This window comes from Indicator indicator, chromosome Z (genome assembly GCF_027791375.1).
Source record: "Indicator indicator isolate 239-I01 chromosome Z, UM_Iind_1.1, whole genome shotgun sequence".
In the NCBI taxonomy this organism is placed as follows: domain Eukaryota; kingdom Metazoa; phylum Chordata; class Aves; order Piciformes; family Indicatoridae; genus Indicator; species Indicator indicator.
In genome coordinates this window covers 55,244,041-55,388,219 of record NC_072053.1, presented here as the reverse complement: position 1 = coordinate 55,388,219, position 144,179 = coordinate 55,244,041, and the positions used below count along the sequence as shown (strand labels likewise).

The window sequence follows — 144,179 nt, the reverse complement described above, 5'->3', positions numbered from 1 at the left end:
ACACTTTGCCATGTCCCTGAGGTAATGACTAGTAAAGAATAAATGAGCTCTTATTTGTCAAATACCTACTTATTTACAACTCAGAAGAAAAATCTGTCTTTTCATCTACATGTCTGGACATACACATGTTTATGCATGCCTCTGTGTGTGTGTATGTATTTTGTAAAGTATTTGTGTTGTTCAGCCCCTGCCAATGGAGTGTTTGCTCATGAAGATCAATGGAAAGGTCATGAAGCCCAGTTCAAAGACCTCAAGCAATACAAATACTATTTGCCATGCTGACATCAAAGACTTTCCTATAAAAAGACTCAGGGAGGTCAAAAGGTATGTGAAGCAACACTGGAAGATGTCCTTGCAGTGTTGGGCATGGTTTTATCTATCTACAGTCAGGTAAAGTGTACAATGTTGACATCTACCTATGAAGTAGTCACTCCAGTCTTTATATAGTCAGTAGCTATCAAGTCAATATACACTGTGGAGTGGGGGATGATTTACTAGTTTTTAAAGTAGATTCCAAAACAGTTATTTCCTGCAGAGGGCTGATTTCTCATCATTTTCTATGAAAAGACCACTGCCAACAAACATAGGAACAGGAATGGCGGAAGAAGTAATTCCCTCCCTTTTTCAGCCCCACTCCTCCTGTACTTACAGCAACAAAGCATCATCTATAACTGCTTTCCATAGCTTCTGTGTTCAGTGGAATACTGGGAACTTTTTCTGCATTTACCCTGTGGCAGTACTTTTCCATTGCAGTACTCTGGCAGAGTAAAGCAGCTTTATGTTGGGGACATATCCACATCATTTTAAAGCTCCCTAAGGCCGTCAGCACAGGTTCTGCATCTTCCTAAATGTCCATGATTCTGCAGCAGCCATCTTTTTCCAATCTTTCACAAGCTATGCAATGTGGTGACTCTTCTTCTGTCTTTCCCCTCCCAACCCTGTATATGCTTTCAATCACTGACGATATAGTGAAAACAACAGTATTCAATAAATTAAAACCAGAATGATATCCACAAGGCCAGGATTCAGAACCTCTAAATGAAACATCTACTTGCCTTTATGGCATTAAAGTTGTCTAGTGGTAAATAAGAATTCTAATTTAAAGGGTGATTCATGCATCAGGGCAGACCAGAGATACCTGCACAGTGATCCAATTTGAGTAGGTTGTAAAGTGATAAAATGTTCCAATCTTAGACACGTGCAGGACTTTGGGTCTCTGTTAGAAGTTAGATGGGACTTCTAGAGAGTCAGGGATCTGAAGCAGCTGGCAAAGCAGAGGAAACAATACTGCAGCATCCACGTTAATGAGAAATGGGCTTGATTATGAAGGTCTGTCAAGAGCAAGATTTTTGCACATGAAAAATCTGACTCATCTATGGCAGAAAATTTCTCTTGTCCTTCGGTGGCAGGGGATGAAGCACTGACCATAGTTAGAGCAATTGTGAAAGCAAAATTAATTCCAGCATTTTCCACTGTAATGGCAAGTTCCCAGAGCATTTCATCCGGAAGCAGCCACAAAGCTCATACAGTGACTCAATAGAGTCTTTGATTTCTACCCATCTGCCTGCTGGCAAAAGAAAGAGCCCTGCCAACTTTACAGACTCATGAATACCACACAGTGCTTGGGGTTTCTTCTTCTAACCTGCCTTTGCCAACTCCAAAGAAAACCTATGAATCTATTGTTCTCTGGAGAACCCTGGGAAAACACAGAAAAAACATATTTCCAAGTAGATGCAGCAAGCTGCGAGCTGGTAACTCTCCACTGAGTTACTGTTATTAGTATGAGGAGGGTAAGGATTAATAGTTACAGAAGCACATTAGCAGAGGGATGAAAATTAATTGATACTTTACATCTGCTCTGCTTTTCCCTGGGTCACTTGCAGCCTAACACATTGTATCTTTCTCACTGCACACTTTCTGTTCTCCTGGAGGTGTAGAGAGTTTTTTCCCACTTCTGGAAATTTAAGTAAAGTTGTTGTATGTGCACCATATTACTTAAAAAAGACTAAAGGTGATGATCCACTTTCTGACAGCAGAAGGAAGCACTTTTTTTTGGACATAGAAGCAGGTGTCAAGGTAGTGCTCTTACAGGCTGATAGACACTTTCAGTCACAGTGCACAGTAGAGGAATACATCAGAAAAACATATTGTTCTAATATATGAACATCCAAACTGAGAATTGAGTTTAAAAATAATGCATGGTTATTTGCTATTTGACCTTTCCATTTAGATAGTGTATTTGAAGTTGTCAAATTGAATCACTTTTATCTCTGCATTGTATCAAATATTTATCTTGTATCAACAGCAAACTTCAGGCTGATTCTCTTCAAGTCTGTGATTCTTCTAAAGCCATTTGAAGTTAAAGGTTTTTTTTTCTTCTCAGTGATATGATAGCTATATCACAATGCTTCTTCCTGCTGATAAGCTAGTCCTTGGAGACAGTTTTGGGTAAACAGGATACTGTCCTGAATACCAAACTAAAACTTTCCTTTGAATGGTGAGGCTGTTGGGCTTTTTTTTTTTTTTAAGCCACAGAATAAAAACATACATTCACAATTTTGGGTGTGAAGCATATGTTTGCTGGCAGAAGTAGTAAATGACTAAACTTAATCCACAAGTGCCTAGTGACCTGTAAAGTTCTCAGATTCTTTCCTGAATACTCCTAAGCTCTAAAACAATTTGCTTTTCTCAGAGGTAGTGAGTTGTGAAAATTGTACTTACTATCTTCCTAGATTCAGCATTTATTTGGGGAGCTAGCACTTAATTTGTGTGTAGTCACACCTGCCAGAATGATCCTCTGAAACTCACACCACCCAGAACAGAGTGTATTTGAAAGCCTTCCAGAGCTTGGCCATGGACCCCATCAATCATGGGAATGACGCTTTGTTTGGATAAGATTGCTGATGGGCTTGCTCACCCCTTCTTGTGTTCGCTTTCCTTCTCTCAACCTAAACCAGTGTTTGAAAGTTCACCAGCTGTTGTTGAGGAAAGGGTCCTGAAAAGTATTATCTAATTGTTGTTTTGATAATGGGCTAGAGTTAAAAGGCACCATCACTAAAGGAACACATGGATCATAGCCCTGTTTCTCTCATAATCAAAGAGAATGAAAAAAAAGCCAGCTATTGAGAACACTGCAATTAAATCCAAAAGCTGAAACAATAGCTTTGGGCAAATGTGGTTTTGTCACTGAACATCCTGCTTTGCATGCAGAACATATGAAGTGGGGTGGTAACGAAAGATCCCAGATCACAAACAACACTGAGCGAAGGGTGCTGCTCCAGGTGGGACAGTGGAAAGGCTGGAGTAAGGAGGAGAGGGAGAAGCACTGTTGATCTGGATATTCTACCACAGCATTTTCACAGTAGCTTGCCACAGGGTAGAAGCTTCCAAGAAATATCTTACTCTCTGGGTGGGCCAGCCCAGCACCACACAGAAGTTTATTGCATAGCCCTGCAAAGTTCAAAAGAAGCTCTGGGAAAGGGGAGCTGTGGCTGACAATGTTGAGCCCAATCTGCTGCACCACACATGGCTAAAGTACACACTGTCAGTAATCAAGGGAAGGACCTCCCTGAAGCACAAATGGCAGTGGGGGTACCCTTCTATAAATATCCTGAGAAACAGCAGAATTTTCCTGCCTGAGTGACTCCACCTCCTTTGATAGCTTGCAAATGTTCCCTTAGTTTTAGTACTTAGCACTGTTGCATGTGCTGTAGATCAAAAAGAAGTGCATGGGAAAAGGCAGCTAAACATAATAAGCATGGATTGAATTGCATGCAGTAGGAAAAGTTTTGGGGTTGTGGTTGCGTCCCTTACATTTTTCTATTTTCCTAATACCTTCCCTTTCAGTTACATTCTGATTTCCTATACGCAGTAAGAACAACCTAATGCCAACCACAGCTCTCGGCTCCAAAAAATTAAAATCATATCCAAAAATAAGTTTCAGCCTGGCCCTTTTTAGTCTGCTATGAACTGCAGGGAAGTAGAATCCAACGAGAGCTTCCAAACCTGCTCAATACCACCAAAGAACTTTATTGGCTATGGAGTGACCTTTGTAGGTCTGCATATTCAATTCTAAGGTCTGAGTGTGGACAAAGATGACCACAGTCCATAAGATAATTTGCTCTGATAACCATTAGAAAATTTGGTTTAGACTTTACAGAATTCTATGGACTCAAATTTATTTAAAATTATGTAAAGCAACAATAAAGCATGAAATACAAACCAGGTTCATCTAAATACATACTTGGGCTCTTTAGAAGAAATAGGAAGGGGTTGCCCTGAAAAATAGCAGAGGTAGGAAAATTAAACGCATTTACAGTGTCAGATTTACGTCAGATGTCTCATGTGTTAGAACTCAGAAAAAGGAGAAAAAGATCCCTTCTTGTTCCTGTGCCTAGAAATGGTTCAGCTGATGGGAAGACCTTACAAACAGCTATAGAATCATAGAATCATAGAATTGTTTGGGTTGGAAGGGACCTCAAAGATCATGTAGTTCCAACCCCCCTGCCATGGGCAGGGACACCTCACACTAGATCAGGTTGCCCAGAACCACATACAGCCTGTCCTTAAAAACCTCCACGGATGAGGCTTCTACCACCTCCCTGGGCAACCCATTCCACGGTTTCACCACTCTCATGGTGTAAAACTTCTTCCTAACATCCAATCTGAATCTACCCACTTCTACTTTTGCTCCATTCCCCCTTGTCCTATCACAACATGACATCCTAAAAAAGTCCCTCCCCAGGTTTCTTGTAGGCCCCGTTCAGATACTGGAAGGCAATGAGGTCTCCCTGGAGCCTTCTCTTCTCTAGACTGAACAGCCCCAATTCTTTCAGTCAGTCCTCATAGGAGAGGTGCTCCAGCACTCTGAGCATCCTCATGGCCCTTCTCTGGACACCTTCCAGCAAGTCCAGATCCTTACTGTAATAGGGGCTCCAGAACTGGACACAGCACTCCAGGTGGGGTCTCACCAGAGCACAGAAGAGGGGGAGAATCACCTCCCTTGACCTGCTGGCTGTGCTTCTCTTGATGCAGCCCAGGATGTGATTGGCTTTCTGTGCTGCAAGTGCACACTGCTGGCTCATGTTGATCTTCTCATCCACCAGCACCCCCAAGTCCTATTCTTCAGGGCTGCTCTCAAGCCAGTCCCTGCCCAGCCTATATCGGTGCTTGGGATTGTCCTGACCCAGATGCAGGACCTTGCACTTGGTGTGGTTGAACCTCATGAGGTTGTCATGGGCCCACCTCTGCAGCCTGTCAAGGCTCCATCTGGATGCCATCCCTTCCCTCCGGTGTGTCTGCTGCACCACACAGCTTGGTGTCATCAGCAAACTTGCTGAGGGTGCACTCAATGCCACTGTCCATGTCACCAACAAAGATGTTGAACAAGACTGGTCCCAGGACTGATCCCTGAGGGACTCCACTTGCCACTGGCCTCCACTTGGACATGGAGCCATTGACAGACACTCTTTGGGTGCGGCCATCAAGCCAGTTCTTTATCCACTGCATGGTCCATCCATCACACCCAGACTTCACCAACTTGGAGACGAGGATGTCCTGCGGGACAGTGTCAAAGGCTTTGCTCAGGTCCAGGTAAATGATGTCAGTTGCTTGGCCTTCATCTATTTGTTGTGACCTTGCCATAGAAGGCCACCAGGTTTGTTAGGCAGGATTTGCCCTTGGTGAAGCCATGTTCACTGTACCAAATCACCTTTTTACTATTCTTCTGTCTCAGTAGTGCCTCCAGGAGGATCTGCGCCATGATCTTACCAGGCACAGAGGTGAGACTGACTGGTCTGTAGTTCCCAGGGTCATCCTTCTCTCCCTTTATGAAAATGGAAATTATGTTTGCCCTTTTCCAGTCATTGGGGACTTCCCCAGACTGCTATGACTTTTGGAATATAATAGAGAGGGGTTTAGCAACCTCATCTGCCAGTTCTCTCAGCACCTGTGGGTGTACTGTAGGAGATTGTCCAGAGTCAGGACACGGACTCAATATGAATTAAAGTCCTGCTCAGCCAGAGTCAAGACACAGGCCCAATATGAGTTCAGAATCTTGCTCATTTATTATTATAAGACACAGGCTTTTATAGTATTATGTGCTGTCCACGTGAATAACATTAACCTGCAATTGGCTAACATACATTGTTCACACACCCGTTACTGTACGCTGATTGGAATATGGTATCGGCAATGTTTTTCTGCCTTGCAGTTCCAACGCCTGGCTTCATCTCCTGTTTACTGCTCTGCCAAGCTTTCTCTTATCATCTTCTCAAGGACATGTCAGCCTGTTTATAGTTAGTATAGCTTGGATTGTGCATCTCATGGCCTTTTATGTTCTGGCCATTTCTCTACAATTCCCCTGTCTCCTTTTTGCACAAGCCAAGCCTAATTGGTAATGTGAAATAATAAGCATTTTATACACAACAAAGCACAACTAAGGCATAGCAAACCAATTAACACTATTGATAATATTAAGAATCTAATATGAAGAGTCTAGTCTGCACTAACCCTTTCAGCCAAATGCTCAGGCTCAGCCAAGCATCTAGATGTCTTGTTTTACCTTTTGAGAGTGGGCAAATAATTTCTGAATTTCTTTATGAATAGATTTAGAGTGATCTTGCAGATCCATACCACACAATCCTTCAAATTCATCACACCCACACTAGTGGCATTCGCCTGCTTGACTACCCAGCAAGCTAGTCTTCCTAAATCTGATGTGTTGTAGCTGCTTTGGGATTTGCAAGGCTGCTGTTGCAGTCAGCATCCAAAGGATGATGAAGGCACTGGTCGAACCCATCTTGCTGGGACCCTTTGTGGTCCAAAACCTGTTGAGACACAAACATATCCTCCACCCCAGGTTATTAATTCACAGGGATCAGACCATTAACCTGTTTCTAGATCCCGAACTTTTACTTTGACACCTGATGGCACTACGCTGGTGGTGGTCAAAGAATTGAAATGATGTATCATTGGTGTTTCCTGGGGATCATTCGAGAACTGCAGAAGGTTTAAAACATGCATAGCTTTCTTTAACCGGGCCTCTGGAGAATCTCCTGCCATTCCCCCTCTTTGTTTTTGCAAAAGTTGCTTCAGTGTGCCATGTAGGGGAATGGGGAATAGCCCACAATTGCAATAACGAATTAACTTTACCAGATAGGTAGGCTGGGCCATTTGTCTGTTCCTGGCTAAACATTGCTTAACTATAACATTTTGTTGACTTAACATATAAATGCACATAAACATATTCCCTAGTTACATGACATTAAGGCACTGAAGCATTCAGTCCCAAATGAGATGTTTCTTTGGGGGACACTCGTGTGGTCAGCTTCAGATCAACACTTCTGATCTCAGTTAAACAGGCACTGTGGTCAGACTCAGCGGTCAGCTGATTGTCAGCCTCACGGGCGCTGCTGTTTGTCCCATCCTTTGAGTCTTGCACTGGGCCTTGCCATGCTGGCATCAGGAAAAGCCTGTAGGTGGGAAAAGATGAATCCCTTTCCTAGCCCTAGGGTAAACCTCTGTATCAAAGGGGAAAAGAATTCTTTTTTTTTTGGTCGCTTTTCATATTCTTATAACCTTATCTTAAAACCTTTATAAAGGCAAAAACCAAAACAACACTCTATAACGTTCCTAAAATAAAGTCTCATTTCCTGCTAATATCAAAAAAGGTCCTAAAAACTTTTAAAAAAAATTATGTGAGAATTAAACCCTCAACGTATTGTGCAAGAAAACAACGAAAAAAAGATAATGCGCGCTTTTCAAAAGGAAAACTTATTTACCATATAGAGCTCTTTTGAAGTTTGCTGGCAGACTCAAAAAAAAAAGGAAGGTTCGAACCAGAAAAAAAAAGAAAAACCTTAACCTATAAACTTATAAACCCAGTAGCACTTATACAGTGTTATGGTTATTGATTAGGAAAAATACTTTAACACAGTAAGTAAAAACTTATAAGCAAACGTCATTTTCTATAACACTTAATATACCTTATTACAAATACCAAGTTTGTTTTTTGGGAAGTCAACAATCATCGTGCTTATTGTGAAAAACACAACAATTGCAAACACTAAAATAATAAATTTCCCAAATGCCTTACAATCAGAAATAATGATAAAAACAATACATATATATCAAGTTCGCATAAAATGGCGAGATACCTTTCTTAAGAAAACTTAACACTGTTACTTTAAAATCAGAACACAGGTTTCTGCAGACCTTCAACAGCTGCAAAACAAGGGAGTGAGATAAGGAAGGAGAAGGAAGGAGGAGGGAAGGAGGGGGGGAAGGAAGAGGAAGGAAGAGGAAGGAAGGGGAAGGAAGGGGGAAGAAGAGGGGAGGGAGGGTGGGGGGAAAAGAGGGAGGGAGGGAGGGTGGGCGGGAAGGCACTTTTTTTTTTTTTTTGACTCTGTAGAATTCCTTTAACTGCTGCTAACTACAAGTCTGTAAAAAGTTTGAAAAAACAGCTATATTTGAGTTGCAGCTCAGTCCTTGTGGGCTTTGCAGGACAGAAATGCTCTCATGTAAGTGCCTGAAGCCACTGCTGCCACCAATTCACCTCTGTGGGCAGCTGCACTGAGTCCTCACTGATGTCAGTGCTGGAACCTTTCTTGCCATTGTTGGAGGGGGTGTACTTCCCATATCCGAGTTCAGCTCAGAGACTCGGAGATCCGTTGGTCCTTCCTCTTTCAGAGTCTCTGTCCTGCCCTGCGCTCTGCTCTCCACCTCTTTGAGCTCTGTAGCTCTGCTGGCTCTGAGGATGCTGCTGACTGCCATGCAGTTGCAGAAGGATGAGCAGATTTGAGGGCTTTGGCGTAGTTTGCAATCTGAGTCACAAGGGAGATGCTTTCACTGCTCTCAGAGGGGCTCCCCTCTGCTGGGGCTGGCTCCGGAGGGAGGACAGCCCAGCTCTCCTCTGAGGGTCTCTTGGAGCAGTGGGTAGCTTCCCTCCAGGTCTGCAGGGGCAGATTCGTTCTCTACTGCTTCTGGAAATTTGATGTTTGCACAAGGCAGAGGTGACATCCCCAAGAACTCCTCGTCATCCTCTTCTCAGCCTGGCTCCTCTTGGTGAATGCTGTGCTCTGCTCGCTGCTTCAGAGCCTTTGAGTAGGGGTCTCAGTGACTCTAAATCTGATCCACTGCAAATCTCCCATAAGGGTCTGGATATCAGCAAGAGTTTTTAATTCAGTCTTAAACGTAGTTTTCTGAGGGACAATGATGCTGCCGTTAATAGACCGCCCAAGATATTTCCAAGGCGTTGATCGATGCACCTTTTCTGGGGCTACTTGCAGTCCCGCTTGCCCCAGTACTTGATTACGGCGATGTTGGGTGGGGCCGTAGGGTGACGATAGCGAGCGGCCGTTCTTCTGCCATTAGGCTGCCACCGCTCCCGCGGTGTTCCCAGGTTCAGGCCTAAGGGCAGGCTGGCATCACCGCTCTGAGGCTCCTAATGTTCCAATCAGGGGCCTTCTGCTTCCTCCACTTCCGCACTGATGTCCGTGCAGTTTGAAAATTCAAAGGCTGGGGGGAGAAGATACAAAAACTTCCATGCCAAAGTCTCTGGATGTTTATGCGTGCAAGCTGTTAGCACCTCATTCACAGCAGGATTTCCCAAGGCACACAAAACTCTTTGGCAATCAATATTTCCCACTTGCTTTTCTAAGGCAACCTCAGTGTCGGACACTGCTTTAATCTCTCTGATCTTATCTACCTTCTTAGCACAGTCCCAAAATTTAGCTCTGATCTTATCCCGGATTCCTGGGTCGTGCTAGAAAGGTGGTGTTTGGTTGCTGAAAAGAGCATCCGCTGAAGCTGGAAGGACTCTAGGACAGATTTCTGCTCCTGCGCCATGCTTTTCCACTGCTCTTTAACAATATCTCTAAGAGTATTCAAAACAGTTTACTTTCTTGTGTGCAAGTCCTGTACAACTTTCGAGCCCAAACTGGTGATTAAGCTGCTGACCAGTCCCTGGAGCTGCTTTTTCCACAGGGAAAGCCGTGGGCTCACTAGAGTTATCAGAAACACTCATAAGGGAATGCATCTGCACTGGAGTGGTAATCGTGGCACTTTCAAGTCACCCCCTGAAGCAGCTTTCTGGTGAACCAGCTGCCAAAGTCTCGATGGTGATGGAGGGGTTCCAGTTAACCACAAGGAGGTAAAAGTCGACATTCTCCTCCTCCCACAGTCTTTTGCGACCTCACAGCCCGGGGTGGGATCTCCTTCTCACCTTCTTCCTCACTGTCAGATGGTAGGGGAGGAAAATTGCTGCTGCTGTTGAGGATTGTTAGGGAAGACCAATGACAGTTGAACAAAGTCTCGGGGACTTTTCCACTTCATAGGGATTTTAAGCTGCTCATTAGGGAAAGGATTTTCTGCTCTCCAGCACCCTTTTCCTCTGGCACCAACGGAGCAGCTGGGCAGCTAGGGGCGGGGGTGCGGAGACTGCTGGTATGTCATCCACTGCTTTAGTTATCTCCCCACACACAGCTCAATTCCCTTTTCTTTTAGCTCCGTTTTAAATTCCTCCTCCTTTTTACCTTGCTCTTGCTTGGTGTCTTTTAGCGTTTCATTAAGCATTCGCAGGGTAGTAGCCATATCTACAAGTTCTTTATCTCCTTTCATTAAGCCATCCCATAAATAACTAACCAGCTTCTACTGTAAAGCAACACTAAAGATGGAGCTGCGAAAGAAATTCCTTATTGCTTCCCCCATAGAAGCAGCCTCTTTAAATCATAGTCACTAGCTTTTATACCTCTATGCTTTAGGAACATTTCCCAAATTCCAATGACTAAATCCTTTTCCTTAGTTAGATTCTGTCCCATTATGTTCCTGGTGGCTCACCTTAATAGGAGTCGAAGTACAGGTCCGGGCCGAGGTGGATTCCTATGATGCATGTTGGGGGGCTTCTCCTGCGGAGCCGCATGCCTCGGGGGCGGGCTGCGGCACAGTTCTCTCGCCTCAGGGGGCCCCCGGGTCCCTTGCCCGTGGCAGCGGTGGTGGGTCGGTGCTGCCCTGCCCTTGGCTGGACTCCAGCCGCCAGAGGCTGGCGGTGAGGCCGTGCCAGGGCCAGGCCGGGCAGGCTGGGCTGTGCTGTCACCGCTTGTCCAGCAACCTGCATCTGTGTGTCCATCTTGTCTTGTCTGTGGGGCTCCGATGGGGTGAGTGCCTCCCGCTCCTAATCCCGTTCGCACTTCAGCCATACCTGCCTCCTGCTTCTCTGTGATACTAAACATGAGTTCAGGGTCCTTTAAATGTCCTTGTTCTTTTACCCATTGACAGAGCTCTTTGAGCCTCTTCATGCTCACGCCAGCACCTTGTTTAGCAAGCAATAGCGTGAATGCCGCCTCCTAACTCATACTTGGTTAAGTGGTCTTCCGTAGCGGGTCCAACAACTGGTGCGCTCAGTTGATTTCCAGCTCTCCCTCTAGGATGCCACCTGCTTCAATCTCCCATCCCCGTCCGCACCTTTTTCCGATGTGGGGTTCCTGGGTCCCAATACAGGAGGTGAGACGTAACTTCACACCCAGCTACTGCCGCTTTTGCCTTGCAGTGCCACTCCTGTTGAGGGTCAGAAATAGTCGCATAGCAACCCGTCTCTCTACCAGCTCCTGCCACAGCTTCTTGGCATAGCCTGTCTTCTTGTTGCAATGCAATTAGGTCCTTAATACAGATGTCCTGATTTGTCCCTGTTTGGGCACCAAATGTAGGAGATTGTCCAGAGTCAGGACACGGACTCAGTATGAGTTAAAGTCCTGCTCGGCCAGAGTCAAGACACAGGCCCAGTATGAGTTCAGAATCTTGCTCATTTATTATTATAAGACACAGGCTTTTATAGCATTATGTGCTGTCCACGTGAATAACATTAACCTGCAATTGGCTAACATACATTGTTCACACACCCGTTACTGTACGCTGATTGGAATATGGTATCGGCAATGTTTTTCTGCCTTGCAGTTCCAACACCTGGCTTCATCTCCTGTTTACTGCTCTGCCAAGCTTTCTCTTATCATCCTCTCAAGGACATGTCAGCCTGTTTATAGTTAGTATAGCTTGGATTGTGCAGCTCATGGCCTTTTATCTTCTGGCCATTTCTCTACAGTGTACCTCATCTGGTCCTATGGACTTGAACACTTTCAGGTTCTTCAGATGGTCACGAACCTGATCTTCACTTACAATGGGCAATTCCTTCTTCCAGTCCCTGCCATTAAATTCCATGATCCCGGGAGTGTGGCTGGAGCCCTTGCCATGGAACTGCCCTGTTGTATACTATAAGGCATGAATATGGCATTAGCAGTGTGTCTACCTGAAACTTAACATGGAAGAATAATTTCTAGAGGTAGTGATCCTAAGACCTGACATCTACACATGAAAAGGGAGTCACTCAGTAGTGTAAGTGGCATTAGTCTTCTGTGGTGTGGATTTAGACAGTTTTAAAGCTGTGATGACTATTAGAAAAGTCTGTATTTTGGGAAATAGTTGACTACTTCCTCCCATTCCAGGTCAGGTTTAAATGAAGATACTGTAGACCACTGCAGGCCATGCAACCCATCCAGTTAATTTTAACTAGTTTGAGGGATGGACTCAATTTGGAGTCATGTTGCAGTTCTGCAGGGCAAAGGAGAGAAGACAGAATCACAGAAAACATCCAGTTGGAAAAGACTTCAAAGGTCATCCAGTTCAACCCTCAACACAGCACTGAAGGGTCAACACTAAACCATGTCCCTGAAGCGCCAGGTCCACACACTGCTTAAACACCTTCAGGGACAGTGACTCCACCACTGCCCTGGGCGGGCAGACCATTCTAGTGCTTGATAACCCTCTCTGTAAAGCATCCATCCTGAACCTCTCCTGGTGCAGCTTGAAACCATTTCTTCTGGTCCTGTTCCTCAACACCAAGGAGAAGAGGCTGGCCCCCTCCTTGATCCAATCTCCCTAGTTTTAGAGAGTGATGAGGTCTCCCCTCACCCTCCTCTTTTTCAGACTGAACAACCCCAACTGCCTGAGACACTCCTCATAGGCCCTGTGCTCCAAGCCTTTCGCAAGCCTCGTTGCCCTTCTCTGAGCATTCTCCAGCACCTCAATGTCCCTCTTGTAGTGAGGGACCCAGAACTGAATACAATACCCAAGATGAGGCTTCACCAGTGCTGAGTACAGGGGGATGATCACCTCCCAGTTCCTGCTATCCACAGTGTTTCTAATACAAGCCAGGATGCCACTGGCTTTCTTGGCCACCTGGGCACCTTGCTAACTCATATTTAGTCAACTGTCAACCAATACCCCCGGGTCCCTCTATTCTGTAGCTTACCATGGAGTTGTTGTGACCCTAGGTGGAGGGCCTGGCAGTTGGTCATGTTGAACTTCATACAATTAGCCTTGGCCCATCAGGGTAGAAGAGGATGACCTTGAATCTACCTCTGAATCCAAGTTCCAATTTTGCCTGAAATATTGTACTGAACCTACTCCCAGTCTGCTTAGTTGGGTCTCATGTCTTCCACATGGTACGCATATGTGGTAGATCATCAAGCAGAAGCCATGATTATATACCCTTTCACGTGAACACATTAAAGTTACTACACAATGTGTTATATGCTTGTTCAGCAAATGTTGTTTACACAAACTATAAGTTAAATATTCTATATTGAGCAAGCTTTCTAACAAAGTCAAGCCTTTTCTCCACTCATATTTAGCAGAAAAAAATAAGTGGCATAAGGCAGAGATCTCTTCCCAGGAAAACAGTTCTCTTTGGCTCTTGTTTTACCCTCAAGCTATAATGCTCAGATGCACATTTGCAAACTCCATCCTTTGCCATACTTAATCTAAGCCAGAATTATCTGTGCTAATACTGATACTTAATCAGAGTTATATGGTTGACAAAAACTAATTTCTCAAATATTTTCAGAAGATGGCTTTGATAACATGGATTTAACTGCCCAGATGTCTCTTCTACCTAGTTCATAAAAATTTCAAGCTAATATGTAAATTTACTACTGGGCTTCTATTCCTCCATTACAAGAATTTGATTCTCCTCATATTAGAGCACACCTTAGTGCACACATTTCACTCATATGTCCAAAGATACAAACTCTTCATTGTCCATTTTAGAAATTAACACAACTGCCAGGCAGGCTTCCTGAAGTATGAGCTTTTATATATATACTCAAAATATCTTCTGCTAAACAAAGACACAATAGAGACAAAAAGTGTCTTTAAATATTCAACAGTGCTAAAATCATGCACGCTATTAGGCGTTTTGAACTTAATGGTATATTCACAAAATCAACTGTTGCATAAAAGTTTGTTGAATAAAGAACCTACATTTCATACTTGAAATAACAGACTTCCAAAGCCTCTAAGGCTTTGGTTGCACTTATACTATTCAAATAAATTTGGCCAGGGTTATTTCTGATGTATTTTTACTTGACCCATGGCTTTGAAAGAAACACTATAAAGGAACTGAAAATCTATATCACTTCAGTATTAAAAAAAAAAGAAAAGAAAAAAAAAGAAAAGAAAAAAGAAAGATAGAGTTAATAAAAACATTGGGGCCTTCTAAAGTTTCCTGTAGACATACTTTACAGATTTGATCATGACGTATTTTTCAGGTACAGTTACTCTTTGCCTCAGTGACTCTGATGTTATCTTCATCCTGTTTTGGGCTCTTATCTCTGAAAGATGAAATATCAGTTGATCTCCTAGAAAGAATTACATGCTGTGTCTTTCTATGATGTGAACTCAGTGATGACATACCTTATGAATGACCTTCTATCATAGAAACAGTATATGGGAAGTAAATGGAATTGTCTCCAATTAATGTCATTAAAAGAAAATAAATTGGATGCACTAACTTCTGCAGTCAGCCTTCCTTTACCATCTACTATCCTTTTTTTTTGAGGAAGTCATTCTCATCAGAAAATTCAGTTTCCCTTTGATTGGAAGTATAGATTTATTGAGAAGAGGAGGCACAAAATCTTGATCAAGAAGAAGTAGAATCAAACTGCCAAAAACTTGTGTACTTGATGTTTGGGTATATGTGTGGGTACAGGTATTCTGTCAAGATGACACTCCTCTGATCTCAGCATAGATGTCACAGGCATGAGTAAAACTGGATTATATCAGGTGGTCAGATGTGAAGAAAAGGGGGAAAAAAATTGCACACTTGCTATTTTATTTTTATTCTGGCTGGTGCAGAAATCCAATGGTGAATAGGGAGTGACAATGGACTACCGTGGCCTGAACAAGGTTACCCCAGCCAATACACGTGGAATCTACTGCCCCAGGGGTGGAAACACAGCTCCATCGTTTGTCGTGGACTGGAAAAGGATGGAGCTCCGCAACACCTGCAGTATATTGTGTGGGGTAACACAGCAGAAGGATTTTATGAGTAAGTGAAGAAAATCATCCAGATCCTCCTGAAGGATGGGCTCCCTATAAAGTGGAGGAAGGTTAAGGGACTTGTGTGAGAGATCCAGTTCCTAGGGATAAAATGTCAGGATGGGCATCACCAGATCCCAATGGATGTCATCAAAAAGATTACAGCTATGTCTCCAGACACAAATAAGAAGGAAACCCAAGCCTTTTGGGGTGTCGTGGGTTTCTGGATGATGCATATCACAAACTACAGTTTGATTGTGAGCCCTCCGTACCAAGTGACTCAGAAGAAGAACAGTTTTTAATGGGGCTCTGAGCAGCAACAGGCATTTGAACAAATCGAACAGCAGACTGTGCATGCAGTAGTCCTTGGGCCAGTCTGGACAGGACAATTTAAAAAAAATGTGCTCTATGCTGCATCTGGGAAGAATTGTCCCACATAGAGCCTTTGGCAGAAAACATCTGGGGAGACGCAAAGTCAACCCCTAGGATTTGGGAGTCAAAGCTACAAAAGAGTAGAGGCCAACTGCACTCTGACAGAAAAAGAGAAACTGGCAACCTATGAGGGGGGTTTAAGCCTCATTGGAGGTAATCAGTACTGAAACACAGATCCTTGTGGCACCCCCACTACTGGTGATAGGCTGGATGGTCAAAGGAAGAGTCTCCTCTGCCCATCATGCCATTGATGTCACATGGAGCAAGCAGATCACATTGGCAAAACAATGGGCTTCAATAGGGACCCCCAAACACCCAGGAATATTAGAAGTCACCACATATTGGTCAGAAGGCAGAGGTTTTGGGACGTCACCAGAGGAAACAGAGGTGACGTGCTGAGGAGGCTCCCCTATACAACAAGCTGCCAGGTAGCGAAAAGCAATATGCCCTGTTCACTGATATGTCCTGCTGCATGGTGGGAAAGCACCAAAGGTGGAAGGCCACTGTGTGGAGTCCCACATGGTGGGTTGGAAAAGCTACTGAGGGAAAAGGTTAATTGAGACATTTGTAGAGGTGAAAGCCATCCAACTGGCTTTGGATATTGCTGAGAGAGAAAAATAGCCAGTGCTCTGTGTTTATACAGATTCCTGGATGGTGGTAAATACTTTGTGGGGGTGGCTACAGCAATGGAAGGAAAACAACCAGCAGCACACACATAAATCCATTTGGGTAGCAGAACTTTGCCAAGATATTGCTGATCAGGCAGAGAACTTAGTGGTCAAAGTATGTCACATGGATGCCCACACACGCAAACACTGGGCCACTCAAGAACATCACAACAACCAGCAGGTAGGTCAAGCTCCTGAGATCAGAGTGGCTCAGGTGGGTCTGGTCTGACAACATAAGAGTGAATTATTTCTAGCCCATGATACCTCAGGCCTCAAGGAAGGGATGCGACACAGATAGGCTCAAGAGCAAGGGGTGGACTTAACCATGGATACTATTGCACAGGCTGTCCATGAATGTGAAATGTGTGCTGCAAGCAAAGAGGCCAAGTGGGTAAATCCTCTGTGGCATGGGGGCGGTGGGAGGGGAAGGCAATGGCTGGAATATAAACATGGGGAAGTCTGGAAGACCGACTACATCACACTGCCACAAATCTGCCAAGGCAAACATTATGTGCTTACAGTGGTAGAAGTACCCACAGGCTGGCTGGAAACATATTCGGTGCTCCATGTCACCTCTTGGAGCACCATCCTGGGCCTTGAAAAAGAAATCCTACCACAATATGGCATCCCAGAAAGAACTGGGTCTGATAATGGGACTAATATTCGAAATAGCCTCATAGATACTTGGGGCAAGGAACATGGTATTGAGCAGGTATATCACATCCCTTTGTCACACACCATCTGCTGGCAAGATAGAATGTTACAACGGCCTGCTAACCATTCTGAAAGCAATGGGAGAAAAGACCTTCAAAAACTGGGATGTACTTTTAGCACAAGCTCCTTGAATGTTTAAGACCAGAGGATCTATTAACCAGGCTGGCCCTGCCCAATCCAAACTACCACACACTGTAGAAGGTGATAGAGTTCCCATGATATACATGAAGAGTATCCTAGGGAAAAAGGTCTGGGTTAGTCCTGCTTCAGGTAAAGGTAAACCTACCCATGGGATTGCTTTTGCCCAGGGACTGGGATGCACTTGGTGGGTAATGTGGGAAGACATAGCACTCACAAGGTGATCTCACTTTGGGTGAGAATATGCAGTAAATTATATATGTTGTATGATGTTATTTGCTGCTGAGCATGGCACAGATGGTGTAGAATAAGGAGTGAAGAATGTATTGGTTTAAGCTGCTCATGGCAGAGCAACAGGGCAGGCTGGATTGTATCTCCCACACCACGCTGAGCCATGCTCACTGCATGACAAAAAAGGGGTTGCCCAGGATTTCTGGGACTTGTAATGTGTTATACGGTTTGTAAAGTTCCTTGTTTCAGGTTTTGGATTTCTTTGCCCATGTTTCTTCCTCAGTTTCTGTGCTAGGTTTGGTCCCTGTTCATCCACTTTTGATTTGTATGGGGCTCACCTGCTTTTTGCAGCCAGGACTCTGTTCAGGCAGGGTTTTTGCTTGTTTGTTTATTTGTCTGTTTGGTTTTCCTGTTTCTTTTGTGTAATCCGATATCCCTGCAATAGAGTAGTAAATTGTCCTTACAACTGTGCCTCCTGGGCTCTTCTACTCCCCATCTCCAGGGGGAGAGAGGGGGAGGGAGGAGGCAGTGAAAAGCAGATTATGTCAACCTGTTATATCCATGAACCTCTTCTGGCTTTAAAAAAAAAATCTTGATATTTTCTTCTTATTCTGACAATAGCACTTTAGAATAGTCATGAGTACCACTGTCAAAGGGCATGAACATTGGAATTTCACATGAATAGTACAGAAGAGTGTAGGGAAGGATGCAGATTTGATTTGAGGCAGGACACAGGAATTATATACAGAGAGTTCAGATACCTCTGGGAGATACACAGAGGAAACAGCACAAGTTAGTTTTTTCCATTTTGGGCTCAGGCTCCCTTTTTCCTGTATGCCATTTCAGGCTGCACAGTACTTTTTCAGCTCTTCCCTTCTGTGTTCCATTTGTTACATTGTTCAGTGGATGACAGTGCTTTAACACTGTTTACTTTTAGGAAAATGAAGAAAAATATACCTCCCTTGCATCCTGTTATCAACAGAAGTGCCTTTTCCCGGAGCACAAATGTAAGTACCAGGCTCAGCAAGGGAGCTTCAGAACTGCCTTCTCTTTGATAGCCTGGAGACAGTGTACGTGCTTAAACAGCCTCTTCTGACTTTAAACAAAATCTGAATTTGTTGATTAAGAGAAGAATCGTGCTTTTTTTTTTACCACTTTAGTTGGAGTAACAGCCCTTTCTGTCTCTCATGCAGTCTGTTGGGGTTGTTGAGAGAACCATGGATGAATCCTAAATAAGCAGTATGTATTCCTACCATGACGATCATGCAGCTGCATCCTGTTGTATGATTGTCTTGGGTTTAGCAATCGAATCCGATTGAATCTGAATCAATACCATGCTGATGTCATGCCAGTTTCAAAACAAACGTTCTGACTGGAGCAAAGTATCATGGATCTTGTAGTTCAGATTGTAACATGAGAGGCTTCCTGTTTCCAGTTGCTGCTTCTGGTTTCCAGTTTTGGGATGTTGGTCATTTTCCACTGGGCCATTGGAGAGCTTGAGGAGTGCAGGGATTATTTTATTCCTGGCTTCTGTAGCTGCTTCTGCTTTTTCTGTGCTTTTCTGCAAAATAGGCTAAGGTAATTATACTCACCATTTCATTAAACTCCTTATTTCAACCCAAGTATTTTTTTGTGTTACTTTCCTTCCCATGTGCATGTGTGGGCTTGCATATGAGATCAGGCTGTTTTAAACTAGTAGAGTGATTCAGTAGGGTGTTCACTTAAAACCTGTACTCTCCCTGCAGCGTTTAAATGCGTATAGATTTCTCCCTTACACATCAGCCCTCACTGGGTAAGGTGCATGTGATAACTCCAATCTTGTGTGGATTTTTCTGTACCTTTCAGGAACGCTTTGCCAAGTACCCAGCTTGCCATAACAGAGCTTAGTACTGAGCTTAGAGCTTAGAGCTTAGAGCTGAGTCATCAGCAAGAATACTCTCTGAAAACAGACAAAACCAGCTTCAAGTATGTTCACATGAATTTGGTTTTACTTGCATCATCACTACTAGTTGTTGTTGTTATTGTATTGTTCTGACAGCTATGAGAAAGATTACTTTTGTGAACGTCATCAAGAGAATTGTAGCAGCCATATCTCCCTGGGCTGTAATTTTCTGAGACATGAAAAATAAAGCAGCCTGAGATTGTTCAGCAGTTATGTCTTTGTGAAGTAATTTTACACAGTTGTGCTTGGGAACCGATTATCCACTTGGTTCTTTTCTTCCTTTCCACACAGCTTTAAGATAATTTCCTGTCAGAGGTCCTGTTTTTTTTCTGATAAGTCATAAGCTCGTATTCTGACTGCATGACAAAATCAAATGCCTCTTTGCACTTGGGGCAAGATTTGGGGATGTTCTCTGTGTCAAATTACAGTTTGAAAAATTATATCCTACCTTCTTAAATTCCAGCCATACATTCAGCTGGATACAGTACTTTCCAGCTTAAAATATAACAATGCAGAGTGCTTTTAAGCAGCTGCTTCTCTCCATTCTCCCTCCCTTCCAGGTGGCTGCGCTTCACTGATGGGTAAAGTGATTTCTGTTTACAGAAAAAGTAGCTTTTATAGTTTGTAAATGGTTTTAGGGTCTTTTGGGAGGAAAGGCACAGTGCAGGAATGTAAGCTACTCTGACGCTTGTTAAGAGAGTAGGACAAACCCCGTAGGAATTAAAGCAAAACTAAACTCCTGTAAAAACCTCCAGGTGTGCAATCTCTCAGAGTAGAAACACTAGGCTGACAAAAGGATCAGTTGTGGTTTTAATTGAAAGTTTTAAAGAAAAGAAAGAAAGAGAGAGAGAAAGAAAGAAAGAGAGAGAAAGAAAGAAAGAGAGAGAAAGAAAGAGAAAGAAAGAGAGAGAAGAAAGAAAGAAAGAAAGAAAGAAAGAAAGAAAGAAAGAAAGAAAGAAAGAAAGAAAGAAAGAAAGAAAGAAAGAAAGAAAGAAAGAAAAAAGAAAAAAAAGAAAAAGAAAGAAATAAAAAAAAAGAAAGAAAATAAAATGTTAGCAGTGAATAATGGGTTTTTTTCTGGGGGGGGGGAGGAGGATGTAGAGGAGATCTCTTTTTGATAAAGAAATGGTCCCAACCCCACATATGTATGCAAAAGCAAGGAATTTCTCTAAAGCAGTGATGACATGACCAGAAACATTCCCACTTCATAGTAAGAAGCCAGTTTTCTTCAAGATCATGTGGACTGCACTATGCCATATTTCTTTGTAGGACCGAGGAGGGAACCATTAAATTGTGATCCACAGGGATTTGTTGTACTGAAGATGTTAATCAATGTTTCATTGACTATTCATACAAACACAGACAGCCCCCACCACTGTTGGCTTTCAGCTTTAAACTCAGCCTAGAACCACTGTGAGCTTTAAATCCTGTCAGCAGCACTCTGAAAAGTCTCTCTGAGACACAGCCAAGATACAGGCAGTGTGTTTGGAACATTACCAAGAGGGAACCAGACTGTCCTTTCAGTACAGAATGTTTTCTTCAATTAAAAAAAGAGAGAAAAAAGAAAGAAAAAGAAGAAAAAACCCCCCACAACCCAAAAACCAGTGATCTGGGATTTGAATAAACTTGTAAGATTTTGATCTCCAAGTTTATGTAATTTTTTCCATGCTTCTCAGAGAAATGTATTCCACAATTTATATAAAAAAGTTCCATTTTCTTGTAAAAATATCGACATTGACAACATCCCAGAATTCTCCCGTGTGCTCCTCTCTGGCAGCTGGAAGGACAGGCATTGCTGTCACTGGGGCCTGCTGGGTCCAGACAGACCACGGGAAGCTGCATGGGCAAACTCATGTACAGCACAGATTCCTCCCATGCTGATGTGAGGTGGGAACAACACACAAAGAAGCACCTTCCCTGCCACTTTAAGGCCCATGGTGTGTGTCACACTTCAGCAGATTCACAATAAAGAGGCACTTAGTGGACTAGGTTTCACTGGGAAACTTACTAGTGGTATCTGAAAAGCTACCAGGGTGTTTTCAAAACTGTATGCACATATATGCTTTTTTGGGTCTCAGTCTGCTTGAAGTATATTAGCAGGTTGCTCCCTAAAGGGATACAACTCAAATTGATGTGTTTGCCACTCCTGCAGCAGAGGCTGGACCTAACCTGCTTCTCAGCTGCTATTGTTCACAGTCCAGCTATTAGTGTTCACTGCAATAAGCTCTGGATTTACAAGCACATGGTGAGATGCTCTTTCATAGCAGGACTGGCAGCACAAGGATGTCAGTTGGGCTGTATCCTGCTACTGAGAAATTAGTCAAGAAATCATGATGATTTTAGAGGTCTTTTCCTACCAAAACAATTCTATGATGCTATGAATTGTGTGGTGGTTTAAAACTGTCTTTTTAATTTTTCTTTACAAAGTTCAAGCAGAGAAGGTGAAGGAATGTAAATAAGTCACTATTGGGTATAAGAAAGCAAAATAATGATTATTCTAAACACTTCCATTGGATAGATAGAAATGTTTCAGAACCACTACTCAAAACAAAGTTGGCGCAGTCGCAGTGTGAGTTCGCAGCTTGCTGGGCTTCTGTCTGGCTGCTGCTTCTTTTCTGGCTGAAGATAACACAGTGACCTTGCCGAGGTAAGTCTAACAGCCTCTCTGCTTCTTGACTCTCTGCCTTCTGCCAGGAGGATCTGGGGATTCCTTCTTGTCTGGGGGGAGAGGCCCCTTGGGAGGTCCCCCTGGGGGAAGCAAAGGGAGCTTGGTTGTGCTTTTCTGTCAATTGTACATATTTGTGAATGTTGTGAATAGTGTATATTTGTGCATATTCATTGCATTGCATCATAGATTGTAGTTTTGCTTGTAAATACAGCTTTCATTTGCTTCCAGACTGAGCTAGCCTGGTTATTGTTGGGGGGGGGGGGGGGGGGGAATTTCAGCTCTCACACTGTTACAAGTTGGGGCACAGCAGATGCAGAGGAGAGCCTGGCCTCAACAGTGGCTGCCACTCGCTGCAAGAATACTTCCGAGCAACCCAAACAAAGCTGTAAATATGGAGAAGAGGACTGAGGAGATCAGACCTACTCTAATGACAACTTTGTAGATGTTTTTACATGAACCTGTCTTTGAAGCAACATTTAGGCAGTTCTGTGTCATCCTGGTGTAAGAGAACTGCAAAGCAATCATTTGGTAGCAGTTCAGAGGGCAAGACAGCAAAACAGAAATTATCAAATTTGCAAAGAAATATGCAATTGCATGGTTAGAAGAGCAAATGCTGTTCATCTGGATGTTTAACAGTGTTTACTAGACTAGGTTAAGGATCTATTTGTCTGAATGACTTGACCTAGCCCTAGGAAAGCTTGTACCAGCCTGCATACTTTTTGTTATGTTACAGCTCACTATAGCCTTTGAGGGACTATGCAAGCCAGGTAGAACTGGTATATGCCCTGGTGTTGATGCAAAGTTTATCCTTTTCCAACAGATCCCTTGCCTCAGAGGATGCAGGAAAGACGTTGGTGAAACTTCATAAGCTATCTTCACATCTGCAGGGGATTTCCACACCAGCCAAGTCCCCAGGAAACGTCTTGAGACAGGCTGTCACTCTCTGAAAAGCAGTAGCAGTATCCTGACCTTGTGCTCAGAAGATGTTCATACAATTTTATTTGAAGCAAACCTAAACACAGGGAAAAAAAAAAAAAAGAGAAACCCCCCCAAAACTCTTAAGTAGTGGTTTGAGCAAAATTTGCTCTTTGCTCGCTGTTTTCACTTAAGTCACAGTTGTAAAGAGTGCTGTTCCTTATCTCTGCAAAGACTGGATCTGATTTGGTATGAAGAACTATGACCGTAAGAGCCAAAGCGAACCAGGACCAGGTTAGGCAGGAACTAATCTTGGGTGGCATTATTTCGGAGGAGACTTGGTTTTGCTACAGATAATCCAAGTTATGGTTAAACAGTACCAAAGCAGAAGACAATAATGTGAAATTTTGCGCACACGGAAGCACTGACTTTGAGACTCTAAAAGCAAGTTTGTGTTGGTTTTTTTTCTTTGTATGTTTTTTATTGTTTCTTTGTGGGGTTTAATTATTATTATAGCAATTATTATTTATTATTTTATTATTATTATTTTTCTTCCTTTTTTTTCCTTTTTTTAAAAAAGTTTTCATTTTAAAGGAAGTAAAGATGGTGTGAAAGTACTTATGATACAGTGGAACCACAGAGCTTTTCTCTGTGCCCAGGCTTTTATATCCCAAGTCATTTAATGCTCAGAGCCTACTGCAGCATCCTGGGTTTCCTCTGGCACCTGAGCTGTCACTCAGTGGGGAAACTATGTTCTTTGCCGTGACAGAAACAACTCAGGTTTGATCACAAAGGCAAGTGTCAAAGGGCTGAGCTGTGGGATTTCTACTGGTTCAGGTGGCCAAATGCCACCAATGCACAGCTTTGACCCTCTCTGCCTAAAATGTTCATCAGAGATGGTAAGTGCTTCTCTATCATGTAGAAGCCTTACAGGGATAAGTGAACAAATTTTCAGAAGGAGCCACAATGTTGCTTAGAACAACACTGTCAGTGTTATGAAATGTCTTGTGCTTTCCAGCCAGTACAGACTTGCAGGACAAGCAAGGGGGCTGCAGCTCTCCCATCAGCAACTGCTTGGTCTTGTGCATGTGCTACTGTTCATGTTTGGGTGGCATATCCACCTCATTCTTCCCACTTTGTGTGGCAGACATATCCTCTTTATTTATGGTGCAGTGTAAAAAATGAATAGTAGCATTGTTAGGTGAGATACAAATAAATTGAACTACTTTAGAATTTTGCATCTTAAGAAAAAAAGTAAATTATTAGGTACTATAGTTGCAGATATTTCGTTTTATACACTACTTCCAAGAAGAAAAATATTCCAAACTAAGAAGAAGTGTTGATCAGTTAAATATCCTGATGCCTGTCCCTTTCTCCAGTAGTTACAGTGCTGTCATGCTGTTTTACAAGACATTAAGCAAGTCACCAAGTGGAGAAAATACCATGCTAAAAGTTTTCCTAGTTTATTCCAGGGAAGGACCCAAATTATGGCCTTATAAACAGTGTGATGGTGCTGTTATTGTGCTGGTGTTACAAACTACTTATAATACAGTTTTGACTAATCTTTTCAAAATATTCTCAGGAGCTGGTGAACAGATAGAGTGCATGATGCTAAGCAGCATAAAGCAGAGTGGGAAACCTCACAGTAGCATATGTCCACTCAGGAAAGTTGTCCATGAACCAGGACCTAGCACAACGTCAGATGCAATTCCTCATGGCAGTCTGGATTCAATATCAGATTGGGGCTTGACAATGTTGCTCATGGAATTTTCAATCTTTTCTCATCTTCTGGCAGGATAGGAAACAAACATTTCACGAGAAAAACTGTTATTTTGGTTTTATGAATTTGAGCTAGAGTGTCATGATCAAGGACAGCTTAGCTAACTTGTTTTGAGCACTGCTACAAAATGTCCCACCTTGCCTTTTATAGTCTACCCAGGCCTTTCTACAATATTAACACTGAAAGGAGATATTTTCCTTAAGCGCACTAAGATACTAACAATCAAAACTATGTATAAGCTCCCTAGCCCAGAGATAAAGATGATGTTTTAGTACAAACCCCTAAACCAGTGTCTAAAACTAACTAGGTGGGAGAGCAGAGCACTGATAGCTCAGCAGACTTCTACCCAAAGCTCTATTGCAGGAAAAATGAAGTTTCAATCAAAAATGTCTGCTTCCAGCAGAAAATGTTGAATAATAACAAATATCTGCTTGGCAAACCTAAGTATCTGGGTCAACAGGGAAAATTCTATTTTGGGAACGCTGCTGGCAGCATGAGGGCTGAAATGTGGCTGTCTTATGGCCCATGGGGGTGGACGCCCTAGCCATGTTTCATCTCCCATGACACTATAGCCAGGCACTTTTAGTGCTCACATTGTGTCTCAGCAAGAAAGAAGGCTGGGATGCTGGCTTACAGAAGGAGGCCTTGCTCATGTGAGAAATCTTTGCTAGCACTGGCAGGTCAGAGGAGAATGCACAATGTAGGCATGGCAACTTGCCAGTTACTCAGGGAGAGACCTCCAAATGGCATCCAGGTACTCCTGAAATTCATCACGTACATAAACTTCTCCAAAACCTGGAGCTCTTTAGTTTACAATGTATTTCCTTAACCTTTGAAAGACCTGAGTTGCACAGGAACTAAAACCGAAAATAAAATTAAAAAATAAATCACAGTTTTCATCTGAGGAATCTACACTTGCACCCTTGACTTATGATCAAGCAAAAAAAAACCAAAACCCAAACCAGACTGAGATCAGGCTGGAGGCAGGCTAACTTTTCTAGTATTTGAGGGCAGATTAACTTTTCTGGTATTTGTAAATACACCAGAGAGGAAATCTCACTGCGTTTAATTCCAGGATGTACTTGCTTGTTGCCTCTAGTAAACTAAATTTCTGGATAAAATTACCAATGGGCATGTGTAAGATTTATTTTAATGACATCATTACATAAGGAATCTGGCAGAACTTCACATAAAATAAGCAATACACAAGGAAGTCTATTCATTTTAATATTTTGAATTACTCTCTGGATGATGATATGGAAAGCAAAGCTCTGATGCTTTAAAGCTAAGTAATACTATACAAAAAGAAGGCATAAACAAGGCCTACTCACATTGTCCAAAAAAGGGTAACAATTAACTAAGAAGTGGGATTTTGTTCAAGGCCTCAGTGTAATTATGTATTTTATATCTCTTTCAACACAACACTTTGTTTAACCATGGGAACATTCAAGCAGACTTATAACAACATTTCCATACTGTACATTTATTGTAGCTACTCATTAAGTCAAATTGCTAGCACATGAAGTCATGTGGAAAAAAAGAAGGATTTAAGACATAACATTTACAGGATGCAAGCATGAGAAGTGAAGACTTTTTCATCAAACCCTGGCTTGCAGTCAAAGCAAAATTCCAGTGACCATGTAGAGGAGAGCTAAAGGGAAGGGTTATTATCAATTTGAAATTTATTTTACATTCCATTTCATAGCAAATTACAACTCTCATCAAGCTGATTGTTACATATTTATGTGTTGCTACTCGTATGAAAACAAACAAAAGCATGTTAGGAAGCTAATCTCTAGAAATTTTTAAAAAAGAGAAAGCAGAAGAAGCATTACTGCAACCACTCTTTTAATAATTGTCAAAGTGCTGTTGTTCTCACTCTACAATGATCCATATTAAAGTTTTCACTAAGAGTTGGAAACTGCAATGTAATTAAGCAGAAAGAAATAGCGGGGTGTAAAGAAAGTTCCAGTGATGTCTTTACTCTTGAAGCCACATGTATGCATTCAGCAAATGGAACTTTCACCTTGGTTCAGTTACACTACCCCTTGAGTACTGTTTCAATTTTGGAGTCCTCACTACAAAAAAAGACATTGAAGTGCCAGAGCACGTCCAGAGAAAAGCAGCAAAGCTAGTGAGGGGTCTGCAAAACAGCTCTCATGAGGAACAACTGAGGGAACTGGGGTTGTTTAGTCTGGAGAAAAGGAGGCTATCACTCTGTATAACTACCTGTACAGAGGTTGTAGCGAGGTGAGTATTGGTCTCTTCTCTCTAGTAACAAGTGACAGCAGGAGAGGAAATGGTCTCAGGTTGCATCATGGGAGGTTTAGACTGGGTATTAAAGAAAATTCTTCACTGAAAGGTTTATCAAACACTGGAATAGGTTTCCCAGGGAAGTGGTTGAGTCACCATCCCTGGAGGCATAGATGTGGTGCTAAGGGATATGGTTTGCCATTGGACTTGGTAGAGTTTGGTAATGGTTGAATTCAATGCTTTTAATGATTCTATGAGTCTATGATACATTCACACTGCCTTTCTGTGCAATTTTTTTGAATATTAATGTTTGCTTACTCAGTGTTTATCACATGAAGACATATTTCACAAGTTAACTAGACATAAAGCTGCAAGCTCTACAGCTTAGTATCCCCCTTCTCCTTAGCTGTTTTCCTGTCCCTTTTGTAGGTGAATCAGTGTAGGTGAATCAGTCTCACCTCTGTGCCCTGTAAGTTCATGAGGCAGATCCTCCTGGAGGCACTGCTGAGACAGAAGAATAATGAAGAGGTGATTTGGTATAATCAACATGGCTTCACCAAGGGCAAATCCTGCCTGACAAACCTGGTGGCCTTCTATGATGAGGTCACAACATTAATAGATGAAGGCCAAGCAACTGATATCATTCACCTAGACCTGAACAAAGACTTCAACACTGTCATGCAGGATTTCCTGGTATGAAGTCTGGGTTTGATGGATGGACCATTCAGTGGATAAAGAACTGGCTTGATGGCTGCACTCAAAGAGTGGCTGTCAATGGGACCCTGTCCAGGTGGAGGTCAGTGACAAGTGGAGTCCCTCAGGGATCAGTACTGGCACCAGTCATGTTCAGCATCTTTGTTGGTGACATGGACAGAGGCATTGAGTGCACCTTCAGCAAGTTTGCTGATGACACCAAGCTGTGTGGTGCAGCAGACACACCGGAGGGAAGGGATCCATCCAGATGGAGCCTTGACAGGCTGGAGAGGTGGGCCCATGACAACCTCATGAAGTTCAACAACACCAAATGCAAGGTTCTGCATCTGGCTCAGGACAATCCCAAGCACCGATATAGGTTGGGCAGGGACTGGCTTAAGAGCAGCCCTGAAGAAAAAGACTTGGGGGTGCTGGTGGATGAGAAGATCAACATGAGCCAGCAGTGTGCACTTGCAGCACAGAAAGCCAATCACATCCTGGGCCACATCAAGAGAAGTACAGCCAGCAGGTCGAGGGAGGTGATTCTTCCCTTCTACTCTGCTCTGGTGAGACCCCACCCGGAGTACTGTGTCCAGTTCTGGAGCCCCTATTACAGGAAGGATCTGGATGTGCTGGAATGCGTCCAGAGAAGGGCCACAAGGATGATCAGAGGGTTGGAGCACCTCTCCTATGAAGACAGACTGAGAGACTTGGGGCTATTCAGTCTGGAGAAGAGAAGGCTCCAAGGAGACCTTGGAGACCATTGTAGCCTTCCAGTATCTGAAGGGGGCCTACAAGAAACCTGGGGAGGGACTTTTTAGGATGTCAGGTTGTAATAGGACTAGGGGGAATGGAGCAAAACTAGAAGTGGGTAGATTCAGATTGAAAGTTAGGAAAAAGTTTTACACCATGAGGGTGGTGAGACACTGGACCGGGTTGCCCAGGGAGGTGGTGGAAGCCTCATCCCTGGAGGTGTTTAAGGCCAGGCCGGATGTGGTTCTGGGCAACCTGATCTAGTGTGAGGTGTCCCTGCCCATGGCAGGGGAGGTTGGAACTAGGTGATCCCTGAGGTCCATTCCAACCCAAACAATTCTATGATTCTATGATTCTATGTTTTCAGATCTGTGTTTCAGAAAGGGTACCTTGGTGTCCTGCCTTCCTCTTTTGGAGGAAGGTACAATTGGTACTACTCTTCCCCTTTTTTTTCCCTAGGCTGGCAACGTTCTTCTACCATTTTAGCAAGTTTCACACTAAAGGGTCATGATGCACCTCCAAAATTCAATTACATTTTCCTTGAAAGTAAAAAATGTGTGCTCTTTTCCACTAATTTATCACTGGTTTTACTGACCCAGAATAGGGGCAGCGATTATATACCGATGAATATGATAGGATAAGGAAACTTGGATTTTTAATGCTGTATTTTTCATTAACCTATCAGCAGCAGTCTTAGAAAACCTGGTTAGTTATTTAGTTGATACTCTGCATTCACCCTTCCTTCCTACTTGTGCAAGAGAAAAGATTTGCTTATCTACCTTGACTTGGTAAATGCATGTATTGGCAGGCACACTTCCTCACTGTTTGCTTCTGAAGACAGCTATGTTCTAGGTAAACTCTCAGAAGCCAGTTCCCCAGACTGTGCTGCAATTTTCCCACCTGTACAGTGCTTTCTTTATAAACCTCCTCAATGTCTACTGTATCACTACTAAGTATTAAAAATATTACAGTTGATTTGTTTTCAGATGGAAAGACTATGTTTTAGGCAGCATTTTTTCAAAACAGTGATGTATTGTTGTTTTTTTATCCCTGGAATGTATAAGCACAGTGGATTGCAAATTTAAAAAATCCCAAAGAGTAATTTTATTAGCTGCTGAAATACATTAGTGTTCCTGGACTCTGAACTAGGAATAACGATCATAGCTTTTCCTGGGAGTGGAATCTTTTCCTGACAGATTTTTTTCTCATGTTAGATTAAATTATCTTTGTACTGCTTTAGCTTTACTGCTACATAAATAGCTCTTTCTTAGTCTGCCTTTGTGTGAGAGGATAGTAAATACAGCTTGCTTTTTCATCTGAGTTACTTATTGTATAGTGATGGTTAGCCAGATGATGACTGGTTTTGGGCAAGCTCAGGAAAGAATCCAAGCCTGTGATCTTTCCTGTTCTCTAAGAGACCTACTTTTTTATGGTAGCTGTTATACCTGCAAGGCCTGTGGAGAATTACAGAGACAAACAGAAAGCAGGGCCTGGAGAAACCGCTGATGGCTTTGCCTGTATTTCTTGGTTCTGCCAGTCCTCTGTGTAAAGCCTTTATAGAGAACACTCACTGTTTGTGGCCACCCAGCTACTGTACTGGCACTTATGGAGAGCAAAGCAATGGCAACAAAGGGCAATCTTCATTAATATACCTCTCTATGCTTAATGTCAACTCATCAAATACTTTTTTCTTCTGTTGAGTTTGAAGCAGGCTCAGATGCTCTTGGTGCACTGAAGAAGCAGGGTTTTCATTGTACAAGTTCCCTGCTCCATTTTATCATTTGATATACACTACCCTGGTTAAATATCTGGGTTGTTTAGAAAGAGAATGCCTCGGTCTATTGATACTCTATTGCTTGGGATGGAAGCTCTTTTGTATGGCACTTTCACACGGGGGCTTACCCAGACTTCTTTATTCAAAATCAAAGGGCAATTATTCCAGTACTGGTGAAAGTGAGTTCTAAGTTGCACACACCACAGCCAAGTACATAGAAAACTTTTTATTGCATAAGCACTGAATTTCTCATTTAGAATTTTTTTTCTCTCTCACAAGGGGTAAGAAGTTGTTCTTCTTAAGCTCAAATACTCAATATTTGTGGACACCAAACATCAAAGATTCACAGACATTTAGAATTCAGTTCAGTTGGAATCTGTTCAAACTCAGATACATAAATTCAGAATTAATAAAAGTTTGTGCATCAAAATATATGAGAAAATTAAATAATTCTTCTTTAGAAATGCATTCATCACTCCTGAGGGTAAAAATTGCTGTTTTCCTAAACCCTTAAACACACATTACATGAAGCTATTGTAGCTGAACAACCAGAAGCCAGAGAAGAAAGCAGAAGAGAGAAGAAAGATGACAACTAGGATTTTTTTAAAAATAACATAATTGTTACTACTTTTAAATGGATTTGAAGATGTAGCCACTATTCCAAATGTTGATCAAAATCTGGATTAACAGGAAACTCTACTGAAACAAACTCTCCTGGACTGCTGAAGAACTTTCTGGTGGTCAGTAGAGCATGATTAAGTAGTCCTAGCTCTTATGAAAATATTGTTAATGTCCTTTAATATTTCATCACTGACTGCCTGTGATTTGAATTTCAGCAATTTAGAATTCTCAAGACCAGGAACTGAGCATCAGTTTCATGAGTGCCCTCCCCACAGCAGCTGCTGGGAAGAAAGTTGCCTGGGTAGCCCCATTTGCAACAGTCTGGACACTTTGGCCACTATTGGCCTTGTCAGCTATTTAAGAAAATAATGGTATAAAAGCACACACTGAACAGTGGTCAGACATGTCAGCAGAGTCCTAATTTGTGTGTCAGTCATGGGGAGCAGCATGCATGGGCATAAACTCAGGATAATCTTTAATCACATGAAAAATTTTAACACCTCTTAGTCCTAGGAAAGTTAAAGGAACTGCTTGGGAGTTTAAACCATCCATGAAAACTCCCTGTTAACCAGTGAGAATGAAATTTCTAGGAGGAAATCTTGCCACTGGGCCTTCATCATACAGAAACAGATACTGGAGATTCACATTCATGCCAATTTTAATTTTTCCTTTTGTTTGTTTGTTTGTTTTCCACAGTTACATATTGGTTTTGGCTTCTCAGAGCCACATGTTATATCTTGGTCATGTTAATTTTCAGTCTTATGAGATGTAGTTTTTCAGATGAAGATGTATTTTACTGCTTTTGTATTTAACATCTGAATGCAAACTAATACTAAAATCCTTTGAATGTTTACTCTCTCTCCAAAGAAAAGGCAGTGAAAGTGCAAGTTCTAAATTATCCCAAGTCTGGAACAAGACCTCACTTTTGTAGCTGAACACCACCTGTGAATCAGTCACATGTTGAATAGGAAAAACATACACAAAAATTACCCTAAATTCCCTGCATTGCTTCTTGTCCTTCAGCTTACTTGACTGTGGCTCCAGCCTTCCCATCATCCTCATGGAAGACTTTATTCAAAGCCTGCTCTGAGGCTGATGGAAATCATTCTGTTGCTTTACCAACAATTTCAGCAGGTGCTGGATCATGCATAAAGATCGAGAAGAACAGAGACTTTGTCCACTGTTAATGTATAATTATTTTGTGACTGCATAACTGTTATCATAAATTATTTGGGTCAGGTACTTTAAAGCTTGATTTTATCTTCTTAGAGTTACAGATGAATGATTCTGTCCAAGTCTTCAGGATATTTGGAATCTTTCTTAAGGCCTCAAGTACCTAAATTGCTGAAATATGGTGTGGGTTATTTTCTTTGTTTGTTTGTGTGTGTGTGTGTGGGGGGGGGGGTTTTCCATGACTAGTGGTTGGACTCCCTAAATAAAGTTTGAAATCTATGATGCAGCTGTAAGGCTCAAAGTAAAAATTTAAAAAGAAAAAAAGTAATACGTATTTCATTATTATGTGTCTTTAAACTGTTGATTTAGAGTAGTTTCATAAATTTTTGAGGCTTGATCCATTGTGATTTAATTCTGGGAACTAGTAATATCCATAGTTTCTCCTCCAAAATTTGGCTGTCTAGTTATCAGTAATACTAGTAATAAGTGTTCTCTAACTAATCACTCTAAACAGCATCATGCTTAGTGTCTTCTCTGCTAATATTTAGATCCGTATATCTTCTTCAAATCTTACCAAAGTGGCTTTCAAACTGGACACTGAATGCTGACCTCCTAGCTGTGTCACATAAGCAGTATAAACTACAGGTATTAGGCACTTGTGTAAAGGTGGTGTATCAATGTACATGCACTTTAGAGTACAATCAATACATGAGACGCTTGCAAAAGGAAAAGAGAAAAAAAGAAAAAAGAAAGAGGCAATATAATAATTTGGAGCAGTGGGTAGTGGAAGGTTATAAATGTACTAGGTTTATTAAACTGTTGTAGACTATACAGGATGCCCCAAGGAAAGCAAAAGCAGGCATCTAATGTCACAGTGCTTGCACAGCATAAACTGGCCATTACAGATAATATTTTTATTTTTCAGTCATATATCATAGCCATTTCAGCATTTCCCAACAATATAAGGACCTCTGTTCTCAATTCCCTTGTAAATGCAGAAACAGCATGTGTCTTTTCTGCTCCGCCAGTAATAGATTACATATGGGAAGACAAATGCTTTTATTTTTGTGAGTTTCATTAAAATAATATGACTCTTAAAACAAAGCATTCTTGAAGGCCATTTGATAAACAGCAAGCATTCTAGGCTGTTGCTTTGCCAGTGAGAGTTAAAGTCTACCGATCTTATTTTGGAGGCTCAATGTAATTTTTGCTTCCATCTGCATGGCTACTGGAAAGGGCATCTGTTTAATATCGCATGCAGAACATTACCTTCAAAAGAAAATAACCTGTCTACAGCTATGCTTCAGTGTCAGAGGAGATAAGAGCCCCGTTCCTAACATATAGTCTCAGCTACTCTGCCAGGTGGCCCAGCGTACCTCCTCTCAGGAATGTGTTTCTATATTTAAAGGGATGTTTCTTTTTCACAATGAAGTAAGTGATACATTAACACAGCATCTGCCCATGCCGAGGGCTGAGTTTAGGACAAGTCTCACAGAGACAATACTGCAGGAAAATCTGTCAGTGAGTACATTAACATAGGAGAGTTGATTTGACTCTGTAATGAAGAAGCAGCACACCTGGCCTGTTGGATTTTACTCACTGTCAAAACAGGTAAGTTAAGATCCTATGGAGCAAAACCAAGGCAGCCTAGTCTTTCCACACTCTTGAGCAGTTAGGAAGTTTTCAGAGCTGTGGGTATAAAATAAAGGCAGAACAAAGGGTGTGAGGGAACTGAGAACAAGAGATTAACTAATTTTAAAAATATCAGAAGTAGATACTCACATGTGATTTTTTTTTAAGACTTTATTACAGACATTTTTTCATAAATGGAAAATTCTTCAAGTTCAAGCCATCCTTAAAAGCATAACCATATGGGACAACAGAGTAACAGCTGTACTCACATATTTTCTTAAGAGATGAACATTCGTAATCGCTCTCTGCTGTATCAAAATAAATTTCTGTTTATCAGCTCAGTTAAAAGTGTTTTTGAAAAAAAAAAAAAAAGAATAATTGCTTGTCCTTTCCGAAGCCATTTTTAGCTTGAGCTATCATGGTTCACTCTTCTCTGGTGATGCACAGTATATTGGATCTTCATAGCAGAGTAAAACACTCCTTTTCTGGCAGCAAAGAGGGCAGTGGCCCCTCAATATGGCCTGAAGAAGGAGAAAGTGAGGAATATGTTCTGCCCACATTATTTCAATATTTATCTATCCTTGAAATAAACATTGAAGTATAACATATTGAAAATAAAATGTTCAAGAACCTGCTCATAAATGCCTTATTTATGGCTTTGAAAACATAAGTTTGAATGTAAAACTGAAATATGTCCTACACTTACAATCATAAATCATACAGTACCATAAACCTACTGGACATTTTGCAAACACACATATTTCCCCTGTCTCAAAGAATTTAAATGTAACTCAGGCATGACAAACAGAAGGCACAGCTAGAGGACAATAGTTCAAGACAGGAATGATGACAAAAGAGTAAACACAGTCTAAAAGTGAGGGGTTTAAAGACAAGAGAGAGAGAAGACAAGGTAAAGGTCTCCTTTCAGGTGCAGCAGATTTTTAGTTTTAAATGCAATTCTGTTCCCCAAAGAAGGACAAAGGAGAGCTCTGGAGGATTAATTTCTCTATTGATAAGTTCACTTGCTGAGTTTTGAAGGTTTAGTTGGAACTTTTTTATGTTTTGATAGTTAATAGATTATTATTCTAAGTATACTTAAAGAAGGACACTGAGTTTACAAGTGACAGCTTTTGGCTTAGTTACGAATTTTAAAAGCTCAGCCAGAGGTGGCAGAGAGCTTTGTTTTGCTGTGTTCCCAATGGGGAGAGTCTGTGCCAGGCACAGAAGGAGCCATGACCGCGGTGCAAAGCTAATTTCACAGCAAGTATGGACAGACAGAGACATCAGCATTTGTGCAAATCTGAGTATGCAGGAATCTAGCCACGATTGTAGCTAGTGGCAGCCACCAGAAGCTAACTCATTACAGATTCTGGCTTGCAGAAGCAAGGTTGATATCACTGTACAGTATAGGTCTCCTGTGGGGTGGGACCTAGTGAATGGGTGCTGGTAGATTTGAATGGGTCTGCAGAGGGCTGCCACTTCAACTGATTTCTTTTCTACCACGGAGCTAAGAATGTGTAGTGAGGTGGTGGATGAAGTCTGTAGTGGGATTTAAATGGTCTTGAGCTCAGAAATCTAGGCGATGTTTTCAAGCAGTCACCTCCCCTAGATACGAGCCAAAACCAGAGAATTATCTAACTTTTCTTTGTTGGTCTCTTCATTTCTCTGCAATAATGCATGAATTTTCTCTTCTTAGTAAATACTTGGGATTGGTGAAAAGCCAGAGCTAGTCCTTTACATCATAGCCATTAGAGATTAAAGCTGAGGTACCTCATGGAAGACATAGTCCAACTACATCAATAAAGCCAACAGCTATTGCTTTGACACAGGAGTCCACTGTGATTTGAGACATGCTCAGACACCCAAAACCCTTACAAAGGACTTGTGGAATCTCTGTATCCATCCAGGATAACAGCTTGTAGCAAGGTCTGGTAACCCATAACACCTACAATGACACTAGACATCTGTGTTTAAGCAACTGAATTTGCCCCACAGTGTCAAACAGAAGCAAAAAAGAGGTACAACAGAAAAACTGAATATATGGAACTTAAATGGTACTTCACCTCAACCATTATTTCCTGACTAGCAGGAAGCAATGACAAATCTAGAGGAATTCTCAATCTACCAAATGCCCTGTTTTTGTACTGGCAGTTGAAATTGCCCTACCTTTTGAAAAGGTCTTTTGCGCCATCATACCATCCTCTGCTTCAGATAAAACCAGTCTCATTTTGTTGGTCTTCAGCAGTATGTAGAGTAGTTGAGTGATGAAAGGGATATCAAGTTGCTAGAGGCATAAAGTGCATCCTGAGCCTTAGTGGTCTAACATGTTTCAGAGGCACTGACAGTCATGGAAAAGGACATGGGATAAGATACTGTGCAAGGAACTGTGGTGATTGATACATTTTGGCAGCAGAGAAATTGCTCACCTCTGCTGTCTGACTGCATTTCATAGTCTGTCAATGAGGTCAAATCTCCCACAACAATCCTCTTTCTCAGAAGGATAGCTGTACACTGTTGTCAAGTACATGAAGTGGATTGAGTGTGATTATAGTACAGAGACACCCCTTTTGATGGTAAGAAATAGCCATTGCTACTACAGACTCGATTAAATGTCCTAGCCTGAAATCTGCATGTAAAGAGCTCTGTTCATATCAGTGGATACATATGAATGCAGATGGTTTTCTTCTACAAAGAAAGACAAGTTGAGTGATTTTTTTGAGATGAACAGATTTCAGTGATACATTGTGACTTCCAGTGGGAGACCACAGTTATTTATAACGTAAGTCTGCTTTAAAAAATGGCAGCAAGTATGCAATTACCAGAGCAAACATGAGTTCCATCTGCAGATCTAGGCTACCTTTTCTTTTCTGAAAGGACAGAACGTATTTACATCTAGTTGATGAAAGCACTCTTGTACTGAGTTATTTTTTAGATATAGAGACTATGCTTAAAGCAATTTGAGTAATTTTGCTGGGTCTCTATCCTTTCTCTTTAGTTCTAACCAAAGATTAGGACAGACATGTTGATCTCTCATTGTTGGCTGCTGTGCATGGAAACTAGCCAATTTGCTGGAAGCCATGGGGCCAAAGCATCATGGCGTGATAACTATGTCTTTGTACAAAACTATGGTTTTAATTTTCTTGATTGCTGGATTGAGCTGCTGTTTTCCAAAGAGATGCACTAAGTTCTCCCAAAGCAAATCAAGGAAGAATGTGCCTTACATGAAGTTCTTATCATAGATCACGCAACAAATTGCAAAAATGTATCAGGGAAAAGTAAATTGCTTTTCTGGAGATATTTAAAAAATTAAGGTAGATAAATTACCTTTTCCTGTGACAGCGTTGGTGTTACCTACAGCAGGCCTAATATTTTTTCTGCACAGAAACAAGCAGATCAGGAAAAGACCACTGATCTCTGCTGAGAGGAAGTGACGAAGCAGATGCCTGATCAGTCTGTAGTGCCATGGAAATTGCCTAGAACTTGCCTAGAAGAGAAGGGAATTCATGCGAAAACTGCTAATATGCTAAATCTTGGTCTATAAACTTCAGTATCTGACTTCAGCTCTTGACTTCCTACAGAATGTACCAAAGGAAGTGCTTCCATTAGGCCAGGACCATACCATGTTATGCAGGCAAACCACATGAAGTTTAATAAGGACAAGTGCAGGGTCCTACATCTAGGGAGGAATAACAACATGCACCAGTACAGGTTAGGGGATGCCCTGATGGAAAGCAGCTCCACAGAGAAAGACCTTGGAGTGCTAGTGGACAGCAAGTTCTCCATGGAACAACAATGTGCCATTGTGGCCAAGAGAGCCAATGGTATCCCGGGATGCATTGGGAAAGGTGTGTCCAGCAGGTCCAGGGAAGTTCTTCCACTTCCCTACTCTGCCCTGGTGAGACCACACCTGGAATACTGTATCCAGTTTTGGGCTTCTCAGTTCAAGAGAGACAGATACCTGCTGGAGAGAATCCAACAGAGAGCCACGAGGATGATTAGGGGACTTGAGCATCTCCCCTATGAAGAGAGACTGAGATCCCTGGGGCTGTTTAGTCTTGAGAAGAGACAACTGAGAGGGGATCTGATCAATGTGCATAAATATCTGAGGAGTGGGTGTCAAGTGGAGGGGGCCAGGTGCTCTTTTTGGTGGTTCACAGTGATAAGACAAGGAACAATGGGTTCAAACTTGAGCATAGAAGATTTCACCTCAACATGAGGAGAAACTTCTTTACAGTGAGGGTGACACAGCACTGGAACAGGCTGCCCAGGGGCATTGTGGAGTTTCCTTCTCTGGAGACTTTCAAAATCGACCTGGATGCATTCCTGTGCAGACTACCCTCAGTGATTCTGCTTTGGCAGGGGTGTTGGACCTGATGATGTCTTGAGGTCCCTTCCAGCCTCTGATATACTGTGATATCTCCACTTTGGTGAGTTAAAAACATCCAATTTGTCAGTATGAGAAAGCTTTGTGGAAGTGGATTGGCTTCCACAGATTTATCAGGAGTGGTTGGAATATATAACTTACATTTAGATTGAGCATTAGTTGCTCTGAATGTAACAAATATCATTTATATAACATTGCAATCTCTATACAGACAATGTTAAATAGCTACACGTTACAGACAATATCCACCACATAGACTAATGTAATTTAATTTTCAAAGTTCCATAGATCTAAAACACTGATACTAAAACTAGATTTTTTCAATATTATCACAGCAACCAAACCCTGTCAGACTTCCACTTGATGGGGGCATGTTAGCATTTTGCTCTGTTTTGGAATAAACTTTGTTTCAAACCATTGGAATTTCCTTTAGAACAGAAATCCCAGTTCCCAACCATTTTTGTTACCATTGTTCCTGCATCCCAGATCTCAGCACCCAGAGGCTAAACTTCTTTTCCAGTCAGTGTCCCCATTCTACCTCCCCATGCACACAAGTCCTGCTGTGTAGTGTCTTACAGGCTCTTCTTTTGAGAAGCAGCCTCTGTAGACAGCACAGGCACACAGCCTGCTCTTTGGAGAGCAATTGTATTGTGTTAGGTTCCTGTGCCTAGGGCTCTTTGAAGCATAAACTCTCACAGCACTAACAACAAACATCTGGCACTGTTTACCCCAAGGAGGGACTCTGTGGACTACGTTACCCAGAATCCTTGACAGGGGAGTTAATAAATAGCTAATGATTGAAGAATAGATCATGCTCAGTCATGGTGTTCCTCAAAGTCATACTCTTTTTCTTGCATAGAAGCTACTGCCCACATGTACAGAATAGATGATGGTGACAGGAGCTAAAAAATGTCAACCAGAAACAGGTTGCACTTACATTTTTCTCAACAACAGGTGAAAAATCCAGACACAGACTTTCTGTCCAGATCCATGTCCTCAGACATAATGTGAAAATTTTACTTTTGCTCTGTCCACAGAAAAAAATCAAAAGAGTCACCATTGTTGTAAAAAAACAAGACGAAAGGCCCAAATCCTATTAAAAAAACCATCCAATTAGATTAACCAAATTTAATCCCACTGGAATAGTGGAAGGCAGCGGTTAAGTGTAGACAACTTTCAAGACGCTGTAGCAAAACACTCATAATGATTTCATTACAGACATAGCTGGAGAGATTCCAAACTTCCTCACTGCAACTGGAGCAGGTGACAGTGAATATCTGATTTTTCCCTAAGTAGCCACACCACTGACAGCTTGGCATTTCCATCCTCTGCTACCAGCTCTTTCAGATCAGAGTGATGCTGCTTTCAATGCTGACAGCAGGCATCTAGTTTCAGAGATGGATCACTGTACTTTAAAAAAGATTCCTTAAAGTTTATGATGGTGGAGATATCACATAACATTTGGCTTTTGATGTGATGTAGTATAAATGCTGTAATCATATTTACAAGACATGATTGATAACATGTTGTGCATGAACTCCTTCCTTTAAACTTTCCCATAAAACACATTCATCTGCCATTTCCCAGTCTCAACTTCCAAAGGATCCAAGTGAATAAAAGGAAATTAAATAGATCTAAGCAGGGCAAATAGGCCCTGAACCACTGCACATGAGCAGGAGATGAAAGGTCATCTCCAAATCTGAGTCTGCTGAATTACTATGATTTTCCTTTAAAAGTCCATGCAAACTGTTATTTTGGGGTTTTGTTTGTTTGTTTGTTTCACTTAACAAACTAAACTCATACCCCATGTACAAATAGCATATAATTCCAACAAATGCTAAGTCCCACAGCAAACTCTGGTTCTCTGGATTACTGGCTCAATTAATCTTCTTTTTCCAACAGTGTGATCTCACTGATACAGAAAGTTACTCCTGAGCTACACTACTGTACAGGAAACTAAGAGAGATGCTGTGGAGGAGGATACGGACTTCTTGAGCTGTTTTGCTGCCTGATAATACTCTTCCCTTGGCTGAAAACCACAGTAAATTACCCTATGTAACAGCTAGGTTAATATAGCCAGGTCCGCAGCCAGAGAATCAGGGAGCACTCTCCTATCATTCTGTCTCTAGAGCTGGGAGGTGATGATCTCTGACACAGGACAATCACAGATAGTGGCAGGGAGTAGCCCTCTTAAGATACTAGAGAATTCCACTGCAGCCTTAGGCATTGCAGCCTGCATCTGGGAAGGAAATATTTTACAAGTGAGTCAGTCAGTTGTGCCCTCTTACTTTTCCTGAAACTCGCCTTCAACACCCACACAGGCCAAGTTTGACCATGAATGTGACAAGCTCACACAACAGTAAAGACATTAAATTCTTGTAAGTAGGCTGGGATGGAACAATTAAACCAACAGTAAAAATGCAACTTTTCATAGTGAAGGAAGAACATGGTAAATGAGATCAACTGTACTGGAAGATCTTAATACACATTTGCGTACCACTAGACTTTCACATGAGATACATGCTACCAAGCATCATGTATTAAAAAACTCCAGTAGCAAAGGATCATATACACTTTTTGTGTCATACAGAAATGCACTATTTAGCTATGCTAAATCTACAGCCAAGAACATGTAAAATGTTCTGCAAATCTCTAGGCAAATAGGACATGAGATTAAAATTGAAGCAAAATCATCCTCCCAGAAGCCTACCATGTGGTTAAGTCATATTGGAATCATTTAAGATTATTTCATGTAGTAGTGGGAGATGCATGACAGAAGGACATCCAGTCCTGCAGATGTTCAGATAACAACTGTTTTCAAGGCACTTTGAAGATGAGGCACATAAATAGAAGACTTCATTACTAGATATTAGGAAGAGGATTAAAATAAATACAGTAAATAACATCTGAAGGCTCTTTTATGAGACACAGAATAGGGGTCTTTTAAAAGCAGTGAATTGTTTTTTCACATGAGTCCTTTTCATTAGCAGAGTTCAGAAATTAATTTGAAAATTTGTTTCATTCAATCCAGTAGTGTCAAACATTTTTTTGTCAAACACAACTGCTCAGACTGAGTAAAGAAACTTGTAAAATGATACTAGACAGAGGAGTTCACTCAACCACTGGCAGCACTGATTGGATCCAGAGGCACAATAAAACCAGATAGACAGTGTATACCCTTACCTTAAACCATCTCAAATACCACACAAAGGAAGTGGGGACAAAGGAGCAAAAGAGCATGCTTTAGAAAAACAAAATGAAAGGCATACATCCAATATCTCAATTTAGAACAGTTGTGTAACAACATCTGGAAGCTGCAAACCCTGAAGAACCGAGGAGTTCCTTAGTGTTGTGCTTCACTCAAGGACATAATTTGGTGTGTGTGAATAAGAGAACAGGAACAGAAAGAAGCACAGTACATCAAATCAGGTGTGTGCAGAAGCTACATATTTTTTTGTCTTAGCTGTAAATTAACCCATTTTCTGTGCAAAGAATGAGAACTGTCCTACAAACTAGGGCTGTCAGAGCACTATACTGCAAAATTCCTGTTACATGGATAGGTGTTGAAGGGGATCTTAAACTGAGGCTTGTATCCCTGAATGTCACCTTTTAATGAAGTCCCTACACTTATTGTAAATGTGTACTGTATCTAGTCAACCTTTTGCCTTTTCAGTGATGATTGTTATGTAATGACAACTTTGATAGATGGATCCTCAAGAAGGGAAATTCCAGTAAGATTATAGAAGTGCCTTTGATGTAAGGAATATACTGAATGTTAGCCATTAAAAATTTATGAGACTTCCTTTACTGATAGAAGAGAAACCCCTGCTGTATTTCATAGATTTACTGCAAATTTAAGTGCCACTTAGAAAAAAAGATGAGAAAGTAATTCATACTCAGGAAAACAATGTCCTGCCTTATACTCAGTATGAGGCAATTTTCGTGCATATTAATATTACCAGATAAATCCTTTCATTGAAACAGCAGACAAGATATCCTCACAAAGAAGGACAGGGGAGGGAATAGGGAAGTAGGAACAAAGCAGATGCTAAATAATTGTCAAGTGGATCAGTAAATGACCACTGACAGAACTGAGAAGCAAAGGAGGTAAGGCAGGACAATCCTAAAGAATGCAAAGCTCTTGATTTTCCTTGTGATTCTGGAGAGCGCTTCACATCAGTTGATGCCTCCAAATCCATCTCTACAGGCCTGCTCTTCATCCGTTCATATCCCAGTCTGCATGGCTACTAGGGATTGCCCTGGCCAAGGTACAGGACCTTGCACTTGGCCTTGTTGAACTTCATGAGTTTTGCACAGGCCCACCTCTCAAGCCTGTCAAGGCCCCACTGGATGGCTTGTCTTCCCTTCAGTGTGTTGACCACACCACTCAGCTTGTCATCTGAAAACTTACTAAGGGTGTACTCATTTTCGCGGTCCATGCTGCTGGCAAAGATGCACTGGTCCCAGTAACAGCTCATGAGGAATACCACTCATTGCTGATCTCTCTTTGGAGATCAAGTCATTGACCACAACTCTTTGAGTGAGACCATCCAGCCAATTCCTTACCCACCTAGTGATCCATTCATCAGATCTGTATGTCTCCTATTCAGAAAGAAGAACATCGTATGGGACAGTTTCAAATGCTTTGCACAAGTTCAGGTAGATGACATGTTGTTCTTTTCTTACCCACCAAAGTTGTAACTCCATTGTAGAAAGCCAACAAATTTGTCAGGTGTGGTTTGCCCTTGTTTAAGCCACACTGGTTGTCATTTATCACCTCCTTATTTTCCATATGCCTTTGCATAGTCTCCAGGAGGAACTGCTCCATGATCTTGCCAGGTACAGAGGTGAGACTGACTGGCCTGTAGTTCTCTGGGTCTTCCTTTCCTCTCTTTTTAAAAATGAGTGCTGCTTTCTCTTTTCTGGTCAGTGGCAACTTTGCTAGACTGCCACAATTTCTCAAACATGATGGATTGCAGCTTAGTAACCTCATTAACCACTTTTCTGAGGACTCATGAATACATCTCATAGATCTCCTGAACCTCTGGACTTGTAAGCTCCTGAGACAGTCTCAAATGTGATTGTGTCTTACAGTGGGAGGATCTTAATTTTAACATTCTCTGTCTTTGCTTTCTGCAACTTGGTGGGTGTGGCTGGAGCAATTGCTTGTGAACATTGAGGCACAAAAGTCATGAAGTATCTCAGCCTCCTCCGTGTCCCTGGTAACCAGGTCTCCCATTTCCTTCTGGAGAAGGCCCACATTTTCCTTAGTCTTTATCACCAATGTACCTGTAGAAGCTTTTCTTGTTGCCTTTGATGCCCCTGGCCAGATTTAATTCTATCAGGGCTTTAGCCTTCCTAACCAGAACCATGACTGCTAGACAATCTCTGTGTATTCCTCTCAGGCTACTTGTCTTTGCCTCCACTCTTCATAGGCTTCTTTTTTATGTTCAAGTCTGGGAGCTTCTTGTTCATCAATGCCTATCTCCTGGGCATTGTTAACTACCTCTTTGCTAGGATGCATGGCTCCTGAGTTTGGAGGAGATGATTCCTGAATATTAACCAGCTTTCTTGGGCCCTTCTTCCCCTCCAAGACTTTATCCTGTGTTATTCTGCCAAGCAGATCCCTGAAGAGGCCAAAGTCTGCTCTCCTAAGTCCAGGGTAGTGAGCTTTCTCTGCACTCTCCTTGCTGCCATAAAGATCCTGAATTGCACCCTTTCACAATCACTGAAGCCAAGGTCACCCTTGAGCTTCACATTCTCCACTTGTGCTCTGCTTGATTCAGTACATACATTCTAGTTTCCTTCATCAATGGAAGCCGAAAAATGAAAAGTCTTTCATTTAAGAATCCCATTTCTCCAGCTACCTCATGAATATCTGGTTGTCTTTTTCAAAGACTTTTGATTCATCGTGTTCCCAAGACCCAGACATTGCTTGGAGCATAAAAAAGTCATGATTCACAGGAGCAATCATCTGATAAAGCAGATTAACTACTTTACTTAGTTTTCAACTAAGGCTACAAACAGTTGTTTCTGAATATGTCAATCTTTTTGCCATAATACACTATGGTTTAGCCAGTGTGGGGTCTTATTAGATCTTGCCCCATCATATCAGGTTAAGCCATAAAATAACTCCCTCCAAGTCCTTGTCACTATTACTACCTCCTACTTTCACCAGCAAGCAATCAACATTTGCAGCACGCCTTGCAGCTTGAAATGAATATTGTAACACCTGGTGCCATAAACAACCACCTTTCTCTGTCATTCTTGTAAGACCTTACTCTTAGAGCAAGACACAGAAACTGATTATTTGCAACAACAGAAAATAATTTCCTATCCAGCAACCCCTAATATCTGCCCTGTTCTTGTGTCAACAACAGCACAGTGACATTCTGGTGACATGGAAGATATGAATGCAAGGACAAGAAGGGCCTTCCAGCACATAGCATGCCTCTACTCCGTGTGGCAAAATCTACCTTGGGCTTCTTGGACTTCCTACAACTATTGATCCAATACTGACACATCTGAAACTGAAGTTCAGTTTTTATTTAGGCAGGAATTATTTTGTTTCCTCCCCTTTTCTAAGCCCTTAGGCAGTCTGAGCTATATTCACTGGCAATTCATGCCTGTTAAAAATCTCCAAATTCAAGAGCATGAGTGATTCGGATGAAAGCTTGAGTGGGGGAAAGCAGTGAGATTTGGCACCTAATTTAGGCTGTTTGGATATTCTGTACTTCAGCAGTTCAGAAGAATATTCTTTTGTCACTCTCTGCCAAAGAATGTAAGCACTCCTGCACTTCACAAGATAGAGTTTTAGCCTCAGTTTTTCACAACTACTTGTGAACTTTACTGAAATAACACCCAAAAGACGGATTTATGCTGATTAAGTTGCTCATAGCACCAAGATTTTTTTCATGTTTATCCTTCTAAATTGTCTGTGACAATCTAGCTGCAAAGTTAGAGGAAGCACAGGGCTTATATCAAATTCCATTTAAAAAATAATTTACTAACACGGTGATCATTGTGTCATGTAATAACCACAGAATTGCTAAAAAGTTTTCATCCAGTTCTGCGTTGTCGCCTGCAACCTGACAAATCCAAAATACCCTGGCGCTGCCTTCCTGAAAGGCTCATGCTGACCTGCATATTTTTTGAATTTGTTCCAATTTCCATCAGTTTCTTCCATGTTTGTTCAAATGAATGAGCATTCGCATTTGAGTCTGTTTACCACAACAAAAGGACAGTGTCTGAATATGGTCTTTGTGCTTTCTCTTACGCCCCGGCCATTTGTCACACAGATGACATGTCACTGTTTCAGTTCTTTGGCATCTGTAGTTACTGTTGTCCCTAAACCAGTAACTTTTAGTGTACATTTTAGGGCCACACCAGTCAATTGCTGCTTTTTGATTGCCTGTTTGGAGCACCACACACTAATCAAGCCTGCAAACAGCACTGAAATTCTGCAGCTCTACTGGAAGCCTAGCCCTCTTGAAGTCAAGATGAGATTTACTTTATATTACAGTCACAGATTTGATAATTACAGTAACTTGCTTCCTTTGATATTTCATTAGAACAAGGCTCAAAAAAAAGCAAATACCATGACAGATGTGTATCCTACTGCAGAGGCCTTACTTGACAATTTGCTGCACCCATCCATATTTGTTATACATGTTTAAATGATGCAAAGGCCTTTATGGGAGAAGCTGGTCAACAAGTATGTCATCTTCAACCTTAAAATAGTATTTGATATCAGGATGATTTTTACAGTAGGCTTCTCTTGACACAGCTCCTGATAGTCACCTCAAAGAGAAAAGGAGAAAAGGAGAAGCTAATATAATGGTTTAGTGCAAGGGCTAACCTGCCTGCTCCCCCGATACAAAAGTGAGGGGAAGAGTAATACACAAAATTCAGGGCACATTGGCCCCTGGAAAGGAAATACAGCACACCGTAGAAAAAGAAAAACAAAACAACAAGAACAAACAACACAAAACACCCCACCCCTCCCCCCCCAAACTAAAACCCCCAAAGAAAACTTAGATAAAACTCTTTTAAGAAGCCATAGCTGAATCTTCTTCTCATTTATATCAACCCTCTTGTCTCCTGCTAAAATCAACTGCCTTAAGAGTCTGCTTTCATGCCCCATGTTTGGCATCAAAAAGGAGTGTAAAGGTTTAGCACAAGGGCTAACCTGCATGGTGGCCCAACACAAATGGGAGGGGAAGAGTTACACACACAGCTCAGGGCTGAGATAAAGAGATAAGAGTTTAATGTAACATAAGATATCATAAGCACAATGTGTAATTACCTTAGCTAATAATATAATTAATCTAATAATACAATGCATGATTAACTTAGCTTTGCAGAAGAAACAGTGAAATACACAAGGAAAAAACAACCCAGCATAAAGCAGAAAATCAAACCCAGCAGCTTGCTGACTCCCACTCTTTCTGCTGCCATGCCTGCAGAAAAGAGACCACACCCGAGAAGCCAGAACCCAGTAGCAGCAACCGGAACAGGAAGCCTCCCATGTTGTAATCTGAACTTCAAGCCCCATAATACTTTGCTCCAGCCAGCACTTCAAGTTTTTGAAGCTGGCATGACTGCAGCATGGTATGAATAACAGCAGCAGGTTCAACTAGATCCATGACATTAAACACATTATAAAATTGGGCACAGAAGAATTTAACCTTAATTTGTGTTGGGGTCCAATAACCTTAATTTGTGTTGGGGTCCAACCTTGCTTCAAGTGGAAAACTGCCAATAGAGCAGTAATGGAGATATCCTGAGGAGACAAGAGACATTTCAATTGAGAGGGAACTGCCCGTTTGGAATGAAGGCAAAGGCCAGGATGGAGCTGAGGCCCTGGAGACTGTTTGTTGTTGGTGTTGGATAAAGGGTACAGATTTTGAAACAATAACTCAGGCCTGCATGTAGATGTACAAAACGCCTGCTATGCTCTAAAGTTACAGAAATGTTCACTTTAAGCAGTAAGAAGTATGTACTTAATACTGAACAAAGCTACAACTGTCGTTGAAAGCAGTTACTACTTACAGATCATTGTCCAACCTCTCCAGAAAAGAGTCAGACTTTCTGTTCAGTGTCTTTCTCAGGTTCAAAACACATATCATGAAAAAAATAAAAAGGTATCTGAGAATGAAGTAGAAAACATAGCAAACCCTTGCAGCGAGTACAGAAGCAGAAAGCAGAAAAAGGCAAAGAAGATGTGCTGGTTAGAGGAGATTTCAAAGTCATGATTTATTATTCACTTATTTTTCCACAATGCAGATATGCTTTTCAGTGAACATTACAAGATTCATGAGAAGAATTCACAGCATTTAGGAGCTTTTAAATTATAGATAAATGTTATGTATAAAGTTTTGCATTCTCTTTTTCTGCTTCTCCCTCTCTCACTCACCTCTCTGGCACCTTTTTCTCAGGGCTTCTCACTTCAGTGGCTGAGAGATGATTATTGCCAGGGTCTTCCATCCTTATTTATTCAAGTATGTGAAACATACATCTATTGCTCAGAGAGAAGGAAAATCATGGAAGTGAAAAAAAAAGCTGTTTCCGAAGAGCTACAAAGACTCACTACTTAAAGGCTTTGCAAAACAGAAAATAACTACATCTAGAATCTTGAAGACCAAGCAGTAATGCATTAAATCCCTACATTATTGTTTCAGACTGTGCCTAAATTATCCCTCTAGAGGCCAGCAGAGTATCAAAAACCAGTTGCCACGAACTAGACCGTAATACCATGGTTGTCTCAATTCTTACCCAAATTATTAATATTTAAAACTTCCAGCTGTCGAAAGGCTCCTTTTTGCATTGAGATCGAACTGTCCTACAGTTTGTGCCATAGTACTACCTTTATCATTGTATCTAAATTCTTTGCATGGGGTCATGGATGGTAGAAGTAGAGTGTGCTTACCAAAACAGACATATTGCCTTAATTCATATGGGGAAGGTTTGCTCATTTAAGCAATGTGTTTGAGATTAGTACATACTTAGGACAAACAGTGTGTATTATCATCAAAGCCAGGAATCCAGCAATGATTCACTGTCTTTGAACTTTGCATCTCGGTTTTACCATCTGTGAAATAAATACTGTGACACTTACAATGCACAGCCGACCTGGGAGAAACACCTCCTGCCTTATAGAAGAGATGGGAACATTAATTACTGTAATCAATAATATGGAAAAGCCGCAATAAAAAGTGTATAAAGAATGCAAAGCGATGAAACATTTGGCAAATTAAACAAACATACAAATGCTTTAGAATTTTTTTCTAATAAGTCTGCTGATCTAATGCTTTCATTTTGAGCCAGCCTCACTCTAACGCTTGTTCCTTCAGCCCTCACACAGGCACTTTCCCACAGAAGTTTGTTTGAGAAATGCTTCAAAATCAATTTTGACTGTTTTGTCTTGGTGCCAGGAAATACTATCCTTTTAATTAGCAGACCCATTTCTTTGATAAGTGTTTAAGTAGCTTCATTGCAATTTCATCTTTTCAGTTGTCGTCCAGCACATGGGAGGCAGGCAAAAAGGAAGCAAGCACTAAATTTTTCCGTCTTTTCTACAGAGGGATATTTCCGAGACACTGTACGTGTGTGGGTGGGCAGATGGATGGATAGACAGACGGAAAAGGGAGTTTCCTTTATGGGATTCCAATAATTGGTATGTGGTTTACATTCCATTCATCTGAAGGGCTCTTATTTTAATCAAAACCAGGCTCGGGCTACTAAACTACTTCTGGTGTTCAAAACATGCCCTTGCTTTCAGCCAGCGACTTTTCTCACATGCATCTTTTCTTTGATACCCATAGGCCCCAAGGAGTAATATGGTCATGTATCACCAAGAACTGAGTCTCAGGACCTGTAACAGGAGTTGGTTCAGAGCCCTCTCCTAGGCAGAGTTTTCCAAATTGCTAGGTATCACAAACAGAAGCACTTCACAGTATGGTATATGAAATTGGCATTGATTTCTTGAAGAAGGTTTTGATTTGAAAGTTTTTTTTCTGTTGTTTAGGCTCATCTAACTGGGAAACCCTTGTCTGGATAGTGCCATGGAGGTCTGGCAGCTCAGTTTGGTCTTGGTAGCTGGAAAGTAATGCAGACAGCTACTGAGAAAAGCCCCTTATTCAGCAGCTGGACTCATTGCTGTACATCAAGTACAACAGAATGAGGGTCTAAAACCTTGTCTACAATTAGTAAGACTAATTAAATAACAACACAAGATGAATTTCAGCTTTGGATCTGGTGAAAATGTGGAGAACTTCAGCATCAACTGATACCATCGAAGGACAGGGAAAACATACAATGATTTTTGTTGTTCCTTAGTATTCTGCTATTCAGAGCTCACTCTGGTCTACTTATGGTAGTTCTGTAGTAAGCCTAAAAGTTTCAAATCCCACTTTCCCCCATCAGCTAAGTTGTTCCACTGTCCAGATTTTTTACCCTTAATTTTTAATTACACGTGCCCCAACATGTTCATATTTTTTGAGCCTATGTTGTCCAACCGGCCCTGAGTGCAACTGCACATGCTTTGGAAATTTCCATAGCATCCATCCCTGACCACACAAACTGCTTCATCCCACAGTCCCCTCCAGTGCTCACCATTCAGGTAAGTCTGTTAACTAGCCTAGAAGGAGATCTTCTGCAGGACAATCTAATAAAAAGTTTCAGAGCTCCAGTCTACGGAAAACTGGGTTGATCACAGACTTTTTGCATTTGCTGTTTGCATGCCTTATGCCTCAGTTTCTCTATGGGGAGAGAGTAACTAGAAACAGATGCAGGTTCAACAACACTGAAGGGAAAGATAAGCCTATGCCTTCCTCCCCACACAGAAGATGTGACTGGGGGAGGTCTGTGGCACAGGGCCACAGACACAGACAAGAACTGCACAGTGTCACCAGTTCTTTCCAGACCCATGTATCCTGCAAAAGACAACATGCAACATGGTTTTTAGCAGCTCATCAGTTTTTGGCCTGGATTAGGCAAGTAAAAATCGCTAATGTTACTACGGGAGCAGAAACACCAAATACTTCGTGATTTAAGGGCCACTTGGCAACATTTATTTCTCCAATGTTTATTCAGAACTTGAGACCCTTCCGACATAGTTTAATGTTGCCACTTTTAAGTGAGAAGTATTTGAAGTTGCATTCTGGGTTGCAAAGTTCTCAGTAGAATCTTCCATCTGCAACGTGACAACTTCCTCTCTCATGCCACAATGTAGCAGGAAACTCCTTGGGCAAAGGCCTTTAGATCTGCAATCTCCTAGATTTCACTTTGAAAGGGATTCTTCCAATGAAGTTAATCCTGTGTTGGACAGTTAAGGTATTCGCTCCATTGCTAATTTGGAGTAAATCATAGAACCATTAAAGTTGGCAAAGACCTTTAAGATCATCAAGTCCAACTGTAACCCAGCTACCATGATAAATATATCAAGATCAGTGATATTCTGAATACTAAATACTGGATTGAAAACAGAATTTGGAGCATGCAACCCTGTTCTGACCAAATAATTTTCCAAATAAACAAATACTAACATTTTCTAAGGTCCTGTCATTCTGGCTTCACCCACAGCTGCTGGTTTGGTTCATTAGCAGTCTGATTGCACTTTGGTATTTTTTGTTGTTGTTGCAGAGATAGCCTTTGCAAGAGTGCTCTGATGTTCAATACCCATGGTTTTTCAGGGTAGAATCATTTGCTTATGGTGGACGTCAAAACAGCTTGATACACGGAGTCTTTGGATTCATCTTGTTGTAGTGATTATAATGAGTTTGATTATCCACATTTGATTACAAAAAGGTGAAATGCTGAATAAATTATGACCAGCGCATCACAGGCGACTGGCAGCAGCACAGTCAGTTCATTTACTCATTCCCTAATGCTCCTCCTGATCAGACAGAACCTTCATACACCAAGAACTATAATCCAACCTTTAGTGGTAATTAAGGTGTGACTGCTTAAACTTCTGTCGGGTTTTTTGTTGTCGTTTGTTTTTTTCCCTTTCTCTTCCTCCCTTGGCTGGCCACAACTATTCAAGTATTGCTTAAGGTTATTCTGTTTAAGTGTTAAAATTGCTTAGCTAAATAGGTTTGCCTATTTGCTTTTGCAGATAGTAGCAGTCCACCCATAGAACCCTTTCAAATCTCTTCAGTGTTTTGGAAAATGGATAAGAGACTTATTCAGTGACATGCATGTTTTGCCTGAGCCAGGAATGAAGCACGCATTTCATGAAATGAGAAATAACCTCAGACCACACACAGAGTGTAATTTCTGAACTCTGGCTTGGGCTCGCTTCCACTCGCCCCCACACACATATACACACACTCCTGCTAAAAACAAGATGATGACTGACATCCCTAAATCCTTTAAGCATTCCTCTACGGCCAAGAGCAGAAGGAGGTTTTCAGAGATTACGTGGCTCATTATTAGCAATAAGCTGATGAAGAAAAATGGATTACTACAGTATGTGCATACCATGCCAAAAAGAAATAGCAAAAAGCCTCTGCCATCTGCACATAGCTTTCAAGAGGAGAAATTGCTGATGCAAACATAATAAAGTTATTTTTACTGCACAGGGAGATGAGGACAAGCTCTCCCCACAATTTTCCTGAAGTATAATGTTGGTTCTGTCAATCCTTGTTTAGTTAAGCTAAAAATCACTGAGTGATTCGATTATTGTGCATTATAACTTAGAGAAGTAAAACAGACATATTAGTTTCTTGCATATAAAAAAATAATCTTTTTTCCTCTCCCAAGTATAGGAACTACACTGCATGGCTGCATGGCCTGTGAGAACAAACTACACAAAGAGTAGGCAAAGGTCAAACTTTTCCACAGCTGTTACTCCACTGCTTCAGTACCACCTCCAGAGCTTAATTGTACACAGCTTACAGCAAGCTAGTGCACGTAAAATGCTGAGACACTGGCCAAAACCATGCTCAGCTCTCCTTAAACATGTCCTGGTCTAAAAGAAGTATCTTGATTGTGTGCAATGGCTGAGGAGCTCTCCTGCATTACCCTTGCAGCAGTTTGATAAACTGACCCTGTAGAGGTTTTAAAAGAATAAGGTGCTTACATACCTCTGTACCTCATTCATTGCTTTGCACCTGGTCAGCAATACTTTCACATACAGCTGAGCTATTGATATCTACTCTGTCATGCTGGATACTCTATACATACAAATGCACTCTGTGCATACAAATGCACAGCTATACTTGTATTATACACTCTGCTGTTAGTTCCACCAATAGTTAAGCTTTCTTAACACTTTCCATTATAGGATCCTGCTTTCAGTTGTTTATAACTTTGGCAAACTCTAAATGCTCAAGCTGAAATTTTCCATTCTGAGTTCTTGAGTCAGGCTGAACTTTTCTGGTAAGTGTCAACTGAAACAGTACAGCTGTTCTTAATATGGGGTTAAAGGGGAGCAATCTGCTTTCCCCCCCATATTTTTCTTACAGCTGTTTCACTGAGAACCTGTTTTGACTGCATGCTTTGGGAGAAAAAGTGGGGTTGGGCATGTAAGGGATTGGATTGTCAGGGTCATACCCAGCACTAACAGTCTGAAAATCATGTAGCTTAGGAGGCAATCTGCTCAAGAGCTGCCCCGTGGAGAAGGAGCTGGGAGTCCTGGTGGACAACAAGTTATCCATGGGACAGCAATGTGCCCTTGTGACCAAGATGGCCAATGGGATCCTGGAGTGTATTAAGAGGAGTGTGTCCAGCAGATCAAGGGAGATTCTCCTCACCCTCTACTCTGCCCTAGTGAGACCTCACCTGGTCTCATATTGTGTACAGTTGGGGCTTCTCAGTTCAAGAATATTGTGTCCAGTTTTGGGCTCCTCAGTTCAAGAAGGACAGGGATCTGCTGGAGAGAGTCCAATGGAGAGCTATGAGGATGATAAAGGGACTGAAGCATGTGCCATATGAGGAGAGGCTGAGAGACCTGGGGCTTTTTAGTCTGGAGAAGACAAGTCTGGGAAGGGATTTAATAAATGTTTATAAATATTTGAGTACTGGGCAGGGGATAGGCTCTTCTCCATTGCATCCTGTGGCAGGACAAGGGGTAATGGATATAAACTATATAAACTACAGCACAGGAGGTTCCACCTCAACATGAGGAGGAACTTCTTCACTGTGAGGATCACAGAGCACTGGAACAAACTCCCCAGAGAGGTTGTGGAGTCTCCTTCTCTGAAGACTTTCAAGACCCATCTGGATGCATTGCTGTGTGACCTGTGCTAGATTCTATGGTCCTGCTCTGGCAGAGGGGTTGGACTTGATGATCTCTGAAGGTCCTTTCCAACCCCTAACATCTTGTGATCCTGTGATCCTGTGATAGCCTCCGAGAGAGTAGCACCACTATTTTCTGAATGCTCCACTGAAACAGAAGATGACCTTGACCTCACACACCTCCTCCATGTCCTTCACCGGATTGTGTGTGCATCCTTCCCACAGAAGAACTGATCATCTTCCCAATTATTAAAGAATATGTAGAGCAGTTTGGGACTTAATAGGATTTCTGGTCCTGGCCCCCAGGAGCTGCTGTGGCATCAGAACTCAGATGATTGATTTTGCTTGTTGTACCATCAATAACTGTCAATGGTACCCATGAAGTACAGTCACAGAAGACTGTTAGTCTGGAAACAAGCCTGAAAGCTTGGGGTAAGAAGAAAGAAATGGGAAAGTAGAGCAGACTCCAAGAGACAGGTGCATAAAGATCATAATTATCCATTGTGTTAAATACACATACCCTCTCCCTAGACTGTAGAATACAACCAAGAATTCACAAACACTAGCACTCTCTTGAGTTCAGTCAGTTTCTGTGACATTTGCTAGCCACTACACCCTTTCTTCCCCTAACTGGTTGGTCAACAGAAGAGATTGTAACCTACTGCTCCCTGTTATTATTCACTCCAATTCATTAAATAATGGAAATTGCAATTCTAAATGTTGATGATGATCCTTGTAGGAATCAGCTTCTTCCACATAACAAAACTCCTTTTTCTTTTTGGTTTTATCTGAAAGTTTTAAAAAAGTGCATTGTTAAAACTGAACTAGAAATATTTAAAATTTAAAAACACTCAAAAGTTAGAAAATTACAGCTTTACCAATATTTATGCAAACTTGTGTAAATGCATTATGATACAGTCTTCAACTGTATTCTCACTGATACAAACTTTTCCCTAAGGCTGTCATCCTTACTATTTGCAGAGGACACCACATTTCTGGAAAGATCATTTTATTTCTTTCCCTTTCAGATTTGCAGTGTTTCTCTGTGACTGACCCAGCACAAAGCCAAAAATGAAGAAATTCCAGGTTAGACCCCAGCTCAGCTGCAGCCTTTATGGCTGTAAAGACACCATAGCCTGCTACAATCTCTACTCATCCAAACCAAGCTACTGGGTAGCTATAATCTTTTCTAGTTAATTCCCGGTTCCCTTCCTGAACTAAAACAAAAGGTGAAGCCAGACATATATCACAGACTTCATGTCTGTTACCCTGTAATCCTGTAAGGCTAAAAATGGAAGTTCTCTCCTACCAGCAGGAACAGACTCAATGCAGCTTTCCAGTGGCTTTGGATGCCCACTTCTCACCACTGAAGGAATGAAGCAACAAATGATAAACTAGTGATATGCTTAAACTATAGTAATTCAGTTATAGCAAGATTTTCTGGTCTATCCAAGTCTTAAACACAGTCTTCTACCAAGATGACTCTTGAAATTTCCATGGTAAGAAAAGTAAAATGAATGAGACAAAAATCTGTAACCACACTGAGCTTACCACCATGGTCTAAATACCTAACCATGCATAGAAAACACTGCACCATTGGAGAAAAAAAAGAAAAAAGAAAAAAAAAAAACCTAAATCTTTACCTTTCTTCAAGTAAGGGATGCAGAATTGATTGACATTCTGAATATCAGGGTCTCCATGTACAAATAGGTTTCATAGCTTTGACTTTTTTTCACTTGCTAACTAGGATATTCTTCCTTTTAATAGTATTCACAAATGTTAATACTCAGAGTATCTGAATCAAAGGGTAAAATAAAAGATCAAAAATCAACTTTCAACAACTTTCCTCATTATTACTGAGGATTTTAATGTTTCCATTATATAAGTAATAGCAAGTCCAACTGTTTCCCTTAAGTGCCCTCCTACTGCTTCTGTCTCTTTCAATGAAGTGGAATTTATGAATAGAATCCCATCACACATAACAAAAATATTTCAAGAGAAATATCACAATCCAGGCCAAGTGCATTTTGCTATTTAATTTCTTCTTCCTTGTCCATGTGTGCATCAGAGATGAATGCTACAATTCAGGTATTTGCCACGTATGCAGTTCTGATTTTTCAGCATTTTCTAAGCAGCCTAAGGTTTCTGAGTTTGAAACAAAGTGCCATCAGATGATGCCTTACCCAATTACAACAATTTGATAGCAGCACAAAATTATAAATGACAAAATTTCTCTGTATTCTCAAGGTTCAAACAATAGTGTGTCAATTATGATGGCAAAATATCCATTATTTGTTCTCCCACAGGCCTAAACGATGTATTTTATACAACTGTAATTTGTCTTCACATATGTTAGCAATAGGTGATATTATATTAGATAATGTATATTATTATAATTTATGCTATATTTATATATGTATATATACGTAGATGAAGATGGCAGATGAGGTTGCCAAGCCACTGTCCATCATATTTGAAAAGTCATGGCAATCTGTTGAAGTTACTGCTGACTGGAAAAGGGGAAAAACAAAACTCCCATCTTCAAAACGGGAAAAAAGAAAGACCTGGGAAACTATAGGCCAGTCAGTCTCACCTCTGTGCCTAGCAAGAGCATAGGCCAGATTCTCCTGAAGGTTTTGCTAAGACACATGGAAAATGAAGAAGAGGTGTTTGATAGTAACCAACACGTCTTCACCAGGGACAAATCAAGCCTGACAAATTTGATGGCTTTCTAAGATGTAGTTACAGCATCAGAGGATAAGGGAAGAGCAACTGATATCATCTACCTGGACTGGTGTAAAATGTTTGACACTGTTCTGCATGACATCCTGGTCTCCAAAATGGAAAACCATGGACTTGAGAGGTGGACCACTCACTGGATAAGGAGTTGGCTGGACAGCCTCACTCAGACAGTTGTGGGCAACAGCTCAGTGCCGAAATGGAGACCAGCGACAAATGATGTCCCTCAGGGGTTGATAATGGGATCAGTGCTGTTTAACAACTTTGTCAGCAACACGGACAGTAGAATTGAGTACACCTCAGCAAGCTTGCAGATGTCACCAAGCTATGTGGTCCAGCAAACACACCGGAGGGAAGAGATGCCATCCAGAGGGACTTGGACAGGCTTGAGATGTGAGCCTAAGCCAACCTCATGAAATTCAACAAGGCCAAATATAAGGTGCTACATCTGGACTGGGGCAATCCTGAGCACAAATACAGACTGGGCAAGGAGTGCTGTTGTGAATGTATGGTTATGTGATGGTTTTAAGGCTGTGCCTTTAACTTTTCTTCACAAAGTTCAAGCAGAAAGGTGAAAGAATGCAAATAAATCACAATTGGGTGTCAGAAAGCAAAACAATGATTATTCTAAACACTTCCATTGGAGAGATAGAAATGTTTAAGAGTCAGTACTCAAAACAAGGTACAGGCAGTCTCTCAGTCTGTCTGTCTGGTGTTTCTCTGCTGGGCAGTTCTGCGTTTCTCTTCTGCAGATAGCATACTGACATACTGACCTTGACAAGCTAAGTTTAACAAACCTCTCTCCTTCTTGGCTTTCTTCCCTTTTGCATGCTAGGTCTGGGAGGTGGGGGACAAGAAGCTGGGGCTCCTCTGGAGCCAGGAGGTTTTGTTCTGTTTTTCTGTTAATTGCACCTACTTGTAAATGTTGTGAATAGTGTATATTTGTGCATATTCATTGTGTTTCATCATAGAGTGTAGTTTTGCCTGTAAATACAGCTTCCTTTGCTTCCAAACTGTGTTAGTCTGGTTATTGTTAATGTGGGAGGGGGATTCCAGCTCCCCACACCACAAGAGGTTATTATTAATATTTAATAGGTGGAACAATTAATAAAAATATTAATAACTTTATTAATTAAAAAATCCTGCAGAAAATATTAATAAAACCTATTTACTGGTTTGAAGTATTTGGTGGTGGAACAGATACCTCACTAGCAGGAACATGTAACAATTTAAACAATATTAGCAAAAAAAAAAAACAGAAAGAAAAATCAGTAGTTTAAATTGTAAAGAAAAAAGACTTTGCCCACAAGGTAGGGGGAACTTCAGAATTCTCTAGGGCAACAGACCTTTTAACAGATGCTTATAAAAATCTAATTTCATAGAGTACTCACTGCAAACCACTTTAGTCCAGCATATTCAGTCGCAACGTTTATAATCCACGCGCAGGGATTTAAACAAACCCAAAATGGCATCAAACACATGGAACCTGCAGGAATAGTTTCACTTTCTGTTGGCTTTTGCAGCTTGTTCTGTAGCACATACAGGGTTTACCTTCCAAGGCTTTATAGCTGGAAGCTTTGTAGATAAGTGGCTTCTGCCAAGGCTTGCAGGGCTTGTCAGTTTTGTAGCTTTTCCTGTTTTGGAGAGGTTCTTCCAGCTGCAATCTTTGCAGTGGTTCTTATTGCTTCTTCCAAGAAAACAAAATTGTCCTGGGGGTCTTGGCTCCTCCAGGGCATGTCTCACTGCCTGGCAAGACTCGTCTGTCTGCTCCTGGGTTTTACAAGGTGTTACTGTGCAGGGCACTTGCAGTCTTTCTGGGTAAACCGAAGCACAGCTCAGATTCCAAATTACAAGGCAAACAAGGCTTGGCTTCTTGGGCTTACAGGGTTAAGGCTTGTGGCTTCTCCCAGATCTTGGACAAGGCAAGGCAAGGCATTCACTCTTTGGGCTAGTATTTACAGATTTCCTGAGATAATGATGGCCAGTGACAACAAAGATTAAGAGACAGAAACCTGATACTTTAACCTATAGAATCATTTTTCTCCAAACATGGCCAAAGACACACACCTAGCCCACTTGGACCCCAGGGCATGTTCAGACAAGCCTGGGCAATGTAGGCAATCTCCTGAAAAACCAGACCTCCTGGCTCTTGCTCCACTGTCTGGTTCAGGGCATTTTTGAGGCTTCTGTCTCTTCAGGACAACTGCCTTGAGAGAAGTCTTGAGGAGAAGGACTTGAGGGTGTCAGTTAACTAAAAACTCAATGGGAGCCAGCAGTGTTCACTTGGAGCCCAGAAGGCCAACCATGCCCTGGGCTGCATCAAATGAAGAGTGACCAGCAGGATGAGGAAGGTGATTCTTCTCCTCTACTCTGCACTAGTGACACCCCATCTGGAGCACTGCATCCAGTTCTGGTGGCCCCAGCATAACGACATAGAGCTTCTGGAGCAGGTTGAGGAGTGCCATAAAGATGATCAGAGGGCTGGAGCACCTCTGCTATGGGGACAAGTTGTGGGAGTTGAGCCTGTTCAGCCTGGAAACAAGAAGACTCCAAGAAGACCTTGTAGCAGCCCTCCAGTACATGAAAGGAGCCTACAAGGGAGCCTGGAGTGGGCTCTTTAAAAGAACAGGTTGCCCAGGGAGATCACAGATGCCACCTCCCTGGAGGTTTTCAAGGACAGGTTGGATGAGGCCTTGAGCAATCTGGTCTAGTGGAGGGTGTCCCTCCCCATGGTAGGGGTATTGGAGCTAGATGATCTCCAAGGTCCTTTCCAACCCGAACAATTCTGTGAATCTATGAATCAAATCTATATTATACTGTAGATGTATATGTTCACTATATAACATATAGAGTATAAAAAAATGCATAAAATAATCTATATGTATGTACACATATATGTATAAATATGTATCTCTGGATACCAGTGTGTATATATATGCATATATATATTATCTACATCTAATGATTAGGGCATGTTGTAACATAAAGTAATAATGTCCATTACAAGGTTTTGTCAAATATTGCACAGAGTGACACAAGACGCAGATCAGAATCTTAACGTTTGATCAAAGAGAAGATATTCTTCAATATTTCCTCCAAGACTCTTAGAATTACTGTACTGTAATGCAGCAATGTACATAAGCATTACTACGAAACAGTGGGGTGCAAAGAGAGGCAAAGGGAGCCTGAAACGTTCCAGCTATGCCAGTGCAGTATCTGCAAATAGAAGGACCAAGCCAAGTCCACATTACAATCACAGAGAGGTCAGTGCTGCTGAACGTTGTGAGCGTTTACCTCAAACAATATAAACAGACATCTGGTATTTGTTTTTAAAGTAATTGGTACAGAAGGATTTTCAGGGTGATGCAGGAGATGTTTACATCAGTGTTCACTTCATGGAAACAACTTAGTGTGATAGGATCATAGCATCACAGAGCCATTTTGCTTGCTAAAGTCCTCTAAGATTGAGTCCAGCTGTCAGCCTAACCGTGTATTGATTTTAGCTGGCTGATCCCACAAGGACAGATGGTGGGGATACAACTTTCTCTCCCCCAGCTGACTCCCCTCCTCGCAGTGGCACAGTGCAAGCCAGGACTGGAGCTATCAAATTAGTGAGGGGGCAGAGCTGTGCTGCAGTGTCATGATCACTGTAAGAGGAAGGGGCTGGCTGGGGGTGAAAGGGATTTATAGAACTTGGAGATCAGGCTGTAGTTTGTGGAGTTTCCTGTTCCTTGGTTTTTCAGCATTTTTGGGCTGGGATGTGTATCTTTCTCCTTTGCTCACTCATGGCATGCGATTCGTGCTTTGTCATAAAACTGGTATTTTTCTTTGTATTATTTTGTATTATTAAATTCTCCTTACCTCAGTTCACAAGGGTTTTCTGTTATCTTTTCTGCCTCCCAAATCCTCCTTCTCCTTGTCTCACCTGGTGGGGAAGTAGTGGAGGGGCAGGTTGTAGTAATGCTGTGCGTGGCTGGTTCCTAGTGGTTCAGTGGTTTGGTTAAATCATAACATTTTTTTTCTTGCTACTATTCATGGGAGTGAGCCTTGTTTAGAGTGGACTGTGTTCAGTCAGGACACACCACCATGGCCATTGAACCATATCTGAAAGTGCCATGTCTACACATTTTTTGAACACATTTTGGGACAACGACTCCACCACCTCCCTGGGCAGCCTGTTTCAATTCTTGACCACTCTTTCCATAAAGAAATTTTTCCTAATACCCACTCTATGCCTCCCATGGCACAATCTGAGGCCGCTTCCTCTCATTCTATCACATGATACTAAGGAGAAGAGACCAATAGCCACTTCACCATAACCTGCTTTCAGCAAATTGTAGAGAGAAGGTTTCTTCTCAGCCTCATCTTCTCCAGAGTAAAGAATCCCAGTTCCCTCAGCTGCTCTTTATAAGACTTGTTATCCAGAGCCTTCACCAGCTTTGGACACACTCTAGCCCCATAACATCTTTCTTATAATGAGGGCTCCAAAACTGAACACAGTATTCCAGGTGTGGCCTCACCAATGCTGAGGGCAGGGGCATGATCTGATCATTTCCCTGGTCCTTCTGGCCACACTATTGCTGATACAGATGCTGTTGGCCTTCTTGGCCACCTGAGCACACTGCTGGCTCATGTTTGGCCATCTGCCCATCAGCATCTGGAGGTCCTTTTCTGCTAGGCAGATTTCTAGCCACTATCTTCCAAGCCTGTAGCATTGCATGGGGTTGGTATGTCACAAGTACAGGACCTAGCACTTGGCCTTCTTGAATCTCATACAACTTACCTTGGCCCATCACTGCAGCCTGTACAGATCCCTCTGTAGAGCCTTCCTATCTTTGAACAGAGCAACACTTCCCACCTGATTTAGTGTCATTTGCAAATTTACTGAGGGTGCATTCAGTTCCCCCCCTCCAGATAAAGATATTAAAGAGAACTGGCCCCAGAACTGAGGCCTGGGGAACTCTACTACTGACTGGCCACTATTTAACTCCATTCACCACCACTCTGGGCACAGCCATCCAACCAATTTTTAACCCAGCAAGGTGTCCACCCATCCAAACCATCAGCAGCCACTTTCTCTAGGGGGATGTTGTGGGAGACTGTGTGAAAGGCTTTACTAAAGTCCAGGTAAACCTTTCTCTCATCCATTAAGTGTGTCACCTTGTCATAGAAGATCTGGCTTGCCAAACAGGAACCCATGCTGACTGGGCCTCATCACCTGGTTGCCCTGCACATGCTGCATAAGGGCCCTCAAGATGATCTACTTCATGACCTTCCCTGGCACTGAGGTCAGACTGACAGGTCTGTATTTCCTGAGTCCTCCTTCTGGCCCTTCCTGTAGAGGGGTGTCACGTTTGCTGATCTCCAGTCAGCTGGGACCTCCCCAGTTAGCCAGGACTGCTGGTAAATGATGGAAAGTGGCTTGGTGAGCACTTCTGCCAACTCCCTCAGTATGCCTGGATGTATGCCATCCTGCCCCAGAGACTGGTGTAAGTGGTGCAGCATGTATTAGAGCATGTATTTCCTCTAGGATTATGATGGTTTCAGTCTGCTCCCCATCTCTATCTTGCACATCATGGGGCTGGCTATCCATTGAACAACTGGTCTTGCTGCAAAAGAATGAGGCAAAGAAGGTGTTGAGTACCTCAGCCTTTTCCTCATCCTTGACCACTGTGTTCCCCCCTGAATCCAACAAAGGGGAAAGAGTCTTCTTAGTCCTTCTTTTGTTGCTAATATATTTGTAGAAGCATTTCCTGGTTTTAACAGCTGAAACCAAATTAATTTCCAGCTGGGCTTTAGCCCTTGTGTTTTTCTCCCTGCATAGCCCCAGAACAACCTTGTAGTCTTCCTGAGTAGTCTTCTCCTTCTTCCACTCTCCTTTTCTCCCTAAGCTGCAATCAGACATCTCAATGATGTCATGCTGATCTTCCCCACTAACTCATCTTTCGGCTCATGGGAATGGTCTGTTCCTGTGCCTTTAAGGCTTCCTTCTTGAACAGTGCCCAGCTTTCCTGGACTCATTGGCCCTTCAGGACGGCCTCCCAAGTGACTCTGTTGACCGGTCTGCAAAACAGGCCAAAGTCTGCCTGCTGGAAGCCCAAGGTGACAGTTGTGCTGACCCTCTTTACTTCTCTTACAGCTGAGAACTCTTAATCAATTTGTGATCACTGTGCCCAAAATGCTCCCCAACTTTTGCATTACCCACAAGTCCTTCTCTGTTCACGAAGAGTAGATCCACCAGGGAGCCTTTCCTATTTTGCTCCACCACCAGCTCTGTCAGGAAGTCCTCCTCCACACTCCCTAGGAAACTCCAGGACGGCTTCCTCTCTGCTCTATTGTATTTCCAGGGAAGTTGAAGTCTCCCACAAGAACAAGGGCTAGGCTTTCTCCCAGATGCCTATTTTACCTTTTCCTTCATCCTGATTGAGTGGTCTATAGCAGATTTTCACAAGGACATCTGCTTTGTTGGCATTCCTCCTGGTTCTTACCCATAAACACTCAACTCTATCATCACCATCCTTAACTTTGATACAATTGTAACACTTCCTGACATACAGGGCCACCCCACTGCCCCTTCTTCCTTGCCTATCCTTTCTGAAGAGTTTGTAGCCACTGATTGTGGCACTCCAGTCATGTCAGACATCCCACAATGTTTCTGTGATGGCCACTATATGATGCAGTTTTTATGATACACCCTGACATGTGGGTCTCCATATCCCTACCTCTACAGACAGGGCAGACTGAAAGACCTCATTGGCACACCATCCATCCATCAAATTGTAGGGGAAGAAAATCCATTCCCTTGAAGTAGAGCACAGATTCATTCCGAGTCGAGGTGGTATTCATTCAGCATCCTAGCTTTTCCCACTGCCTTGCTGCTGTCCTTAGTGGGAGTACAGTTAGAGATTGCAAATGTTGTTATGAAAGACACTACCACTATTCAGCCTTTGGAACAGGCTGTGATAGAGCAGTGCAAACTGTAATGTAATTATGCTCTGTGTATGCATTTTCAGAAAACAATGTAGGTCTGCACTTAGGTGTGCATGCTCTTTCTCAAACATATTTATTATCTGAAATTATTAATCGTCCTTCCCCTAGACCAAATATGAAATTTTGGTACCATATGGATACTCCTGAAATAAATATAGTTCCAGTTTGCAAAACATGCTTAAGATCTAACCTACACTGCAAACCAGACCCAGTGACATGTGCAGTTCAGTCATACTGCTTCAGTCACACTTACAGATGCAATATCAAGTTGACTGCTCAATTCCATCCCCTCAGCTGAAGCAAACTCAGCAATTCAGAGTATCATGCACAGACAACATACCTATATTTAATTACTTCTTGCTCTTTGAAAAAGTAAATTCAGCTTCTTGGATGCCACCTAAACAAAGGCTAGGATGCTAATCACACAGCTCTGAAGCCTTCCCATCACCTAGTACTCTTCTTCTCCGTAAGAATTAGCTGGCAGAATCACACTGGAGATAGATTGCTTTACCATCACAAGGGCCCTCTTATGATCCACACATGACCAATAGTAAAGAGGCATATCTCTTAAATTCTCTGAGTCATTGTCTACCTCTCCCATCTGCACATCTAGATGTCCAGTTTAGACTGCAGAAATTGAATTTCCTGAGTTAGCTTGAGCCAGTTATCGACCTTCCAAGTGCCTTAATTGGGAAAGTAGACTCTGGCACAAAGTCTGCTTAGATGGCCATTTGTTTTCTATAGGATGCACTGAGTCAAGATGTACCTAAATGTGTGATATGCAAACATGAGGAGGGAGAGTTTGCCTAAGAATATTACATCATTTGTTGCATAAGGTGGAAGGTATGCAGTGAATAAAATACACAGGGCACTGCAAGAACAGAAAAAAAATGTAGCACCAAAGGCAGTCAAATGCTTCCTTGGAAGACCACAATCCTCTTCTTCTGCTGTTAAGTTTCCTAAAGCAAGTAACTTACAGCATCTTTTTCATATATGGTAGATGTAGTATCAGTTTCAAAGTATCCAGTGATACTTTGATTATGCTACTACCGATTTTCTTTCCCTCCTATTAATACTGCTTTCATGCACTGTGCTGAAGCCATGGCACTGGCATCAGTCTGCCTTTCAATGCTCAAAGTCATAGCCTTGCTAAAGCTGAGCAAATGCGTCCTTTCAAACTGCCTGAATCTGTTCACAAAATGTTTGCATTCATATTCTGACTTTCTCAAATGTATTCATTATCTGAAATTATTAATTTCCCTCCCTAGACCAAATATGAAGGTTTTGTACCACATGGCTACTCCTAAATGCAGTTACAAACATAGCTCCAGCTTGCAACACATGCTTTAGATCCAAACTACACTGCAAACCAGACCCAGCACACACACTGTTTTCAACTCATTAAGGAGACAGTTCTGTAAACTGACTTGCATTTCTTCTAGGTAGGTGGGTAGGAATGATCAGATTTCTTATTATTTCATTTGTTTTACAGTCAAAGAATTTGCATTGAAGGCAACGGGAAACTACTGATACCCCCTGTAAGGTCAGGGACTAAGAGCCAGGCCCATAGGAACTCGACTGAGCAAAAGAACAAGGAAATTGCAATAAGGAACAGAAATACCTAGTGAGACATTCCCAGCAGAAAGTGATCCCTCTCCTAGCTAACTGACATTGAGACCAGGTGATAACCATCAAGAAGCTATTTCCTTACACTAGGAGGCTGTTACCATTTCCCTGTAGCCTGAAGCTATGCAGTGTCTGCAACCTGTATGCAGAAACTGTATGAATCCCACTCTACCATAATCCTAAGCATAGCACCCTCCAAAGCCTCCTGCATTTTAAAAGCCAAATAAATTGATAATCACAAATTTCCAAGATGACAAAACCAATCTCTTAATATGATTCTTCTTTTGAATTTGTTCAGATTATTAATTTTTTTAAATCATAGACACATGTTCTTCCCGACAAAAGTATTTTACACACAGATCCCTAGGACACTAAATTGCCGTATTTATGGCTTAGGAGATACTTCTTAGTAAAATATGTTAAATTTACACAGGAAAATATGGAGTGACATCTGACTTTAAGACATCTTCTTGTAGCTCATTTCAATTGCAGATAACAAATGTATTTCCACAAATGTATCGCCAGTACTTGGCATACAAGTAAACAAAACATGGGCTTCTATGGAAGCTTTGATTTATGCATATCATCACTGTATGGATGAGAAACATGATTTCCTGATTACTTCAGGAAAATGATGTCTTCATACTTGCAAAGCAGCTTTGCAGCTATGCACTGAGGTTCTTCTGTAAGAAGTAAAAGGAGGAACCTTAACCAGCTCAATCAGCTTTTGTCCTCCCTGGTACATATTGATTCAGACCATGACTGATGAATTACTGGTGCTCACATCAAGCCTCTCTCCAGCTCCCTTGTATCAGCTGAAAATAAGGTTATTTACCCCCTCCAAGCCCTGAGAGTGAGAAATTACCAGTCCCTCCTTCTAGCCTACAAAAGGTCAGTTTTGCATATGCAGCTTCTAACAGATACTTGTCTCTCCCAGTTTTGATGATGTCCAGTGTCAGCAAAACACAACTTGTTAAACAAGATTTATCCTTACTGTTTCCCTTTTAACTTCAATTATCTTTGGTGTTGTTCAAGCCACCTAACTTTTCTCTTTTTCTTGTGGACACTGAGGGACTATTCCCAATCTTGATCCAGCAGCCTTTTTTTACCTATTTGATTATATATATTTTTATTCCACCACATCTCCTTTTCTTTAGCTAAGCAGAAGTTTGGCTCTCCCGGAACGATGCTAGTCTGTAAATAGATTCATACTGATGCCACAAATAAAAGGCCTTAATTTATGTCCTATTAACAAGAAGGGGGGCAGATAGTCCCTGTCTTAAGCTTCTTTCAGTTGTACATAATCTAGATTTACCAGTAACAAATTTTCAGTTCTTTATTGTCTTAGCTGAGATTGTTTTTAAAAAGCTGCTCCAGCAGTCTGTCCTTCATTTGTTAGGGAACACATTTATCTTACCTTAGCTACCTTGAAAGATCAAGGGTTTTAGCACTTTAGTTTTAGTACATTAAATACTAGGCTCCTTGTTGCAGGTAGTTAAGTCAGATTTCTCAATTAGGCATTTTAGATGGGTTTCACTTATAGCAAGCACGTAACGGCTAACACAGACAGAGCACAGGCCACAACAGATTCCCATGACTTGTAAGTAGAAGCTGCTCCAGATCAGATGTAATCTTATTTTCCAGAGGGCCGACATCCAGACCACAAGAATTACCACCATTCACAGACTGCTGCTGTGCATCCTCAGTGTCCCAGGTCTTAAAATTTTGTGATATTTACCCATCATACAATACACTGAATATGAAACCCAGTACTGAGTTACAAAAATCAAAGATTAGGTTTAAGATCTCCAGAGGAACACGAAGCCCTGGTTACGTGTTATAGTAATCATAGAATCAACCAGGTTGGAAGAGGCCTCCAAGGTCATCCAGTCCAACCGATCGCCCAGCCCTATGCAATCAACTAGACCATGGCACTAAGTACCTCATCCAGTCTCCTCTTGAACATCTCCAGTGATGGTGGCTCCACCACCTCCCAGGGCAGCCCATTCCAATGGGCAATCACCCTCTCTATGAAGAACTTACTCCTAATATCCAGCCTATACCTCCCCTGGAAGGTACTATTTCACATATCCCATAGCATTGAGAAATGTGACAGACAGTATTGTCTGACAGCAAACTGGGTCAATTAAGCATGACTGATTGCTAGAGGAGTCCTCCATGTGGCAACTTTAGATAGCAATCCTCCCCCTCTACTCTACTAAGACTGCACCTAGAGTCCTAAATTCAGATCCAGGATCCCCAATACAAGATAGATATGGACCCGTTAGACACAGTCCAGAAAAGGACCATGAAAATGGTCAGAGTGCTGGACTGACAGACTGCAGCCTTTCAATGCTTAAAAGGAATTTATAAAACTGAGAAAGACTTTTTACCTGGGCCTGTAGTGACAGAACAAACAGAAAGGGATTGAATTGAAAGAGGCAAGACTTAGATTGCACAGCAGGAGGAAATTTTTAAATTTTTTTTTTTTTTTTTTTTTTTTAATTATGAGGATGGTGAGACACTGGAACAGGTTGCTCAGAGAAGTTATGGATGCCCCATCTCTGGAAGTCTTCAAGGTCAGATTGAACGGGGCTTTGAGCAATCTGATTTAGTGAAGATGTCCTTCTTCACAGCATGGAGTTCAGCTAGATAATCTTTAAAGGTCTGTTCCAAATCAAAACCATTCCATGATTCTCCATCCCTGTGGTCCTTGAAATACCCTCACAGCTAAATGCCATCTGTGTACTTCAAATGTGGCAAGCAAAAGCCTTGGTGAAATGGTCCCAAGTCAGTTGCAAGTTGTTCCTTCTGCAGAAACGATTGAAGTTATCATATCGGAGAAAAATGATGCAGCGCAGTAATTGCAATTATGTAAGCAAAATATGACTGGCAAATCTTTTGACTACCAGTAGAAGCTGAAGTCAAGCTGCAATAAACTTAACAGCAATATTCTGTGTTAACAGAAGACTAATTCAACAGGTTACAGTTAATTGTAATTTTAAGAGTATGCACGCCTAATTTTAAAAGTATGTGGCCACACAAATGCTCATAATGCCCATAAAATTGCTCCTAATAAAATAGTTGTGTTTCAAATAAAGGTAAAAACCCCCAAAACCAAAACCATCAATGTTCACATGCAATTGTATAATATTTTCGAAGTCCACACACAATAGAAGAGCATGGGCTTTTTTTTTTTCTCCCAGAATATGACGCTTACAAAATTAAACTAGCTTCCTTTCTGAAGCCAAGCAAGAAATAACAGTTTTCCTAGTTTAAACCATTGTTCTGGTTTTTTTTTTTCATTTTTTTCCCCTTTTCTTTTTTGCCTTATTTTGTTTGTTTGTTTTTCCTCCTAGCAGATGCTAAAATGTAGGAAATAAATGTAGGCAACAGTGAGGGTGAATTACTGAATGCAGCGAGACTTTTAATGAAATTTGCTAGCAAACTCTTTTAGTTTAAACATCTATTTTCCTCTCCTTTCCTTGCATAGAAAAATGACACCCATGTATTGTCCAGATCACATCATCTCACAAAGACATAATTCTAAATAAATAAAATATGGAAGATCGAAGTATAATGAAGTTTGACATGTAGCATCATTTAATGTATTGTATGGAAAAAGAGCAAACAAAAATCGGTGATTATTCGTATCAGCTGAGCTAAGAAACTCACTGCCATAGGATACTGAAGATTAGAAGCTCAATGGCTTCAAAGAGAGACTGGGTGAAATCACAGGGAAGGTGGGGGAATTATAAAAAAAAAATATTGTTAAAAGCTATGAGACACAAGGACATCATCCCTAACTTGTTAAGTCCCTAGGTCTCCAGTAGCTCAGAAAACACAGGGAATATCATTGTCAAATCCTGTTAATATAACTTGATATTAGGGGATGAGAACACCTCTCTTATGAAAAAAGGCTGAGGGACTTGGAGCTTTTTAGCCTGAAAAGGGGAAGACTGAGGAGGGATATTATCAATGCTTATAAATACTTGAAGGGTGGTATCAGTAGGATGGAGCCAGACTTTCCTTTGAGAGTGTGATAGTTTCAGGCTATGCCTTTAAAATTTTCCACAAATCTTGAACAGAAAGTGGTAAAATGTAAATAAATCACCATTGGGTGTAAAAAGGAAAACAATGATAACTCTAAACAATCCCATCAGAGAGATAATGGACTTTAGTTGTACAGAACAATCTTTCTCTTTTGGCTTCTTCGCTCTGGGAGATACTAACTTTGTGCTGTGCTGGTGCCTGCTTGACCTTGGCTGCATTGTTTTGGCTCATGTCTCCCTGCTCTTTCACTTGTCCCTTTGTGTTCAGGGGGGTAAGGGAGGGGGGCAGGGAGTGGGAAACTATTAACTCCCCTGGTTTTTAGCCAGGGGGGTTCTTGTGCTGTTTATCGATTGTAAATACTTGTAAATACTGTGTATTTTGGTACATATTCATTGCATTTCATTGTAGATTGTAGTTTTGCTTGTAAATACAGCTCCACTTGCTTCCAACTGGGCTGGTCTGGCAAATTTAATGCTGGGGGGAATTTTCAACCCACCACAGATGGTAGTGTAGCACTGGTACAGGCTGCCCAGAGGGGTGGTGAAGTTTCCATTTCCAGAGTCACCAAAAACCCACCTGGATGCCATTCTGCCCAACCTGCTCTGGCATGCATGTGGGGGCAGACGAGGCGATCTCGAGAGATCCCTTCCAACCTCTATCATTCTCTGATCCTGTGATATTAGCATCATCGTCATATTAATCTGCTGAGATGACTGAAGGTGTCCAAATGTTAAGTAAATGGGAAAAAATACACAGAAACGCAGAATGTTAGTGGTTGGAAGAGACCTTGAAAGACGATCCAGTTCTACCCCCCTGCCAGAGCAGAATCACCTAGGGTAGGTCACACAGTAAGATGTCCATGCAGGTTTTGAGTATCTCCAGAGACAGAGACTCCACAACCTCTATGGGGAGCCTGTTCCAGAGTTCTCTCATTCTAACAAAGTTTTTCCTCATGTTTACATGGAATCTCCTATGCTCCAGCTTGCACCAATTGCCTCTTGGCTTGTCTTTGGACATATAAACATCGATGAGGTCACCACTCAGTATACTCTTCACCAAGCTAAAGAGACCAGCTCCCTCAGCCTTTCCTCATAATGGAGATGTTCCACTCTCTTCAGCGTCTTTGTAGCTCTGTGCTGGACTCTTTCAAGCAGCTACCTGAGGTCCTTCTTGAACTGAGGAGCCAAGAAGTAGACACAGTATTCCAGATGCAGCCTCATCAAGGCAGAGTAGAGGGGGAGGAGAACCTCTCTTGACCTACTTAGCCACACCCCTTCTAATACAGCCCAGGACACCACTAGCCTTCTTGGCCACAAGGGCACATCCCTCACTCATGGTCATCTTGTTGTCCACTAGGACCCTCAGCTCTTTTCCCCCTACACTGCTCTCCAACAGATGAGGCCCTAACCCATACTGTTATGTGGGGTTGTTCTTCCACAGGTGCAAGACTCTACACTTGTCCTTGTTATATTTCATTAAATTTCTCCCCATACCTCTTCAGCCTGTCCAGGTCTTGCTGGATAGCAGCACAACCTTCTGAATGGGTCAGTCACTGCTCCTAGTTTTGTGTCATCAGCAAACTTGCTGACAGTGCTGCTACTACTGGTAACAGGATAACAGGGTGTTAGGGGTTGGAAGGGACCTCTGGAGATCTTTGAGTTCAAATCCCCTGGCAGAGTCCAGGAATGTAATACTTCTAGTTGAGAAATATAGTCAGAGTTCCAAAAACCAAAGTGCACTCAGAACATTAAAAAAAGTTTAATTTAAAATTACCATAGCTTACAATATAAAGCACATACACACTATTATGCATATATGTACTATACATTGCATATGCAATTACACATATTCACACTTGTAAATAGATGTCATAAATATGAACTCATCATTGTGCCTTTAATTTCATGGAGGTATCATGTTTTGCTGCATATTGCTGAAGTTGTGGATATTTTAATGTTCAACTAAAATATAGTGCAACTCTCATAAAAAAAACCTTTCATTTAACTAAATTTCAAGATGTAGCAGTGGATGGTTCATCTGAATCATCTGAATTGTATCTTTTCCACAGAAATTTTTCATTTTTTTTCCAAAGAGAACTTTCACACACTTCTTTCTCTTCTGTCACTGGGGGATGAGGTGCTCTTTCACATAACTTCTCTATGACTGCTATATCTGTCAGCTTTCTGAGGCTCTCCTCATTCTGCTCATTCAGCATATCCCAGAAATCCTTTGGTCTCTCCTGTGATTTTTCAGCTTTGCTTGAGGGGACTTTCCTTGGTGATTCTGTAGGAGCATTTGCATCATTCCTGAAGAGGTCGTTGAGAATAGTGGTATCTCCAAGTAAGTCCACAAAAGACTTTTTCTTACAAGTCAGAGCTTTTCTCTCCCTGTTTTCTGACTGAGACAGGGATCTTTTTCTTGGCAGTTGTGTTCCTTCGAAGTCCTGCTTTTCTTCACAGCCTTTTACAGGCAGCACCTCAATTATTCTTGATTTACTGCTTAATGAGCCACATTCCATAAAATCCTTGAATGTCTGCCTGTTTCTCTTTTTGATATGTTGACATGCAACTGTAGGTGGTTGTTTATATTTTGCATCAACACACACATCTTGCAAGTAGGCGTCACTGTGAAGCTGCTCTATTTCTCCTTTATGGCTCTGCACTTCTGTAGCTCTGCTCAGAAGTAGTCCTTTAGCTGATGAAGAAGTAGACTTTGATCTTACAAAATTAACAATGGATTTTCTTTTTCTGGGGCGTATTGTACCCAATTCTCTTTCCTCACAGTCATGTGAAGCTTGTGCTGGTACTTCAGCTGTGAAGAAAGAGTCCACTTCTGGATGCTTAGATATGTAGAATTCCTTCAACATCTTCTGTCTTGTTTGTGACGTAGCTTTTGCAATATGTTCTGCAAGTTCTTCCACTGATCCCATATTAAAGTGGGATACCATTTCCTCAAATTGTCTCCTGTAATTATCAAGAAGGAAAAATGCATTATTTTGACACTTATAAATAGAAACAAAAGCAGTTTTCAATTAATTCCATTTCTCTACTTCACATATCCCAGAAAGTAATCACTAGAAGTAATTTGCTTATTAGGAGTACTGTTTGTTTTTATTCACAGAATCAGAGAATCATTTTGGTTGGAAAAGACCTTTAAGAGGATTGAGTCCAACCATTACCTAACTCCACCAAGTTTGCCGCTAACACATGTCCCTTAGCGCCACATCTACGCATCTTTTAAACAGTTCAAGGGATGGCGATTAAACCACCTCCCCAGGAAGCCTACTGCTGTGTTTGATAACCCTTTCGGTGAAGAAATTTCTCGTAACATCCAAAACTCCCCGGTGCAACTTGTGGCCATTTCCTCTCATCCTATCAATTGTCATTAGGGAGAAGAGACCAACCCCCACCTCAACACAACCCCTTTTCAGGGATTTGTTGAGAACAACAAGGTCTTCTCTCAGCCTCCTTTTCTCCAGACTAAACAACCCCAGTTCCTTTCATCAGATTTGTTGCCCTTCCCTGGACAAGCTCCAGAAGCTCAACGTCTCTTGTAGTGAGGGCCTCAAAAGTGAACACAGTATTTGAGGTGTGGCCTCACTGGTGCTGAGTACAGGGGTCCAATCATATCTCTTGTCCTGCTTGTCACACTGTATTCCTGATAGAGGCCAGGATAAGAGAGAGAAAAAAGAAGAACGACCTAAGAAGAACTGAAGTGATTTCTGAATCTTAAGCTTCAGTGTGATTTCTTCAGCTTACAACCAAAAACTTACTGAATTTTAGTGTACATATTGTACCCAAGGACCAGATTTAGCTGCCAGAAAGATGCAGATGGACAAATGGTAGAGTATTTCTGGATCAAAGGTAAAAATAATAGTGGTTGCTCAACTCCTTTTAAAACTATGCTAAACAAGAGGTGGATAAACACAGAAGACATGGACTGTCCTCTCCATCATACCCAGTGAGCCATGACACATTTATTTCTGCTAAGATGCCATGCCCTAAGTAAAGGAACTAACACTGATTGAGTTAGCCATAGTCTGTGTCTGGGATCAGGTAATGTCGCTGGAAAGCTGGAGTGGTGGGGTTATACTCCCTTATTAGAGACAGAATATGAAATGGGTTGCCTTTCCTGGATGAGGGCTCCAACAGGCCATGAGATTTAACCCTGGTTTGGTCTTATATATGTCACGACTGGCTAGCCACAACTATACCCTTCAGGAGTGGTGGCTTGCAGACAGCTTCCCACACTGCCTTAGCGGCAACACAAACTGAGGCACCTAATCATTCTCATTCATGGCACAGAGTATTATTAGAAAGTGTAACTGCAGGCCAGGTGCTAACATTCTTGGAATAACATTCTTAGTAAATTCATTGCTTTTGAAAATCTTACCTCAACAAATTACTTGTAAGTATGACTATATGTGATTTTTTTGCATGAAGGGTTCTTTTCTACCTGCCTCTTAAGAGTTTTCAGTATCTAGAACAAATAAGCAAGTCTGTCACTTCAGCAATGAAAGTTTGGATAGCTGAGGCCAGTTGGTTAATGCAACAGATTCTGAATGCCTTTAGACCTAACTTAGGTATCAACTCTCACACAGTAATTTCTCTCAAGGCCAAACTGAAAATATATACCAAATATCAGTTCTATAGGGTTTCCCAGCTCACTACTGATTTCTGCTTTCTATTTCCATGTACCACATGGCTACTGCTACTGAACTTCTACCTATATAGTAATGGAATTTAAGTATTTGTATTAACAGCAACACTTTGGGGAAAAAGAGAAAATAAACAGAAAAATTGCTATCTTTCCAAAAAATGAGAGGAAGCAAAACACTAGAAGTATTAAAAAAAAAATACTGAGCCTTGTGTTAAAAAAAAAAATACAAAGTCCAATATTCTTTTCAATGAAAGTGATGAGAACCAGGGAAAAGTGGTAGGCAGTCAGAAGCTCATGCTACAGAGTTTGTTTCTATACTGTTTTAGCATCATTTTGTAGTTCTGCCTGATGCAGATACTACTGATGCACATACCACGGACGCTCATGGTGATGACATCTGCACAGCTATAGATTATACGACACATTGAATCAATATGTTAAAATGGGTTCAATTAATTTTATTAATCAATTATGGTACTCTTTATATAGTGTGAGTGGAAGTTTCACATTAGTTCTCCTCTTGTCATAGAATATAATGAGTATTCCCTGAGTATGGCTTAAAACAAAGACAAAAGCAATTGCCCAGCGGGAAGCTCATTTCAACCTTAGAATTTTACTTCTATCTCACCAACAGAGTCTCACCTGCAGATTCTTTTAGGCGTGCTCCCAATCAAGAAAGTTGTTGAACCTACTCTGTGTACTTTCCTGTTTTTCTGGGTCACAGGATGCACAACATATCGGTGACATTGATCACTGTTAGCCAGCATGTCTTTCTCCCTCTTAATAATGTTCTTCTCTGCTGTGTCATCTTCTGGAGTTTCTTCATTTTTCTAGTGAAATAGGACATGGAAATTGTCAAAACAGCGACATCTCTGACATAACAATGAGTTCTACAGAACTCTGTTCTCTCACTCTTTGCTAGCGCTCAATGGTTTGAACGCTAGGACTAGGATGGAGAACCACAGTGTATACAAAGTCCCAGGGACACTGAAGACAGGTCTTCGTTCTTTGGGATATCTTTCCAATCAGGACTCACATCTGTGACAACCTCCAACTATTACTATTATTATAAAACAGAAAATGTCCACATCAATAGCTTACAGTCTTAACGGATACCTAACAGCTTCTTGAATTAATTTATAAAGGTGAATGTATTCTTTGGATTCACTGCTTCCCACTTGTTAATGTGTCACAATTTTCTGCACAGTGTATATCCAGAACTCTTGATTACTTTAACAATTTGACACTCAAAATATAACTGTAAATTATCATACCACTATTCAAAGTTTTGTCATTATCACAATCTCTCTCTCACACACACAGAGTTACTCAGAATAGTAAAGATACTTTCAGAAGAGTCATCACTATACCCGTAAAGGAACAACAAAAAAAAATTCACATCACGCTTTTACTATAATATCAACGAGATTAAAACTCTAACAATCATATGATGCCTCTTAAATGAAGAATGCCAATTTTAAATGTAAAGGTTACATAAAGCTAATGTTTTAATCAAATTGTCAATGCATGATGAGTTGCACAAAAACGTAATCCTTTTTATACTTCAGGTATTTTTCATAAATCTCTCAAATTCTCAGTAAAATTTCCCTTTTGCAAAAGTGCAAGCCAAGACAAATAGAAATATCAAAGTATGTGTTTGAAGAGCAGAGAAAAATGGAAAAAACCCACACCAAACCAAACCTAAAAAAAAAACCAACAAAAAAACCCAACAACACAAAGCAAAACAAAACCCCAAAAAAGCAATACTAACAAACGTATCTATACCTATATCTATTTCCACCCCTCCCAAAAGAAGTGTGAAGATTAACTGCTTAGTGTCCCCCTACTAACACTGCTTGAAAGATGAAAACACAGACTGTGTTCACACCTTGTCATCTGCAGTTCAAAATTTGATTTGGGATCTACAATGTTTCTTCTCATTGTGTTTCTATTTGATCCATCTCCACTTCCTTTGTTTCCGTAGCTGTTCACAATGTCCTTGAGCTTTAGAATTTCACATCTGTTCTCAATCCATTACTTTGGCAAGTTACTTCAAACTAGCATACAGAGAGACATGTTAATATTAAGGGACCCACAGGCATAAATTTTCGCTCTAAGATAAACATACAATTCCAAAGATTTAAATTTCCCTGCATTATAGGTTATACTACACAAAACTGAAAACAAGGTCCCAGTTAAGATAAAAACCCTATTCAACCAATAGTGTTACGACAATATTAACAAAATTAAGATTGAATTAGTCGATGTTATCTACTGCATGAATATTCTACATTTATCTTGCCAATTCTGTATATATTTAAAATGTTTACAAAATTTATTTATGATATGCATGGATAATATAGAACTTTACTTGAAAAACATATTTTAAAAGAAGAAAACAATGCTACTTTTAAAAAATATTTATTCTGATGAAATTTTTGCATGAAAAATATTCATTGTACTTAGATCTCACTATGGTAAGACCTAGAGTATTTGTCACTCTGCCAGGAAATCAGGATTATATCATTTAATTCAAGCAAACATAACTTGCATAGAATAGAAGCCTAACCATGTCGATGCCTGTCTTTAAAGTATTTTAAACCCTCATAAATGCGCATCTATCTACTTCTTATTAAACAAGACCAAAGTACATGAGGCAGCAATACTTTGGTTTACACATCTGTTCACAGAAGATTAAAAATCTCTGGAGAAAAAAGCCAAATGCTGTAACACACTGAAAGTCATAAAATTGCTTGTCTTTGCAGAGAACATCAGTTAATGTAAAAAGTACTGTTGATTGCAAATGAACTCACAAATGGCATATTTAGTTCTGGAAGTACACTTTCAGTACATTGACCTGTACTGCCAAACCTGAAAGAACAGCAAACTCCACCATATTTACAAAGAGCGTCTCTTCTACCTAAATCAGCGGCACAGGTTTTTCCTTAAAGTAGAAAAAGTTACTATACAAAAGCTACTCCACAGGCTGCAGGAGCTAATGCAGGGAAAGCCCATGGTCACTGTGAATTACTCCTGAAAAACTCAGCTCTCTGAAGCAAAGTCAGTTGCCTAAAGGGCACCCAGTTAGGCTGAAACACAACAACTGGGTCTGTCAAACTTGTGAACTTTTCTGAAAGTCTCCCCACTGAAATCCAGCTCCCAACTCCCAAATCCAATAATTTCTTTTTTAAAAATGATGAACAGTTTGTCAGTAAAACTAAAACACTGATTTCAGTTTTTCTTAAGATGTCTCCACATTGATTAAAGGTCAGATCTGAAGTTTGTTACTCTAAGCAATACATGGGTGAAACTCTAGGTAGCATTAAGTTTTATAGAGATGAAAATATTCCATGTCTTTCTACTAGCATCACCATTTAAAAAAGTGAAAATTTCAGCCAACATTCTACCACTGTCAACATTTTGCCTGCCTTTCTTTTTTTTTCCAAATTTGACTTCATGTATTACTCTCCTTAATTCTTCCCTCACATGGCTAGTGTGTTTATGATTCTCTTTTAATATTTGCTCTCTAACATCAATTGACATTTATTTAATGAAGAAAATTTCTTTTTAATAGCTTTCTATTTTCTGTTCCTCAAGTGCCTTCTCTTCTCTATTGTGTGTCCCTCCCCATTACTTGCTCCTACATGAAAACCCATACTGACTTTACCGGAGTTGTCTTGTTCACCTCAATTATCATGTATATCATATGCATAAGAATCTCAAACAGCAAAATTAACAAACTTTGATTTAGCTAGGAACCTCTGACTCCTTTACTTACACTACCAATACTAGCACATTTAATTTATATTATTTTATGTCAGACCTTTTATGAATTAATAAACGTAATGACTGAAAGAATGGAATAATAAAGGAAAAAATATCCTTCAACACAAGAAGTATTCTGTCATTTGGAAGTACACATTATCTTTGTTTAAATTACTGTACATTAATTACTATACTTAGGCAAATAAAAGTCTTGCTGAACTTCTTGAAAGAACACTTTAATAACACAAGATCTCAACGCAACATTTCTTGAATCATCATTAAAAACTGCAAAGACTATAATCATCAGTCCATAAACATACCTCAGGACTATAAAGAAATAATGATTCAATAGAAAGAAAGAAGAATTAAGAAGAAATAATCAAGTTTTTTTGTCAAAAAACCCAAGTAGCAAGTTTGGCTTTGATTTGTAGCTCAGCCATGCAACTACTGGAAAATGTTAACCAATTTGACTCAAAGGCCATAAATAGTAACACAAATTCTCTCTCCTGGAACTAACATTCCATCCAGTACCCGAATAAGCAATAGCATGTTTTTCTCTCACACTGAAATGTAAATATGCTAAGAAATTTCAAATACATGATTATGGGAAAGTTATTCTGAATGAAAACTAAAATCACAGAAACACAGAAATCTGAAACGTTTCTCATTCTTGCCAAACACTATACCACCACACACATACGGTGTGTTAAATCATGTTTGTCATGTACAGCATGGCACATCTTCTGATTACCCTTCAGGAATACATATGACACAGATCTAAAGAAATACATACTATTGAATACAGTATCTGCTATATGTGTTTTAAAAGAATTTTACAAAAATGTTGACAGCAATCATGAAAGAAGTTAGCCTTTTCTAAATGTTTAACTCCATTAAAGACAATATACATTTGCAGTCCATATGAAATTTCCACTGTTCGAAGTGGGAAAGTTTCACTCTCTTACAGCTCCACATGTCAAACAAGAATTTCTTCCTAAATTACTCTGCATGCTGAGGAAGACAAAGTATAATAGTGTCCACATTTTCTCTAAAAATGAAGTCCACGTGGTCAAGAGAATAAAAAAGTTACCAAATAATGAGACTGTCTCTACTTGCAAGTGATTCTTAAATAAATCAGAACTGCATTTGTAGTTACAGAGGAGACACTCCTGAACAAACTATGGTGAGTAACACATACCACAGTTTGAAATAAGCCTGAATCTTATTTTAGAATTATTTCTTATGTGGACAAAAATGTTCCCTCTGAATTTAACTTTCTTAATTGAAAAGCAGTCTTGTCCAGACTGCATTTGTCTACTGTTCTTGCAAAACCGGGTTGCAGAATGAGAATCAGAAGTAGCTGCATATTAGAGGTAACAACCAATGCTCAGCACAATTGTCTTAGAAAACAAAGCCAAGCTGCCTGAACATTTAAAAACAGGACATTCGCATTCATATGCTAGCTTCCTGAACTAAAGGATGTTGGCTATGACTAAAATACTATCTTCCAATACTTCATAGTATCACAGAAGATCAATAGCTGAAATGACTATTCAAGGGTGTACAAACTGCTAAGGCTTATTCCAGGTCTAAAGTATCCTGCCAACACTGGAAGACCAGCATTTATCTGGTCTTACACTTCTGATAAAATGAAAGAAATTTCATCAGAATAATAGGTAGTTGTTTTCCCCAGGCCGTCCTATTCAGCATTTCTTCTGAGACCAAGAATATTCTGTAAACTCTAATATTTTACTTGCTAGCAGAGAAATGGGCTACTAAGTCAATTGAGAACAGAAAGTGTTTTCTCTAGTTCACATCAACTTCTGAGCCTGTTTCCTCTCTGCTCAGGTAAGAGTGCAATAATTTCTCACTGGGACCAGTTTTATTTAATTACTTGACTCTAACACAAAGAATTCCTATAAGCCATTATTACTTTCCTTCACCAAAAACCTCATCATGAACACTTGCTGCTGAGAATGAGGGGAGATAATCAGACTGTCACAGAATTCAAAGCTAAGGTAATTGCTTATTCCAGAAGTAGTCTATGGAACTATACCCATTGTCTTGCACCCTCTCACCCCTCCATCAATCAGTAGCAAAACCAAAAGCCATGCACATACCCTGTAATTAAAACAAAACTACATGCTTCATAAAATGCAATATATGAACTCACCACTTTAAAAAAAAACCCAACACATCCAAAGTCATACTGAAATGGCTAATACCACTGTAAACTGAAACAGTAAACTTAGTAAAGCACTATTACAAACCAATCACAGAATCACAGCTGGAAGGGACTCCAAAAGATTATCTAGTATGACTCCCAATCATTTGGAAATTATTATTTTAAAGGTTAATAGCTACTCCCATTCTAGAAAAGGATAATGGAATGTTATCTCCCAAAAGCATACTCTTTGTAAACAACTATCTAAACTTGTTGAATCTGAAAGCTGTGCAAACACACAGCGATCAGAGTTACTATAACTGATAGAAAGTCTTTGTTTAAATAATGTACAAAATGTCAATGTAATACAAATAAGATAAAGAGGAGTTCTTAATGACACAACTTCTGTATTTACACTATTCTCAGCAGCACTTAAATCTGCATTGGAGATACAAAGGGTGCCTTTTTTTCCTAGGCTGACAGCATGCTTAGTTCTCTCATTTACACCACATTGCAATAACATAAAGAGGGTTTTACCATTAATCCAGGTTTTACTACAAAGCATCCCGTTACTCTCTGTCAAACACTGGCAAGAGTGCCAAATGTCTGTCATCCAATTCAAAGGATTAAGTCTTCTTTTATAGTGCGATTCTTGTACAAATTTATAAAAATACCGATATAGTTTCTTAGAGCTGGTCACAGTCTATATTTTGGCTTGAATTCATGCCGCAGAGGTTGAGTATGACAGCTGGCAGGAAGCTGAGGGGAGAATACATACTCTCCCCTTTCAGTCACCACATTTCTGTTGCCATAGTAATTAATCCTCAATTGAATAGCTGTCTTTGTACATTTCTTTTCAGTAAAACTTTTAAGTAAACTTAAGTTGAAAACATACAGTTAACAACAAAAATAAAAAAGTGCCTTCATATATTCAACAGGTACAGTACAAATTCTTGTGACTAGTACTTTTCTACATATTAAAAAAGTGTAAACTAGATCCAATGTGGAACATCATCAGTTTTTGACATTATTTAGTATATCCTGTTCCCACTTTTTGATTGTTTTATGAAGCCTACGAGCCTTCTCCAGAGTCTTCCCTGTGCTTTGCCACTCTCCTCCTCGACTCAAATTCCTGTTGAAGTACTAAGCAAATTAAGCTTTACAGGCAGTAGTGAAAGCCTATTTCAGACTTCTGTACTTGTGTAAAATGTTTCACGTAGCTGTTTTTATCAATTACTGAAGAAATTAAACAGGAAATTAATTTAGGAATGCAGTCACTCAATTCAGAATAGACTAGAAACATTAAGTATCTTCTTCTAATCTTACCTCTGGGAAGCTTCTGTTTCTTATGGTAGCTAAGAAACACTTTAGATAACAGAACCAAACAAGAACCAAAGCAAGAAAAAGCTCCCGTACTGAAAATCATCCAGGTTGCTTTGGAGCTTGGAACCCGTCATAAAAACCCAAAAAACCAAAAAAAACCCCAAACAAAACCGACTGAAAAAAGACCAAGACCTCTTCAAATACTTAGTGGATGATTAATTGTTAGCAGTTTGATTTTTTCCCCCCAAAATTAATAAAGTCAGAGTAATTTTGAGCATAATATCACACAAATATTAGGCAAGATTTAAAAAAAAAATATATTTTCCTGAGTGGCTGAAATAACTCTAGGTCCATTCTGAAAATTAGTCTGGCTTTCTAAAGTCTACCAAGTCCAGTCCACATGCTCATTTCACATGTTTTCCTTTAGAAGCTTTTTTCCCCCAAACCCTTCTTTCTGTAGTTACTCAAGATAGTTCATCATTTTGGTTTTCAGTTATCTTCTTAACAGATATTTTTAATCAAATCTATTTGCATACAAGTGTAAACACAAGAATTTAAATGAAAATGCAGATTACTCAATGTCATTACATCAGGCTAAACCTGAAAAATAATTAATGAAAACCCAAGTTATTTATTCCAGTAGATTAATTTTGAATACAATCTTCTTCCCTCACACTTCTACATAAAAGACCAGAAAACTATTCTTACAAGTAATCTTCCATGATATAACAGATCCAAGCGTATTTTGTGGTCATATGCATAAGGAATCAACAAAGACCAGCTCTCAGTAGTTTTCACTGGGGTGGGTATCTGACACACACAAAAAAAGGCATGGATTTTTAGAATACTTAAGCCAGGTGTGGTTGATTCAGCTTGCACCATGGCACCACAGATGTGACCATGATCTGTCTTAAGACAACAGCTTGCTATGAAAGATTACAAATAGCCAGAGATCTTGGACTGCAAAGACAGACACTTGACTGCTTTCTGAGGTACTTGGGTTCTGAGATGTACTATTAACCTATAAGGCAGCTTAATCTGCATCTCCAAAATTTCTTTAGGGAGAGCTGTTTGCCACACTTCTGCATGAAACAAAATGGCTTTGTTTAGATCACTGAGGCTCTTCAATATCTCTAATTATTGACATTTCAGTGCCTTCCACATAAGCAGCACCATCATAAGTGTTTGAGGGAAGATTGTCATACTATTCTTACATTTTTTCTTGTCAAAATCTGCACTGATCTGACACTGCCAATTGTGGTTGATGGTCAGACAATCCTCAGACACAGGTCAATCTGTACAACTCAGGAATTGCTGGTAGTTAAAACATTTTTACTGTAATTGTATGTATTTTGCATTTAAGAGATCTCAACTATATAAATGCTGTATCTGCCTTAAACATGTCCTTTATCTACCTCCCTGATTATACTTGCTAAATAAATCATAAGCATATCTCCACTGCTGTAGATGACTATGAAAGCCCCCTCTGTGACAGGACAACAGTCTCTGAAAATGCTACTCCAACTTACCTAACAGCTACAGAATCTTCTTCTACTTTTATGCAATCCCATGGACTTCTGTGATAATGGGAAACACTCTCCAAAACACAATTTATTTTCCTTACTTTAGAATAATGCATTAATAAAATCTTTCATATTTGTCTGCTCCTACTACTGTCATATTCAGTCTACCTTCATATAGTTATGTTTCTTTAATTCAGATGCTGGACAGGATTTTATTTACTTTTTTACTAATGATATTCAACCAAAATATGGTTTATTCTCTCTCTTTGGCAATAAAGAAAGGACTAATAAATCTACTTTATACTCCTTTTGGCTACTGCCCATAGAAAACCACAAAGAAGAGTATTTTAATATTGCTTTCCAGAAACTTATTTTTTGCTGTTACTCATATTCATCATAAATCAGCTGTTAAAATTAATAATTTAAATTATAACAATTTCAAGATTGAAATTAATCTTAGATGCAAAAGTTGTGGGGAATTTAGTGAAGACAAAATGTGACTATGTGACTACTCAATAACAAGGAATCATGAAAACATCAGTGCTCTTAAAAGAGGTTGTCTTCATGACACTTGCTTTTAATTTATTACATTTTGCTTATTACTTATGAGACCATTAATATGCCCGTCATTCTAGATTTATATCTAAGCAGTAAGCAAGTAAGTTTCTCTCAGTCTACAGTCAAGATCTGTAGGAAAAGTTCTATTTCCTAACTTACCACTTACCCACTTCAATGGAATACTCTGTTAGCTTAAGTATTCTTGCATCCCTTTCCCAGACATACCAGTCACTTCTTGAAAAATATATTTAAACTTTATTACATCAGAAATGTATTATGATAGACACACTGTAGAGTACAATTGTAAAGTTGTCACGCAGCACAAAGGGACCCATTTATGAAATGAAAGCAAGAAATACTTTTTTTGATCATTCCTACTTAGAAATAAGATAATTTGATTAAGTGTGTTTAAAAAGAGACATAAATATTATGAGGATATTGTTCAGGACACTATCAAGTACAGCTTCAATATAAATACACTGATGAAAAAGCTTCTAACTAAGAATATGATCATTGATATCTAGAGCAAACAGAAACAGCTACATGACAATTTATGAGAAACACTGTTAGACTAGTGATGCTAGAAAGTGACATCAAGTGAGAAACTTCAACTGACAAAAATGCATTTCTTTCTGTAACTAACAATGAACATTCTAGTAGTATTATTATTATACTATAATTTTATTTACCTAAAACAATTATGGAAATGTAAGCTGCTTAGCTCTATTATTAATATAACAAATAATGCTACTTTAATTTGCTAAAAAATAAACTTCATTTGAAATCAGTATTCTCTTTATGGTAACACAAATGATATGCTCCGAGAGTGAACATTCAAACTTAAAGTGATAGCAAACAAACAAAAAAACAAAAAAATGATGACATTTTTCACAGAACATCTTCTACAATAGAAGTAAAATCATGAAGGGAAATAGCAGCAGTAACATTCTAAGTCAGTCATATCTAAAAGTTGTCTATGAAGCCCTGGCAGATGTTTCCTTTTTTTTTAGAAGCACAAAAAAAAAATCAAAGCTCTGCATTTAAGAACAGGCACCCATCTAGGGATTATTTCTAGATTAGTGCCTCTATGTAAAAGAAAGAACAGTAAGCAAAGAATGAGGCAGGCTTCTCCATAATTATTGATGGTTTTCTTCCTAGTCATATCTGCAAGAGAGTTGATACCACTGCTGCTTCTGAGTGAAAAATAGATACCTTTGATTAAATTGTCAGTCAGTTTTTCTAGAAAAGTTAATTTGTAATACTTGCAGTTACACAAACTCAAAATAATGAGATACAAGCTACATGAATACGAATGAACTCCTGCAAAGTAGTTTTGAACATAGGCAGATCAACAGACATTTATTCAAAGTACTCTCTTCAAAGTTTTCTTTCATTTATAGTTTTAATAATGTTGCCAGCCATTAACATTAAATAACTACTTTTCCACAGTATTCTTGAGTATTCTTGACCAACTTTTCTGCTAACAAGGTACATTCTAATGCAAATGTGTTAGAATTGAAAAGGCTTCACTTTTACTAGTTGGCCTGGTTTGATCTTACAGTGTAAAAAGTCTTTGGCATCCCTGCTAATGGTTTAATGAAATACAGTATATCGACAACACTGAGGAAACTAGCCATTGCAGATATTCAACATCCCAGAACAACAGTCTTAGCCTAAACTGCACATTCACCAATTACTTCTTCTGTCCTTGTGGTTTATCTTAAGAATCTGTCTAGAAATTGCAAATATTTATGACAAGGCAAACAACGACGTGTCCAGACAGTCAGAGTAGATTAAAACCACTATGCAATATGAATAAAAATCTGGAAGCTGTACCTGAATTTATTCCAGGTTTCTATGTACTCCAAACGTAATTAAACAAGATACAACAAAAAAAGCATAACACATATCTGTTGCTGTAAATGAGCACTCCCAGTGAAGTCTAGTTTTATGTTTGAGACATTAAGCACAGGCAATTTAATTCATTATAGCAACTGTCCACCACTCCCAAAACTATTGCAAACCAATTTACATTTTACTTTCTGTGTTGCAATATTCTGGCATGTATTGTGGCAACTGGATTTTTGTTGATTGGATCCAGGACTGAAGCTTTTTCAAGCCTCAAATCAGAAAAGCATGGCAGAGAATTTGATTTCAAACATCCAATCTTTAATCTTACCGTTTCTCCCACAGAAAAATACCACACAGGGTGCTGTGCTGCTTAATTCCCAGCTCTTTCAGAGCTGGCCAATGTAAAAACCATCCCAAAAAACAAACCACAGAAGTAATTTATTAAACTTCCAATTGAGCCTCCTCCTTCCATCCTCAGTTGCTTTAATCATTCTTGGTAGCCATTACCAAGAGTTTGTTAGAGTTTAAGAAGAAAAATGTTTGTAGAGTTTAAGAAGAAAAATGAGGACAAAAACCCCATCAAAAACCCACCCAAAAAAATCCCCAAACATTTCTCTTTACCTTGGCACTACAGACTGCTACATTAGCAGGGAGCTGGGAAAACTGTTTCAACTCAAAAACGTCTCGCACTGCCCACCGGCTCAAGTAATTCTCAGCTTTGCTGGATCCAACCACCTTCTGATTTGAATGAATATATGCCACTTCTTGAACACCATCTGATACATTAGGAGAAAGATATAATCAAAGATACTGATTATTCTAAAAGCCTGAAGGAAATTCTAATTAAAAAAAAATAAATTACAGGAAAGTTACAAAATTTGTTATGATTTCACTAAACACCAAGTTATCAGCTCTATGAAATTAACAACAATCATTAGACTTACTGAGTTTTATCCAGTTCAACACTGCTTCCATTTCACTGTGGCTTTTTTTATCAGATGGACAAAAGAAGTTTCAAAATATCTATTGATTTAATGGCTGCAACATTAAAGTTAATTCCCTAACAGAATCAAATCTTCTACATTCTATTTCAAACTTCCAGATCACATTTCTTCCTTCCATGCATGAACATTTTTATTTAACAGCCCTGTCAAGACTTATAAGGCCTACAGTTCAGTTATTTACATTTCTGATTCCTAATAATTCTTCAATCTTAGCACATTTCAACAGACAGGAAGCGTTAAACAAAATACTACTAATCAGCCCATCATCCCAGAAGACAAGAAAGCAAGGCTTATTGTTAAAAAGAGAGATACAAAAAAAATTTGCTAACTAAATTAGCAGAGCATTTATAATATCTTCTAACCAAAACCATGTATAGCAGCAATAACTTAAATCTTGCCAACCATAAATGAAACATGTTTCTACTTTAGTTGAAATAAAATCAAAGAAATTAAACAAATAATTACCTAAGTATCTGTCCATTGATTCCACTTTTTGCTCCTGATGTTCCAATACAGTTTTACTTGCAGAAGTTCTATGCACAGCACAATTGCTAGACTTCATTTTTGAAACAGACCTATCTTCAATAAGATGAAGCCTTTTAGACCCAGACTGAACTCTGCCTCTCTGTTTTCTACTCTTAGGGCTTTGCTTTCTGGAAGGAATTTTTTCAACCGGTAAATTATCTTCAGAAGATGAAAATTCATCTATATGCTGAGAATCACTTTCTTTTTCTTTTCTATTGGCCCTCTTTGCTTGTAGCAGAGCTTTGGAAACGTTACCCAGTTCATCGTTATGTGTACGTCGGTCTTTCCATTTCAGAAATGTGAAAGTTCTTAACTTTCTTGATTCAGAATTATGAGAAACTTCAATATCATCAGACTCATCACTTGGGTCACTTGCTTCTTTCAAATCTCTTTTGTTATTCTTGATGTCTTCAAAAGACACGACTTTGCTGAAATTTGACTCAGTACTACTGAATCCAAGATGCCTACTATCATCTTTAAATACAAGCCCATCTTTTTCTTTCACTAACTCTTCATGGTTTTCAGATATTGACCTGTATATGTCAACTTTTTTAGTAGGCATTGTTTGCTGATGTGCTGGAACTTGGGTAGGAAAGATGACATCAGTATCCTCTTCAGAACTGCTTTCAGTTTTCATGACTGTGTAACTTTGCTTTGAAATGCCTTGATCCTCACTTTCCCTGTCCCCTTCATCCTCAGAATCTGATAAAACAAGCCAGCCTGTACTAGATGCATCTTGTTTATCAGGTTCACCTGGTGACTGAGTAGATTTCCCATGTTCCAAATGGCTTTGACATTTCTGAAAATCATTGCTCTTAGTATTTACGTTTGTTCTTATAATCTGATCACCAGAAGTTGAATGATGTGAGTTATAATTATAATCCTTTGCTTTGGTAGTTTCAATTTCTTGCTGCAACAACTTAGAGAATCCACACTGCATTAAGGAAAGCTGTCCCTTTGCTGCCATTGCCTTATTTGTACTGCAAGGCCTACTGCTGTCACATTTTTTCACAGAAGTTTCCAGAACATCATCATCACTGAAATCATCACAAAGATCTCTTTCTTCTCTCTTTAATTGTGCCTTAATGCTTTGGGGATCTCTATCATCTATACAGCCTGGCTGTTCAACCTAAAAAAAAAAAAAAAAAAAAAAAAAATTACAGCAAAGCCATTACAAACATAAATAGTACACGGAATACACCTAATTCCAAAGCAGTGTAAAACAACTGTTTTTCCACAATGTTACTCAATCATAAAAATACACAAAACAGTATTACAATATACAAAGAGAAAACAATACAAAATAAATAATAAAACAAATTAAAGTCTTCAGAGAAATAAAGTTTTTATCAGAACAGCAATGAAAATAATAGAAGATATCATCTGACACAATATATGCTACACACTGCTAAAATAACATGTCTTCACTTCCATATTTTTCTAGTTTATACTACTCTTGTGGAAAATTCTAAGCTTCAAAAGTTTTTTGAAAAGAGACTTAATGATTCAAAACCCTAAAACTGTGTAATGACCTTCATAAAAAGAATCCCATAGAGACTAAACAGTTTAGAAGAACTATGAGAATATAATATTTTGCTCTAAAATTAGTTCAGGCCCACTATAATCAAACAAAAATCACCCCAGGAAATCTTAAAACATTTTGAAGATACAGAAGTTCAGAATACAGCTCCTAAACCATGTAGAACTAGACATGTATGTAAATGGAAAGTAAGAAGGGAAAAAAATTAAACTTTTGTACACAAAGAGAAGTTTTTAAATTTATACTAATTCTCATATCACCCTGCTTGTGAAAAAGCACTCACCATAAGCTTAAAAAGCTACTGTTTGTCACAAAGTCCAAAGTGACATTATGAACACACAGTGATTTAATTTAAAACTGTGAATTAATTTAATACTGACCTCTACCCCCAGAAATCTCCAAAAAGCCTAAGAGACAGTGGCCAATTTTAGTATCATTCAGTGCCATCTAAACTAACAATATTTTTATGCTTTAGAGGCCATATTTGAGATCTTACTGTTTATTTCCCACACAAGTTCAGTTTAAAGCATTCATGAAAATGCTCCCATTAAAATTAACCTTTTCCAAAAATTAAAAACCACTTCGTGTTCCAGAAAGAAACCATCAGAAAATAAAAAAAAAAGCCAGCATTGAATAGACTACTGATTACATCAACTATGTCTTCCAAAGAGGCCACAAAACCTGAAATAAGCTTTGAATCCTTCAAACTAACTGTACTCCTTTCCGCAAGTCCCTGAGATCCTCTAAACAACAGTAGGTGTCAGATTCTCAGCTGACTTCCTTGTCAGAAAACTGCCCTATCCTGTGATGTCATAAAGCTGTCTCTTTAAGACACTGCAGAGCAATGTTTCAGCAAACAATAGTGCTCTGCAGTAACAGCACATTTGTAACACATTCATTCAGACTGAGGAAACCCACCTGTTGTAAAGGTCACAAAATACTCCATTACCAGGTGTTCAGAATATTCCATTTTAAATAGAGGAATACAGACAACATGACATTATCTAATGCTTTCAGATATGTAAAGCCAGAGTCAGATGATAATCAAAGATGGCAAGTGCAGTCTAGGGCAAAACTATTATTGGTCTAACAACACACTGTCCACATTTGCCACTGTAGTACCAGGAACTAGAGGGCCTGGTCTGTAGTCCACAAAGATACCTCACCTTTTCAAAGCTGCATGGAGAAGTCTCTTCCTTTAGCCATGTATTTGCTGTCATGACTCCTGCTTCTACTTGCCCTTCCCTCTGAAACAATCAGGAATGTATGCAATAAAATTGTTAGTGCAAGTTAACAAAAGAAAGCTCATAAAAAGACAGTTGTTATTTCTTTCTACAGAGGTGTAAGCACCAGAATTACAATCAGCAAGGTCCAGTCCATGAATTCTATTTTGGCAATGCATTTACTGCTCTTTGATCTAATGCATAACCTGCAGGAAAAGTAACATAATGCATAAATTGGGAGGATCTTATGTCTTAATGATCTTAAATACAATGTTCATATTACACAATGTTATAATTTAATGTAAGTAAGTTTTGAGCTTAACATCCCTGTAGTATGTGTTCTTATACTACATTAGTTTATCGGCTATGACAGCCTGCATACGGCTGTATCACACTCGTTAACCTCTTCCTAGTACACGCAAAATAGGAAAATAAAGGGAATGGTGGAAAGAAACCTTGGATAAAACTGAAATAAATTTCAAGATGCAAGTTTGCTGCAGCAAATATGCTGGACAGAAAAAAGCATAACATGGCATATACTTAAAATCAGTTTGCATTATGGAATTAAGCCAATAGTCTTTCTAAAGTAGCTAAGAAATGATGCTCAAAATACAAAGTCTCAAGTGCTTCCACCCTGTAGTATTTTTAAATATAGTATTATAAAATAATTTGTAATAAACCATTTTTGATGTCTCAAAGTGTACTATAAAAAGGTTACTATGATTGTAAAAAATGTTTTTAAGATCTGAATTCTGGCTTAAAAAGTCACTCTAAGCTATTGATGCATAAAGGCATCCTTGCAAAGTTGACAATATGTGAAAGTATCACAAAAATATTAGAGAAAATAAATATATTACCAAACTTTGGAAAATCATAATCCCAACTTTGTTCAGTTTTTTCTTTAATGTAAGGAAATCTATCTGGTCTTTATCAGAGGGAGAAATTACACACAAGACTATTTAACTTAAGGCACTGCAAAGACAAGTGCTGTTTAAGTTTCCCCATTCTGTTTTATAAAGTGTTTCTATTCAGAATTATGACAAAACATCTCAAGAGGAAAGAGAAAATGTAAAACTGATATCCTAAAGTTGAAAGGTAGGACTTCGCACCTCCAGGATGTCTTTGGTAAGACAGGACCCATGAGTCCTAAGTCTGAAAAGGTTATGGATCCCAAAAAGCTCTCCTTGATGTTCCTTTGATCCTTGCACTGCCTCAAAATACCGTTTGGCATTTTCACTTCCAACCACCGCACAGTGGAGTTGCTAAAAAAGAACAACACAAGGGATTTCAGAAGTGGTTGCTTCAGCGACATGTCAGAATTTCCTGGCATTCACATTATATACACAGCTTTAGCTGGAACAAGCAGAAATTCCTAAGGGAGGATATTTTGTTTTAATTTTCCTGGCAGATGCTGGTGTAATAGATTATGGTATAATATGAACCTGCGTTTACTGAAAAAAAAAAAAAAAATCACTTTTCTTCATCATTGCCTAATATCAGATATTTACTACACATACTACTGATACTTCTATGTATCTAGATTCCTCATCTCTCCTCAATACTAAATTCTTTTTTCATAGTCCTTTGCATTGCCTACTTACTTGGTAAGGACTAAACAAAGCCACAAGATTACTCCTACTGATCTCTGAATATTTTAATTATCATGCACACTTGATAAGCTGACTGAATAGAAGTGACTTTAATAACCTTCTAGGTGGAAAGGAAAAATCAGTAAATAGTTTGTCAGGCAGAATTAAAACATTTTTGAAGCCAAGCAGGTTTAGCTGCATTCCAATGGCTGCAGACTCTCAATATTTACATAATTGGTCTGTCAAAACCATGGTTTTATGGATACCAGACTTGTAATAATTTTTGTAATTGCCTCTATGCAGTTAGTTCTTCAGTTCTACTCATTTCTACTTCTAGCACTAAACAGACATCTCTTGAATTATATAGACCAATAACTATACAGTCAAATTCTACTTTATCTAAGAACAGTTTATATATTTCTTAAATGGTATTTACAAAAGCAGGATATTATATATAATTTATATATAATTTATTCTAGTTTCTATTATGTTAGATTTCAGTTTTACTTAGATTTTTCAATCACATATGACTATGTCAGACAACCAAACACCACTCATAAAAAAACAAATCAGCAACTTTAACTAATCGAGTAGATCTCTCAGTAAGAATACACTACAAACCCGATAAAGCATTTTCACACAATTTCACGAAAAGGATGGATGACAACATTTAGCTCTCTGACACACATTTACATTTTTCACTAAAAGTCACATGTCCATATGCAGTCACAGTTTCTGAATTTTCAGTTGCAGAAGAATGCATTTTCATTATAACTTACTGAAAATTTCCTAACTGTGCTCAAATGTTAACAGCACAGAATGCAACCCAAATGTAGACTGAAAAAAAAAAAAAACAACAAAAACCAGACCCCAGATTTCCAATTATTGTGCTTATTGCTTCGCATTCAACTTGAAAAATACAGGTTAACTTGGAGAAAAAACAAACATAGAAGAGTTTTTCTGTACATTACATGCATGCCATATGGAAATCCAAACAATACTGAGGTCGTCTTCATCTACAAGATCACCAACTCCAAAGACCTCTGTGAAGCCTAACTTCCTTCCTTTAGGATTTTAGTGAATATAGTACATCGTAATCTGTTTTTATTCATTTTGTTAGCCTGAGACCTCTCCTACTTATATTTGCTGTTGAAATAAATCCTTGAAAGTATTTCACACAAGAGAAATTTGGAACAGGATGCTCTCTAAGCTTTTCCATGAACATTCCTTTAAACCTCACTAAAGTCATGGCCATAAAGCACTGCAAGTCCTGCTTCTGATGTTTTCAGAAATGAAATTACTAGCTTTTATGTTTCTAGACCACTGCCCCTTAGAAATAGTTCTTGGAAATTACCATGTTTTATATTTAACTTGCTTCATAACAGTATGATTTCAACTATTAATACAATGCCTTATTCATTCTGGGCTTCTGATACAGAGTCTCTAAAAACTGCCCAATTAACTGTAAGCACTTCAGCCCCTCACATACTACTTTAAATTTCTTCTTAGGAAGTTTCCTCTTTTTTTATTTAGACTGTTTTGTCAAAATTAACTGAACTCAAATGGCTTTTTGGATTCTATGAAACACTGAATTTAAGTGAGGTTTCAAAAGGAGTACTTTAAAGCAGGCTGTACACACTACTGAGAGCAAACGTGGGTTTTCTAATTCTCTGTTATGCATTATCAGACATCTTGAAACCTGAACCAGCTAATAGTATTTAATACCATGCTGACATCATGCCAGCTTTAAAAAGGAAGTGCTGGCTGGAGCAAAGCGTCACAAGACTTGGAGTTCAGATCGTAATCTGATTGGCTTCCTGTTTCTGTGGCTGCTTCCAGTTTCCAGTTTTGGAGAGTCGGTCTTCCTGGCTGGGCTGGCTGCAAGATTGGGGTTCATTTTATGGTTGTATTGTTTCTGCTTCTGCTTTTTCTGCAAAATAAGCTACGGCAATTGTACATGTATTATACCATTAAACTCTCCTTATCTCAACCCACAGGATTTTTTGTGTGTTTCTCTCACTCCCATTCACGGGAGTGAGCCTTGTTAGAGCAGAATGTGTTAACCGAGGACAGGAGGACAATGACAATCTGTATACTACTGCATTTCCCCACTTATTCATCCTCCAATCTCCTTGTAAAAAAAATTAGCTACCAGGTGCATGTCACTGAAGATGCATTATCAGTTTTTTCGTATTTATGGAAAAACATTCAAATTACTAGGTTAATTAAATTTCATAAAGCTTTCGTTAACATATTTTTAACACTTGCCCACTGAAGTGATCTACTTTGTCTTTTCTGTGCAATGAATTATTCAGGACAACTGTAGCTCACTGAGTTTCTTCCCTTCTCCACGTTCACTCGCCTGTAATGTCAGCATCTTAACTTAAAATGAAATGTCCTATTTCTTTACTTGCAGCTTCTGCTGAGAAAAACAAGCTCATATTTTGTTTGATTTCTTATTATTCTTCAAACTGCTCTTTGCTGTTTGAGTTTGGTTTTAATTTTTGAATTCTGGTCTCATGAGGAAACAGTTAACTAGATTATGTGTTCCTCAAATCACATACTTTCCCCCCCCCCCCAGTCTTAGATGTTTAAACCTACCAATACTAGTAGAAAAAATTAGAAAGAACAAGTGTTTCAAGTGAGGTGTTCCACCAAGCAACATCACTTATCACAGCAGCAGGACAAGTTGTTTTCCCTTTCTTTTACAAGCAAGTTTGCACAAGCAGGAGGGAAGCAATGCCTTCTTTCTGCTCTATTTTCACCAACCTTTCACAAAAGAAAGCTGATTAAATTGACTGCTGCAGAAACTAACTACAACTCTCATGGATATATTTCACAAGTCTTCATATAAAACAGTACTCTATACAGCCTCATTAATATATATTGCACAATTAATATGTCAAAAGTTTACAGAAAAACTTGAATAGAAATTAACTCTGCTTTGTTCTTTGACAATTGCTAAATTGCATATCTCTGCTTCATAAGTTAAAGTAACTGCATATACCATAAAAGCAAGGTAAACTACAATTTTGCTATAGGCTAGCATGGCTTTCAGTCATTGAAAACACTAAAAAGAGCTTACAATTTAAATAGTTCATGAACTTTACCTGTTTATAAACTTGTCGCAAGTACATCAGCTCTTCTACAGTTCCCAAGGATATCAATCTAAATACTTTAACAGCTTTGTACTGGCCAATCCTGTAAGCTCTGTAAGGACAGTAGCATAGTAAAAGGCATTTTATTCAGTAAAAAAAAAAAAAAAAAGAAAAAAAAAAAAGGAGAGATACTCTCAGGACTAGTTAAATAAACAAATAAATAAAATCATTCTAATAAAACAAGATATTATCCATCTGAAAAAGCTTTTTCTCCATTTGTATCACAACACCTGTCTCCCATTTCTCTTGAAAACACATCTTCCACTATGTTTTCTCAGGTGTTCTTTTATCCCCTGTGTCTCCATCTGCTCTTGCACAAGATAGCCTCCTATTTGCATTACATAGGAGTTAGATCATGGATTACTTGAGGCATTACTTGAAGCAGTCTGTTCTTTCTTAACTTTATAAAGCATTCTACAACTTACACCATCATAAAAGCAGCTAATGAACTGTGTTCTATATGGTAAATTCCGAGACTCCTAATAGATTATATCCCAAGGATTCAAGACAGGCTGAAACAATTTATAGAAATGTGACCTACAAAAATATTTTAAAACCAGTCCCTTCCAATAATACACATTTCTGACATGCGTATTTTTACAGAACAGATGCACATAAACACCTCTTAGAATTCACAGAGACTCTTAAAATGAAATTACATAATGGCATAGGACAATAGAAATAAGTTTATTTCTGCTTGTGAAGACACATATATCTCTACTGAATTTTGAAGGATTCCAATACTCTTTTAGGGCAACAGGCTAGAGCCAAAAAGCAATGAAAGAAAAAAATTCAGATTCCTGGAAATACTCCAATGGCATAATATCAGAGATGGAAGTGAATGCTGAAAAGACAGTAATCTCCACAAGGATGAAGCAGAAAAGAAAATAAATGTTTTTCTTTAAGGATTCTGGAATTCAAATCATCACTTGAACTATGATCAACTACAACTTACTCTCTCCTGACAAACAAAGGAAAGGTGCCATCCAGATACCTTCTGGAGATGATGAAAAGTTATATTAACTATGGATTTTTATTAATATTTGTTAAGTAATCTCACTGTAAGAGTGCCACAAAAGTAAAATGTAAAACACAAAATTCAAGGTTAAAAGTATGAACATCAAATATTTAAAAAAAAAAATTAGCTGGACATTTCTTACTGTCTTCTGGACAAGTCACACTGCTTGAAAATTTATTCCCAGAGGAAAATTTTAGTTCATCAGAATCAATACAAAAGAATAATACAGCAAGGATCAATTCCTGCATTTTGAGGGTATACCTGTCAATAGCTTGAAGATCATTTGCAGGGTTCCACGTAGGATCAAAGAGTATAACAACATTGGCACCAACAAAATTAAGACCCAGTCCACCAGCCCTAAAAATGTAAAAATGAGAAAACAGAACTATTTGACAGTAAGAAAAACAGAACAGTGTTTTAGCTTTGTTTAAGTGTATTAGGTCCATATCAGAATACCCTTTCCCAGCATAAAAAAATAACAGGGGACAGCTTTGAGTTATTGCTGTGTTAATAACCAACAGCTCTCAAATAACCACTGATGTAAAATGGAGTTTTCTCACCTAAGTATTAAGAAGATTACAAACTGTATGACTAGCTGAATCATAATGGCTATCACCTTACTAACTCCCCTAACAATTATACTGAAATTCATAACCATTTTTATGCCAGTTAACTTTACAGAAGCAGAAAAACTAGCTGTTACAGGTTTAGGTCTAATATTATTTTAAATGAAAAGCTTCTAGAGTGCTCCAGAATGCAGGGGGGCTGGGCATTCCCAGGGGCCTGAACAGGACATTGCAAAAAATCTTTGTCCCATCCCATTTGCACTGCGAATTTCTATATAATCTGAAGTACAGCTTGGTGTGTTCCTCTTTTCCCCCTTCTCTATTTCTGTACTTTGCTTGCTTTTCTGCTCCTCACTTTGTTTCGGTTATGGTAAGAACAGTGGCAGGGATGGGGAAAGATAATATTTGTTATCTGCACAACAGGGGTTACAAGTATGTATATGTATGTATCTATTACCTTTTATATTTAGTTTTTATTACTTTGTTTGCAAATGTTATTTTAATTTAATTTCCAAATTCTGTGCAACATGGTTATTTACTCCTCTGAGGTAAATTCCAAATTCTGTGTGGTGCAAAACCACCACACTAGCTTAAATAAAAAGTCTGAAACAGTCATAGTCTAGGGTATAACCTATCTGTAAGAATTAGCAACTGTCACAAGTATACCTGTGTGGTATGCAAGTCAACTGTTAAAATACACATGGCCACACAGCTGCATACGGACAACATTTATACCTGTCATTACAAGGAAGATGTCAGTGTAAGAAAATTGTCTACCATCGGGGGTAGGATCACAGAGGTACCAGTTTCATCATCTGAAAACATAGAATACCTCTTTGCTTTCAGGTAAAGGCTGCAAGCCAGGAAAGAATTTGAGCGTATGCCTAGCCTGGATTAGCCAACTAATGTCCCACTGCATCCAACAAAACTACTAAGTTACATGGCATTTGGTGTGCACGTAGCTGAATGATTGGATAGGAACAACAGTGAGGAAAATACCGCTATCACTCCAATGCAAAATGAATCCTCGTCAACATAAATACAGTTGTGGCCTCTTCCAGGTTTGGTGTGCCACTGGGTTAGTTAAATTTGGAAAGGAAGAGGACATGGGAACCTACCCATATTTGAAATGGTGAGTAAAAACTTTTTAATTTTTTTCAGAATACTTTACTGTAATTTGAATGCTTATGTATTGTTTTTTAGTGAGGACAGAATTCAGCCTCTCATCTTACCAAACTGACCCTGCATTCAGACTGAAATATAATCAACATATTTTCCCAAGTATTCTCTCATAAAAAGTTGCAATATTTGGAACTGAAATATTAAATAAACCTTAGTGCAAAGCCTTAGCACAAGTAAAACAGATTGACTATAAAAATTAACTAAACTAAACTTAACTCAGCTTTTTTCCTTTTAAAATTTTTAGGTATGCCACAAAAACCTCAGATACTCCAAACCGGAAACAGATGGTTCCTATATCCTTCATGGGCAGAATGAACACAGTAGATAACACGTGCATTGTAAAGATTATCTTTCATTTTAATTATCATTTTAACTATCTGTCAGTTATTACTGTGAGATGGTCCACACAAATTCTGTAACGACTCAAATGAAGACCCCAGTATGAAAGGTTTCATGACAGTTCAGTTACAAACAATAGTTTTCAAGAGATCATCCTATTTAAAACCACATTTTGTTAAATGAATTGCTTAGCTTTATATCCTAACAACCTAATACCTCAAGATCCAGAAGTTACAACAGCAATAATACATTAGGCAAGCTTTCAAGAACCCTTTGATTATGCAACTCTGTTTACTAAGGTAAATATTTGTAGTTTATAAAATTATCTGTTTCAGTAAGACTTGTGACTTACAAGTTCTTTGAAAGCAGTTATGTGCCCATTAAAAATTATTTGCAACACCGTGGTGAAGAATTCAAGTTAAATGAAGCCATGTAAAAGTAAAATATAATGGACAGCAGTGCGGTAACAGACAGTAATTGAGAATGCTGTGGTGGAATGGTACTGCATATGGTAACCTTTCGCAATAAAAATCTGACTACTAATTTCTGTAACCATCATTTCTTCATCATCTAAGCACTACGAAGCAGAAATTCTAATTTATAATTATTTTGAATGAATTAATCTAGAAAAATACTAGCATGGAAAAGGTAGAAGTAATGATATAGCCTTAAAGGTGGGAATACTCACTGCTCTTATTTCTTCTACGTGACTGCACAGAATTCAGTATTGTACACCTATAGTTCCCCTTCTTGAGGCTAAGCAGCAACAATGGAGTTGCAAGCTCTGACATTTTCTTATCAAGTTGTAGCAACTCCAGCAATCATTTTAATGTTTCTAAGTGTATCCAAATATCTCATTCTTCCAAATAGTCATACATTTTCCAAAAAGAACCTGCACAGGACTGAAGTATTCTGAAACAGATTTTACTGCATGAGCAGCAACAGATGTATATCTACTTTTCTGAAGAGCTCAAGGCTGAAATTCACAGTCTATACCTAATGGTTTGATGGAATTTACAAGCTCTGACAAAATCAATCGTATACACTCTCAAAACCCACAAAAGAAATTTCTCCTTATAGCTATGCTAGTTATGCTTAACAATAAAAGCATTATGGATAGCTATATAACTATGTTTGATGCTAACATTATAGCTTGACCTCAAGTTTTACAGTTATAGACAGTTTTTATTTATTTTACTTCATTGTTTAAGACCCTATTTCTCAAAACACCTCACCAAACAATTAAAATCAGGATTTAAAATATCTAGGGGCAATACATAGGCCACTCCAGGCAGAAACAGTATTTTGCCAGTATAAAAAAAAAAAATAAACCAGGAACATTATACATTTAACAGTGAAGTCATCACCATTGTCTGCACTCTAATTCATTAATTTATAGGTTGGAGTTTCCTGTTTCAACTTTTATGTTAACTGTGCCAGTGGAATATAATGAGACTCAAGATCACAATGCAGGGAATTCATCCTTTGCAGAATGCATTTCTGCAGCCAAAAGACTGTGCAAGTATTTTCAACAAAAATCAACATGTAGCTCAGCTCTCCAAGCAACAGGACCTTTGTATCACATAAAAATTGATTACACAAATGCTGGCCAGAAACTTTGCAAGAAAGATAAAAGAGTATGCCCCAATTCTGTCAACTTACTATGTGTTGAGAAATAAAGATATGCCCAAAATCTTAGTAAGAGGAAGACGAATCTGTAATAGAGTAGAGCTAGGATACATTACCTTGACTTCCAAAGGATTATAAAATTAAAGCTGCTTCCATTACTATATATCAAGCAAGCGAAAAGATCACTTCTTATTATCTGTGACACAGAATGGCATTTTCTGCTTTGCTTAGTAAACATGGTCATTTTGACTGCAATTCCATCAAAGTTTGTACTTTCACATGTACTCAGCACTACCAACAAGAGAACCAAGACTCTAGTCTCAAGCACTACTAGCAGGCACAGAAAGCTCACCAGTCGCTGTTCTCACAAACCCTTATAACTGACTGAAGAAAATCCATCTCTGATTACCTGACCTTCATTTTTATTTCCATGTATATCAGTGGAAAAGAATTGAAAAAGTTACGATTATACAACTAAACTAGACTGATAAATACACAAACTAGAGTATTTCCAAATGATACAGATGCAGTAATTCCCTGCTGCCCTCAGAGACAAGCAATAGGCATTCATCAAAGTCGTAGGGAAGCTGATGGCCAGATTCCACAGTTGGCAGGTATTACAAACAAATGTGCTTGATCAATACGACAAATCTCTTCACAACCCTTCCCATATGCATCTGAAGGCAGTTCTGACATGTACTTGCAATCATCTGTAAGATAACATCTGATTTATAATTAAACACAGTTAGAGTGGACCCTCCTATCTAAGTCCAATATGCACACTATCAGTATATGAGGACTCAAGTGCACAGGCAAGAACATTGTGTTTGTGTGTTTTATGGAGTTTCACTGAGTTTTGCTTTGGGAAGGAAGGTTACAGTTTCTCCTTTTTTATTTTTTCTGCCCTTTTCTAGTCACAAACTTCATCCAAGATGAAAATTGGAAGCAAGGAGAATTGGACCAAAATGCCCAAACCAAACAACCAAAAGAACGGCTGTCGTAGTTTCATTAATTTTAGTTGAGCATACTGCTCTGTTTCAAAAGAATTCACTACCCATCATAAAGTGATAAGCAGATGTAATGGGTAAATACAATTTTAGAAGACAATCAAGGACTGTTTGAGTACTTTAAATAGATATACGCTAATTAACATATTAATAAAACACATTAACACCAACTTTCCAGTTTGATATAATACTTAATGTTCACACTCACTTGGTAGTTCTACTACTGCAACAAGAGAAATTGAGTCTGTCCACAATAAAATGACAGCTCTTCATGGATAATGACATAATAATAAAGTTTTAATAATAATGTTTTAAAACTGTGTCCTCACTTCTACAGCACACAGAAATTTAAAACTAGGAATCAGAAGACCCCCTTCTTTTAGAGCTTTAAAATCCTCATAAGGCAAAGGAGAAGGGAAGGGAGGAAGTTGACAGATGTTTTGAGAATCTTCAGACCACAGCAATGAGTCTATGTTTACTAAAAGACAAGAGAACAATCCAATTTCTCAATAAAGTAATCCCTCACAATGTCACCAAGCAAAATACAAAATAGCCTATTACTAAACACTAGAAAGGCAAAATGAAATAGACTACAAGTTACATTTTCTTACATTGTAGATACAAGACATATGTTAACTTCTTGAACGGTGTTGAACTCTCTTACAATTCTGATCCTGTCTTCTGACTTTGTATTTCCATCAAGTCTGAGGTAATCTAGCCCAGATGCCATACAATATTGTTCCAGCACATCTAGCAACTGAATAAAGAAAAAAAAATGATTATGTGCTTACTGTCATCCTTTTAATTAAACATAATCACAGCAGCCATGTTTCTCAAATAAATTTTCAATAGGCCATTGGCATTTTCAACAGGCATTTAAAATGAGAGTTAATCTTCACCACTTTGAAATCAATACCCTTGACTCTTTAGCTATGATTCTACAGCACTCAAGGTGTTTAACGTTGGTTCTCCAACTCTGATGCTCCTCTAAATGATGCTGACCTGTTTAATCCAACAAGCAGTCAGGTTACTTAAGCAGTTTCCTACCAATTTCGCAAGTTACAATTACTTGAAACATAGTAAAATGAGCACCAGAGCCAGGAAAGAGAAACACTCTGGTAGGCAGAGTTCAGATGGGTGGAGTGAAAGAGACTGCAGTAACCAGCAGCCTCTGTGGTCTTGAACACTGTGAAGCACAGCCTACGACACATGAGCGTTGCACTACTGTATCTAAATATTAAATTTGCAGTCTTCCTTAAAGCCACAAAATTATTAAATATTTAAGACCCCAAACTGTCTTTCACACTACTGTTTTTCAATACTTAAGTAAAAAAACCCAAATAAACTATAGACTGATCATTTCAGGAAACACATTACACTCTAATAAGAAAACCAAGGAGCAAGTCCCTCAAAAGGGAAATATGCATGTACCTCTTGCTCCAATTAAACCCTGGTGTATTTTCAAGTAAGTCTCAGGGTTGAAGTTTCATCACTGCTGATGGGAAAAGCCAGTAAAGCAGAGGAAATTTAACTACTTTCAGTGTGAATATAAAGGTTGTATGATTCTCTGGCTGTAATTTGCTGTGACAATGCTCTAACTTAGATGAATTCAAAATTGGCTATCTACAATTGAGGCAAAACAGTGATTTTTAAAATCTAAGGAAGGCAAAGCATTACTTTTTTTTTTGCTATTGCTATTTTTACCATGAGATAATGTAAGGTTTCAATATGCTTCTGGAATGTAGTACATTGTCCTCATCTTTATTTCCCACAGTACAGATAGAAAGGAAATGTGGGTGCCAGCTGTCACCTCAGTTCTTTAAGCTTCATAAGTTACTGCTGCAGTTAATTGATAAAAGTCACATGTAGCTCACCCTCGTGGAAAAGGAGAAAAGAAGAACTTTATCCTTGTTTTTTCTGAAGTGATTTAAAAGCTGCTGAAGGACCTGTATATGAACCACAAAATACAAATGAAGAGATTTTATCTACAGGCCAACTCACACACACTTGTGTTTTCAACCTTTAAACAGACTACACTGTAATTAATTGCTTGCCAGCCAAGCCAAACAGAGGCATAACAAAACCCCCACATTACTAACATATGTGCCAAAGATAACGGAGATGTTGGACATAAGTATTTTTCAGCATCTACATGTAAATTCCACTCTAAAAAGGCAGTCATACCACTAACATGTAAATTCATCAAGAGAAGCATAGCCAGCAGGTCAAGGCAGGTGATTCTCCCCCTCTACTCTTCTCTGGTGAGACCCCACCTGGAGTATTGTGTCCTGTTCTAGAGCCCCTATTACAAGAAAGATATGGATGTGCTGGAGGGTGTCCAGAGAAGGGCTACAAGGATGATCAGAGGGCTGGAGTTCCTCTCCTATGAGGACAGACTGAAAGAGTTAGGGCTGTTCAGCCTGGAGAAGAGAAGGCTCCAAGGAGACCTCGTTGTGGCCTCCCACTATCTGAAGGGGGCCTACAAGAAAGCTGGGGATGGACTTTTTAGGGTGTCAGCTAATGATAGGACAAGGGGGAACGGAAAGGAAATAGAAATGGGTAGATTCAGATTGGATATTAGGAAGTTTTTCACCCTGACGGTGATGAGACACTGGAACAGGTTGTCCAGGGAGATAGTAGAAGCCTCATCCCTGGAGGTCTTTAAGGCCAGGCTGGATGTGGCTCTGGGCAACCTGATGCAGTGTCCCTGCCCATGGCAGGGGTGTTGGAACTAGATGATCCTTGAGGTCCCTTCCAACTCTAACAATTCTATAATTCTGTAATTCAGAAGCTACTTGTGCCAGTGCATAGACTGTTATTTATCTCAGGCACTAGCTCAGCTTGTAAATTTCTGCGCTGAACCAATGCATGCAGCTCCCTTGAAAAAACAGAGGTTGCGTTAAGTTTTCCCTGATATATCTTAGTTCACAGCCCTTTGGAATTTATCTTCTTAAAATAATCAGTGAAATGTATTCCCCTCCCGGATCTCATTCTCCTCTATGGCTCTGTTTACTGTAGGCTCCAGCTTCTCAGCCTCTGCACAGACCCTGAAATGCCAATAATTTGCCCACACACAATGTTCTTCTAGTGGGGAAGCAAATAATCCAAAGCTTTGTGTACAATAGTGATACTGTTATTTTCAAAATAAGCATGTCCACATCTGGCAACAGCAGCTCCAGAGTACTGTGCAGACGTAATACACAAAGGAGAAAAGGGAATTTTCTGTACCATGTCTGTAGCCTTCTCCTACTGGGCAGTAAATATTTGTTTAAATTACATTTATTCAGTTAGAAATACATGAACTTTTAATCAACACTGGTTTCACCAAAAGTCTATCAAATCTTTCACAATCAAATAATGAATGTTTGTATTAATTTTACAGTTCTGGATAATATCTAGAACATAAAACAGTAATTATACATAATTTATAAGCCCCTTTGTATATGTTATCAAGCCAGTTACAAGTGCAAGCAAGGTAAAAATAAGGTATTTTTTGCCTGGTTTCACTGTACAAGAACATATAGACCAGGATTTATTTTACTGGGAAAAAAATCCACATCAGGTAATTTTTTAGAAAGAGTTAAATGACATATCTGCATTTTCTTTAGCCACATTAAGAAAAAGAAGAAAAACTATGACATGCTTTTAAGTAAAAGGTATTTGGTCACTGTATTGTCCTATACAGGTCAAATAATTGATTTCCTATAGGAGAATACAAAAAATTTCACCCATTTTGTTTAAATAAAATGGATCAATTGGGATCAATCCTGTTCGGATTTCAGATATTCTGGAGCGAAGAACAGTTTTGATGAAAATTAATGAACCGTTTTGCATCAACAGGAAATAAGTTCTATGCTTGTGCATCAGAGTATTTTCCTGAAAGCTTTAAGTCTGAAAAAGAAATACTTAATCATACTCAAGCAAAAGTTAAATGCTTTATGTACACCTATCTCCCCATTACTACATATTGTGAATTGTCTGACTGTGACAAAATTTTACCTCTCACATTTGAGAACACTTTGTTTGTATATAGATGTTCAGATTAGTCTATAGTGCTTTTAAGCCTTAAAAACAACACCTGGATGTGTTACAGTAATGTTTAATGAAAGACATTAGTATGATTTGCAAGGTGCCCCAACAGATTTCCATTAGGCTACTGAAATAATAATGATATGCCTGGCAAAAATAAACAAAGGAATAACTATGTTGGATTGGTAAGGGATTTAGATTAAGAACAGTATTCCATTCCTCTGCAAATGGATGTCTGTGGAAATATTACATGTTATTTCAAGTGCCCAGATATTTAATAGACCTTTACACATAGAAAGCATTTACTGTCAAAACTTTGAGTCAGAATTTTTATAAAAGTGTAGAAATAATCAGACAAGGTAGTAATAAGAATTACTGCAGGCTCTCTGAACTATCCTTATTAATTTTACTTTTTCCCAAGTAGTCACCCATACTTTTCTGTGGACTATCAGCAGTCTTTGCATTTCAAAAACAATGGAACCACTTGTCCTCACACTTTGCAGACCCTCCTGTCTTATTTCATGAGAGTAAAATGGTGGTCTCCCAATAAGGCAGCACAGTCATTTCAATTCTCACATATTCAAATATTTCAAGCTAAAAATCTAAGCATGAAATTCAGCTTGTAATACAAAGTGTTCACAAAGTCTTCTGAAAACTCTGTGTTCTGTAGTATGATTGAAAATGAGGTAACAATTTCACAAAAATTCTGAAGCTTAGATCACGTCTGTTACCCACATCCCACTCTAATGAGGATGTATTAGGCTCCTATGTGTGCATTTGGATTACAGGGACAAATTTTACCAGGCTCTTGTTGTATCTCAAGTTCAGACAGAAAACCTAAGGTGGCACACTGTAAATGCCACAGCTTGCGAAACACATAGACATGATGGCAGCCACAGCACAAGGTAGGACAAAAGCACCAATATGCCACTCTCTCACTTACAGTAAAGCAATTCTGGTTTCACAGATGGCAGCAGACATATTCCAAACAAAACAAGTAGAACCCTTCATATGATTCCTTATGTTGAAAGAAAGGTCCACACTATTTTGTACCTTAACCTGCTTCTGCCTCAGCATAGTGTCTGATTTGACTTTTTTTTAAAGGGACAGAGTAACAAAATGTTCTTTGAAAGAACTACAGCATTTTTAATAATTTATTTTCTTACTTTTCAACATAAATTTACATTGGACTCCTCAACTTCAACTTCCCAATGATAATGAAGAAATACTTTTCAATATAAATATTACTTCAAAAAATACAAGACTGCATTTTAAAATCCAGTTTCCTGTGATACATGCTGCACTTTTGCAAACATTATTTATTTAAATGCATCTTCTCAATAATACATACTTATTTAGTTTGGGTTTTGGTTTTTCAGTAGTTGTGGGTATCTTTAGCTTACTTTGTTCAGTGCCTTTTTTGAAATCCATACAAAAAATTTTCTTAAAGTGCATGAAAACTGATCAATATAAACTGACAACAAACTAAAGGATTAAAAAAATAAAGAGGAAATAAAAAGCACAATATATCAGAAAAGTCTGTAGTGAGACAGAATGAAAATGAACGTTAGAGGGTTCACTAATAATAAAAAAGCCTCAGAAGTAATCACCATACTAGTAGCTCTCCATTTTTAACCATGTATTCTTCATCTCATTCTACTTATGCTAGAAAAACCAACTGGCCTGGAACTTACGTACCAGTAGCTGAGAGACTTATTTTTCTAACTGTGTGGATCTCCTCAGCATCAAAAGTAAACATTCAGCCTGCCTGACATCTCATCAACATCAAGCCATCAAGCCATGAAGCAACTCAGACTTGTGGACATAGTTTGGAACAGATTCATTCCAATAGATAGTTGTCTAGTTGATTGCTTAGGGCTGGGTGATCGGTTGGACTGGATGATCGTGAAGGACCTGGTTGATTCTGTGATTCTATGATAGGTCTCTGAGTTGCAAGCTTTAAAGACACACAATGTTAGAACTTCTGTCTTAACTCGGGCATTTTTGCTTTCCTGTGTTGTTCACTACCATGACAAAACAGCACATATTGAAGATGTTGTAAGAGTGCTGGAGTGATGTATGCAACAGCCCCAACAGACAAATTTCAAAGAGAAAGAAAAATCAGTTTTAACCAATAAAAGAAGAGTTTTAGAAGCACCACTGAAAACATTGTGTTTTAATACATAGGTACTAAATGTTTGCTCATGAAAGCCAACTTTAAGTGTATGTATGTAATAACAGAAAAGAAAGATGTTGCTTGCATAATAACAAATCATTAAAGCAATAACAACTATTACTGTTACAGAAAATAGTCCTGCCACTGGCTTCCCACCAGTCCCAACCAGCAACTCTGAATAACTAGGATTTGAGAGAGCAAAAATACAGTATTTTCTCCGTTCTGTCTAACTTCTCACCCTCCAGTTACTCTCAGCTTCTGGAACACTCTGAAACCTAGGATGTTTCTCTTTTTTATTACTGTTACTAATACTTACTTTTCTTGTAATAAACAGTTTACCTTCATTTTTCCACTGTACTTTGGATCTGAAATTGTTTCAAAGGCTGCATCTTTCCTTAACTGCACAAAATCTGGAAAACTGGAAGACACCTGGCTGCACACCCGTTTGATATGTGCTTCCTGGAAGAAAAGCAGAAAGTCTGGATAGGCATTAAAAATTACAGCTACATTGGGATGTAAGCAAGCCATACAAGGAGTTAAACAGGTTGAAACAAGTGATTTGTTGAATCTAACTGAAGCAGAAATAGTTACGTGTTTTACGCAGTTCACTACAGAGGTAATGATAAAACATCTCCTGTGTGTTTTGGTTTGCTTCATTTAAAACAGAAAACAAGGATCTTAATGTGAAACTGTGGATTCTCATTACCAGAGGAGAGACAGCCAAAATTTCCTCTCCTGGACAAAGACTACAGTGGGACTGGCCTGAATTGTCAGCCTCAAACACTCTGTTATTTTGAGGTTTGTGTTACTCAACAGTTGTGTACCAGCATTTCTCTTGATCCTTGGGCATGATAAACCAGTATGGGAATTACATACTGTCCAATGGATACAACAAAAAACCAACATGGTAAATACATTTAAACTGCTCAAAAGCCACCTAAAACTCCACTGCTAGAATTTTGGTAGCTCTGAACCTGAACATGGCCACACACTTCAAGTACACTTTTCCAAAAGAGCAGAAAAGATTTATTCTCTCACCTAACATTGGTAATGCACTTTAACACCAAATGTAAGAAATATTATAAAATACCATTTTTTAAGTAGATTTTGAGGAGTTAAAAAATCATGCATGCTATAAAAGACAGTAAAAGTCTCAAAATACTCATATAATGTTATTTCAGTGGCTATTTAAGCTTTCAGCTGTTATTACAACAAAAAGTATACACAATATAAAAAAAGACAACACTGAAATATTTGGGTATACACTGCACATATGGCACTGGACACTAACAGTAACATTGCCTGAAAAGCAAAATTGCTTTGATGGAAAAAACTTGCCAAAATTAGCTAAGATTTCCTAATTTCCATTCGTTTGTGCCTTCTGAGAGGAAGTGGTAAAATCCCTTTCCCTTTGCTCATTCTTGGATCAAGGATCACACACAAGCATTTTTGAAAATTCTGCACTTTGTGGGTCTTGTACTATGGTACTTGCCACAGTTACAAGATTAACTGTTCTCCTGTTAAGCATTCTCCACTAAAACATGTTTCTCATTATTCAAGGAAACTCAGCTCTGAATATAATGTACTAGAGAAAAAACACCCCAACATTCTAATTGTCTATTATTTATTTGCAGAAAGACATTCCTCTTACTAGGCACTTATCATTAATGGAACACAAGTGGCACTACTACAAATCATTAAAAAGTATTCTCCCCCAAAAGTCTCCAATGTTTCTACAATCCTTATTTTCAGATATGCATCAACTAGATGGACATACTGTTGTGTAGCATCTTTATCTAAAAATGCTGCATTCTGAATTACTGAATGGAAAAGGAATTTTGCAAAATATCTCAATTTCAGCTAGTTAGTACTTAAAAAAGAGGTCAGCAGCAATTTTCTCCCAAAGTTTTCATCCCATTTTCTACAGGTCCATTTTCAGATACCTCTGAAACTAACCTGCTGCTTGCTAGTGTTGTCTGTCTGCAGCAGAGCAGCATGATTTGCAACCTTCTGAAGAATTGTCAGGTAACTGAAGCACAGTGACTTAACTGTTTCACCATGAGAATTTACCTACAAAAAAAAAAGAAAAAACCAACCAACCAAACAACAAACAAACAAAAAAACACAGGAAAAATGAATGAATTTCACACAAATACTCACAAAACTAAAAAAATCTAAAGTAATATTGAGTGATACAAAACACAGCACTGGCCACTAATGCCTGACCCAGCCCATCTGCCTGATCCTGCCCCATAGCCTGAACCACACCATAATCACCTGCTCAAAGCACCTGCACTTGCCCCAGCCAGCCTTCCCCTTATATAGCGGGCATGACATCAGTGTGGTATCTGAATACCCACTGGATGCCTCTGCTGGCCATCTTGGATGTGACCCCTTCCAGCTTCTTGTGAGGAAAACCCAAAACACCCCAACCAGAAACTTAGCTCTATCATAGCCAAACCCAAGACAGTTAGAAACAAGAATTCCTTAGTAGACAATCACTTCACAACTAATCTCAATGTAAAACAAACCAGAGTGGTTTGAATGACTTCTTACTCTGCAACTGTTAACTTTACTTTTCCCCACAGAAAAAAAATGTATAAAGTCTTACAAACAACTCAAGTAATGTCACAGCACCACAGTATCACAGTACATTAGAGGTTGGAAGGGACCTCCAGAGATCATCGAATACAACCCCCCTGCCAAAGCGGGATCACCTAGGGTAGTCTGCACAGGAATGCATCTAGACAGGTGTCGAATGCGCCCAGAGAAGGAGACTACACAACCTCTCTGGGCAGCCTGTTCCAGTGCTCCATCCCTCACTGTAAAGAAGTTTCTCCTCATGTTCAAGCTTGTACCCATTGCTCCATGTCTTATTATTGTGCACCACTGAAAAGAGATTGTCCCCCTCCACTTGACACCTACCCCTCAGATATGTATACACATTGATGAGATCCCCTCTCGTTGTAGGTGACTTCCTGCTGAGGGGAGAGGAGGGCCTGATATGCAGACCGAACCCACTTCATAGAGAGGTCTGCTGTCTCCCTGGTGCCTGGGTAAAGGATGTCGTAGGTAAACTTCCCAACCTTGTGAATCCTTCAGACTATTACCCACTGCTGGTGTTTCAGGTGGGTAGTGATGATGCAGCAGTGAGAGGATGACAATCAATTAAAAGAGACTTCAGGACCTTGGGGCAACTGCTAAAGGGACCAGGAGATCAAGTTGTGTTCTCCTCTATCCCTCTGACATCGGCAATGGACGAGGAAACATTTAGGAAGAGCCAACAGGTGCCTAGGACTGGTGTCATCAACAGGGGTTTGGATTTTATGATCACAGCTCAGTTTACAGGGCACCAGAGCTGCAAGCAAACAACGGGATGCACCTGTCCCAGAGGGGGAAAAGGATTCTAGGGCAGAAGTTAGCAGGGCTCATTGATAGGGCTTTAAACTAGGGGGAAGGGGTTGTTAATCTTATGATTGCCTGTGACAAACATTGAGGGAGCTCAGCAGAGGCAGAGGGATGGAGTGCTAGCAAGGCCTCTCAACTTGTTGCCCTGAGGCAAGCCAAGGATGAAGCACTGGGACACCCCGAGGGAATCAAGGGGGATTCACCTAAGAGGGTGACATGGCCAGCCCAGCTGAAGTGCCTCTAGGCTAATGCATGCAGCTTGGGCAATAAACAGGGGAAATGAAGGGCCTCTGTGCTGCTGGAATGCCATGACATAGTGGCTATTACTGAAACTTGGTGGGATGATTCCTATGATTGGAATGGGTACAAGCTCTTTAGCAAGGACAGGCAGGGTAGGAGAGGAGGAGATGTTGCTCTGTGACCAGCTAGAATCAGTGGAACTCCACCTGGGGAAGGATGATGAGCTGGTTGAGAGCATATATGGGTGAAGATTAAAGGGAAGACAGGGGAAGGAGATGTTACTGTAGGGGTCTGCTACAGGCCACCTGACCAGCAGAACCAAGCAGATGAGGCCCTCCACAGGCAAATAGAAGTGGCTTCACATTCACAAGCCCTGGTCCTCATGGGGGATTTCAACCACCCTGACATGTGCTGGAGGGACAACACAGCTAGGTACCAGCATTCCAGGATGGTTCTGAAATGCATAGATGACAACTTCCTCCTCCACATGGTAGAGGAACCAATGAGAAAAGGTGCTATGCTGGACCTTGTTCTCATCAGTGGGGAAGGGCTGGTGAGCAATGTGAGGTTCAGCGATAACCTTGGCTGCAGTGACCATTAAGCAAAAGAATTTAAGATCCTCAGGGCAACTAGGAGGATGTATCCCAAGTTTACAACCCTGGATTTTAGGCATGCAGAGACTTTGATCGCTTCAGGGGTCTGCTGGCCAAAGTATCATAGGATGAAACCCTAGAGGGAAGAGGGGCCCAGGACAGCTGGTCAGTGTTCAAGGATCACCTTGTCTGTGCCCAGAAGCAAAGTATACTCAAAGAGGGGAAAGCAGGAAAGAATGCTAGGAGACCTACCTGGATGAGGAAGGAACTCCTGCACATGCTGTCACACAAAAAGTAACTCTACAAGGAGTGGAAGAAAGGACAGCTGGAATGAGGGGCATATAAGGAAGCTGCCCAAGCAGCAAGAGACCTGGTTAGAAAAGCTAAAGCTCAGTTAGAATTAAATTTATCCAGGGAGATCAAGGGGAACAGTAAAAATTTCAATAGGTATATTACTGGTAAAAAGAAGACTAGAAAAGGCGTGGGCCCCCTCAGAAAGGAAACAGGTGAACAGGTAACAAGTGATGTGGAGAAGGTTGAGGTTCTCAGTGACTTCTTTACCTCAGTCTGCACTGGCAAGGGCTCCAGCCACACTCCCGGAATAATGGAAGAAAATGGCAGGGACTGGAAGAAGGAACTGCCCATGGTGAGTGAAGATCAGGTTCATGACCATCTGAGGAACCTGAAAGTGTTCAAGTCCATAGGACCAGATGAGATACACCCACAGGTGCTGAGGGAACTGGCAGATGAGGTTGCTAAACCCCTCTCTATTATATTCCAAAAGTCATGGCAGTCCTGGGACATCACCACTGACTGGAAAAGGGGAAATTTAACTCCCATTTTCAAAAAGGGAAAGAAGGATGCCGCAGGGAACTATAGACCAGCCAGTCTCACCTCTGTGCCTAGTGAGATCACAGAGCAGATCTTCCTGGAGGCACTACTGAGAAAGAAGAATAATGAAGAGGTGAATGGGTATAATCAACATGGCTTCACCAAGGGCAAATCCTGCCTGACAGACCTGGTGGCCTTCTATGATGAGGTCACAACATTAATAGATGAAGGCCAAGCAACTGACATCATTTACCTGGACCTGAGCAAAGCCTTTGACCCTGTCCTGCACGGCATCCTGCTCTCCAAGGTGGTAAAGTCTGGGTTTGATGGATGGACCATTCACTGGATAAAGAACTGGCTTGATGGCTGCACCCAAAGGGTGGCTGTCAATGGCTCCATGTCCAAGTGGAGGCCAGTGACAAGCGGAGTCCCTCAGGGATCAGTCCTGGGACCAGTCTTGTTCAGCATCTTTGTTGGCAACATGGACAGTGGCATTGAGTGCACCCTCAGCAAGTTTGCTGATGACACTAAGCTGTGTGGTGCAGCAGACATGCTGGAGGGAAGGGATGGCATCCAGAGGGACCTTGACAGGTTGGGGAGCTGGGCACAAGCCAACTGCATGAAGTTCAACAAGACCAAGTGCAAGGTCCTGCAGCTGGGTCAGGGCAAACCCAAGCACCAATACAGGCAGGGCAGGGACTGGTTTGAGAGCAGCCCTGAAGAATAGGACTTGGGGGTGCTGGTGGATGAGAAGCTCAACATGAGCCAGCAGTGTGCACCTGCAGCACAGAAAGCCAATCACATTCTGGGTTGCATCAAGACAAGTGTGGCCAGCAGGTCGAGGGAGGTGATTCTCCCCCTCTACTCTGCTCCAGTGAGACCCCACCTGGAGTGCTGCATCCAGTTCTGGAGCCCCTGTTACAGGAAGGATGTGGATCTGCTGGAGCATGTTCAGAGAAGGGCTACAAGGATGATGATTAGAGGCCTGGAGCACCTCTCCTATGAGGAGAGACTGAGACAGTTGGGACTAGAAGAGAAGGCTCTGAGGAGACCTTATTGTGGCCTTCCAGTATCTGAAAGGGGCCTACAAGAAAGCTGTTGAAGGACTTTTTAGGGTGTCAGCTAATGATGGTACTAGGGGGAATGGAACAAAACTAGAAATGGGTAGATTCAGATTGGATGTTAGGAAGAAATTCTTCACCATGAGGGTGATGAGACGCTGGAAGAGGTTGCCCAGGGAGGTGCTGGAAGCCCCATCGCTGGAGGTTTTTAAGGCCAGGCTGGATGTGGCTCTGAGCAACCTGATGTAGTGTGAGGTGTCCCTGCCCGTGGTAGGGGAGTTGGAACTAAATGATCCTTGAGGACCCTTCCAACCCTAACAATTCTATGATTCTCAAGACTAAAAAGCCCCATGTCTCTCAGTCTGTCTTCATAGGGAAGGTGCTCAAGTCCCCTAACCATCCTTATGGCTCTCTGTTGGATTCTCTCCAGCAGTCGTCTTTCTTGAACTGGGGAGCCCAAAACTGGATGCAGTATTCCAGATGTGATCTCATCAGGGCAGAGTGGAGTGGGAGAAGAACTTCCTTAGACCTGCTGGACACACTTTTCTTGATGCAGCCCAGGATATCAACGTCTCTCTTGGCCACAAGGGCACATTGCTGTCCCATGGAGAACTTATGTCCACTAGGACTTAAAGGTCTTTCTCTGTGGAGCTGCTTTCAAGCAGGGTATCCCCTAACCTGCACTGATGCCTGTTGTTATTCCTCCCCAGCTGCAGGACCCTGCACTTGACTGAACTTCATGAGGTTTGACTGCACTGAACTCTCCAACCTATCCGGATCTTGCTGGATGGCTGCACAGCCTGACGGGGTGCCAGCCACCTCCCAGTTTTGTGTCATCAGCGAACTTCAAACATTCTACAACGCAGCAGCAGCAAGAGCATCAGCTGTTTTTTTGGTTATGGTTGCCTGATTTGACCAATTTTTGTTTTCCTTTTCCTTCTCAAGTTACTAAATTTCACAGTTAACTCTGGAATAAGACAGTCCATAAGAGCGCTTAAGTATCAGCAGGCCTGCCCACTGCCCTTTGTTGATCAAGTTCATAAGCATTATACTTTTTCTACAAACATCAGTAGAAACAGAAGTCTGCAAAGAACTAACACTAGTATCTACGGAACATTAAATAGGCTGATAGAGGGACTGATTTTAAAGAAAGATGGAGAAGAGTAAATACGCTGCATTATGTGGGGAAAAAATACCCAAAAAACACACTACACAAGAATCTAAACAGGCTAGAAGGAAAATAGAGAGAAGCAAGTATAAGACATATGCATGTAAACATTTATAAGATATGCTTAACCTGAGCCTATTGAGTGACATAGGAAAAGCAAACACAAAACTAGACCGAGTGTTTAAAAGTCCAGAAAAGATAGAAGAAATATACAAAGCTGTTCCTAGTGCATAAAGCTCTGCCTGAGCTCTATGCCTCCTGCCACAGTTCTCCCTTTCATGTAGCAAAGTAAAACATGTTCAGTGGCACAGAAAGACACAACCCAACTGCAGTTATAACACAAGCAAAGCCCAGACAACTTGCAGGGTCGAGGATGCGTCTGATTTGCATCTTCTGCACAGACAGCCTGAGGCACATGGGAGCAGAAGGCCTGACATATCAGAACATCCCTTGCCAAAATTCACTATATCACAGTTGTACTTAATACATCCAGAATTATATATAACAACTGTTATATATAATTGTTATTGTATAAATAACAACCACCTGCTCAGGACATGCAAAGTATCTTTGCTGTAATCCCAACTCCATTCATGCTTGTGACAGGGCAAACCCATGTTTCCAGTCAAAATTTCCCAAATAGATGGCCTACGACCACGTTACCCTTCTGCACGGGCAGAGAGTTTCTGTAGAAAAGTAGAAAGACTTGTGTTCTAACATTGGAGCAATGCAAATTCTTACTTTGTAACAACAGTTCTTTCTTTTACGGCCACTGCTGCAAGTACAGGGCTCTCCTGCTCCTAATATTAAGCTTACATCCTCTGTCTCCAGCACAGCCTGGTACACTGCTTTCTGGAATTCAGTCAGGGAACAGTACACGATCTGTCAAAGAGAGAACCCCCAAACCCAACACAATTATGCACAGCATACCATGAAAACCAAAAAGCACTGCATCAGAAATCCTAGAACACAGAACAATGAAACAAAAATACATTTGCTCAGATAGTTACAGGAAATTATTCTATCACCAAATGAAAAAATGTGTATCTTGCCACCAAAACAGCATGGAGTTGTAATAAAAAGGTACATATCCCCTTCAAAAAATCTACAAAGAGTATCAATGTTAAGCTACAATAACCCGATGTCATCTTTCTATAAACCTCTCAGTAACGGCTTTTGTGAAGGTATAGGAGGAGGGCAAAGTGAGAGAAATAAATCCGTAATCGTAATTATGGATTTCCCTCTGCTTTGCAATTTGTTTGATTTGCCCTTTCTTTCCTCTTTTGAGGTCTACCTGTTGTAGGGCACTATCACAGGCTGAACAGACAGAATAAGCAATGAGAAGGCAAGGATCTACACAGTGGTACGGCCAAAACTTCTTAGAGAGCATGGGTGGCATCTCTGTGACATCTTTAGTCTTAAACAGCAGGAGACAGAAATCCCAAGATCATTCCCTAAGTTAGGCCACCCACATAGCATCAGCATCATGCTGAGCTATCATAATACAGCAGTAACCTGAACATTTACTCCATTAACAAGAGAATGAAAAGAATAAAACTTGCTAGATTTAAAAAAGCAATTGACTGATGTTTCTGTTAATCTTCCCTTCAGAAGATGTTTAGATGACATTATTATATGCTAAGGATGAAGAATAAATAACAGAATGAACAACAACAACACAAAACCAACAAAAACCCCACAAACTGCAAACTAATATATTTGTCTACTTAGAAGAAAAGCACAAATAAATGTAAGAACTTACCAGAACTCTTAGCTACAGTCATAAAGTATTATCACTTCATACAATGTTTACAATAGCATTAGACAGGATTACACACCTGTCTACAACCAGATTTTAGTCTGGGGGGTTTTATATTACTTAGCTGTCAAAAATCAGTGAGTTAAAAATTAAAAGCACACTGTTCTTTTCACAAAGCGTCAAGTTTCAAACTCAAAAGTCCTGCACAGGACTTCAAAAGATTTACATATCATGTCTTGGCTCTGCACAGGTGAGTACAAAAGTGCACATCAAATACTTGTGTAAATCACTAGTCAGAAGTCTAGCTGAGCGTTTTTATGCTTGATTAACTCCAGTTCAACACACAATCGTAGTAATTATGTGAACAAAGCACGCTACCGCATGTGCATTTTTTTCTAAGGCTTTGGATTCTTCTCAAATTCACAAATCCCAAAGAAAATCATGATCTACTACAGGCATGATGAAAGACAGAATACATACACACACAAAAAAACTCCAAACCACAAACCAAAAACTAACAACAAAAAAAGAAGAGAAGAGAAGAGAAGAGAAGAGAAGAGAAGAGAAGAGAAGAGAAGAGAAGAGAAGAGAAGAGAAGAGAAGAGAAGAGAAGAGAAGAGAAGAGAAGAGAAGAGAAGAGAAGAGAAGAGAAGAGAAGAGAAGAGAAGAGAAGAGAAGAGAAGAGAAGAGAAGAGAAGAGAAATTCATTATCACATTAGCATTGTATTTGAAATGTGCAGGTAGTCTTACTCGGTCTTCCTTTTTCGGCAATTGATCACTGATAAGGTCTTTGGTACGTCTCAGGAATGAGCCACACATTTTTCTGGCTAGCTTCACCATGGCCTTACGACATGTTGCTAGCTCCCTTTTAGTTGCAGTGTGTCTCTGGCCATGCTCCAATGGATCAGAAAATTTCTTCTTGAAATGTCCTCTGCTACCCAAAAGTCCTGGTACAGCCCTATGAAAAAATAAAGGGAGGTGGGGTATGTATGAAGGAATAACAATGTTTTCTTTAGTCCAAGGCAGTCTATATCTTTTTTCCATTGAATAAAAGCACACTACAAAATTTTCCATCTAACAGGAAGAGATCTTAAATTAACAATCATGAGATAAATGAATAAAAATTGTATATATAAAAATAGAAACACATACTACTTCCAGACATGCCATTTTTTAAATTTACTTTCTGTGACACTCAAATATTAAGCGATTCCTCTTAGGAAAAGAGTTGCCATTCCAGAAAAACAAAAGCTCAGCAGAACAACAGACACCACAAATAGAACTTCTAAAGCTACTACTGCCTCAAGGCTGCTACTGTTCAGGACCCTTGGGACCTTAGCAGTCATGTTCTCATATTTTACTGTTTGTATTAAAAACAGGCCATGCTGATATGACAATTTACTAGATGTAATCTTAAGAAATACAACAGAAAAAAGAATTTAGTAATCATTTTATAATTTAGCAGCACAACATATTTGAAAAGTATATTAACATCAGCACAGTCTTAAAGGTCAGAACACCACATTAACCTTACTATAGAAGTGTTTATTTCCTGATATTTTGATTCAGTCTGCATATCATATTTAAGGCATTTTTGCTTTCTTCCTCCTCTGAAAACAGCATTTCTATATAAGTCTTCTATACTTACATTTATATTTCAGGTAAGTTCCATCTCTCCCTCTGCACTAAAAGTTCTTTCTGGACAAAACTGCTGCTTTGCAAATATATACACACGTATTTTGAAAAACAACAAAATATTACTAGTGTCCTTTTCCAGTTAAGTCAGAATGACCTGCACACATGGGACAGAGCAAAGGCACAACGCTGTTGTGCAACACATTACACAAACTGTGTAATGATTCTCTATCTACTGTGCAGAGGACAGAAGAAGAAAAAATGAGTATCCTTAGGAAAGAAAACTAAACATAGGGAGAAAAAGAGAAAAAGAAATAATTTGAGCTGTTTCCCGAATTCCCCAAAGAATCCAGATAGTAGGAGCTCCAAACATATCAAACAACTGCAACATTCATACCAGGGGCTTATCTCCACAGATACATTGGAAAACTCTCATACTTTCATTCATACAAAACACTGGAGTTTTGTGTGTGGAGAGGGTTGTGTTTTGTTGATGATGTTTTGTCAGAGATGGATCCATATCATTCAGCTATATTCCAGTCCCACTGCATGGTTAACATATAGTGGTGTTTAATCATTAAAAAAAAAATATATATATTTACCAGTCCATAACACACCAAAGCTCCTTCATATTGTTTTGAAGAATGGTTCCAGTAAGGCCTATGCGAACATTGCATTTTAATGACTTCATGGTTTGCGTTATTTGAGCCTTTGGATTCTTGATTCTGTGTGCTTCATCCACTATCACAGCAGACCATTCTACACTGCAGATCAACCAGAAATACTGTATTAACAGAGAAGCTTTTGTCCACCCAGTCACATGCTCTGCAGAAAGTCAGGCAAATTCATATGCTGAAGCAATGTATTTGCAAGCAGTCTGTCACACATCAGATCTGTCCTCAAAAAGACAACAGCTAATACAATTCCTTTAGTCTTCTCCTATCTGCACTTCTCAGAGGGCGCAGAGGGAGATGGAGACCTGCTAGTTTTGGTGATGGCAAAACAAGAGCATTGTGACATACTCCATTGCCTGGAACCTTCCCAACACCTGAAATGACAAGATCCACTGACAACACCAGCTGCTAAGGGCAGGCTGCTGCTACCACTAGCTATTCACACAACTTGTACACTACTTCCAATATTACATAAGAAATACACTAGGATCAGATGAGAGAGAGGCTAAGTACTCCTGAGCACAACAGAAAGGCAAGACTCCCAGATTGACAATGCTGATAGCTATGGAGCAAATAAAGTAGGATTTCTAACACAATCTGCTGTCCAAAGGATCTCAATTCTGTTAATTTCACAAGAAACTTAGAACTATAAACAGACACATATACATCTTGTATCTGAAAGTTTCTAGGAGTCAAGAATTTCATTGACCTGGTGAAAATGCAAGTAACAAGGAAAATATCTTTTGAACATCTGCAAAATACTCTTTTTTTTTTCCCCTCCTTTTTTTTTTTCTTCCTTCCATTGTACTGAAAAACAGAAATCTCTTCTTAGTTACCACTGGTTTTCAGGCAGGCAATTCCTGTATCTTTTGGACAAGACTTCATGAACAGGCTAACAGTAAAGATTACCCTTATGAAAACTATTTAAACACTTCTACCAAGAATTCCACTACAAAGACAGTGTAAACTCCCCAAAGATCACTAAATGGGATTTACCTCTCCAGCACAGTGAGTCATTGGATTTAACAGTAAGTATATTACATAGTAGGAATACATATTTGCAAAGAACAATATTAGTTAAAATTCTGTATGTAGAAAACCATATTTAAATTATTACCTGTTAAATTCATCTAAATACAGGCGAAGTATCTCATACGTTGTAAGTGCAATTTCACATTTCCCTTGCTTGATGCGATTTAAGTCATCATCTTTTTTATTGCCATGTAAGATACAGACCTTAAAGTACCCCCAAGTGTCTAATTCATCTTTCCAGTTGTACAGCACTGAAAGAGGGGCCACTATGAGGAAAGTCTGAAAACAAATAGATGTTGCAGTATTATTGAAAAAAACTCAACACTGCACTTTCTCAAAAAGGAAAGTCAGTATCTGGAGATTTATTTTACTGCTTTGAACAATCTGAACTGCCTAATTCTGTCACTTCAAAGTACAGCATAGAAAATATCTGTAGTCATTATAAATTCAAAAGCAATCAGTTTACTCAGGATATGTAAAGAGTACAGGAGGAAACACTGTAAGATTACAAAAAAATAACGAAATAGTGCTACCTACTCAATTTTTACTCTACTGAAATATGCCAGGAGATAATACCACTCTGCTTTCTTATAGCATCTGTACACCATAAGAAAACAAAAAGATGAAGAGGGTAAGCATCTACCAATCCTCAAGTCTAGTCACCGTATGACTTCAAAACATAAGGACCTGAAAAGGGTTTAAAAAGTTAAGACAGCTCATACAACTCATCTAATATCATAGAATAATCTGTGAGGTGGGAAGGGACCTCAGAAAGTTTCTAGCCCAACTTTCCAGTGTGTCATGGACTGACTTGGACCTGCTGCTGTCATTCATACCATGCTGCAGTCATGCCAGCCTTAAAAATAAAAGTACTGGCTGGAGCAAAGTATTCTAGGGCTTGAAGTTCAAATTGTAACATGGGAGGTTTCCTGTTCTGGTTGCTGCCTCTGGGTTCTGGGTATCTCGGGTTTTGGTCTTTTCTGCTGGGACGGTGGTGGGATAAGGAGGGATGGGAGAGTAGTTTTCTGGCTTAGGCTTTTGGCTCCTGCAATTAGGCTAAGGTAATTACGTATTTTGTACTATGTTTATCTGATTTTGATCAGTAAACTCTATTCTTATCTCACTCGTTGTTTCAATCCCAAATTTTTTTATGTTACTTTTTCCTCACTTCTGTGTTGGGAAAACTGGTTCAGTTTGACCCATTTTGTTCTGATTCAAACCCTCACACAGTGAAAGCAGGGACAATACTGAATTCAGATCAGGCCATTAACATTAAATTCTTCTACTGTTCTTCCTAGGAGGAGTAATTTTTGTCTTTTTCACAGGTGCTAGCCCTTAACCTCTTCTTGTTTGCCTGTATTTCCTAAGGAACTTAACATCCAGTATTCAGAAAGCCATAGCCACATGAACCATTCTGCCAGTGAAATATAATTATTCCAGTAAAATAATGGAAAAGAGAACTCACATGAGTCCTGTGATGGGCAAAATTAAAATTATCTTTGGATTTCTCTCATATGCACACAACTTTTACATGTATCCTTATCTTCTGTACCTGCATTCGATTATGTGGATTATCATACTTCCGGTATTTGATAGTCAAGCAAGAAAATATCTGAGGTTACAAGAATATTAGCAATACATTTTTCATATATATGTATTCACCTTAATTGTTTAAATATCCTGTTAATGTAAACACACATGGGGTTTTGTACTTTAAAAATGCAACCACACTACTCAGTGACATGGACTTTTCAAAGTACTCTAGCCACAGATTTCATCCAGGTATTTCTGAATCTGTTGTGTTAATGTAAACAATATCAGCAGATGAGGCAATAACAGCTAGATAATGCACTATGGCAGTGCACTTGAAAACTGAAAACTTTCCGCACACTACCGGGAACCATGAATTGAAGTAGATAAATTCTAAAGATGGAGATACATAAAGTCCTAAAGCAAACAAATGGAAAAAGTCCAAGCATTGCTTTTTACCAAAATCCGTAACTTGTACCACTAAAAGCTGTACCTTCTTGGGGTTACACTTCAATTCTTTTTTCATTGTCCTCCGTAGAAATTCTGGCATATTATTTTCAATATCCTCACGTGTTCCCTTTTTGTGCAACACTGCAGCCAGAAATGAAATTACCTTGAGAAAGAAAACAATTCTTAGTGATTATATTCAAAAATGCCAACAGAAATTGAGAGATTTCCATTGAAAATAAATATTCACGATAAAATCCTGGATGGGATTTAATAATGTGGGTTTTGGGGAGAATTGGATTTGTTTTGTTTAGGCTTTTTGTTTGTTTGCTTGTTCTAATCAATCCCCACTTTTAAAATGGGAATCCCTTCCCTTGGAGAATCCTGAATTCATGATAAGAGCAATTACTTGCTCGGTTTCACTGCTTCATCCTCTAAGAACTAAAGTCCCCAAAATTCACAAGAGATTATGAATGAGCCAGGAAAAAATAGAGAAGAGGCACGCCTTGCAATTCTCCTCCATTTTCAGATGGGTATTTGAATCTTAGATGAGAAAACAGAAGGCATACCTGCCAACTATACTCTCAGCACTACTCCTGCAAAAGGATGAAGTTTAAACTAGGTTAGATTTTTACTAACACATAATTTTATTTATGTTCCATTCCTTCCAATTCCTGTTTTTAGCTTCAAAATCAGTTCTTTCTTTTGTGTTTATGATTCTCGCATCTGACTCAATCAGTCAAGACAATTTCCCTTTGATTATGAGATACTTACTACCACAACAAGGGCAAATATCCCAGCACAGGCTATTCCAAGGTGCTCCAGTAGTAATCCAAAACAAGAAGACAACACAGAGATATATGGCTAGAACATGCAAATCCATAAAATACACTCAGGATAAATGGTATCCACAAGGTTAAGCAGCAGCAAGGGACAGATGCATCATCAGAAAGGTGCCTTTCTTTTGAAAACTCAACAGGTCGCTTTAGTCATAGCAGCCAGCTCCAGCCACTTCCTTTAGCCCTCACAGCAGGGCAGAGGTAAAACCTGCTGATTGCTAAAAATGAGGAAATTTCCAGTTTCCTCCCTCTAAGAATGGGAGGAAAAGAGCCAGCCAGGAGTGCAGGAAAAATATCTGAGAATAGTAACAGTACATGAGCAGAGGAGAGAGCAATCCCTCATACACAGGGCCACAGGATAGGAAAAAGATACACAGAAGGAAAAAGATACAGAGAAGAAAAAACCCCAAACTTTTTAATATGTAATATGTCACATAAACTGCACCTAGGAGGAATTTTAAATTTGCATATGTTATTTAGCTTTCTCTTTTAAAAATAATTTTGAGAATATTATTTAAGTGAACACAGGATCTCTCTGTGTCTTCCAGATCCTCCATTTTGGACAAATTATGCATCAAGTTTGTAATAACAGCAAAGGCTGTAAAAGGGCAAGTCTGGTGAGAAATCTTTGGCTCTTCCAGACAAAGCATGATGCAACCTAAAGGCCTTAACAGGAAACTAAGTGCAATCACAGTAAGAAACAACACTATTCTACTTGCCTCCTCTCAGATTCAGCTTGAAATCAAAAAGGAATGCAGTGAGGCCAATTTAAGCAAAAATCAGTTCAGAAGTACAAAGAACGCTGAAATGCAAGAGTCTTCTAGAAAAGCATTTATCTCGTAAGTCATCCTCTAATTCAAACCCAGTAAGATTCAGCCAACTAACAAGCATAAGGCAAGTTTTCATTAAGACTTAGTTACTTGATGAAGTTGAGTATTTATTCCTTCATATATAATAATCTTTTCTAAACAAGTGAAATCGTCTTTTACTTCATAGCCACTGAACTGCCTATCCCTTACTGAACTTGACGAAGATTAAATACTGTTTTATAAAAAATACACAAGATTTTCTTGAAAATCTGTACCTTTCTACCACAAACTCTATACTGATTAAAAGAAATACAAAGTAGATGTGATTTCTACACACCAACACATTCCACTGTGTGATAAATATGACCAGCTCACTACAGAATCAGCTCTGCATCTCTTAGATTTTTTGAGTCTCCAACAAGACAACTTCATTTTCGCTCCACAGTTTACTGCTCCCTTATATAGATGTTTCTCACTACATGAAGTGAGATTATTTGCAGTTCTGAGTGGAAACAAATTTCCATAACTACTGAGTTCCTAAACTGCCAAGAAACATAAGGTAAATAGGAAATGCTTAGCTTTAATAACATCTGCTAACAGATCAGCAGCAGCTACACACATCCACAATACACCTCTGAATGCTCTCTTCAGAGTTTTGACAGTTTTACTCACTCCTGTTTTCAAATTTGCTATAGAGCAATACTTCTTTTCACTGAAAGGTGTCTCTAGACATTGTCCTATACTGAAAGGCAGCAGACACTACTGCCAGCATTTGTCAGCGAAGGAATGAGTTTGTAATTTGACACATGGAGAGAGAAAAGACAGAGGGACAAAGACTAGCCATCACATGATCCAAGCTGTTGACCTAAAACCAGACAGATTATAAGGAGAATTTTAAACATAAATCCACCCTAATTTTAGTAAAATAAATAAACCACTTGGGCCACACTGATTCAAAGCTTAACGGAAAAATCCAGCTATACTTTTGTCCTTTCATCAATCCAAATTGTATTTCCAAAAGAGTGACAAAAATAACATAGAACATCTAACCACTTTTTCCAGAGATGGGAGTCAATGTGTCTATTTTGCCATGTTCCCAGTAAACTACTTGTTTTCAGAGGAAAAAAAAAACCAAGCAAACAAACAAAACAAAAACAAAACAAACAAAAACCAACCAACCAAACAAACACAAAAAAACAACATTCAAAAAGCTGCAGTCAGATAAGAGCTGTAAGTATTTCTAGCATACTCCAGTGAAAATTACTTTTCATGATGCACAGGTACTAATCCTCATGGTAAATTCACCACAAAAGGAATTGTAACATTTTAACTACTGTTACTAGTCATGCTTACACTAAAAAGAGCCACATCCCAATTTTGTGGCCTCTCAGGAGTGAATCATATATCAGCAATGGCTTCTAGCTCTATGTGCTGTCTGGGACAGTTGTGTCCTGCCTCCTCCAATTCCACAACAGCAAAGGGAGGTCAAACTTCACTGAGGTGACTTTTCTTAAAAACTTTATTTTGAAAAAGACTTACACACTGCCAAAAAAATTCTATTCTGTCATTGTAAAAATAAAAAAAGAATACCTGTATTGTCTTTCCAAGGCCCATATCATCTCCAAGAATACAACCCCTTTTATTAGTATAGTGTCCATAGAGAAACTGGGCTCCTTCTCTTTGATAATCACGCAGGTATCTGTTAATTGTATATGGGATAAAATCGCCATTGTCAGATAATTTAAAAGCAACTGCAGGAGATGGAAAATTTTGGTCAGGAAAATAAGGCTTTTCAAGGTCGCCATCATCAAATATTAAGCTTTTCCAGGGTCCTCTACTGGCTTGGACTCTATGAAGCTCAGTTATTAGTATTTTTCTTTCTTCGGACTCAGAGAATGATACAACAGCAAATGATTTTCCATTCTTGTCCTTTTCAATAGAGCATATTGTTCCTTCATGAAGTTTCCCATCTTCAGGACAAGGGACAAGGCATTTCTCCCCAGTACACCAATTATCTATAAAAAAAAGGGACCAAACACACATAGTGGTAAACTGGACAGATCTACAAATACTTCATTTAGTCACACTAATAAAACATTTAATATAAATTTACTTTGTAAAATACATATAACTTAAAAGATTTTACTGAAGGTTGCATTAGAATCAGCATACCAATCACGGTCCCAGTTGACTGGAGGCCAGCAAATGTGACACCCAGATACAAGAGCCAGAAGGATGATCCAGGGAACTAGAGGGCTGTCAGTCTGACCTCGGTGCCAGGAAAGGTTATGGAGCAGGACATCCTGAGTGCCATCACATGGCACTTATAAGACAATCAAGTGATCAGGACAAGTCAGCATGGGTTTATGAAAGGCAGGTCCTGGCTGACTAATCTGATCTCCTTTTACAATAAGGTGACCTGCCTAGTGGATGAGGGAAGGGCTGTGGACATTGTCCACATGGACTTTAGTAAAGCCTTTGATACTGTGTCCAACAGCAGTCTCCTTCAGAAATTCACGGCACAATGCTTGTATAAACGCACTATGCTCTGGATAAAAAAACTGGCTGAATGTCTGGGCCCAAAGAGTGATAGTGAACAGAGTTAAATCCAGCTGGCAGTCAGTCACTAGTGGTGTCCCTCAGAATTCAGTACTGGGACATGTCCTCTTTAATATCTTTATTAATGACCTGGATCTGCAGATGACACCAAGCTGGGTGGCTGCGCTAATCTGCCAGAGAGTAGAGAAGCTCTATAGTAGGATCTGGACAGGTTAGGTCAGTGGGCCAAGGCTAATTGTATGACGTTCAACAAGGCCAAGTGCCAGGTCCTGCACCTGGGTCACTACAACTCCATGGTACGCTACAGACTTGGGGATGTATGGTTAGAAAGCTGCAAGTTGAAGAACCTGGGGGCATTGGTTGATAGTTGACTGGAGTCAGCAGTGTGCCCAGGTGGCCAATAAGGCCTATAGCACCCCAGCTTGTATTAGAAACACTGTGGCCAGCAGGAATAGGGAGGTGATCATCCCCCTGTACTCAACACATTGATGAGGACACACCTCAAGTACAGTGTTCAGTTCTGGGCCCCTCACTATAAGAAGCACATTGAGGTGCCCCAGTGTGTCCAGTGAAGAGCAATGAGGCTCATAAAGGGCCTGGGACACATGGCCTACAAGGAACATCTGAGGGAGCTGGAATTGTTCAGCCTCAAAAACTGGAGGCTGAGGGGAGACCTCATCACTTTCTACAATTACCTGAAGGGAGGCTGGAGCGAGGAAGGGGCCAGCCTCTTCTCTTAGTGGAAAGTGACAGGACTAGAGGAAATGGTACAAGCTGTGCCAGGGGAGTTTCAGGCTGGATATTAGGAAATACTTTTTAATTTGAAGGGTTATCAAACATTGGAATGGTCTGTCCAGGGCAGTGGTGGAGTCACCATCCCTGGAAGCATTTAAGTAGCATGTGGATGCGGCACATGTGGATCACACTAGGCTCATGGTTTAGTGTTGACCCTTCAGTGCAGGGTCAAAGATTGCACTGGCTGATCTTGAAAGTCTCTTCCAACTGAATATATTCTGTGATTCTAGAGAACCAAATTCAGAGTGAGACATAAAATTATAGCTTGTTCAAGCACTGCTATTTTATGAATATTGGAAAGGCTATATGAAAAACATCTGATGTAAGTCCCAAATTCAGGTATGTTCAGTTGTTGCACAGTGGCTTCATGCAGACAAACACTGATATGCTGATGTCTGCAGCTACAGTGTCCAATTAACAGACCATGTGACCTGGTCAGAAAGGTCTTCTGCATCAGACACACATCTGATCTACCTGAATCTAGTACTGCACTGTAGTAAATTGTTATGTAGTTATAATCACATAGGAAAAGATCACCTTTCTCTCAACAAAATCTAGAACAGCTTAAAGAAGCCCAACAATCTATATTCAGAGATAATAGTGTACTTTATGAACGCATACTATCATATAATTTGCCTTTACTGTTCATCAAATTCACTAATTACTCAGTAACTGCTTACACGGCTGTAATCTTGAATTGTTACAATCTGTTTATCTGCATGGTCTCACTACAGCTTTAATATAGCATATCAAATATTAACAGCAGAGATGACTTAACTGCTTCATGTTCATCTACTCATTTTTATGTTTCATGCACACAGATGATAGTTAAATGGTATGCATGCTGCTACCAGAGAAAGAATAGTGGTGTGTCAGAGTCAAAAGAATCCACATCATACTAACAACAAACAAATAAATAAATAAATACATACATAAATAACCTCTTCTGCTACTACTGAGAAAGTTATTATCAGTAGCAGTGAGAGGCACCTATGTTTTTATGGGAAGGAGCAAGTCAGAGAGAATCTTGCATCAGAACACGTATTCGTATTTCATACCTATGACGTAGTACATCTTTCTGGGCATGTCAACCCAGCTACATTTTCGTAAGACAAAGAACAGTCTTGAAGGCAAGGAACTCCACTTTGCCCCATTTTTATGTCTCAGAGCAAAAAACTCATGGAGAAGATGGATTCTTCTTAGGAGTTCAGGACCTCCTTGAAGTATACACTCCTAGAATTTTCTCCAGAATGTGTTAGTTCCATCAGTGACAACTATACTTAATTTTAAAAAAATAATGTAATTATATACACTAAGAGAAAACAAACCACTCATGTATTCCACTATTTTTCAACCACTAGTGGCTACAAGTTGACCTCCAGACAACAATAATAATTGTACAAGCATACAGAATACCTCTCTTTGAAATTCTTCAGCCTTAAAGTATTTCTTTAGCTATAGATTTCCCCAGGCAGGTGTACTTTGTGTATTTAGCAAACCTCAGCCTACCTCTCTTCCAAGTAGCTCCATTCTCCCTTCAACGTACTCAGATTTCTTGCATTTGGTGTCTTCTGACTACAAATTTCACAGGTCTGTTTTCTAGCGTCAAGGTTTTGCATACTATGAACTTTGATCCCACAACCTAAATAGATGGTCCATTAGTTCTTATACTAACAAGATCACAAACCACAATCTCTCCATTAGAGTCATCATTTTGCAGATTAAAAATGCTCCTTTTATCCTTACTTGAGAAATTCAGTCCTACATGCTGTACATAAACTGCACTTGAAGCTCAAATAAATCTCTTGAAGTTTAGGGACATCTCAAACACGCTCTGATCAACAGACAAAAAACATGCATGTGAACTTCTCCCAGTAGCATGTGAGTATTTGAACAATTTCTCAAAAACAAGAAAACTAAAAAAATGAAACTATATACAGTTCACTGCCAAATAAGCAAAACTAAGTTTGAAATGAGAGCTTTGCCATAATTACTTTCCTTTACAGTAATACCTGAAATGACATGCAACACTAGTTTACAGACTCTCAAGTTCAAACTATGACTTCAGATAATAATGCTTTAGCTTTTAGCTAAGTATTTACTTGAGTTTAACGAGTTGCCTATGGCTTGTCAAAATTAGAGTTCCAGATGCAAAGTGCAATAAACACACCAGCCAAGTCTCAGCATTACCAAACTACAAACCTAGTGAGAAACTAGAAACTGAGTAAGAAAAGCAATGGTACTAAGACACCTTTGCTAGAAAACCCCAGATAATAATGCTGTACAAGCCAAAGCAAGAATTGCTACATTAACTAGTCCAATTCACTGATTTCTTGGGTTTCAAACCACAGCTATGACTTATGCAGGGTACTATCCTTAAAAATGAACGTTATCTGGTATGTCTTCTTAGCATCGGTACAGCACTCTTTCAATCAATGAAGAAAGCTGGTATTTAAGATGCCTTCCTCTATTTACCTTTTATCACAGCTGAAAAAAATGTACTATTATAAAAATTTTACTAAATAATGCTCATAATGGCCTACTGTCACATGCTACTTCAACTACTCCTCTGCAAAAGAGGCAAAACTATCATGAATGCATTCTAAGTGTTGAGATTTTGAACACTAATGTAGAGTGCAAAGGAGTTTTCACATTCCAATAAATGACTGTGAAAGCAAAATTCCAAGAATACTGTAAAGGGCATGCATTTTGTTCTTCTGAATTGTAAAGCTTAATAACAAGGTTGGTAAACAAAAGAGAGCCTCCAAATGTTCTCTTCCAAAAGACGACGAAGGATTTTTGAGTTCACTCAATCCCATGTTTCCACTTCTTGCAAGCACAAATTCAAAATGTACACTCTGATAAACAGAACCGATTAAACCGGGTTTTTTCCCTCAGTATTCCTAAAATACATCCAGCATCTTAGAATTGAACACCTCAGCTTTGCTGTTAGTTGAGGCCTCACAGCAGTGCCAGCCCTCAGGTCTGCACTTCCCCACGGCGGACGTGCGGCAGCACCGCCCGTGGGTCGCCAAACACCGTGTCACTTCCACAAATGCTCCCATTTTCCACCTCAGTAAACGGGAGTAAGTCTCTGAACTGCGCTCTGAAAAGATACGCGGAAGATACTTACCTGGGACATCATCACACATTTTAACTGTTCTCCCCGCAAAGCCTGTAGGCGGAAGCACCCGGGGACAGGGGAGAGACCAGAAGCTAGCCACGCGGCTGCTCTACGGGCCTGCTGCCACAGGCAGGGGACACGGGCCGATCAAGCAGCCGCACTCCTTTGCTGGAAGCGGCATGCTGCCCCGGACAGGGCACTGAGGAACACGGACAGGGGCGCCGAACATCACCCAGCGGGCACCTCACAGAGCGTCGGGGAAGGAAAGCGTCACTCGCCCCCCACGATGTACTCGCCCCGGCGATGAAGGCCCCGACACGACCACCCCCCCGATAACCCACCGCACATCACCCAACCCTCCCTCCACCCCCGCCGAGGCGCCTGGAAACGGGGGCAAGCGGCCCCTTCACCTCCCCGTTTCTCGCCCGGCCCCCACCACAACGGGCACAGCAGAGGCCCGGACACAACCAAGCGAGCGGGGTAGGGGATGTCTCACGGGTACCGCGAGAAGGGTACTACGACGAGACTTCGTTCTTAAAGGAGCCGGGGCAGGGCGGGAGGCGTGGAGGTTTGCGAGCTTTGTTTGTTTCGTTGCTGCGAGGGCAGGCGCGGAAGGATGCGGGTTGTGGCTGCGCGGCCGTTTGCACCGTGGGGCCCTCGGGGCTTGCGGCCCTGCTGCCACGAACCGTCTGCGGGCAGCTGCGGTGCTGTGGCTCGGTCAGCGCTTGGACAGAGAGCGGCCGTGGGTCCTCCTGAGACGTGTCACTTAAGAAAAAACAGCGCGCGGCGTTACGCGAACCGAGCCCAGGGCGCTTTTCACGAACACGCTGCGGGGCGGAGTTTAGCCCATGTGGCGGGTCTGCGCATACCTGCGACTAAAGAATAACCGCGGCATTTCCCTAAATGCTCCTGAGCAGAGTGCAATTACTCCAGATGGAATAATTTACTATCCTGACTCACGCTACCTGTACTGTAACTGAGCTTGCGTCTATTGCAGCCCCTGTTTGTAGCAAAAATCTGCAGGGGGTTGGGGGGTGGAGGGAGAGAGAGGGGGAGTGGAACAAAAGGATCTAAAGTTATTTTGCATGAAGAAACTGCTCAGGTAGACCAAAGTAATGCAATGAAAAGTGCAGCGGATGTTCTGTAAGAGCGTGGCCTTGATGGCAGAGAGGAGTAACCTGAGGTGAGCATGGGAAGAACCGAAGGAGGTGCAGCATTAGGGCAAGTGGCTTAAACTAGAGGCCCCTTTGCTGTACCAGTTCCGGTGTAGTTTGGCTGGTTAGCAGTTCACACGCTCTGAGGTGACAAGAATGTCACGTGTTGCTAATGAGTCTTGTACGTGGGCTGACTGCAGAACCTCCAATAGTGGTTATTTTGTCCTCCTGTGAGAGCAGCAGTGGATAAGCATACATGTGTAGCCAAGAGAATTTTGCAGCCATTCCCTGAGTACTGCCTCCAAAGCAGCTGAATCCTGAACTGCAGTCTATCTCAGTTCCACCTTGCTGTTCGTTTGACAAAACGTTTTCACATGCATTTAACAGCAAAATACTAAGTAATTTTACTTATGAAAGTTAAGCATATCTGTATAAATATTGTGCAAGAACTAATCAAATTTGCCTTAAAAATAGTTTTTTTTTTTTTAATGCAAAATACATCAGTTTGGGTTAAATTATTTGTCTTTTAACTTCAGTCATTGGAATGACATGTTAAGGAGGAATTAAGACATTAGAGGGGAAAAAAATCAGGATATTTTTGGCATATGCAGTAAAAGTGTATAATGAAGGTGGGCAGTCTGGCTAATCAAAATTCTACATCCCACTATATTTTTAGAAGCAAGGAGAGGCAATGAATTTTCTACTGTATAGGTCTTCATGATGTGCAGGCAGCTACCTGTCAGCTCTGAGATTAATGAATATTTAGGCAAGCTGGAGTAGTGTTAAGGTGCTACTTTAATTTGTGTGCTTTTGGCCAGAATTTTGTTCTAACAGAAGTTAATGCAAGGTGGATGGCATTTGATCGATTGATTATGTTAGAATTAATAGGAAAAGAGCAAGAATCAAAGCACTAATATAGTGGCTTCAAGAAGAAACTACCATGTTGTTTAAAACATAATACAGCACCAACAAATTACATTGTTTTAAAAATACACAGGTAGGCATGGACTTAAATGTGTTCATTCCAAAGGAATGTGACAGCAACTATACCATCATAACACCAAGGGTGAAAACAGGATGGCATTTTGTATTTTTAAAATCTGGCAAAATAAACACCGCATAACTTTGCTATGATCTCAGATACTTACTACACCATGGCTCTCAGAGCATTTTAAAGAAAAAAAAAAACGCTCTGATTCTAAAGTAAGCTTTTAAACTGGATTGTATTTGAAGATAAATGTGTGTTTATATCATAAGGTGTTTCAAATACAATGTTTCATTTCTAGTGAGAAAATGTTGATAAGGATTTTAATGCAGAGTACAGGTGTTATGTTTTTTAGTCACAAATGCAGTATTACAACTTCAATAAGAAACAGATTAAACTCTTGCTTAATTATTAATTATCCTGATAAACAGGCAGTAAAATTCTGCCCACACTCCTAGGATCCCGTTCTGCTTTTATGTCAACAGTAAAGCCTCAGTGGCTTTGCTGAAAACAGAATTCCACCTCAAAATCCCACTGAAGTTCCTAGCATTGATCTCTGCTACAGTTAGGTACACTTTTCAGCACGAAGGTAGTAACCAGTAGCTGAGCTTTGATTTAATTTGGGTTGCTTTGGGGCCTTCCGGGGTTTGTTTTGAGGCTTTTTGATGGCGGAAGGGCCCCAAAGCGACAAGCAGGACCGGTGGGGGCTGTCCTCCCACGCACCTGCTTGGGACATGACGTGGCTAGGGGATGTTGCCTGGGCACCGCGCGAAATTTAAGCACCAGTTAGCGCGAGACTGCCATTTCAGCGTGAGGGCAGCAGCGGGAAAGCTCCCTGGGAGCCTGCTCACTGGAACGCGGCAAGCAGCATGTGAGGGGCAAAAGATAAACAAAAAAAAAAAAAGTCAGTTCCCTGAAGGAATTGAGCCATGGTTATAACTCGGTCACAGGCTGTTTGCAAAACTGTGGGTACCCAAACAGAGCCCACACGTAAGCATGCAGGTGTTCAGGCAAGCAGCTGCAATGAGTGTTGGAGCCTGGCATGTGAAGTCGAGGGTGGCAGAGACAATCCATGTATTAGGTGTGAGCAGGTCTGCTTAGCCTAGTGGCTGAGCTGAAGGACGAAGTAGAAAGACTAACAACCATAAGGGAATGCGAAAGGGAGTTAGATTTGTGGCACCAGGCTCTGCAGACCCTCTTAGCAGAGGGAAGTGACCCAAGAAATGGGGCAATGGATACAGGTGCCTGTCAGAAGGGGCAAGGTAAGCCCCTTCCAGCCCCCCTCACCTCCTCAGTTGCCCTTGCACAACAGATATGGGGCACTAGAGGTCAAGAGGGTGAGGTGATTTTGGAAGCAGAAGTAACACCATCTGGAGGGCTGACTAAAGCAAATCAGTACCCCCCTTGCATCAGAATTTGTACACAAAAGAAAAAGAGGACGGTAATTGTTATTGGTGATTCCCTTCTGAAAGGAACAGAGGGCCCCATATGTCGGCCGGACCCTTCCCACAGGATAGTCTGCTGCCTCCCTGGAGCCTGGGTCAGTGATGTTACCAGAAGGCTGCTTAATGTAGTACAGCCCTCTGATTACTATGCCTTGCTAGTTATATAGTTGGGAAGTGATGAGGTCAATATCAGAAGTCTTAAGTAAAAGGGACTTCAAGGCACTGGGAAAAGTAGTAAAGGGATCAGGGGCACAGGTAATTTTTTCATCTATACCCTTAGTTGCAGGTCTGAATGCTGAAAGGAATAGGAAATCATTCCTGATTAACAAGTGGTTCAGAGGCTGGTGCCACCAACAAAATTTTGAGTTCTTTGATCTTGAGGAACTCTATACGGCCCCAGGTCTGCTAGCAACAGAGGGGTACATCTGTCTCAGAGGGGGAGAATGATACTGGCACAGGAGCTGGCAGGGCTTGTTGAAAGGGCTTTAAACTAGGCTTGAAGGGGGAGAGGGTTGAACACAACAGTACTAAAGATGAACTGAAGGAGGCTGAGTGTGGTAAGCTGGAGATAGGTGTAAAACCAGCAGCCCAGCTGAAGTGTATGTACACTAATGCACACAGTACGTTAACAAACACGAGGAGCTGGAAGCTTTGGTACAGGAGGAAAGCTATGATGTTGTTGCCATCACAGGAACATGGTGGGATTACTCTCACAACTGGAGTGTTGTAATCAATGGCTTCAGACTCTTCAGGAGAGACAGAAGAGACAGAAGAGGGTGGAGGAGTGGCCCTGTATATTAGGGAGGCTCTGGACCTCATGGAAGTAGAGACTAAGGATGATCAGGTTGAGTCCCTATGGGTAAGAATTAGGGGGAAGGCCAACAAGTCTGACATCCTGGTTGGAGTCTGTTATAGACCACCCAACCAGGAAGAAGAGGTTGATTTATTATTCTGTCAAGCAGCTGGTGGCTGCCTCGAGATCGCTTCCCCTTGTTCTTGAGGGTGACTTTAACCTGCCAGACATCTGCTGGGAATTGAACACTGCAGAGAAGAGGTAGTCTAGAAGTTTCCTGGAGTGTATAGAGGATAGCTTCTTATCCCAGCTGTTACGTGAGCCTACCAGGGGTTCAGCCCTGCTCAATTTGCTGTTTACAAATAGAGAAGGGCTGGTGGGAGATGTGGTGGTGGGAGGCTGCCTGGGGTCCAGTGACCATGAAATAATTGAGTTTTCAATATATGGTGAAACCAGGAGAGGCAGCACCAAAACCTCCACCCTGGACTTCTGAAGGGCAGACTTTGGCTTATTCAAGGAACTAACTCGGAAAGTTCCTTGGGAAACAGCCGTTAAAAACAAAGGGGTCCAGGAAGGCTGGACTTACTGCAAGAAAGAACTCTTGAAGGCACAGGAACAGGCTGTGCCCATGTGCTGGAAGAGGAGCCAACGAGGGAGACAACTGGACTGGATGATCAAGGAGCTTCTAAAGGAATTAAGGGGAAAAAAGAGGGTGTATCACCTTTGGAAAAAAGGGGAGGTATCCCAGGAAGAGTTTAAGGACATTGCTAGGTCTTGTAGAAAAAAAAATAGAGAGGCAAAAGCCCATTTAGAACTTAGACTGGCCACTGCTGTAAAGGACAATAAAAAATATTTCTACAAATATATTAATGGCAAAAGAAGAGGCAAGGACAACCTCCACTCCTTGTTGGATGTGGAGGGGAATATCGTAACAAAAGATGAGGAAAAAGCAGAGGTAGTTAACACCACCCTTGCCTCAGTCTTCAATAGTGGGACAGACTGTCTTCAGGACAACTGGCTTCCTGAACTGGCAGATGGAGTCAGGGACCAGTATAGTCCCCCTGTAATCCAGGAGGAAGCAGTAAGGGACCTGCTGACCCACTTGGATCCTCACAAGTCCATGGGACCTGATGGGATCCATGCTAGGGTGCTGAGAGAGCTGGCAGATGAGCTGGCCAAGCCCCTCTCCATCATTTATCAGCAGTCCTGGCTCACAGGTGAGGTCCCAGATGACTGGAGGCTGGCCAGTGTGATGCCCATCCACAAGAAGGGCCAGAAAGAGGAACCAGGAAATTACAGACCTGTCAGCCTGACCTCAGTGCCAGGCAAGGTTATGGAACAGGTCATCCTGAGTGCAATCACACAGAACCTCCAAGATGGTCAGGGGATCAGGCCCAGCCAGCATGGATTCAGGAGGGCCACGTCCTGCCTGACCAACCTGATCTCCTTTTATGATCAGGTTACCCACCTGGTGAATGTGGGGAAGGCTGTGGATGGAGTCTACCTGGACTTCAGCAAGGCCTTTGACACTGTCTGCCAAAAGAAGCTCCTGGCAAAGCTGACAGCTCGTGGTTTGGACAGATTCACTCTGAAATGGGTCAAGAACTGGCTGGAGGGCCGGGCCCAGAGAGTGGTGGTGAACGGTGCCACATCCAGTTGGTGGCCAGTCACTAGTGGTGTTCCCAGGGATCAGTGTTGGGCCCCATCCTGTTCCATATATTTACTGATGATCTGGACGAAAGAATTGAGTCCATCATCAGCAAGTTTGCAGATGACACCAAGTTAGGAGCAGGTGTTGATCTGTTGGAGGGTAGGAGAGCCCTGCAGAGGGACCTTACCAGGCTGGATGGGTGGGCAGAGGCCAATGGGATGAGATTGAACAAGGCTAAGTGCAGGGTTCTACACTTTGGCCACACCAACCCCAAGCAGCGCTACAGGCTGGGGACAGAGTGGCTGGAGAGCAGCCAGGCAGAAAGGGACCTGGGGGTGCTGGTTGATTGTAGGCTGAACATGAGCCAGCAGTGTGCCCAGGTGGCCAGGGGAGCCAATGGCATCCTGGCCTGGATCAGGAATAGTGTGGCCAGCAGGACAAGGGAGGTTCTTCTTTCCCCTGCTCAGCACTGGTCAGGCCACACCTTGAGTCCTGTGTCCAGTTCTGGGCTCCTCAATTCAAGAGAGATGATGAGGTAGTGGAACGTGTCCAGATGCAACAAAGCTGGTGAGGGGTCCGGAGCACAGGCCTGTGAGGAGAGGCTGAGGGAGCTGGGGATGTTTAGCCTGGAGAAGAGGAGGCTCAGGGGAGACCTCATTGCTGTCTACAACTACCTGAGGGGAGGTTGTAGCCAGGTGGGGGTTGGTTCTTCTTCCAGGCAACCAGCAGCAGAACGAGGGGCACAGTCTCAAACTGTGCCAGGGGAGGTCTAGGCTGGATATTAGGAGGAAGTTCTTCACAGAGAGAGTGATTGCCCATTGGAATTGGCTGCCCAGGGGGGTGGTGGAGTTTCCGTCCCTGGAGATGTTCAAGAGGAGACTGGATGAGGCACTTAGTGCCATGGTCTAGTCAGCTGGATAGGGCTGGGTGATCGGTTGGACTGGATGATCTTGGAGGTCTTTTCCAACCTGGTTGATTCTATAATTCTGTGATTCTTGAATCTCTTCCTGTCAGGAGGGAGAACAAAAGGAGGAACAGACCCTTAGCAGGAAAAGTTAGTTAGCTTTATGTCAGCAGGTAGTTTTCCTCTTGCCATTAAAGTTCCTCTTACAAATTACTAGTATTTTCTGTATCTTTACTCAAATTCAAGGAATGGTTTGGCTTGGGAGGGACCTTAAAGATCATCTAGTTCCAAACCCCCTGCCATGGGCAAGGACACGTCCCATTAGATCAGGTTGCTCAAGGCCTCATCCACCCTGGCCATGAACACCTTCTGTGGAAGTGGCATCCCCAGCTTCTCTGGGAAACCTGTTCCAGTGCCTCACCATCCTCACTGTAAAGAATGTCTTCCTAATATCCAGTCTGAATCTCCCCTCCTCAAGCTTTCATTCCCTCTAAGACCATATTGAGCTCCAGTTTGGTTCTCACTATTTTGGTACTCCACTTTGGGTAAAATTAAAGCTAGGAAACAAGATGGAGCACTGAGATTAGACTTCTTTTATGTAGTAACCTTATGGGGCCAAGCGCATAATGAACATGTTTTCAGAGGCCTCTGGTAGTTCTAGGCTGTACCTTGAAAATTTTCCACTGATCTTCAACAGAAAGTAGTGGAATGTAGAGAATTTCTTTAGCTCTGTGTTGTATCTTTAAAAGTCTTTTGAATATAAAAGTCCTTTCAGGAATCTTTCTAGGACAAGTTAGAAGTTATTTACTAGGATGTCAAGAATATCTCGCACTCTGTTTCTTCAGGGAAAGATTTATAAAAGTATTTCTTTTTGAAAAGCTGTTGCTGTTACTGAAAAGCTGAATATATTCAAACTCCATATTGAAATTTGAACTCTGCTCCTATTTGACTTAGTTTGGATTTCATAAGAGAAGTGTTTGGCTCAGATAACAAGCAAAATGAATAGGATAGTGGACATAAGCACTTTCTAAATATGTGTTGTATCCATGACAGCATTCCACGTGTAACATTGTGGCCTTCCTGTTCACTCTTTGATAGAGAGAGGAGATAAATTAACTGATGTGCATCTAAAACGAGCAGCTTAGTTATATTTACAGCATCCTCCACTTCAGTATGTCTGAAGACCAAGCTAGTGATTCTCAGATGTACTCAATTTTTGCAAGTCTAACTGAAACCCATGGAAAGTACAGCTGCCTACAATTTTTTTTTTTTTTTGAAGTATGAGTCAGTTGTTCAATTCTGTATCTGAAGAAAGAAGAGTTGGTTCAATTCACTCCTGTTAATTAAGCATAAAAGCATTAAAAGTACTACTAAGAAGAACTCTAGAATGTGTTATACATTGGATGAACATTTTGGAAGGCCCTTTGTCTCTCCAGCAGTTCATTTGCCGTAGTATTTTGTACATAACCCATTAATAGCATTCAAGAAGCTGAGACTGAGAGGGTGCTCTGTTGTATCTGTAGACTGTTGCAGAGCCTGTAGAGAACAAAGAAAAAGCTTTAGGAGCTTGTGTGCAGCTGCAGGGCTGTGGTCACTTTCAGGCTTGTCAGGATAGCTCGTATGTCTGTGGCTCGTGGATGGGGTGTTGGGCTGTTTAGGATCAACAGGCCAGGACACTGAGGAGCAGAACTGGCCTTTTATGTTAGAAAGCAGAGAGCAGCAGCCTCATCTGCAGTGACCATGAGATCCTAGATCTAGAGGAAAGGTGAAAAAAGGCAGAAGGATCATCACCATGAACAGTAGTTCAAACTCATGCCTAACCAATCCATTAGCCTTCTACAATGAAATGACTGACTTGGTGAACTATGGGAGAGTAGTGTATGTTGTTTATCTTCACTTCGGCAAGGCTTTCACTGCTTTCTTCCATAATATCATCTCTATACAGGCTAATGAAGTATGGGCTAGATAAATGAGCAGTAAGGTAGATTGAAAACTTGGTTGAACTTCTAGACTTAAAAGATTGTTATCAACCACACGAAGTCCAGCTGCAGTCCCATTACCAGTGGAACATTCTGGCATCTGATACTGGGGCCAGTACTGGACATTACATTAATGACTGGGACAAAGTGCATCCTCATCAAGTTTACAGATGATACACAACTGGGAGGAGTGGTTGACAGACCACTTGCTTGTGCTGCCATTTAAGAAGGACTGTGACAAGTGGGAGAAATGTGCAGATATGAATTTCATGAAGTTCAACAAAGTCCTGCACCAGGGATATAGGCTGAAGATCCACTAGTTATAAAGCAGCTTTGCTGAAAAGTACTTATGAGTCCTGATGGGCAGCAAGTTGGCCATGCATCTCTGTGGCACAGAGGATCAACAGTGTCTTGGGCTATGATAGGAAGAGCATTACCCAGCAAATCATGGGAAGTGATCCTTCCTCTCTGTTCTGTCCATGTGAAACCACATCTGAAGTACTCTGTCCAGTTCTTGGCTTCCCATAACAAGAAAGGCATGAACATACTGGAAAAAGTCCAAGGCCATGAAGATTAAGAGACTGGAGAATCTGACCATACCAGAAGAGGCTGAGTGCCTCAAGAAGACTCAGGGTAGATCTTGTCTGTGCACACATAACTGATTGGAGGGTATAAAGAGGATGGAACCATACGTTTCTTAGTGGTACCTAAGGCAGGAGGCAATGGGTGCAAACTGAAAAATGAAATAGCATTTAAGTATGAGGGAAAGCTCTTGAACTGTGAAGGTGGTCAAGCACTGCCACAGTTTGCTCAGAGAGGTTGTGAAATCTCCCTCATTGGCGATACTCAGAAGTCACTGCACACAGGCCTGAGCAGCCTGCTTTAAGTGACTCCTAAGTAGTTGAGATTGCACTAGATGTTCTCTAGAGCCTTCCAACCCTCAGCCATTCTCAGTGCTTCTTCGAAAAAGTCTGTAGGACAAACAGTTACCACTAACTGCTTAGGCTGCCTGTTGCTTGAAATAGTTGAACAGTGCAGATACCAGGCACATTGATTAGCCAGAATCCACTTTGTCCTGTAGCCCAGTGCCAAAAGACATGGCATCAGCTCATACCTAGGTATTTGCATATTTGCAATCTCATCTTCAGGTTGACTCATAGGATCTTAAAGTCATTTCTCCTTTTTTTTTTTTTTTTTTTTTTTTGGTATTTTCCATTGTAAAATACAAGCTTGAAAATGCTAACTAAGGATATCTGACAATGCTGCACAAGGCTTAAATGCATGCACAACACACAAAAAAAAAAAAAAGAGAATGCCTTGAGATATCCCTTATATTGTTAACTTATTGTTTCTCAAAAAGATTCTGGCCAGCCCTAAATCTTAGTCACTCTTAGAAACCAAGGTATATATCTTATAACTTGCGGCAAAGTTGTCCTTTTAAGTATTTCTACCAGATAATGTGTTACTCGAATAAACCTGAGAGACTGATTCCACAAGTATTGCAAAGTATTGATTCATTTCCTTTGAGTGTCTGGTTAAAGGGTGACTTGAAGAAAATATAAAAATTTGTCCTTAAATAAATGTTGTACATAAATGGATCATGTCAGCAACACTCAGATTTCATGAATGCCTGGAGTGGGAACTGGATAATGAGTCTTGTCAGCTCCTCTAGATTTCTAGCAGGTATTTGTATAGAACAGTTTTGAATGTTTCAGAAAAATACATGGACAAGTGAAAGGCTTGTGGACCGGTCTGTTAGGCTCTGGGTCTGGTTAAACCAAATCAGCATAATTGTTCTTCAGAGGATCTTTTGTTATGTGTTACATATTTCACTTAAAAAAATAAAAACAATTCCAGAAATGGAGCAGAACTTTCCATTAGAAGTAGTAGTCATAGAAATAGTTTATGGAGATTACAATTGACTTTGATTCTCATAATCTCCTTTCTTCCTTGAGGAGAAAACTAAAAAGTATTTGCTTCCTCAAGTATGATTTCACTTTTTTTTTAATTTTGCTTGACAGTGAATCATGAAGGGACTAAACCTGGAAAGACAGATTTTTCTTTTTTTTGTTTTGTTTTGTTTTGTTGGGAGTAACATAGCAAGCTGTCCTCAAGAGATTATAAAGTCTTCATTATTTAAAGCCTCCTAACCATATGAGACACAAAATGTAATTTGGTGTGGGACATGTAGTTTTCATAAGTAAACCCACAAAACCTGGAATACATAACCCTTGTAAATAGCCATCTCTCTTAAACATCAGGTCAAAGCTAACCAACACATCTCTAATCAAATAAAACAAAAGATTTGCCCTGGAAATGTGATGCCAGCTGTGGATTGCTAGTCCGAAACCCGGACACACTATGATCCCAAAATAAAGAAAAAATGGATTTAGTTATCCTATTAGAGATTAAACTTATTTTCCTTTCTGATCTAAGTAATTTACCACACTAATTGTGTGAGCCTTCACCTGGTGTGTAATACATTTGAGAAAACATGCAGAAGTATGCACACATACACACACAAAAGCATATTAGGAAGCAACTCTGAAGCTCCATTGAAAGAATTTTTATTTAACGGAAAAAAATCTTACTGCGGTAGTGTGAGCAGAATGCAGTGTTTCCTCTGTTTCTCCTTTGTACTATCTGTACAATACACCTAGAAAAAGTGAAGTAGCAGTGTTTAGGAGAATATTATGGCTATGTTCAATTATGTTAAAGATGTAAACTGGAGCTAAACAAGCTAAAGTAGAGGCTTGTCAAACAATTCACCAGTCAGTTCCCCTAAAGCTGTGTGCTCATGTGGAAGGCAGGGATATTTTTGCTCCTGTGAGACTTTTCTCCCATCTCCAGTCAGTTAACCTCCTTCACATGGAGGATCAGACTGCTGGTGGTGCCAGAAACTAGAAATGTCTGGGACCAGTATGTCAGAGGTTATTAACGCTGTATCAGCTCTCAATATAACAAATTTGTTCAACCAGTAACCCAAGCACAGAGACAGTTCTTAACACTACAAGAACTGCACTGCAAAGCACATCTTTGATTTAGACAAATTCTGAGGCCCTGTCTAATTTCCACTGTTATCTTAATTAAAAAAAAAAAGGAAACTTTGTGAGACCAGCAGCAGATTACAATAGCAGTAAGACTGCTGACAGACTTTTTTAAGTCTTTGCTTGTGAATAAAATTGATAAATAGGGGAAATACCATTATATAATTCCATCAAAGGAATTATTAAGCCTGTTATGTTTAATTTAAAGGGATCATAAAAAATACATTATATATTAAAAATTAAGTTGTCATGTATGCCTTTTATTTGGTTAATATAACTTAAATTGTCAGTTATTTGTTCAGTGTAATAGGTAACATCTCTGTCAGCTTTAGGCAAAATGATGTATTGGTTTGTACACATATGCATATGTACATACGCTGCACCACTGGCCTACAAACAAACTGAAACCCATTCCTAGTTTGCAGTTAAGCTGTTCAAATGCAAGTATCAACAATTAAAACCTAATAAACCACAAAATAGCAATCTTGGCCCATAGCCATAATAGCTTAGTCTTACTACTGTCCAAATCAAATCATACGTAGCTTCCTGTAAGTTACTTACAAACCATGGAAAAAATACTGCTCACAAAAGGAATACTGAAAATATAAGTGTGTGAGGTTTTTGGCTAGTAATCTTCCTTATAAGAAAATTCTTGAAACCAAAATAACTCCAAACTTCATGTTCTTTTTTTATTTTAAACAGAATATTTTTATAGACATAAGTAAGAAAAGAACCTAAGAACTTAAACTTCTTCTTACTGTTCATTTTCCAATCACATCTTTTCACAGCAGAAACAGTAAAACAAATTCTTTTAGCTGAGTGATCTTAAGCTTAAATGATTTTCTAAACCAGAATCAGATTAGTCAGTATTTCATGTTATGACAAATGAGAGTTTAGGTTATTATGTCATCTCAGAAAAACCACAAAATGTGCAGAGAATTTCACCTTGTTTCTAAAAATCTGTGTAATCTTGATTCTTTTTAAAAATGTAATTGAAGTGGAAGGCTACTATTAACTCCTGTGAGGTAATAGGTGGTTTTGCAATATCATTATCCAGATTTATGGAGGTATCTTTCAGCTTCACTCAAGATGTATTTCTTCTCAATCACTCCAAAGGCTTGTGCACTAGTGATTGCTGGAATCCTCCATGGATTACCCCTGATCCTTAAGGACATGAGCAATTTCAAACTAATTTCCAAATACATTTATGCAAACTGTGTATCCTCCCTCAGAAAAAATATTCCACTACATTCACATATAAACAGAACCTTTAAATATACAACAGATGTTCCATTTTTGAAAAGCTCTTGAATTCATTGACAGGCCTTTGGCTAAATTGATGAATTAATTTGTTCAGGGCGGATATCATAAATCCTCTAATAATTCTTACCCATCTTGACTTGATTTCTGAGATCTACAGCATGTGTTTTAAATGTTTTAACCTTTACTACTTTAATCAGGTAACATTTTTTTCAGGGCTGGATGATGATCGGTCATTGAAAGGTATAGCTGACTATGAAATAAAATCCAGTTTGTCAGTTAAACAAACCCCCACATCTGAAATGAGAAAAAGTATTACTGTATCCCTGAAATGCTTAGTGGTTTTGATGTCACTCTCTGACCTGAAAAACAAATGTCCAAGCTGTTTGCTTTGGAGAGGTCTTCAGCTTTGTTAATGCCTCTTATGTAATGTACTAACTCATACAAAATAATTGAAGGATTTTTTTATTGACAGACGTGTTTGACAGAGTGCAATAAAATGCACAGGTAAAATTCCATTAGAAAGACTTTTGTTTTCTATTGCTAGACAACTGACATGCCAGTCTCCCACTCAGTAAACCTTCATACATTTTCATACAATAATGGGTCATTCAGAGGTCCAGAAGTATACAGTCTCTGAGATACAAGAACACAGTACATGTATAACGTTTTTATTTCTCATGAAAACCGTAAACAGAGCAAATGGCCATTTTTCACCTCTGCCATGATGTTTGCTCACAAATCTAGGTTTCGCTAGATTTAGAAGTCTGAGTACATCAGTGTCAACTGTTTATAAGTCCACATCTATATGAATACAAAGAATTATGAATCTTACTGACATCGTTTCTCTAATGTTTGATGCTTTTATTCCCTAATGCACTTCTTACTTGGCTCTGCTACATCAAGTAAAATGATGGATTTATAAAAGTATTGCAGGATTAGATTATACATAACAAAACCAGACCTGCCCATGTGAATTCAGCCTTCAAAATTTAACTGCTTTCTAGTGAAAATCCATCTAGTTGGTCTGCAGTTATTTGACAGCGATCAATTATGTTTATATGCTTTTTATCTTTCTAATGTGAAAATGTTCTTCATGAAGTGGAACTGCATTTAATGACAGAAAAAAATAGTTGACAAATGAAATTTTTTATTACCATCTTCTGTTTATTCATTTTCCAAGCTATTCTGGAAAGAGGTGACTTAACAAAATGTATTTTTTATCCTTGGTATGTTCACCAGGTTTTTCTTTCCAGTTCCTCCACAGGCCATAATCATTTCAATTATCAGCTGGGCAGCTAAGTAGCAGAAGTGAAGCAAAATATGTATTAACTGCCTCCCATCTTCCTTTTAGTTTTTTGTTTTTTTTTTTACAATGTCACTCATATAGACTACTGAGATGACAAATCTGATTAATTTTTAGAAATGTAATTATAACTGAGAGTTTTTAGGAGATAGGTAATACAGTTTTAGAGATTTTTACAACTTTACTGGACAAGGTGCTGAACTTCTAACTTTAAAGTAGACTTCTACCTTGAAATTATTATTTTAACTTGAAATTCTAACTTAAAATCAGTCCTACTTTCCAGCAAGAGATTAGAGGTATGATCACCCAAAATCACTTCCAAGTAGCCTTGTCAAAAATTGTGTGATTCTGTCTCCCTTCAGTTGAAATTGGCCCAAAGATTTGGGCATTACTAGACAAGACTAGTAAATGGTATAATCACATGTGATTTTCAGAGCAAAGATGTGGAGCAGTATCCAATAAAAGATCCCAAGTACAGAGGGCACATAGCTGAATGTTAGTTTATCCTGTGAACCACTGTGCAGCTAGCACTGGAACCAGCATTCATTGTTACTGGAGGTCCTACAAAAGTTATGACTTGGATAAGTCAGTCAAATCTCCCGGTGACCCTCTGTTCCCACTTCATAAATGATGAGGAATGATTATTCCTGAGAAATTAAGTGCTTTCATCTTATTCACTAGATAAGATTTCCTGCAGGGTAAGTCTGAATTGCAGTACTCTTAGGGATCAGGAATGATGCTAATGTGCTGCTGATGCTGCAGCAAGACAGCAACAGATCTTGTGCCTTTGAGTTGCTCAGCAGAAACAAACATATCCACTTCAAATTATCGTCAGACACTATAGTTTAGAAATGCCAGTTAAACTGAAGTGTGCTATGAAAACAACTATGATTACCCAATACTCTGCTATATTGACAGCTTTAGAATGTACTAGTGCTAATTGGTGGCAGCATAAATCTATGGCTGAAAAACAAATATACCTTAAGATACATGAGGTTGTTCCTAATTATTAAAAAAAAAAATAACAATAGCTTCTGTCACAGAATCTCTTGTACCATTCTGAAGCATACACTGAAGGCAGCAAAATATTTCACAGAGAAGCAATCAGGTATGGGGAAGTTGCATGAAAGATTTGCCCCAGGGAAGAAAAGAATTCTTACGGTAGCCAGGGATAATGTGTCCTTTGATTCTTAGTTTCCCATTTATAAAATTCAGGTTTACACTGTTAACCTCAAATTCTGTGATAAACTTTTAATCATAGTATATTGTTTTATACTGAAAAAATTGAGTTCCATGCAGAAGTGAAAGGACCCAAAACTCAGATGCAAGCTTATCTGCAGTGATACAAAATATATGAATCTACAGTGAAAAAGGCATCATTCATTCCAAAAATGTAGTCCTATATAAATGTAGTGTCATGAATTGAATTGAACCTGCTGCTATTATTCATACCATGCTGCAGTCATGCCAACTTAAAAAATGAAAGTGCTAACTGGAGCAAAGAATTATGAGGCTTGAAGTTCAGATTGCAACATGGG

The 144,179-nt window shown here is 40.0% G+C and overlaps 1 protein-coding gene across 1 annotated transcript; it reads right to left on the bottom strand.

Annotated features, from left to right (window-relative positions):
- Positions 1 to 70,746: 70,746 nt before the first annotated feature.
- On the bottom strand, positions 70,747 to 128,145 carry ERCC6L2 (ERCC excision repair 6 like 2). Its single transcript, XM_054397461.1, has 19 exons — positions 128,127 to 128,145; positions 123,230 to 123,654; positions 120,038 to 120,157; positions 118,100 to 118,293; positions 116,911 to 117,072; positions 115,424 to 115,631; positions 113,656 to 113,796; positions 107,570 to 107,683; positions 105,953 to 106,072; positions 101,283 to 101,354; positions 100,020 to 100,165; positions 94,947 to 95,042; positions 93,620 to 93,719; positions 90,030 to 90,182; positions 88,864 to 88,944; positions 86,098 to 87,286; positions 85,250 to 85,404; positions 74,087 to 74,274; positions 70,747 to 71,748 (listed from the first exon to the last, which is right to left on the bottom strand). The coding sequence occupies exons 1-19, from the start codon at positions 128,143 to 128,145 to the stop codon at positions 70,797 to 70,799; spliced, it is 4,635 nt and encodes a 1,544-aa protein (XP_054253436.1). The 3' UTR covers positions 70,747 to 70,796.
- Positions 128,146 to 144,179: the final 16,034 nt, after the last annotated feature.

What these genes read in the sequence shown, in the direction of transcription:
- ERCC6L2 (XM_054397461.1), bottom strand. An exon ending in TGCCGAAAAAGGAAGACCGA is followed by an intron (nt 113,797 to 115,423) that starts GTAAGACTACCT and finishes TCTCTTTGACAG; the next exon opens with ATCGTGTACTGTTCCCTGAC. An exon ending in TTACCAAAGACATCCTGGAG is followed by an intron (nt 88,945 to 90,029) that starts GTGCGAAGTCCT and finishes TGATTGTTTCAG; the next exon opens with AGGGAAGGGCAAGTAGAAGC.